The 125537-nt window shown below is 38.3% G+C and overlaps 18 protein-coding genes and 1 non-coding gene across 30 annotated transcripts; 7 read left to right on the top strand and 12 right to left on the bottom strand.

Annotated features, from left to right (window-relative positions):
• Positions 1-23292: 23292 nt before the first annotated feature.
• Positions 23293-24763, top strand: LOC126802639 (chalcone isomerase-like protein 2). The gene is made up of 5 exons (XM_050530291.1): positions 23293-23367; positions 23469-23561; positions 23646-23801; positions 23887-24113; positions 24461-24763. Coding segments are annotated over exons 1-5 (639 nt in total). The 5' UTR covers positions 23293-23366; the 3' UTR covers positions 24623-24763.
• Positions 24764-26499: 1736 nt separating this feature from the next.
• Positions 26500-27651, bottom strand: LOC126802537 (RING-H2 finger protein ATL74-like). Of its 2 annotated transcripts, none has more exons than XM_050530182.1 (2): positions 27530-27651; positions 26500-27392 (listed from the first exon to the last, which is right to left on the bottom strand). In XM_050530182.1, exon 2 carries the CDS (start codon positions 27157-27159, stop codon positions 26593-26595), a length of 567 nt encoding a protein of 188 aa, XP_050386139.1. In that variant the 5' UTR covers positions 27160-27392; positions 27530-27651; the 3' UTR covers positions 26500-26592. The 2 variants fall into 2 exon arrangements, with proteins under 2 accessions (XP_050386139.1, XP_050386138.1); XM_050530181.1 differs by having other exon boundaries at positions 27471-27627.
• A 1112-nt stretch (positions 27652-28763) lies between these two features.
• LOC126803901 (transcription factor RF2b) lies at positions 28764-31499 on the top strand. Its single transcript, XM_050531625.1, has 4 exons — positions 28764-29361; positions 29901-30033; positions 30300-30384; positions 30738-31499. Exons 1-4 carry the CDS (start codon positions 28853-28855, stop codon positions 31118-31120), a joined length of 1110 nt encoding a protein of 369 aa, XP_050387582.1. The 5' UTR covers positions 28764-28852; the 3' UTR covers positions 31121-31499.
• Positions 31500-35478: 3979 nt separating this feature from the next.
• LOC126803902 (expansin-A10-like) lies at positions 35479-36920 on the top strand. Its single transcript, XM_050531626.1, has 3 exons — positions 35479-35676; positions 35824-36136; positions 36253-36920. The coding sequence occupies exons 1-3, from the start codon at positions 35532-35534 to the stop codon at positions 36554-36556; spliced, it is 762 nt and encodes a 253-aa protein (XP_050387583.1). The 5' UTR covers positions 35479-35531; the 3' UTR covers positions 36557-36920.
• Positions 36921-37288: 368 nt separating this feature from the next.
• On the bottom strand, positions 37289-41301 carry LOC126802357 (mini-chromosome maintenance complex-binding protein). Its single transcript, XM_050529974.1, has 14 exons — positions 41063-41301; positions 40836-40949; positions 40632-40739; positions 40328-40450; positions 39985-40029; positions 39777-39887; positions 39526-39681; positions 39157-39231; positions 38888-39001; positions 38512-38714; positions 38270-38405; positions 37887-38111; positions 37727-37794; positions 37289-37642 (listed from the first exon to the last, which is right to left on the bottom strand). Exons 1-14 carry the CDS (start codon positions 41228-41230, stop codon positions 37528-37530), a joined length of 1761 nt encoding a protein of 586 aa, XP_050385931.1. The 5' UTR covers positions 41231-41301; the 3' UTR covers positions 37289-37527.
• Positions 41302-42196: 895 nt separating this feature from the next.
• LOC126803779 (uncharacterized) lies at positions 42197-43160 on the bottom strand. Its single transcript, XM_050531519.1, has 3 exons — positions 42855-43160; positions 42700-42763; positions 42197-42366 (listed from the first exon to the last, which is right to left on the bottom strand). Exons 1-3 carry the CDS (start codon positions 43158-43160, stop codon positions 42197-42199), a joined length of 540 nt encoding a protein of 179 aa, XP_050387476.1.
• Positions 43161-46618: 3458 nt separating this feature from the next.
• Positions 46619-51091, bottom strand: LOC126803907 (potassium transporter 2). 2 transcript variants are annotated; one of them, XM_050531631.1, is made up of 10 exons: positions 50926-51091; positions 50534-50636; positions 50175-50409; positions 49840-50085; positions 49707-49760; positions 49343-49603; positions 48772-48824; positions 48570-48687; positions 48117-48371; positions 46619-47868 (listed from the first exon to the last, which is right to left on the bottom strand). In XM_050531631.1, exons 2-10 carry the CDS (start codon positions 50570-50572, stop codon positions 46763-46765), a joined length of 2367 nt encoding a protein of 788 aa, XP_050387588.1. In that variant the 5' UTR covers positions 50573-50636; positions 50926-51091; the 3' UTR covers positions 46619-46762. The 2 variants fall into 2 exon arrangements, with proteins under 2 accessions (XP_050387588.1, XP_050387589.1); XM_050531632.1 differs by having other exon boundaries at positions 50799-50928.
• A 4153-nt stretch (positions 51092-55244) lies between these two features.
• LOC126804261 (U2 spliceosomal RNA) lies at positions 55245-55432 on the bottom strand. The gene has a single exon (XR_007673217.1). It is a non-coding gene; the product is annotated as a U2 spliceosomal RNA (small nuclear RNA).
• An 11491-nt stretch (positions 55433-66923) lies between these two features.
• Positions 66924-71421, top strand: LOC126803925 (alpha-galactosidase 3). Its single transcript, XM_050531658.1, has 16 exons — positions 66924-67184; positions 67508-67566; positions 67795-67851; positions 67934-67968; positions 68244-68347; positions 68462-68534; positions 68856-68914; positions 69001-69066; positions 69154-69237; positions 69565-69629; positions 69729-69811; positions 70118-70208; positions 70348-70406; positions 70810-70950; positions 71046-71152; positions 71218-71421. Exons 1-16 carry the CDS (start codon positions 66970-66972, stop codon positions 71225-71227), a joined length of 1308 nt encoding a protein of 435 aa, XP_050387615.1. The 5' UTR covers positions 66924-66969; the 3' UTR covers positions 71228-71421.
• Positions 71422-71667: 246 nt separating this feature from the next.
• LOC126802025 (uncharacterized) lies at positions 71668-80734 on the bottom strand. 4 transcript variants are annotated; one of them, XM_050529545.1, is made up of 9 exons: positions 78547-78665; positions 77140-77435; positions 76511-76690; positions 75113-75205; positions 74217-74399; positions 74018-74120; positions 73724-73906; positions 72617-73098; positions 71669-72484 (listed from the first exon to the last, which is right to left on the bottom strand). In XM_050529545.1, exons 2-9 carry the CDS (start codon positions 77332-77334, stop codon positions 71948-71950), a joined length of 1956 nt encoding a protein of 651 aa, XP_050385502.1. In that variant the 5' UTR covers positions 77335-77435; positions 78547-78665; the 3' UTR covers positions 71669-71947. The 4 variants fall into 4 exon arrangements, with proteins under 4 accessions (XP_050385503.1, XP_050385502.1, XP_050385504.1 ...); XM_050529546.1 differs by lacking the exon at positions 75113-75205 and having other exon boundaries at positions 71668-72484; XM_050529547.1 differs by lacking the exons at positions 77140-77435; positions 78547-78665 and adding an exon at positions 80479-80734 and having other exon boundaries at positions 71670-72484.
• Positions 80735-80816: 82 nt separating this feature from the next.
• Positions 80817-84041, top strand: LOC126803778 (tRNA (guanine(26)-N(2))-dimethyltransferase). The gene is made up of 7 exons (XM_050531518.1): positions 80817-80827; positions 80957-81643; positions 81740-81940; positions 82020-82119; positions 82791-82991; positions 83072-83134; positions 83265-84041. Exons 1-7 carry the CDS (start codon positions 80817-80819, stop codon positions 83364-83366), a joined length of 1365 nt encoding a protein of 454 aa, XP_050387475.1. The 3' UTR covers positions 83367-84041.
• On the bottom strand, positions 83905-85532 carry LOC126801722 (40S ribosomal protein S26-1). The gene is made up of 5 exons (XM_050529165.1): positions 85397-85532; positions 85213-85305; positions 85039-85123; positions 84816-84949; positions 83905-84155 (listed from the first exon to the last, which is right to left on the bottom strand). Exons 1-5 carry the CDS (start codon positions 85397-85399, stop codon positions 84081-84083), a joined length of 390 nt encoding a protein of 129 aa, XP_050385122.1. The 5' UTR covers positions 85400-85532; the 3' UTR covers positions 83905-84080.
• Positions 85533-85961: 429 nt separating this feature from the next.
• Positions 85962-88609, bottom strand: LOC126801827 (superoxide dismutase [Mn], mitochondrial-like). The gene is made up of 6 exons (XM_050529291.1): positions 88240-88609; positions 87606-87652; positions 87389-87514; positions 87246-87302; positions 86844-86921; positions 85962-86287 (listed from the first exon to the last, which is right to left on the bottom strand). The coding sequence occupies exons 1-6, from the start codon at positions 88526-88528 to the stop codon at positions 86195-86197; spliced, it is 690 nt and encodes a 229-aa protein (XP_050385248.1). The 5' UTR covers positions 88529-88609; the 3' UTR covers positions 85962-86194.
• Positions 88610-89188: 579 nt separating this feature from the next.
• Positions 89189-90160, bottom strand: LOC126803777 (uncharacterized). Its single transcript, XM_050531517.1, has 3 exons — positions 90056-90160; positions 89742-89973; positions 89189-89649 (listed from the first exon to the last, which is right to left on the bottom strand). Exons 1-3 carry the CDS (start codon positions 90158-90160, stop codon positions 89189-89191), a joined length of 798 nt encoding a protein of 265 aa, XP_050387474.1.
• Positions 90161-90772: 612 nt separating this feature from the next.
• LOC126803776 (L10-interacting MYB domain-containing protein-like) lies at positions 90773-92345 on the bottom strand. The gene is made up of 5 exons (XM_050531516.1): positions 92331-92345; positions 92158-92214; positions 91980-92057; positions 91469-91660; positions 90773-91382 (listed from the first exon to the last, which is right to left on the bottom strand). Exons 1-5 carry the CDS (start codon positions 92343-92345, stop codon positions 90804-90806), a joined length of 921 nt encoding a protein of 306 aa, XP_050387473.1. The 3' UTR covers positions 90773-90803.
• Positions 92346-98563: 6218 nt separating this feature from the next.
• Positions 98564-101942, bottom strand: LOC126804003 (UDP-xylose transporter 3-like). Of its 2 annotated transcripts, none has more exons than XM_050531751.1 (8): positions 101712-101942; positions 101413-101565; positions 100729-100913; positions 100562-100629; positions 100146-100278; positions 99456-99617; positions 99081-99353; positions 98564-98980 (listed from the first exon to the last, which is right to left on the bottom strand). In XM_050531751.1, exons 2-8 carry the CDS (start codon positions 101531-101533, stop codon positions 98864-98866), a joined length of 1059 nt encoding a protein of 352 aa, XP_050387708.1. In that variant the 5' UTR covers positions 101534-101565; positions 101712-101942; the 3' UTR covers positions 98564-98863. The 2 variants fall into 2 exon arrangements, with proteins under 2 accessions (XP_050387708.1, XP_050387707.1); XM_050531750.1 differs by having other exon boundaries at positions 101661-101941.
• Positions 101943-103640: 1698 nt separating this feature from the next.
• Positions 103641-106375, top strand: LOC126804004 (reticulon-like protein B16). 2 transcript variants are annotated; one of them, XM_050531752.1, is made up of 5 exons: positions 103642-103875; positions 104776-104956; positions 105035-105176; positions 105580-105649; positions 106025-106375. In XM_050531752.1, exons 1-5 carry the CDS (start codon positions 103728-103730, stop codon positions 106189-106191), a joined length of 708 nt encoding a protein of 235 aa, XP_050387709.1. In that variant the 5' UTR covers positions 103642-103727; the 3' UTR covers positions 106192-106375. The 2 variants fall into 2 exon arrangements, with proteins under 2 accessions (XP_050387710.1, XP_050387709.1); XM_050531753.1 differs by lacking the exon at positions 105035-105176 and having other exon boundaries at positions 103641-103875.
• Positions 106376-106535: 160 nt separating this feature from the next.
• LOC126804005 (uncharacterized) lies at positions 106536-108417 on the bottom strand. Its single transcript, XM_050531755.1, has 7 exons — positions 108186-108417; positions 107955-108003; positions 107763-107865; positions 107566-107661; positions 107391-107465; positions 107099-107168; positions 106536-106824 (listed from the first exon to the last, which is right to left on the bottom strand). The coding sequence occupies exons 1-7, from the start codon at positions 108399-108401 to the stop codon at positions 106750-106752; spliced, it is 684 nt and encodes a 227-aa protein (XP_050387712.1). The 5' UTR covers positions 108402-108417; the 3' UTR covers positions 106536-106749.
• A 113-nt stretch (positions 108418-108530) lies between these two features.
• On the top strand, positions 108531-112779 carry LOC126804001 (uncharacterized). 5 transcript variants are annotated; one of them, XM_050531745.1, is made up of 14 exons: positions 108531-108665; positions 108765-108929; positions 109029-109107; positions 109200-109337; positions 109450-109501; positions 109540-109636; positions 109720-109822; positions 109904-109993; positions 110314-110524; positions 110638-110751; positions 111304-111435; positions 111590-111670; positions 111972-112088; positions 112442-112779. In XM_050531745.1, exons 4-14 carry the CDS (start codon positions 109273-109275, stop codon positions 112526-112528), a joined length of 1149 nt encoding a protein of 382 aa, XP_050387702.1. In that variant the 5' UTR covers positions 108531-108665; positions 108765-108929; positions 109029-109107; positions 109200-109272; the 3' UTR covers positions 112529-112779. The 5 variants fall into 5 exon arrangements, with proteins under 5 accessions (XP_050387702.1, XP_050387703.1, XP_050387704.1 ...); XM_050531746.1 differs by having other exon boundaries at positions 109029-109114; XM_050531747.1 differs by lacking the exon at positions 109904-109993.
• The last annotated feature ends 12758 nt before the right edge of the window (positions 112780-125537 follow it).

Here is a 125537-nt window from a genome sequence, read left to right as displayed (position 1 = left end):
GTATTTGAGATTGTTTTAGAGTTTTTATGGCTTTACTTTCGATTTTTATCATTCGAAATTTCAGGACTGTGACATATATAGTCCTTTATTCACAAAGAAAAGAATGAACAATAATGAATTTGTATCTTGAAAATTGCATGTGTGTACACCAAATTGACAATCGACAAAAAAAGATCAAATCACAGCAACAATGACTATTGAACCCAAATACTTGTAAAAACGTTTTTAACCATATCACTAATTCAATGCAGCAAAGTCAATCACAAATTAAGAATTCAATGCAGCAAAGTCTAGCACATATCAAGGGTGATTTCACAGGTGAATGAAGGACTATGAATATTACAAAGTCAGAAATACAAGCAACCCCGTGTACCCTGACATAATGTTTACTATCATTGCCCAACATTTACAAACTAGATTCTATATCCAACTTAGATACACTGAAAAGGGAATCATATTAAACTTCTATGTAACCATACCATTGCAGTTTACACTTTTTTATGTGAAAGAATTTCTAATGAGTAACAATAATGAAACACAGATATCCGTCGTGTGAGCATATGAGCAACAATTAGTATGATGCAACAATAAATCAGTGGCACCCAATTTCTAATGAGTAACAAAAATGAAACAATGTATTGATTCCCACAATTAAGTGAAATCAGATTGAATGTGTGTTTAAAAAAGTGCAACCATAACCCAGTAAGAATGAAACTACCAGATTATGAATATGCTCATCAATTCCCTGCATCATGTTAACATAGCACAATAAATTCAGAAACATCTAGAACAAAATTCAACCCAAACATTCATCAGAAAGATATAAAACCGAAACGACAACCCTGAATCGAATTTGAACTGCAAGAATGTTGCCCAGCCTACTCGCGTAATTCAAAATGCTAACCAAGTAATCATCTCCATCTCTCAATATTGAATTCTTCAAAAGAAAAGAAATATAAAGCTGAAATGGTGCAAAAACTAACCAATTGATTTTCCAAATTTTTGAATCTAACAAGAAGTCGAACCATTCAAGAAACAAGTCAGCGTGGTATACACTTGTGAACCCAACAATCTCCTTAAGAACACTTCTTAACCTCTGTACTCCGAACCCAGTACCTCGCCAAGCGATCCTACGTACTAGTGAGAACGAACCAATGAGTTGAAACTCAAATTTTGTGAGATTTTGGTGAAATCTGAAAATTGAATGGAATAGCAAGAATAAGCTGTTGGTGAATTGATCGGGAAAAAAAGAAGATCTAGACATCATTTATCATTCCAAGATAATTCTAACCATCCTAAATTTTAGGCGGAATAATCAAATTACAACCCAAATTTGGGAGCCTTTTTCGTCAGAGAGATGATGCTGGCATGTGATATCTTGCAGACGTGTTAGCACGGAATTGGTTGGTCGTATTTGCCAGTTGGTGCGTTTGATGCACTGCAGAATTTCTCATCAGCTTATGATGGCGTGGGCAAGAGGACAAGGTGGAGTTGGTTGGAGCGGGGATGGGAATGGCGTGGCGTTACTAAAACGGCAAAGAGGGTGAATGTGTTTCAAGTGTATACACACATGAGAATTTCAAACAAGTTATCGTATCGTTTTCTTAATATCAGAGATATCAGGAATATATCGAAATATTTAGAACATTGTATACAAATATGTACAACAGATGAACCCATTAATTAAGTGCATCATGCCTTTTGAAATAAGTACCATCCTCTACGAATTTTCTTTTGTTATTGTTTATCTACACTAACGTCATTTTTTCAGACCTAAAGTCCATTGATCGGTAGAATATAGTTACCACTGAGACTGACATACCAGATCCATACGTCTCTTCCTATTAATTTCCCATCTAACATTTGGTTAGTCATGCCACACTGTTCACAAACTACAGGTGTTTCCGGACGATGACCCTGCTGAAGTTCTGTCATCAATTACGTGTATGACCTCACTTTAATATTAATTGCTGAAGAATTTGTGAGCAAGAGCACACAGAGTTTTGAGATAATTTTCTCTTGATTGATATCCTTTGACAATTACAATTCATGATGGCAATAAAAAAATATATATATATATATAATTACAAGGAAAAAGATCTAACAGCTATAAACAACTAAGGATGCTATCTGTCTAAGCCAACAGACCAAACAAATGCCCAAATGCAGCTGCAGCCGAAAAAACAATACTGCATGTCTTTTAAAAAAAATTCAACATTCCAACGCCAAACTAAACTAGATAACCACTCATATAGTTTTTTTCAACACTTCCCTGAAGCTGGTTCCATAAAACTAATGGAACCAAGCTTCGATAAAGTGTTCAAGAATGAAACAGTAGGCAATGGTTTGGTGAGCTAACTGATCATGGTTGGAGTGTCAATCACTTTGCTTTGCACTTGATTGTGAATATAATAACAATCAATTTCAATGTGCTTTGTTTTTTTATGAAATATTGAATTAGAGACAATATGCATAACATCTTAATTGTCACAATGAAGAGCAAGAGGTTTAGAAACTGGAAAACCAAGGTAGACCTTTAAGCCAAATCAACTCATAGGCAACTGAAGCCGTAGCACGATACTCAACTTTAGCACTAGACCTAGCAACCAATGATTGTTTCCTACTCTTCCATGTAATCAAGTTACCACCAACAAGAGTGCATAAACCAGTTGTACTCTTCTTATCTAACACATTACGCATCAACAAAACCAGCAATATCAGTACTGCCATTGTTCTTGAGTAACAAACCTCTACCAACAAAACCTTTTAAGTACCTCAAAATTCTTTTTACAATACTTAAATGATCAGTAGTAGGAGCATGAATGAATTGACTCACAATACTAACACTGTAAGCAATATCAGGTCTAGTAATGGTGAGATAAATGTAGGGGTGGGCATAAAAAACGGAAATCCCGATCATGTCCTGATCCCGTCCCGAAATTCATAGGGACGGGACGGGACAGGACGAAGGTCTAAAAATATTCGTCCCGTCCCGTTCCATAATAGTGGGATAGGACGTGGGACGAATAATTTCTATCCCGCTTCATCCCGTCCCGTCCCACCTTTAATGAAAACTTAAAAAATCTTATATATTTGTATCAAAATGAAACTAATTTATGTTCTTAATAACTCCAAAATTATATCAACTCAAATAATAATGGTAAATAATAATATTTTGAACATAATATGTAATTTTTTTTGTTAAAATTTCATTATTGAATGTTACTTTGTTATGAAAAAGTAAAAATATAGGTTTTTATTTAACTTCATAGGAATGTGGGATTTGTCCCGTCCCGTCCCGTCCCACCCGGGATTAATCCCGAGTGGGATACATTCTTAAAAACCCTCGTCCCGTCCCGATTCAAAAGAGTGGGACGGGACGTGGGATGAGCCCCGTCCCGTCTCATCTCGTCCCGTGCCCACCCCTAGATAAATGAATTTCTCAACCAACCTTTGATATTAACTGATATTAGAAAACAAGGTTCCTGAGCTCTCTAGCTGAAACTTAGTAGATAATGGATTGTGAGTAGGTTTGCAATCAAGCATTTTCACTTCCTTCAATAAATCAAGAATGTATTTTCTTGGTTTGAGAAATAATCCTTTATGTGAAGAAGTCATTTCTATGCCAAGAAAATACTTGAGATGACCAAGATCTTTGATGGCAAATTTATTATTGAGGAGAAGCTTTAAATCTGCAATTTCTAAAGGATTGTCTTCAGTTATGATCAAATCATCTTGAAAAGAAAAGATGGCACAAATAGAGCATCAGACTGAATGGATCTAGACAAGACTTTAATTTTCCCTTCCCACAGACAGTTGCACCTTTTCCATTTGCAATTGAGACACTAGAAGAAGAATTTTCAAAATTTTGAAGTTTGTCTAATTGATTAGTCATATGATTAGTAGCCCCAGAGTCAACAATCCAGCAATCATACTTATCACTCATATCCAAAGCAGAAGAAAAGACATGTAGATTACATGATGTATCACTTGCAATACCATGATCAGAATCAGCTAAGAAACCAGCAAAATGACCAAATAATGCAATGTGATGACTGTAAGAAGTTGCAGCATCACTATTCTGGTTCTAGTGTTGTAGATACATGGCAAAATCATTGAGAAGGGCAGTAGGATTGGAGGTGAAATCAATCATTCCAGGTGAAGTAGAAGTAGTGGCCACCTTAACCTTGAAATCATTACTAGAGGACATCTTGGCTTTGTTCTTCATCTCCCATCCCTTTTTGAACTTGACTTTTAGCTTAGGATGGAGAATCCAACAAGTTTCAATGACATGGGTGGTTGATCCACAGTGATCACATACCAGATTTTGCTTTTTTTTCTTTCTCTTGAACACCTTGACTTTAGGAACTTGATAACTAGAAACAGAAGCTCGGGCTTCAGGATTGGTAGCTTTGACTTTTGAGCTCATGACTTTCCTTCTTACATCTTCCTTGTGAATGGTAAAATCTTCATAGTCTGAATTCAAGCTTGCTAGGAGATGAAAAACTTTGTCTTCATCAGCACGCTTGTGAAGGATGTTGGGATAAACTGTGTGAGGCCTGAACTCATTCAGTTCATTCCACAAAACGGTGAGAGCTCCCAAGTGGATTGAAAATGAGTTCTCATCTTGTTGAATATCAACAATCTCCTTCTTGAGTTGAAACACCCTAGCTGCATTATTCACATTTCCATACATCTCTTTCATAGTTTTCAAGAGAATAGCAGAAGATTCAGAATAATTGAAGATCTTGGCAATGTGAGGTTCCATTGAATTACATAGCCAGACCATGACTTGATGATCTATTCCTGGCCATGTATCATAACCTTCAGTGAGAGGTTCAAGCATGTATATTGATCCATTGATATACTCGACCCTAAACTTGCCTCCAAGAGTAAGTTTGATATCTCTCGACCACGAGTGATAGTTGACCTCATTGAGTAAAATGAGTGTCAGACGCTGACTGGTGTTGACGTCAGAGTTAGCAGAGTGGATCTAGATTGGTTATTCACATATGAAACTTCATAGTCAACCATGATGAAACTGAATAAGAGATTTCAAAGGAATAACAAGATGAAAAATTTGCAGAAGCAGACGACTAATTAACCTGTTTTGATACCATGAAGAATTTGTGAGCAAGAACACAGAGAGTTGAAAGAATTGTCTCTTGATTGATATTCTTTGATAATTACAATTGATGAAGGCAACAAGAATATATATATATATATATATAATTACAAGGAAAAAGATCTAACAGCTATAGACAACTAAGGAGGCTATATGTCTGTTGCCTTAATCAGACCAAATATGAGCAAATGCAGCTGCAGCCGAAAAAACTGTCTTTTGGGAAAAAGTCAACGTTCCAACACCAAACTGAACTAGGAGAACCAAACTCATATAGTCTCTTCAACAATTGCAGCCCTGCCATTTGCCGTGGTATAAAATCGAACGGTGATCTACGCGTGTCATAATTTCTTCCTCAAGCTTCTGCAAATCTGCGTTTTCCTCAGCAATCCACTTTATTGGAAACATGCAACTCATTTACATTAGTGTCTTGCCATTGATCTGTTCAAAAGCCGGAACCATCTATGTATAGGCTTCCGATTTTTTCTGCCTTCACTCTCCACCACGTTGTTCTCCCTCTTGAAGCTTTTATAGCAATCTGGATTTGCTTTCAATTCCGCTGCCATATATTTCATGGGAAACCTACAAAGCTTGCGAGGGACCTATCACCATTCCCGATATATAATTCGGCTAAGGCCAAGGTTCTATACCTTTCCCAATCTCCGTTCTAAGAATTTTGATTCAACATGTAAAATGGTGTTTTTTTTCTTCTTCTTCTTCTTCTTTTATATGTGATTCTGCTAAAGCTTGGACATTTTTGCCTGAACCTATTGGCTCATTTTGTCATTTCGAGTCAGTTTGTGTAGTTAAATGTGACTGAGATTCTATCAAATGCCCAAATGTGGAATTTATATTGTGGGTACTTGGGTTTTACTACTGCAATATGAATTGTATTATAAGATGGGAGATGCATCTATCCATTGCCATTAACTTTGATGTGCCTGAAGTATTGGGTGTTTCCAGGAATCTAATGCATATATGTGCCTTTCAAAGATGATGTCACAGATGCACATTTCAATTGCCATTTACCTTTTGTAATCAATTAATCATTATAGATTGAATGCTTTATTCAGACGGTCTCTGCAACTATATAAATGAGATTTTAACTGAATGTTTACTAAAATGATATGTATAAAACTGAATATCACACGGGTTGTGCTCTCTTACATATATAATTGATCACAGTGTCTTTTCCCTTGCATGTGGTAACTTGCTCTATATTAGCTCAGATATCAAACACTTAGTTATTTATCTTGTGCCGGTACATATATATGATTGTGATCGTTGGCTTCTCCTTGCATGTTGTTAAACTTCAGATATATGCACGGAGTAACTAGTCGTCGTTCCTTGGGGATTTAGATGTACACCCAAAAACATATACTTGTTTTAGATTACACCCATCACATTAAATTACACCCAGAAAAACCTATTTATTAGGTTGATTTTTAGTTTTGAAAAATATGTATTAGACATGGGTAATAAAACATAGAATTTGCAAGATTACCAAGTTTTCCATTGAGATAAATAATAACCCATACTACCTCATTTTTCCATAGATTTGGCCTACCTATTTTTTTTCATCCTTGATTGTAGCTTTACTCCCATATTCTTAATTGAAGTTTTTAAATTAATCACTACAACCCCAATATCAATGTTATATAAGGGGTGATATGATTTCATCACTAGGGTTATAAATTCATCAATAGGGTCAAAAATAGTTGTGAAAGTATCTGTGGATTCTAGTTCGTATTTATTTTGTGGATTTCTTCTAGAGAAAATGTATATGTTTTTCGATACCTTTATTCGAGATATGATTCTCTATGATAGGTATGTGTTGGATTTTCCTTCTAGCGTATAGGTACCTATGTGTGTTTCTAGTCTTGATTACAATTACGTAATCTGAATGTTTTGTCTTGTGTGGTGTTTTTAGGTGTTTGGTTTTTTTTTTTGGTTAGCTTAGTTTGTTTTGTTTAGTAGGTATAAAGGGTGGGAGGCCATGAATCTATGGAGTGTGTGTTGAGTGTTGCTTCTATTGTGGCGGTAAATAGTTTTTTAATCGTAAGCAGTAGAATCTCATTTGAGGTGTTTAATCTGTGTAATAGGTATATGTAGAGTAGACATCTGTTTTGTAGGTAATACACAGTAGACACATTATTCGTAAGTAATGCAGAGTAGATATTTGTTTTGTAGGTAATGAGTTTTGTACATGTTTTGAAAGTAGACAACCTTTTATTCTCTCACAAAAAAAAATCAAACATAAAAATTAGATAAGTCCAAGAAAGAAAACTATAATTTTCTATTTTTTGTTTCCATACTATCATGATTTCATAATGAGTTTGGAGGTAGAGAAAAAGAAAAGAGTCTTTGATGCATTCAATCGATCAATGTGATTTGCACAAAAATAAAAACTACATTAATTTAATTTTTCGTTTGACTTTTCATGTAATTTCTCTTACCTAATTTATTTCCTTAATTTATACGTACATTAATGTTTATAATTTTACATATTTATTGCATTTGTAAATTCTAGATTTATGGAGTAAATTTCATTTTTCAATCAGAAGGGTAAAACCGTGAATTGAAAAAAAAATTAAAATATGTTAATTATTCAATAAAACCTTACAAGGAAGGTTGAAAAGGGTTTTGGGTGTAGATTAAAAAGAGAAATGGGTGTAGGTTAATCTTAAATGAGGTCTTGAAAATGGGTTTAACACTAATTTTCTCTCGTTCCTTGGGTGGAGCTTGACAAGAAGTGCCATGGCTGGAAATGGCGGTGAAAATTTCACTCTCATGTACTTCTATCTCTCACTCTCATGCACTCTCCTCGATAATAGATGCTTACTCGCAAAGCATGCCTAGATGATTTTCACTCTACCAATTTCTTCCTTTTCATTCTAATTCTTGCAGCACACAATTGAAGACAACGTTTTTATCTTCAGTTTGTACTTTGTACAAACACGACCGGCTATGTACTACGTACCATGCAACATCAATAATGTAAATTGTCAAATTCAGTTACTTGTCTCAGCACGCATTTGTGGATCATGGACTATTCGACTTGAGAGGCAATTAGTCTAAACAGCTAGCACTAAAGTCCGTTGATTAGTATAATGTAGTTAACTGAGACTGATACACGTACCAGATCATTCTTATGGATGGTTTGTTGCCTTGTTCTGTAGAGTTAGCTAGTGTAGAACGAGAATTTGAAAACAAATGAGAATGCAGACACGTGTACAAATAAAATGTGATTTACTGATAATCAAGCGCGAGGTTACAATCTTTGTGAACTCCTCTGATTCTATCTCCGTATGTAACTTGCCTCAATGGTGACATGCACTTGATCTTGAGAATTTTGAGTTTGAAACAAGCGATTTGTTAGCTTGATGATTCTTCGTGGACTTAGGAGATTTCGGGATTTCTCGAGAGTGATCTTACTCAAGTGATTTTCTCTCTTCTTCTCAAGTCTCATTCTCTTCATGTTGGAAGGGGTATTTATAGTGTCAAGACTTCTATTTTATAGAACATTTTAATGACACTAAAACAATAAATTTCTTTAATTGTATAATTAAATAAATATGTATTTTTCTGATTAATTTAAAATTAATTATTCTCATAACTAAATTAAATAGAAAAATAATTGATTTAATTATAACCGCGAATCTGAAAACAAATGAGAATGCAGACACGTGTACAAAAAAATGTGATTTATTGATAATCAAGCGCGACGTTACAATCTTTGTGAACTCCTCTGATTCTATCTCCGTATGTAACTTGGCTCAAGGGTGACATGCACTTGATCTTGAGAATTTTGAGTTTAGATTTGGATTTGATGAAGAACGAGCGATTTGGTAGGTTGATGATTCTTCGTGGACTTGGGAGACTTTGAGATTTCTCGAGAGTGATCTTGCTCAAGTGATTTTCTCTCTTCTTCTCAAGTCTCATTCTCTTCATGTTGGAAGAGGTATTTATAGTGTCAAGACTTCTATTTTATAGAATATTTTAATGACACTAAAATAATAAATTTCTTTAATTGTATAATTAAATCAATATGTATTTTCTGATTAATTTAAAATTAATTATTCTCATAACTAAATTAAACATAAAAATAATTGATTTAATTATAACCGTTAAAAAATCTATTGATTTAATCAAATGTTTGATTACCATTTCAAATCGTCAATAATATTCAATTTTACAATTAAAGTCGGAATCACGTAGCTTCGATTACGATTATCCGTTTATGTGCTGACACGAGTTTTATTCGGATTCGTACTATTTTTGTTGACTTTTGGGTCACGTATGCAATTTTGTCGGGTTCTTAGTCGATTTAATCATTTAATAAAGATGATTTACTTAATTAAATTTCATGTGTCTACAACTAGCTCCACCATCCAAAAAGTATTGTCATATTGTCCAATGCGTGATTGAAGAGATTGCCTAAATATTCAATGATGAGTTAGTTTAGTTCCCTTTCCCTTTGTATTTGTTTCCTTTCATATATAGATTTAAGTTTTGCCTACCAAGAAGTCAAGAACCTCTGAAACCATTATCATCTATCAACAGTTCAGATATCCACAATATGGTCAATATAGGCAGCTAATCCTCTATTCATATTTCCCTATTCCTTTCTTGTACCCACTAAGATTATGACATGTGGCATTTCTTGCCTACTCAGCTAACAACAACTACACAACCTGCTAACCGATTCTCACCACTATAGGAATAAATTTGTCAACTACCTTTTTGACAATCTTCGTCCACCTACATAGATGAAAGTTACGTGTCCTAGATTAACTATGATATAACCATGATTATCTATATAAATTAATAACACATGTTAAAAATAAACCAGTAATTAATTAAAAAAATTTAAGAGTTAATTATAGTATAACTATAATAAGTAAAAAAGACATGTGACTTTCATCTACTTAGGTGGGTATGAGGTGGTCGGCAAATTTTCTTCCCATCATCATGGTTAACAAATGCTTAATATGAAACTTACATGTATTATAAATATAATTATAGTTACTTATAGTTCGAATCTTACATGGTTATTCGGCTGAATTCACTAGAATCGGACTACACTCCCAGCAAGCGCTCTAAGCTTGGTGATATTATGACCAAAGGTTCTCTAGTCGTTGGACTCAATGGTTGAGAGATATGTCTGATATCTGCATTGCCGCATTGTGGGCACCTATGTAGCACCAACACTTTTAAAGGCTGAAGTGTCGGAGTGTCCGACACTGCCCAACACGCCGACACGGCCCAACACGCCACGTGGTGTGTCGGAAAATGTTGACTTCTTTGACACGGCCCGACACGTTGACCGACACGCCACTACTGTTTCCGACACGCCACATCAGCATTTTGAATTTTTTTTTAAAACCTAAGCCTTAAACCTTAATACTCAGTTCCCACCTCGCAACTTTCCTCCTCTTTTACTTTTAAGCAGAGGACGACGCAAAAAAAACCTTATATGTGATTCTGTTGTGGGAATTAAAGTAGGTCTCTCTGGAATTCAAGAACCCAAAAAAAATTTGGCTGCTGAGAATCTGCTAAATGTGAAGAAGAAAAACGTTAATATATATATATATATTAATATATATCTAAACCGTAGCAGAAGAACATTAATATATATTTTTACACATTAATATATATTAAATTATATATAAATTGCCGTATCGACGCCGTGTCGGGATCTATGTTTTTAAGATTTGCCGTGTCGCGCCGTGTCGGTGTCGGTGCTACATAGGTGGGCACTTTATGGCCGAATGGATGGCAACTTCAGCAGCATTGCTGAGCGATGTGAGTTCTTGATCAATTATCTAGGGTCAGAGAGGCTGGCTTATGCATTCATTTGGGATATAGTTCTCTATATTGTCTTCCAGCCTTGGTTGATAAGGCGATAATCTCCAAAATGTTAAAAGCAACAAGATCGATATTGTAAATTATCTTAGATTTGTGCCCAAAAAAAGTTATGGGTTTTTTTCTTCTCATTTGATGAGTTTTATGGGCTTGTTTGTTTCTTCTGTAAACCTTCAATTATCAAATACAATAGAGCTGAACTTCCTTTGTCTTTTTAAATTGGAATCGGGCTGCAATATCTACCTTTAATATCAGAATTACTCGTTCTTAAATTCAACACAGTCCAGTACAACATCCATCTCAAAAGTTATTCTTACCATTAAAACTATATATATAACTCAAAAAATATAGAAGAAAAGGAAATAGAGGGTTTGAAAACCACAAGCAGATTCGTCACTAAAGGATCAGACCGAATGATCAGATCAGTTCATAAGCTGCCCTTCACCGTTACCAGCGACTGTAGGTTGGCATTGGCTACCCGACACAGTAACCTCTCAACTCATTAATTTGATTTCAACCCATTCTCTCGTGGTTCCTCCTCTAGCTTCTATTTTGGTCCAACAATTTTCAATCGATAAAACTAGCCATCACCATCTAAGTAGCAAGAGAGGAAGTTGGGACGGGATCGTGTCGGAGAGAGAGAGAGAGAGAGGAAGTTGGGACAGTTCTTTTTTGTTTTATTATTAATTATTATAGTACATAGTGGTGAGAAATCCATTAGCAAGATCGGTTAGAGGCCGTTAGGTGAGTAGGCAAGAAATGTCTCACAATTTGAGTAGGGTACATGCCTCATCATTTAGCCCGCGGACCCGAAAAGCCTGTGGAGGCCCGTAAACCCGACGGGTTTTTACCCGGCTCGGCCCGTGAGAAAGCCCGCCAAATCCTGCTTCCGTGGGTAGAGGGCCGGGCTTAAATTAGAGGTGTAAAACCCGGTCCAGCCCATGGACCCGGCCCGCCAAAAACCCACAAGGCCCGGCCCGTAAAAGCCCTCCAAATAATAAAATATTATACATACATATTTTATTAGGTTTAGAATAAAACTATTGCATTATGAAGCAACTATATTAAGGAAACTTCTTGGGATCGATCGACACCAGTAGATATGATCGGTATATATATTTAGTGACCCTGTCAAAATTTCATCCAATTTGGAACTCGTTTTTACGGGTTCCCTAAATATATATACCAATCACATCTACTGGTGTCGATCGATCATATTTCGAACTAGAGTTATTGATCTCCGAAGCGTCTACTAATGTATCATAACCTTTTATATTAGGTTTATATTAAAACTAACGCATTATGAAGCGACTATGTGAAAGAAACTTGCCGAGATCAATCGACACCAGCCGATGTGATTGGTATATATATTTAGTGACCCTGTAAAAATTTCATCCAATTCGGACTTCGTTTGACCGTCGGAATTTTTGGTAAATCGAAAACACCACTATTATGCTCTAAGGGAGGACCTATTACAAATATGCGAATGCTGAAAGCCGTTTGCATATATGAAATCACCTAATTTTTGTTACCTATCGTGCGCGGTCGAACTGAAGAAATCTATTTGGCAAAACCCCGGTCAATGAGGTTTAAATATGTCAAAACGCCTCTTTTTTAGTTGACAGTTGGTACGAACGGTCAAACCATGTCCAAAACGGACGAAATTTTTATGGGTTCCCTAAATATATATAACGATCACATCTACTGGTGTCGATCGACCATATTTTGAATTTGAGTTGTCGATCGCCGAAGTGTCCACTAATGTATTATAACCTTTATATTAGGTTTATAATAAAACTATCACATTATGAAGCGACTATATGAAGGAAACTTCTCGGAATCGATCAACACCATCCGTTGTGATCAATATATATATTTAATGATCATTTTAAAAGTTCATCCAATTCGGACCTCGTTTAACCGTCGGAATTTCCGGTAAACCAAAAACAACACTAATATGCCCTAATGGGGGACCAATTACCAAAATGCGAATGTGGAAATTTGTTTACATATTTGAAATCACCTAATTTTTTTCACCGATCGTGCGTTGTCGCAATGAGAAAATCATTTGGCAAAGCCCCGGTCAATGAGATTTTATTATGTGAAAACGCCTCTTTTTTTTGTTGACCGAAAATTTCGACAGTTAAACGAGGTCCGAATTGGATGACATTTTTACACGGTCGCTAAATATATATATCGATCACATCTATTGGTGTCGATCGACAATATTTCGAAACTAGAATTTATTTGTGACTTTTGTTTTAGAATGTTTTCTAATAATTCTTTTATTGTTTCAAACCCTTAAATTAGAGTATTATATTGTTTTTCTAATACAAGCCCGTAAGGCCCGGCCCGTAAAATCCCAGAAGGCCCGACCCAGCCCGGCCCGCAAAAACCAGCAATGCCCGCCTTAGGTGAGCGGGCTTGGATCTTCATATTTTTGAAAATACCCGGTCCGGTCCCGCCCGCCACTTATTTAAATTTATTAAGACCCGGCCCGTTGACGAGCCCTAGGTACATGGAAAGGGAATAGAGAGATGGGAATAGTGATCAGCTGCCTTCAATATAAACAATCAAAAAGATCTTATGAGTAATGACAAATGCCTAAATTCAATATTACGTACACCAGTGAAGCAGATTGCTCTACCATCAATCTAAATGATAAATCATCCATATAATTAGTACTGCAGCACATAGGCAATGCTTTGATTTATAGAGGCACATCAATTTCATGATGTTCATTTGCCCACTACTTGTTTACATGCTTAATAAATAATACCGATCCCCCAAGTAAGTCGAACACTCTCGGTGATATTGATTTCGATACTGAATCAAAAATTCATAATAGTAAATGCAATCGTTTATGAGACCCGGATATTTACGAGTAGAAACAGAGAAGCACCAAATATAACCGACAACGAACAACACGTACTCGACCCTTCAAATGCTCGATCTTAATCCATTGCTTCTCATTTGTGTTCAACTTGAAAACCCTTGACCGGATGGCTATGAAGGGACGGCGTTTCAACCAAAAGCAGTTTCCCGATGATTCTATAATATTCATCACACGAGGATACTAGAATAAAACTGATTATTTTGCTTGATTTCATACAGATTGTAGTTGTATATATAACCTAATTTACACTAATTATTCCGTGATTCACGGAGGGAATCATGGGCCGTGATTCCTGACTGGATTCACACCGACACTCCCCCTCAAGTTGGTGCATACATATCAACCATGCCCAACTTGCTAAGTGAATCATAAAAGGCTTTTTTATACACTCCTTTTGTGAGTTTATCGGCACGTTGCTCTTCTGTAGAAACAAAAGGAAAACTAATGATCTTCGCGTCTAGTTTTTCCTTTATAAAGTGACGATCAACCTCCACATGTTTTGTACGATCATGTTGCACATGATTATGTGAAATATCAATAGCTGCCTTGTTGTCACAGTACAGTTGCATAGCACATTTAGGCTTAATACCCAAATCTTGTAGCAAATTTCTAAGCCATAACAATTCGCACACTCCCTGAGCCATACCTCTGTATTCTGCTTCAGCACTAGATCGAGTTTCTACATTTTGTTTCTTACTTTTCCATGTAACAAGATTACCCCCAACAAAGGTAAAGTACCCTGATGTGGATCTCTGATCTGTAATATTTCCAGCACAGTCTGCATTTGTGAAGCCACAAATTTCAAGGATATTATTGCGATTAGAGAACATTATTCCTCTCCCCGGAGCTGATTTCAAGTATCTCAAGATCCTTACAACAGCATCCATGTGGTCCTTACTGGGATTATGCATGAACTGACTTACTACACTTACTGCATACGCAACATCTGGTCTGATATGTGATAGATAAATCAGGCGTTAAACTAGCCTCTGATAACGAGGTTTTTCAGTAAGGACTTGATCTTGATATTCTGCTAACCGATGGTTCTGCTCAATAGGAGTATCAATGGGAGTGCAGTCCAACATACATGTCTCTGTTAGTAGATAAAGGATGTACTTCATATGACACAGATAGATATCATCACTTCCCCGGGCTACTTCAATGCCTAAGAAGTACTTGAGTGTACCTAGGTCCTTCATCTCAAACTCTGTGGCAAGCTGTTTCTGTAATCTATCCATCTCAACAATATCATTTCTAGTAACTAGCATATCATCAACATATATAATTAGGGTTGTTACCTTCCTTTGTTGATGTTTGAGAAATAACGTGTGGTCTGAATTACTCTGTCTGTAGCCAATTTTCCTCATGAATTGTGAGAATCTTCCAAACCAAGCACGAAGTGACTGTTTAAGACCATACAAAGACTTTCTCAATCTGCATACGGAGTTACTTGGAGAAGCGGCCACATATCCAGGCGGAAGATCCATATATACTTCATCTGTTAGTTCTCTATAAAAGAATGCATTTTTAACATCAAACTGCCTAAGTGGCCAATTCAAGTTAGCAGCGACAGAGAGCAATACCCGGATAGTGTTTATCTTTGCAACAAGTGCAAATGTCTCATCATAGTTTATGCCATATGTCTGGGTGAACCCCTTCGCTACTAGGCGTGCTTTATACCGGCTTACTGACCCATCTGGATTATGCTTCACTGTAAACACCCAACGACATCTTACAGTCTTTTTGCCATATGGTGGAGGTATAAGCTCCCAAGTATTGTTCTTTTGTAATGCTTCTATCTCTTCTTCCATTGCTTTCCTCCATTTTGGATCTCCCAATGCATCCTGCACTTTTTTAGGTACTGATACAATAGATATTTAATTCACAAATGACTCATATGACTTAGATAATCTTTTGGCCGGATACTTGGCTTTAGTCTAAAGGGTAGGTTCATTTTTTTTGTTGGTTGACCCCGAGTAGACCTATTTGGCAAAACATATTGTCTACTATTAGCAATAATAGAATGACTAACCTCAGATGAGTGATCTTCTATACCAAGAGAGCATTGGTCAGACGTAGAAACAGTTGTACGGGAGACATGAGGGGCAGTTGTGTTGTCAGCTTCTGGTGCCTGAATCTCTCGAGTGACGACCTCCGGTGGTGTCTGTGTGGCTGACACATTGGTAATCTCAACAGAACCTGTTACCATATCGAATGGCCCACTTGTCTCCCCCTCTCCATGATACAGCTCTTCAAAATATGAATTCTCCCCGTGAAGAGCAGTATCAGAAGAGGGAAAATAACTTATGTCCTAAAAAAGGTAACATCCATAGTGACATAGTACTTACGGGTAGGGGGATGATAGCACCGATACCCTTTCTGATGTCCTCCGTACCCAACAAACACACATTTAACTGCCCAGTCTACCCGAGCATCCAACTTAGAACGCTGATGGTGGGGAAGATGAACAAAAGCAACATAACCGAAAACACGGGCATGAAGATTATGAAAAAAGGGTAATGAGACATGAGATGCAAGCACCTTATAGGGAACTTTCCCCTGAAGGACACGAGATGGAAGACGATTAATAAGATGGGCGGAAGTAATGACAGCATCACCCCAAAGGTATTTAGGCATGTGGGCACTAAAAAGAATACACCAAGCCATATCAAGTAAATGAAGATTTTTTCTTTCAGAAACCCCATTTTGCACAGGTGTGTAAGGACACGTTGTTTGATGAACAATTCCGTGTGTGTTAAAGAACTTCTGAAAGACATGATTCACATATTCCCCCCCCCCATTATCAGAACGAAGAACTCGAATGGTGGCATTATATTGTGTTTGGACAGAGGTATGGAAGACACGAAAAGCGGGAAAAACCTCATCTTTAGTTTTAAGAAGAACAATCCATGAAAGACGTGTGCAATGATCAATAAATGACACAAAATATCACATTTCTGACACAGTAGGCTCTTTAGAGGGTCCTCAAACATCAAAATGAATTAATTCAAACGGAAGAAAACTTTTAGGAGAAGTACTAGGGGAATAAGTAGATCGATGACTCTTGCCCAAAACACATGTCTCACAACATAACAAAGACTCGTCCACACTAATAAACAAAGAAGGCATGGATTTTTTCATAACACTAAAATATGGATGCCTTAAGCGATGATGCAATAACCAAACTTCACTTAGCTTGTAAGAAGTGGATAGTAAAGCGGTCCGAGACTGTCCCCCTGGTTTTTCCCCTGCGTATGTCAGACCAGATGAAACAACCGGCCCCTCAGATACCCCCGACCAATTACCCGTCCGGTGAGAAGATCCTGAAATATCACATACATAGGAAAAAGGTCACAGAGCACTGAGCGTCAACGTTCAATTGGGAAACAGATATCAAATGATGTGATAAAGCAAATATATAGAGTACATTGTGAAGCTCTATGGTGGGAGTAATACGAACGGACCATGTCCTTAACACGGGGAATGCCTCACCATTAGCATTAGTTACATAGGGTACGGGTGGAGGAGACAATACGGTAAAATAAGATTTGTCATAAGTCATATGATCAGATGCACCAGAATCAATAATCCATGTATCAAAAGTAACAGAGTGAGAAATATTGAAAGCCATACCAATTTGACCATGGCCAACGATGGAGGTTGTAGGTGCTCCTCCAGCAGTATGATGATCATGCCTAACCACACCATATATATCTGGTTCTGGAACTAATTGAAGAGCTGCTTTTTTCTGGGGACGATAATTAGGCCGTTTAGGCCTAAGGTGTGGATACAATTTCCAACATGTCGCACGAGCATGGTTAGTATCATGGCAATAAGAGCAAGGAGGGCGGGGATGATTCCTGAAGCTTGTGGTGGTTCTTGTCGATGAAGGGGAGCGGAAGTTACTTACGAAAGGGGTGGTGCTGGAGATCGAGCATGGATAGTGAGACTGGAAATGACAGCCGGTGCCTGAAGAATACTTTCATGTTGAGACTCATCCTTTCAGATATAGGTGAAAGCGGTGAGTATGCTAGGTGGTTCGGTCATTCGGAGCAATTCGTCTTTCGCACTAGTATGCTTTGCATCAAGACGTTTCAGGAAATGGTGAACTCGTTCAAGCTCCTTCTCCTTTTGGTACCAAACAATCTCCTCTTGATTTTTAATCATGCAAGGACATTTCACATCAATCTCAGCCCAAATATTCTTTAGTTTGGTGAAATAGTGCGCCACCGGTTGCCCATCCTAGTGTATTGCCAAAGCTGTGTACATTAACTCATGAACCTGTATGAAATCAGAGTCATTAGTATATAAGCCGGCTAGTGTCTACCATATTTCCTGTGCAGTGGCACATGCCTCCACCAGATCAACTATCTCATCATTCATAGCTTTCCACAAGACGGACATGACAACACCATCGTCGTCGTCCCATTTAGTGTAGGCAACAATATCCGCAGGACTAGGAGCCTTAGTGACGCCGGTGACATGTCCCATCTTATGCATGCCTCGAAGATGAGCAGCCATGAGTCGTTTCCATTAACGGAAATTGGTTCCGTTTAGTTTGGCGCCCCCAAATGAACCACTGTCAAACCCTTAACAGATACTTTGAATATCGGAACATCATGGATCTGAGAACCCTCCGCTTCATGTCCAGAACCCATTTTAAAAAGAAACAATGTAAAAAAGCAGAGATTAGGCAGGAACAAAAGCACAAAAAAACGGAGAAGAATCTGCCTCCGGTGCACTTGAACTGTCGGTGAATATGCACTGACAGGGAAAAAACTGCTGAATCTGACCGGGTCGGGTCGCATGAACTGGGTTGGACCGGGTCGGATTTTGGGCCGGGCTGGGGCGAAACCGGGTCGGGTGGTGCAGAGAGACCGATTTGAGAAAAAAAGGGGAGGAGCAGCGAGCGACGTTGGGGAGGGACAGCAGCAGCGGCGGAGACGTTGGTTCGAGTGCGGAGCGGACGGCGTTGGGTCGAGCGGCGTCGGATAGCAGCAGCGCTGGAGGAGCGATCGGTGACGTCATGGAGGTAGGGAGGATGAACGGCGACGTCGGGGAGCGTCGGAGGGCAGCGGTGAGGAAGCCGGATGGGATGAGGCAGCGGTGAGCACTCCGGCGGTAACCAGCCGGAAAGAAAAAGGGAAAAACCCAGAAAAAACAGAACACGAAGGCTCTGATACCAACTAGAATAAAACTGATTATTTTGCTTGATTTCATACACAAATTGTAGTTGTATATATAACCTAATTTACACTAATTACTCCGTGATTCCCTCCGTGAATCACAGGCCGTGATTCCCGGCTGGATTCATACTGACAAGGATAAACACCATCACTTAATGGCTTCGCAATAGTTTCCGGCTTCCGTGGAGAAGACGAAGAATCGACCGCTATAGCTCCCCCATTATCAGAATCTGTAACTGGAACACACGTCAGTTTGGTCCAGCGGTTCATGAACACTTTAGGTTGGTCATCAGAACCTAATAAGCTGCAGTTGTGTAAACCAGCCTCGACATTATTCTCTTTAGGTTGGTCATCAGAACCTAAGCTGCAGAGCCGGCCTGCAGTGGTACAAACCAGCCTCTATATCATTCTTTTTATTTAAAATCATGAGCTCTGGTCGATCAGCATTCATCAAGGATATGGCTACTTTACAATTCGAACCTATGTTTCCGTACGATGAATGTACACGATAACTTCTTGCCCCTTCGAAGACCCGAAATCCAGCAAGTTTGGCTTCTTTAATTCATATTTTTGCATAAGATGGCTTGGATAAAGACTAAAGAGCTCTACTTAACATACCTTCTTTGACAAGCATCAACCAGTTTTTACCAAACTGTGGTTGATTCTAAATGTCAAGCAAAGGAGATACGAACTGATAGACGAAAAGGTCAGCCGAAACGGTGAACATTTTGGCAGTGGCATAACTACCGGCATCATCGACGACGAAGGGAATGGAAGGAAAGAGTTGTTGGTTCTTGATAGGAGGAACACAGACACGCCATGAATGACAAACACCACGAAATCGAGAAACTTCTAGTTTAGTACGTACTGAGCTGCTTCCCGATCTTCTTCAATAAATCATATGGAAGATCACTCCAACCATATTGGTACGTTTTATTATTTGACTCATCAAATAGCGGCTACTTTATTCCGTTCTTCTCCATCGATACTGCTAGAAACACATGCACTAGCTAGACAGTTCTCGATATCAGCTTGTGTAGTTATCTAAAGCTCAATCCCTAATATAGTCGAACTACATAACATAATATACATTGGGAGAACAAATAATCTATTTCTTATACAATAGGAAGACTAACTAATTCAGCCGAAAAAAAAATACCCAGAAAAGATTTAAACAGCCGACGGGTCTTGATTTCAGTTTTGCTGTGATATGATCAATTCAAGTTAATTTGATACTAACACATACATACACATAATTTTGCTCAAAAGAAAATAACTTCTTAACCCATTAACATAAACAGTTCGATGTGACGATACAAATTATATTTTTTATGTATGGGCCAAAGTACCTATGTAGCACGGACACGGACACGATTCGATACGTAGACAAGACATATATAAATTTTTTTGGACACGGACAGGTGGTGGACACGTCAATTAAAATTATTTTAATATATATATATATATTTATTTATTAAAAACATAATTTAAAAATTTGAAAGTATTTAGATGTATATATATTAAAGTGTGTATAATTATAACAAAAATTGAATTTGTTGGAATGGTTGAGGATTTGTTGGGTCCTTTGGATGACCAAAGTTTGAATCTCACCACAAGCATTCTTATTTTTATCATGAGTTTATCTCTTTATATATATTAAAGTGTGCATAAATATAACAAAAATTGAATCTGTTGGAATGGTTGAGGAGTTGTTGGGTGCCTTGGATGACAAGGTTCGAATCTCACCACAAGCATTCTTATTTTTATCATGAGTTTATCTCCTTATATATATTAAAGTGTGCATAAATATAACAAAAATTGAATCTGTTGGAATGGTTGAGGAGTTGTTGGGTGCCTTGGATGACAAAGGTTCGATTCTCACCATAAACACTTCTACTTTTATTATGAGTTGATGCGTGTCCGCGTGTCTGGGCCGTGTCCAAATTGAGTTCGCGTGTCCGACACGCAATACGGACCCTAGAAGCCGTATTCGTGCTTCATAGGGCCAAACTAATTAATCAAAGTATAAGGGAAATGCGTATCGAAGAAAGTATAAGGGAAATGGCGGACTTCCCTTGAAAGTTGAAAGTTTCAACCAAATACGTAGAAAAGAGCCTGGGTAGGTAGAAAGAGTGGTGGTTACAAGCTTTGTTCGATGACCACGTGGGTAGTTGAAGGCCTTCGAATATATTTACGGCCAATACCTAAACGAAGCATAAATTGATTAAATTCTCATAAATAGCCTAACGTGCACAGCAGAACATGGCAACTCTCCTTCATATGTCCGGTTTTTTTTTTCATTTAAATACGTAGTATATAACCTAGGTTGCACGGAATCGGATACGGGTACGTGGAAGCGAAACGTTTGGAAACGCGGAAGCGTGTTTTTCAAAAAATTTAGGAAGCGGGTACGTTTTGGAAACGTCAAAATAAAAAAAAATTATAAATATATATAAATTATACAAAAAAATAAATATAATAACAAAATTTTAATTTAAGTAATTCAAAATCTCAAATAAAAAAAACATTAAAAAACCTTTATTTTTTGGAAACTCGCGTTTCCAATTCGGAAACTCGCGTTTCCAATTCGGAAACTCGCGTTTCCAATTCAGAAACTCGCGTTTCCACCGCGTTTCCAAAACTCATTTTTCTGGAAACACGTTTCCGAACGTTTCCGGGCGTTTCCGGCGCGTTTCCGGACGTTTCCGGAGTGGTTCCGGAGTGGTTCCGCTTCGGAAGCGGGAAACGTGGGTGTATGCACGTTTCCGTGTTTCCTAGTATATAACTATATATAATCTGTCAAGAACAGCGATAACAAATGTAGTAGATTGGAAATCTCCATACAAAACCTACAAGACACTTCTCCATGGATTGATGTTTCTCCTAGTAAGCCTTCTAGTACAATAACCAACCCAATAAACCAAAAAAGGTTCTTACCTGTGGAGTAAATTTAATTATAAATTTTATAATACATAAATATGTCGATTACTTATGATATATGGACTCATGCTATTGATATTAGAAACGAATTTAGCCACCACCGTTAAAACCGACATTTTGGATACTACATTGAGAAAAAAAATAGAAAGTGACTATAACAAATAAAGTTCGTTAAAGTTCATATAAACATTTAAATTAACAACTCATCTCATGTTCGGTTTATACAAAATTAAAAAGGGAACTTCTATTTATGACACTTGGACTTCCATATTTTTCCTAGATAGTTTTGACTTAATCAATACATATGAAATTACCAAAAAATATATAACAATAAAAATACAAGAAGGAAAATAATTATTTACTTATCTATTATAAAATACAAATGTAGATAATTATCTCTTATATTTATTGCTAGACAATCCAAAATGGGATATCAAATTGTATTAAATGATTTAATTGATTACATTCTTTATTGATAAACATCATTAGTCAAAAATTTAATCTAGTTGATAAACATCAAATTGAATGTGGACGATTTAATGTATAAACTATATAACTATAGAGAATTTATGATAAACTTCGATTTGAGCAAAAAAAAAACTCGTTCATTAGCGGTTATAATATTTCATATACGTTGATGAACAAAACTCATTAATTAGAGATTAAAATATTTCATATATGTTGATGTTACTATAATGAATGAAAAATATAGTTTACCAATTTATTATGAATTTAGAAAATGAGTGGAAGAGTGATCGAATTAATTTGAGAATGTAGTTTGTGTAATTATTATGCATTTTTCGAGTTGTATATAATAAATGAATTTGAAATAGAGTATGAAAGAAATTAATAAATAGTAGTATGATTTGATATATCAAATTTGATAATGGGCATTTTAGGAAAACTTTTGAGGTCTAAATAGTATTTTATGTATTTATAAAAACAAAATAGAGGTCTACTAAGTAAAGAGATATAAATACCGTTTTTGGAGTTATGAATAGAAGTTCCTAATTAAAAATCATAATGTTTAAATACACAACTCAAAATATGTTTACACGAGAATATCACAGTCATTCGTTGGCATTTACATGCAATAAACATTTGGGGATGTTATTGGAATTTGGAGTAAGACTTGAGTTTGGGAAGGTGAGACTTGAGAGTGAGATGATCACAAGCTTGGCAACCTCCTCAACCTACCATCTAGGCCAGGACTGGAAGACCTAAGAGTGTCAGCTGAGTAACACCCACAAGATATATAGACGCTTCAAACATCACCACCACCCTCATTACTCTTCTAGACATCTACTTACATCATCACCATTTCTAATTTGGTAATAGAATCCTCAAGAACACATCTAGTAAGGGTTCTTTTCCTATCAGACATAATGTTCGTTTTGTTCAGTTTTTGTTTTGATTTGTACCAAAACTATTTCTGTTTCTTTATGTTGATGCATTACAGTGGGTGCAGTGGGTGCAGAAGTAGTGTTGGTGGATGAAATCCCTTTCCCTTCAGTGATCACAACCACCAAGCCATTAGCTCTTCTTGGTCATGGTAAGCCCTTTTGTTCCCGTGTCTAATTTCATCAAAGAGATAATGAAAAGTTACTGATGGGTAATTTGGCCTTTTAATTTACAGGGATCACAGACATTGAGATACACTTTCTGCAAATCAAGTTCACAGCAATTGGGGTTTATTTGGACACTGAGATTGTGGGACATCTGCAGAAATGGAAGACAAAGAAAGGAACAGAGCTTGCAGAAGATGATGACTTCTTTGATGCGCTTATTGCTGGTATAATTACACTATCATCTATCAATGATCAATCTGAATTATATCAGAGTACCCTTTTGATCAAATTATGTACCTATACATGCAGCTCCTGTAGAGAAATTCCTAAGGGTTGTGGTGATCAAGGAGATCAAAGGGTCTCAATATGGGGTGCAGCTTGAAAGTTCAGTGAGGGATAGATTGGCAGCTGATGATAAATATGAGGAAGAGGAGGAGGAAGCCTTGGAGAAGATTGTTGAGTTCTTCCAATCAAAATATTTTAAGAAGGATTCCCTCATCACATTTCATTTTCCAGCTACTTCCCCAACAGCTGAGGTAAGAATAAATCAAATGGTAGGAAGTATGTATATGCAAAATCATAACTTTGTTAGTAAATGCTATTATTTATAAAGAGGGCATTATTTATAAATAAATAAAAGACACAGGATTTCTAGAACTATTGATCATGTTAATTTGTTAAACAATATCCAGATTCACGGTCTATGACCATGTAACATGACACTGAATTTGAATGTTATTCGTCAAACGATCGTTTTAAACTAGATTCATATTGGTTTATGAAAATATATATCGACTATATCACGATGTATATTAAAGACCTGTGATATGTCACGGACTTGACAAGGCAGATGATTAACATTTGAGACCATATGTGTCTGCAGATTGTGTTTACTACTGAAGGGAAGGAGGAGTCGAAGATCAAAGTGGAGAATGCAAATGTGGTCGAGATGATCCAGAAATGGTATTTGGGTGGAACAAGAGGGGTGTCTCCTTCAACCATATCCTGCTTGGCTAACACACTTTCTGCTGAATTGGCCAAGTGAACCTCCAGTTAGCCACTGTCGTGTGTGGTTGTAATAGTCCTAATCTAGCTGGTTGCTACGTACTGGTTTTGCGATATGTAATAAATTGATCTTGATATATATAAATGTAGAGCCGTTGGAGTGCCATTTCTTTTGACTGTACGTTGATTGTTAATGCCTTAATGGTAAGAAGAGTTACACAATTACACTTGCATGAAGTTCATCCAAAAGCATTCTCAATGCTTCAATTCCTTATTCAGATATCATCAGGGGGCCGGGGAAGGTAGCCATCATGATGTGTTCTCCCTGGCTATGAGAATGGTAGGTCGGATTAACATAAGCACGTGTCTTAGAACTGTTACACCATTTGAAACATGGTTGCAGACTTGCAGCTTGTGTTGGCATTCTGTTACTACTAATCAAGCTCAACTGCTTAACCATCAAGCCTTATACCGGAAACATGACGTCTAACTTCCCTGGAAAATCTCATTTTTCTTATCAACCTTGGTGTATTTAGCGAGAAATTTTCTAATATTATGGTTAAATCACACAACAACATATAATTTCTCTACTTAACAACTTCATTATCAGTATATCACCACTTAGTTGGATGATTAGTAATTCAGTATCTTGTTTAGTGTAGCACTCATTTGTGTACCCTATTCGTACAATCAAGTACTATTACAACATAGCTAGTGGCACATAACTTGGTGCTGTAATGCCTATTTTTAGTGGACAAATTGTGAGATGATTCTACCGAAAGAAATTGTAGGAATATGACTACCTATACCTCCCCCACAAGAGAAATGATTCCACATTTCCACAAGTTTCACTATAAAATGTCTCTGCTGCAATCTTTGGAATCCAGGACAAATCTGAAAGATAGATACAGATCAATCAGGTTCAAAAGAAAAGAGGGGGATTCGTGGACCAATTGATAATATGATGCTCAATATAATGCCTCCTCTTTACTTAGGGAACATGGCTTGAAGGTAGTGATGCAGGAATCAAATTTCTTATTTTGTGGACCAAAGAAAGGTGGTGGAGATGAAGAACGGAAGGGTTAAAGAGTTTGAGATTCCATTCTTTTGAGCACACAGTGAGAATTCTAGGCCAGGTGCTCCTTTCAATATGCTTCTGCCAGTATTTATCATTTCCCATCGAATCAAATAGAGGAAAAGGAAGGTGCTTGGTGATAAACTTGTAGCTGAACAGTCGGAACAGATCGAAGTACAGAACTTCTTTGTTTATACAGTTATACTTGGCATTGCTGCAAGCAAAAGAGGACGGGAATCTCAGTTGTCGTGTGGAAATTGTACGTAACTTGGTCTTGAATTGGGATTGAAACTATTTCATGGAACTTCCCCCAAAACATAGACTTGACTAATTTAGAGTGATCTAGAGTATCATGCTATCGAGGAGATAATGGGATAATATGTTTGACAAATAAGACCTAGACACGGGCACGAACTAGGATTCAACTCGAGGGAGAGAGAATCATGCATAACATGTATACAGAGATAATTTGGAAGGGAAAGAAATTAGGATACGATAAATTCCTAAATCCGTCACGTAACTTTTATAACATGTACATAAGTTTTGATTTCCTCTAAATTCAAAGACTGCAAGAGACTCATTACATTTCTATATATGTAGATGAGTGGATTGAAGTTTATACTTCAAACTTTTTCCAATTGACATTTTATTGGTAGGATAAGGGATCTTCATCTTCAAGATGAAAAAACTACCTCTATAGCAACATAGAGCAGATAACATTATCCATCATATATGCTGCAATTTTGGCAGCCAATAATAAACATTTAACAACCTCAAAACCTCATTAGGCATATACTATGTATAGCCCATCAGATACATCCCTTATCATAACTACATCAATAATCAAGTAAAAACCACTAACTACCTTTGATTAAAACGTACAAAAGATAGTCAACAACTCTATCCTGCCTAATGTTTAAACACCATGATCAAGATCAACCAGCCTCATCACCAGAAACAGGAACCACCACATCATTCTGTGCTTCTGAAGAATCTGAACTTTGTGGCTGTGGTTCCAGCAATGACTGCCTGCAAGTTGGGCAAGAAGAATGTGACAAGAGCCATGTGTCTATGCACCTCACATGAAAACCATGGTTACACTTTGGCAAAACCCTAACTTTCTGCCCGTCTGAAAATTCCCCAAGGCAAATTGGGCAGTCAGTGGCACTAAAAATTTTAAGCACCCCAGACCCATATGCCACAATGGGAATCTGCCTTAATGTGCTCTTCTTAAGCCCTGTGCCTGCTAACCTTGCTGCAGTCTCATCTGGGGTCTCAAGAGAAAACCTCCTGCTGCATCTGAGGGCACACCTCACTATTGAGTTTAAACCTAATGCACATATCAGGGCACAGATAAGAGCTGCTAGGATGATCACCATGTTGGTGTCGAAATTCGCTTCGTTGGAGTATGCTCCATTATGTGTTCTGCTTTCATTGGCAGGCTGCCCTGGATCGAGAAGGAGGCGATGGGGACGGTGGTAAAGAAGAACAGTGCTTACCATTGATGAATGGTATGATCACTATGATGAAGATGAAAATTTCCAAAAGTTCGTACAGTTTCTTGTTTAGTTGAGCTTATGCAGACAAGCTTGGATTTGGGCTTCTCCAAGGCTTTTTGTCACCAAAAATCGAACCACAAAGGAGATTGAGAGAAGGGAATTCATCTTCCCCATGTACAAAGCTACACAGCTTTCTACTTTTTGCTCCACTTCTAGCTCTTTTTTTATGATCAAGGCTGGAATAGCAGAAAATTAAGAGTGAGGACCTGATATCTGAACATAAACTTGTTGGTAAGGTAAAGGGTGATGAATACCATTATTAATCAAAGACCATGAAGGTTGAAACTTGAAAGGTATTCAACTAATAGATCACCTTAGTTTAAACTGCAAATCTTCAAGACTCCACCTTTCTAACACAAAATTGTGAAAAAGAAGATGGAAGAAGATAAAGTGATGCAGAGAGAGAGAGAGAGAGAGAGAGAGAGAGAGAGAGAGAGAGAGAGAGAGAGAGAGAGGCTATGGAGGTGATTGATAAATATCGTAGTTTATGCAGGTTGTGAGAGATTTATATATGGACAGATATTACAGTGGGAGTCTAGCTTGTGGTATTTGGATTGTGGCTAAGATGGGTGTCTTTTCATTCTAGTGTGCATTATTGTTGAAACGTTACGTGCATACAAAATTAGGGAATAGAATCATGTACAGAAAAAGAAAGGTAATAATTTGAAAAACCAAAACACGAAGTGGGTGAAAAGTCCCTAAGAATTTTAGATTAAGGTACCTGATCCCAATCTAGTAAGAAAAGTTATTCCCAGAACATGTCCTTGTTGGCTTGTTCACTCCTACACTCTTTTATTTAAAAGGGCAAAATAATTGTTTCTCATGTTTAAGCCAATGTTTATCATGATACAAATTCCAATATCATTGAGGTAATGCTACTCTTGTAATAGTTAAGGTACTTTGGTCCCTTTGTAGCTGATCAAAAGGACCCATTTGGTAGTTCAGACCAGTATGTTTGCCAGCACCTAGAAACAGGCAAACATGTTACATTCCTTCCTAAAAATCTTAATCTATTGACATTTCTACTTGATGGTTTAAGACTATTTGTACATTTCAGGCCTAGACGCCTAGTTATTTATTTTTTACACTGTATAACATTCTTGTTTGTTCTTTGGTCTAATCCTTGCAATGTCTACCAAAGGATAAGCCAGGAAATTGCATTAGTGAACATGTCGCTCATGGCCTTAAAACTGACCGGAAAGAACTAACCGGTATTTGTGAGCCAAATGTTGTGAGAGTGGAACCTCATTCCGCTAGTGATATCACATGTGTTTATGGTTCATGTTGCTATATAATTACTTGGATTGTGCCTTCATATGATCATTTTATTGAAATTGTGTGCCTTCATCATCAATGTGACCGATGAAAATTAAATTATGTAGTTAAAATTCAATAACAAATTTATGATTGGGCCTATATTCCTTAACCCGGAAGCCCAAAATCCTTTATCCCAAAACCGCCCCGAGTTGCGGTCAACCCATCCTCAAACGACGTCGTGCCGTCTCCCGCACCTCTCATTTTTCGCTCCCACAAAAGATCACGACTCAACGTAAAACACTCGCACTGTTTAGAAAGAGAGAACACACGAAGCGCGGAGAGAGAGAGAGAGAGACTGTGGGACCCGACCGCGAAAAAAATGCAAGATCCGGCAAACCCGAAACCGGATCCGAACCCGGCGGCCTCACAGGAGTCGCCCACCACCATGACGACGACGACGACGTCGTTTCCAGACCCCACAGCTGCAGCCCCAGCCGGCCTCACCTTCCGCGGCTCCTACCACCGCCGCGCGCAGTCGGAGGTCCAGTTCCGGATCCCCGACGATCTGGATCTGCTCCAGGACCCGTTCGACGGCCCATCCAACAGCTTCGAGGACCTCGCCGGCTCCGAAGACGACCTCTTCTGCACCTACATGGACATCGAGAAGCTCGGATCCAAGCTCGACGACGGATCCAATGCCTCCGCCGGAGGAGGCTCGTCGTCGCAGGCGGATCCCGGCGCCGGAGAGGGAGGAGGTAATAATGCGAGGCCGAGGCACAGGCATAGTAGCTCCATGGACGGCTCCTTGGAGTCGATTGAGGCTAAGAAGGCCATGGCTCCTGAGAAGCTCGCTGAGCTTTGGGCCGTCGATCCCAAACGAGCCAAGAGGTACGTTCTTCTTCTTCCTCTCTCGATCTTTCTATGTCGAAATTCGACTACATTGCCAGCTTGAATTTAGCTCATTAGGTTTGAACATTTTCATGCAAATCAAGCTTAGAGTAAATATCAGATTTTGGAAAGGTTAAGTTAGTTATGATTACTATCTAGCATTACTACCAGTCTAATTACTATCTTTGTTAATGAAGCAATAATTTCTGTTGTTTGGAGACTATTATTCGTACTAGAATTGAGATATTAGTCTGCTGGATTAGAAGTAGATCTGATAATGATAGCCACAACAGCTAATATACTATTCGAAGATTAATTTCTACTCGAGTATATATGACTGAAGATCTATATTCAGTCATGTATTCAATTACACACTTACTGTACTTTAGGTTGACAATGGCTCAAAGCATCCAACTTTCGTTTATTTACTAGTGGTGAAAACTTGCGCTGATGCATGGGAATGTGTTAATGTTTTGTATAAAGTTAGTTGAATGATGTTATTACCACCGTATTTCTTAGCGAGTTGCCAATTGATACAGGATTTTGGCAAATCGACAGTCTGCAGCTAGGTCGAAAGAGAGGAAGGCCCGGTACATATCAGAACTTGAAAGGAAAGTTCAGACCCTTCAAACAGAAGCTACTACTCTTTCTGCACAACTCACTCTATTCCAGGTACTTACTGAAGCGTTCAGCTAGTTTGGCTCATCATCTTATAGTATTGTAGCTCATATATCGCATCGGGCATGGCAATGCTACACGAGAGAGATGGATTACTTTGACAAAACTCGTAGAATTAAGAGTCATCTGTTCTTGACTCACCTTGGTGTGGATATATAGGATTACCCATCTTTCCTACATTTGCCAATGGAAAGTTAAAGATGTAATATTAGTACATAGCTCTCTGTGAGATTTATGTTTATATTGCTGTATCTTTTCAGAGAGATACAACGGGATTATCCTCTGAGAACACGGAGCTTAAGATTCGATTGCAATCTATGGAACAACAAGCTCAGTTACGCGATGGTACGTCTCATGCATACCCACCTTTTATAGTATTCTGATGGCTGCAACTATTCTTATATTTTCCTGTTTTTACAACCGAATGTACCATTATGTAGATACTTGTCGAAGTTGCTTTGTTTATTATCAGTGGTTATTACCAATCGAAGTTATTTACTAGTACAGGATACTAGTGTAATAATACTGTTGAGTCTGAGGTAATAAAGTAGCTGCTAATACACACTTAATGATGTGGTGTCTGTGTCTCTGAGCACATTAGTCTGGTCACTACTGGTTTTAGAACTAGGAAAGATAACCTGTACATTTCCCTACTACCTTCCTTTGAACTTACTTGATCTACTGTTTCCACAAAACAGCTCTGAATGATGCACTGAAGAAAGAACTTGAGAGGCTCAAGATTGCAACTGGAGAAGCACTAACACACACTGACTCATACAACCTTGGCATGCACCATTTTCCATATTCGCAGTCCTCCTTCTTTCCCAGTCAGTCACAGTCTGGGCCACGTGATTCTCAGAACATTCAGCTACCACAGTTTCATCAGTTCCAGTCTAGCCTGCAAGCTCCTCATCAGCCTATGCTTAATGCATCAGCTCAGTCACATGCGTGCTCAGATATGTTGCAGCAAGATTCAATTGGCAGGTTCCAGGGGCTTGACATCAATAACAGAGGAAGTTCTCATCTAGTGAAGCCCGAAGGCTCCTCTATATCTGCTGGAGAAACCAATAGAAGATTCTAATTGCAGGCCTACCCATGGTCACCTTATTTATTGAATTGTTCATAGACTGACCTCAGCCAAAGGTATGGCTTAACCTTTCATTGGACTTTGATTCTTTGAATTGATTGCTCTTGCAATTTTTGGTAGCTGATTTAGGACTGGAGTGTTCGTAGATTCTTCATAGTCCATTTCTTTGGGTTGCTCATGTGGGAATAGAGCATTGTTTCTAATTTCTTGTGATTGAAAGAGATACATTCCACTTTTCATGCCAGGGATCCCTTGTCCCTAACTCTAATGTATTTTTTTTTTCATTTGTTGACCAACGAAAATGTCATGCTGTGGATAATGTGTTGTTCCGTGAAGTGTTGTCTGTGGATAATGTTGTTGTTCTATGAAGTGTTCGCTTTAGTTTGAACCCTACGTTTCTTTTTTAATATATCGTAACTCGCTTTAGCTTTCAGCAATTTTCCAATGAATAGAAATATTGCATTTTGTAAATTCCGGTGGATTAATTAAACAGGACATGATGCCGTGGCTTCCATGAACGAATGAATACTCCTGCAATTTGGCTAATTGCCTGGATACAAGTCGATACTAATTGTCTAATTCGCCCATTTTATCTGTGTAAAGTCTGAGCTCCAATTTTGGCTCTAATTTGTGAGTTGAATGAGGTGTACACCGAAATGAAGGAGATGGGAAACTTACCTGCGGTAGTTCGTCTTCAATAATAATCTCACTTATCTGGTCACTTGCGTTGAATATCATACATCCCGTTACGTTTTCAGTTAATTACGTTTTTCTCCAAAAAGATTTTAGTCGGTAACGTTTTGTCCCGACGATTTCAGTCGATCACATTGGAGGTCATACATCTCCAAAAGCTTTAACGGTGTCAAGTCCTATCTTTGCTGATTATTTTCCTTCCGAATTTAGATGTACGAACCACAAAGGCTCTGCATATAGTGAGAGGAAGAATGCTTACAAATTTGTTCTCTGTTCAATGTTCTTCACTTCCATATGAGTCATCATCTCATCGATGATCAAATCTGCAGCATATCAATCTAGAGATGCCTTAGTCAACTAAACAATGAATAGTTATTCCAAATGTAGGCATTTTCACTCCATGTCACATCTAATATCATTCTATTCGGTGCATACAAAACATGAAAAGCCAGACATAGAAATCATGTCACTGTTACGAAGGGCATAGGGTGCCCTACACTCCCCAAGTTTATCCATTTAGGAGCACATGCCGTGGTTTCGACTCTCAAACCTGTTGGTATGAAACTGTATTAGAAGCTAGAAATACATGTAGGTTCAATGTGTGGCTGCTTCAAGTGACCATGTTATTAACTACCCTATAGAAAATGACCCTTCAAAATGCTCTAACCAATAGCCATATGGTCCATTCTTTGTTTTTCAGAACTATGAACTGCATGCAAAGACTAGCAGGCAACCCTTAGTGAAGGGTACTCTCATGGGTCCTCTGGTAGACAAGATTTCGGATTTATATCCACATGCCCTTTGTGGTTCTCAATTCGAGCTACAGAAACAATGTCCACAAAGGTGGTCTCTGCAACTCTAGGTTCACATATATTGATCAAAAGAGTTATATCTGCCTTTTTTTCATTACAATGAAAGAGATGACACATTCCTGCAGGTAGGGTTCATTTGGCACAAACCATGTAATGCCATCGCAAAACATACAATAAATGATACGAATGTTATGTTCTGATAGTTTTAGTGCTACCCTCCCCAAAGGGAAGAGGACCGACAAACTCTACACATAGGAATCATCAGCTTGTTAGACAAATTAACCAACGTACGTAACAAAGACTTCAGTTGTATCAATGCATATAACTTTCCGGTCTCGATTCTCCATCGAACAGTAGACTCGAGTCTATAGTATCATAGAGAAGAAGTTCAAAGTCTTGTACACATGTTCTAGTTCTAGATATGAAATGTTCATGTTTAATCATTTTTCCTTCAGAACAATTTCCATGAATACAACACAGCAGCCACAAACTTTGACCGAGCACCGATATCAGTTTGGTATGTACGTTTGGACCATCGTCATCCATTTTCTTCTTCATTAATACAGAAATAAGAAGCTATCATGGAAGTGATCGAAATATATGAATATGATACATTGAAGAACCATAAGGATTTAGATTTTAGATATTATCTCCCAAAATATTCCTGTGCAGAAGAGACAGATATGACGATTTTGGTTTTGGGAAATTCCTACTGCGTTTGGCATGGAGCCAAGGAGGTTATATCACCCTCTCTTAAAATAGGAGAGAGCTATAAATATTCCTCTGTTTCTATCTTCCATTTGGCTAAGCAGAAGTCATGGTCTGCAATTTCTCGTTTCCCAGTTTCATCTCTCTGTTTTTAATATCATATCTTAGAAACAGAAGGCATAGATCACCAAATTTATCTGAAAGTGATGCATGGATTTAAGGGACCGCCATGGGCGGGAAATGCATGTGCCCGAACATGGTAGGTCCATCATCGTCGAAATAAAATCCAAGCTTTCTGAGTCTCCCTTCGATCTCCAACTCCCTCTCTATCTCCAAGTAGGTGATACTTGATAGATAAAGAAATCCCCCTATGGCTAATTGAAAAGAATATAATCTTGATTGAGATAATGACATATAACTCATTACCTGCCTCTAACTAACGAGGAGGAGAAGTAACTTTCACTCCTCACCGTTGACATAATTAACTGCAGAGAAGAGAGCTGGTAAAACTAGTTGGTCATCTGAGATCGATGCAGTATAAGAAAGAACAGTAGTTAGAACTCTATGTACGGTTTCGGTGAATTGTTAATCAAATACCAAATTACAAAAAAAGAGGAATTTTTGGTTATAGTAATCATCTCACTTATATTCAACAGAGATAGAGAAGTATACTAATTGCATACATTTGACTAGTATCCTACAGTGCTTAAAAGCAACGAGTTTCTTGAAATACAAGCAAGAGATCTAACAAAGTTGCGAGTGTACGAATATGTTAGCAATGTGTTCGAAGAGTTGGCTTAAGAACTTCATTTGTGAATGCTTGTCTAGAAAGATCGCACCTGTAAAGAGGCGAGCTTTCATTATAAAGAAGCTTTATAGTAACCTCGATGATACATTGCACAGTCAACAAGTAACATGCCAATGATATTTTAATTCTTTACAAATCGTCGTATTGAAGGTAACAAACGTGTAAGAGTGATGCTATAGAAACCCTAATTTTTTTTTTCAGTTGACAATCACTCTACCCATTCAACTAGGAATTTGTTTAATCCTCCAATTTGTCTCGAACGTTTTCGTTTTTTAATTTCAACCGACAAACTATTCTCGAAATATTTCTACCTCTTTGGCCTTTTGCTAAAGTTTGATGACTCGTTAATCATTTAAATTATGTTCATAACTTATAACAAGAAATTAAATTCACTTGTTTAATTAATTTGACTCATGTCTAGCGAACAAGCATATTTACAGATTCTCAATCTTTGTAGATGCTAACAATGATCCAAACTCACACGTGGAACTGATATAGTTCATGATTCTCAATCTTCTCCTTAGAGATGTTAATGATTCTCATGTCGGATTTACTAGAAGATCCTCTGCAGAACAATCTTCAGTAATTCATTGCATCACATTCTTTCTTCTCGGGTTTCTATGGTGAATAAGTTTGCTTCATTGCTTGAGGGAGAGGGTAACTAAAAGTGGAACTACATCTAGGTCAACAGGGTTTCCGCTAACAAATGGTAACACTTCATTTTTTAACCAAAGGGTAACTAATACATCGCGAGTAGGCATTAGATGTTCTTGATATATATAGACAATAATCATAATACGATCTTATTTTCTTGAGCGTGCAATATGATCAGTCCAAGGTAGTATCTAAGATGAAGATCGGACTTGCCCACCAAATTGGACTTATGTGAAGCTAAACAACCCCAACCGAAGGGTATAATAAAGTTGGTGGCTTATCTTATCTGCGTAATTTCAGGCAAAACTAAATGGAAGAAGGAAAACACCCAATTTCACACGTACTAACCATTGAAATCATATGAACAAAAATAATGGCATAAACTACTTGTTTGTTGAAGATAAAATATATGAAAAGTTGCATGTGCACGTAGGGTCCTTGAATTTTGCAGTTGGTAGTCTAACTGGAACATTTCCATGTGCACCATTGATTCTTACGAAAACTGACCTGAAAATGTGAATCTGTTTCTGTGGCTTTGGCTCTTTTCCTCTTGAGCTCAACTTCGCTCACTCTGCCTTGTCTCTTTCTGGTTCTTAAAACCCACCACCTCCTTTGCCCTGTGGCCTTTTCATTTCCTATATAAGCAAACACCAGTTCCCCTTATTCTATATCACCTCTAGTGTCAATACTCAATACTACTCTCCACCTTTCTTCTCCTTCTTCTCACACAATGGCTTTTACCTCATGCTTGGCTATCACTCTTCTGGTCTCTGCCCTCAACCTCTGCATCAGAGGCACCTTTGCTGACTACGGAGGCGGTTGGGTTGGTGGCCATGCCACTTTTTATGGAGGTGGTGATGCATCCGGCACAATGGGTGAGTCTAATTTTTTACTTTGATGGTTAAAAGTTAAAAACTTTAGTGTGTGCGTGTAAAACCCAAAATGCACAAAAGGGTAAACTTTTGCGAGTAGCTAATGAGTTCAGTGTGAGTAATTGGTATTGTTTTTATTGGGTCTTGCAGGAGGTGCTTGTGGATATGGAAACTTGTACAGCCAAGGTTATGGAACCAACACTGCAGCACTGAGCACAGCTCTGTTCAACAACGGCTTGAGCTGCGGGTCTTGTTACGAAATGCGATGTGACAATGACCCTAAGTGGTGCCTTCCCGGAAGCATCATCGTCACCGCCACCAACTTCTGCCCTCCCAACCTTGCTCAGTCCAATGACAATGGTGGCTGGTGCAACCCTCCCCTCCAGCACTTCGATTTGGCTGAGCCTGCCTTCTTGCAAATTGCTCAGTACCGCGCCGGCATCGTCCCTGTCTCATTCAGAAGGTAAAAAAAAAAAACCGATAAGCACACTTTTGAAAATGAGTTTACTTGGTAGACAGTGTGACGTGTTATTTAACATGAGAATATGGTCTAACGTGTTTATGGCGATTGTTTTGCAGGGTTGCTTGTGTGAAAAAGGGAGGAATAAGATTCACAATCAATGGACACTCCTACTTCAACTTGGTTTTGATCACCAACGTTGGAGGAGCAGGAGATGTGCACTCGGTTTCGATCAAGGGCTCAAAGACTGGTTGGCAATCCATGTCAAGGAACTGGGGGCAGAACTGGCAGAGCAACAACTACCTCAACGGACAGGCCCTATCTTTTCAGGTCACAACCAGCGACGGTAGGACTGTGACAGCCAACAACGTTGCCCCTGGTAACTGGCAGTTTGGTCAAACATTTTCCGGCGGTCAATTCTAGAGTTTTACCAAGTTACCATTTGGGTCTCTAAAGCAAAAATGATGGATTGTATGTGATAATGTGATTGGGAAAGGGGAGGATGAGGTTTCTCAGGGTAGATTAGGGAGAGGCAACGCCACAGTGGGCGTCTATTGCTGAGGTGGCTCATTGGCACCCGCTAGTTAGGCCTATATAATGGTATAAAATATATATAGTGGAAATTGTGAGTTTATGGTTTTCTAGAGACAGCAATTTTCCATTTGATGATGCATTTTGCTTGAAGCAAGGAAATGCGATTAGTATATTTGAAGGATTGTTAACCCAGTTTTGGGGCAGCTCTTTTGTTCTGTCACCTTAATCAAATACTTGGTTGATTTCTCAGTAATTTTTCCATTTTAGTCTTTACTCTTTCTAAGTAATTTTTTATGTACTATGTGACCTCATACTTATCCAGGCAATAAGATGAAAGACCAACTGAAGTAACCAAGAAGGAATGAAATATAAATTCCTAACTTTGGTGTAAAATTAGCAGGCAGCATATTAGATCATATGGCACATCATTCGACATTTCGACTACAAAAGCCTAACTTGGAAGATTGAAGACCTGAAGTGTACAGCCAGTCATTGGCTAGAGCTTACACCACTACAACAGTAACATATAGCAGAAACTTAACTATGCTTACACTCAAGCTTCCCTTAACCTCCAATTCTCTCTTTAGACCGTAATTTAGTCAGTAATTTTCACTTTCTATGTGACCTCACACTTATCCCAGAAATGAAATGAAATGAAAGACTAAGAAAATCTGAAAGGAAAACAATCAGTATTTACAGAGTGAACACAATTAAGGTTCTGAACTTTGGTGTAAAATTGGCAGGGAGCATATTAGATTAGAGGGCACATCATTTGATTACCAAAGCATCTGAACTTGACGTGCAGCCAGTTATGGCTATAATTTACACCAGTAACATAAAGCAGTAACTAAACTTTACTTTTACTTAAGCCTCTCTTTTCTTAACCTCTCCAGTTCCTTAACCATCTGCCAATGTTCCATTGATAGGCTGGTTTCACCGAAACTCATAGACAATAGTCGGGCCATTGTCAGCATTCTGCAAGCAAGGAAACTTTAGATGATTAACAGCGCTTGTTTTTGAATAAGAAAGAACAATTGGGAAAGTTTTCTGGTCTCTAACCTGCTGAAGTCTTGGGTGCCCATACTCCTATCTGCTTGCTTGGCTTCAACCAAGTCATTTTCTATCACCTGTAAGGTATGAATTCAGAACTCACAGCATCAATGACAGCAGCGTCAAGCGAGATAATTTTGATGTTTCATAAGACCATGCATGTTCGTACCTTCTGCATTTCTGGCTCAATAGAATGTGGCAGAGATCTGATAGTTGCCAAGTACGATCTCCAAGCCCCCAGAGCTTCTGCAGTGGCTTCAAAGGAATCCACTGAAGAAGGTTGGATAGGTAACACCATGTCAGCTGGCAAGATGTTTGATTTGCCTTCAGAAAGAACAAGCAATTGGACATCAGCTTCCATGTCCAACTTATAGTACTGAAATTCATATTCCACCTGAAAGTTGAAGCAAAGAAGTCCTTAGTACGATCTCATGAAGCAGAACACTGGTAGAAATTCCACAGGCATTTTTCAACAGAAGGGATGAAGCCATGCTGAGTTTGATTTAAAATATATAGCACAATAGCTACAGCATATACATAAGAAAGAATCACCTTTTGCATTTCCATTAGAATTTTAAGCAATCTTGCATTTTCAACTCCAACAGAGTTGAGAGTCCCAGCTTCCAACCGGGTCTCATCAAAGATCAAGTGTGAACCCTCAGCCAGCTGCAGAGCTCCAGTGATCAGTCTGGAACAACATGAAAAGTTAGAAACTATAATTTCAATATACAACTTAAATTTTAAAAGGAAAAACAGCATCAAAGAAATATTAAACTTGTTCAGAAGTCTGATACCTGTTTGTCTCATAATCTTTTTTTGGCGCAAGAGAAGCATTGTTAAGATAATCCACCGTCAGGGGTATACACTGTGTGAAAGGTAAAAGATTTTTGATAGCAAGGAGAAGCCGAGGGCCAAACACAGGTACACTTTCTTTGTTGAAACCATTGAGATTTAGAGAAAGCTTTCCCACAGCAACAGTGCCAACTCTCGAATACACCTGAAGAATAAGCATAAGTATTATATTTAAAGGAGATGAATAAAGCTACAGAAACAGCTAGAGTTTAAGAGATGAATAATATAAATGAATGAATGACAAGTGATCTTGATTGTGCAAGAAAAAAAAAGTTTCACCATGTTGATCCAACACTGACAATTCTGACTTGAGCTTACCGTGGACAAAAGATGCAAGAGCAGGAATTGAGCAGCTACACCATCATCACCAAGAACAGCTGTAAGATGCCTCAACAGAGCATTTCTAATCTCTTTCACCACATTGGGCTTTACCTTCAAGGTGATAAAGTAACACCATATTAAACACTACCAAAACAGAAAGGATAAAATGACATGTGATAATATTTACAAATCCCAGAACACCAGAAAGGTAAGGCATATCAATCATTCCTGTGTGAATTGATATGTGACTAGAGCTTGGAATTTACCTCCAGTGTGGGAGAGCTGGGGAGGAAGTCTACAACTGTAAGCTTTCTGTGGGTGAGACAATGGACACGTGGTACCTGCAACAAGGAAAGAATATGAACAAAACATATTATAGGGGAAAATGTACTTATAATCTAACAAAACTAACACCAGATTGTAACTAGCAGGGTGTGAAAATCAAGTTGGTGGTTTAAAACACCAGCCTATGGAAATACATATTTGGCTACCAATTTTATGATTCATAAATGCTGCTTGTATATATATTGTAAAATTACTCAATTTGTCACCGCGCACAAGTTTCATGCAACAATTCACTTAGGTTCCCACATTTACAGAGTGATACAAGTAAATGTGCTTATACAAAGATGTACCATATTAGGGGGCAACTGAACCGAGACATCTTCACTAAAACCATTAGCAACCTCGTCATCATCATTTTCCACTTTAAACTCTGGATCAAAAGTGAACACTCCAACAAACTCAAAAACCTCATTTAGCTTCATGTCAGACTCTGGACAATCATATATCTGATCAAAATTATAATACAATATCATCAGTTTTCTAAAAATAAATGAGAAACAATCCCAGTTTATTATATTTTTGAAGTAATTGTAGAAGGTACCTTAACAAGACAGGGAAGTGAATCCTTGTTAACATCAGGCAGCAAACTCATACTAGAGCTGGTGCCCACAATGTTCAACTCCTGAGACTGGGAATGGTGTACATCCTCTTTCTGGAAAGGGAAGAAAATTGAAGAAATATTATTTCAAAATCAAAGATATTATTAATTATAAAAGACAAATATTTAATCAAAAGTGACTCCTACTTACCAGTCTTTTGGTACATGGAGATCCTTGAATTGCCTCATCTGAGACCTGCCAGTTATATGCAATATGTCAAGGCCAAAACAATGTACGAACAATTTGTGCTAAACCTAACTAAATTATGACATTTAAATCTACATTGACATCAAACAAGGTTCCCACTTTTCTGTATTTTAAATGAACAGTTTCCTACTCATTTTGGCAAGTGAAGCAATCCTAAATGTAGAGAAAATCTGCTTTCACCTGCTCTAAAGCCTAGAAAAGAAACATAAAGAGGTTTTGAACTGTATTTGGGGTATCACTAAACTGTAAGTTAACTAAACACAGATTATTAGGGGATAAAAATTACATCAAAATCCATGTTATCAGTCGACCCATCCAATCTCAGGCGCTTCTCTCCATGTTGAGATGTCGAAGCCATACTTCTATAAAGCACCGCCGGAGATTCAGCCCATGAATTCAGCCCCGGAACCTAACCAAGCAAACAAAACACCAATCCAATACGAATCAGAACTTCACATAACAAGTCACAGCCTTAAAACCTCATATCCTCACATCCAAACTAAAAATGCCAATCATCGCAATTCCACTTAATAGAAAAAAAAAACGAAACTTTACACAAAAACTGAGCAATAAGTTCATAGAGAACTCACCGGAACACAGTAGAGCATACGCCGTTCCCAAATCCGAGTATCAGAACAAGAATCAATAGGGTATTGAGCCACATCCACAAACTTGTTAGTCCTCCAAACCGACCCATCCTTCAAACCACCACAACACTTTTGGATTCAGTACTGCACAAATCACCTCTCTAATGCCTATTTCAACACAAATTAAATGAAAGGGCATGAAATTACCTTATAAGCACCAACATAGAGCTCATTTCCCAACATATCTTGCACCATTCCGCGAAACCGGACCAGAGTATTGGGCTGAATCCATTTGATAGTCGAAGAATTCAAAGTCGGAACCTAAAACAACCAATAATGAAATCAAAATCACACATTTGACCTATAGAAACATGAGTTAGGGTTTTCGATTGAAGACGATGGATATTAGGTCAAAATTGTTTAGGGGATTCGACCTGAGAGAGGGCGCCGTCGTCGAAGAGAAAGGCGCGGAAGAGATCGACGGCGCCCCAGTCGCGGCCGGCGAAGGAGGCCGGGTCGGATCCGGAAGAGACGGCCTTTTCGAAAGTGGATCGGACGGCGCCGAGAGGGTTGGCTAGACAGTCGTACGCTACACCCACCATAGCTGATTCTTCTCTCTCTCTCTCTCTCTCTCTCTCTCTCTCTCTCTGAAAATCGATGATTTAAGTGGAGTGGTTGGGTTTTCCCGCTAAAATCCGTTCGCTCCCGCCAGTTTTGTGCCTAGGGTTTTACGAGAGAGAGAGAACGGGGTCCTGGGGCTCCGTTTAATAATTTGGGCCTCCATGATCTTTTACATGGCCCATCAAGACATTTGGCGACTCAGTCGTCGCAAATATCATGACATTGCGTTGCTTAAGCTTATTACGAAAAATTGTGTACCATAAAACTTCAAGCAGCGGATTCCGACTTTTTTTTTTTTTTTGAAATAGTTTCACGTTACATTAACTAGACGGGGCTAGGCGGGCATTAAAAGGGTGCAAGGGCAGCAAGGCGGCTTAGACCGGAATTAGAAGTATGCTAGGCGGGTGCTAAATGGGCGTAAGGCGGGCTGGAGTTTCATTTGCTTCACTTCTATCAAAACCAAAGGGAATCTAATCAAACTCAAATTTGACATTGGCAAGGGTGTAACCAAGAACCGCATCATAACTTAACTCAAATATAATTGAATGATTGTTATTCATACAAATTCATATCATAAATTTATAGGAGACTTATCTAATATGAACACTGAACACAAAAGTTAATTACTACAACTACATAAATACAATATGTCTATAAGTCAAGAAGTTGTTGAGTTAACACTAAATTGTTGAGCTAACAACTTAAGCATACAATTGTGACTTTGACTTTTCCACTCAAATTTATGGGTTACATAGCAATTCCAAATTTCTAATGCGAGGCCCGGAAATTTCATCAGAACTCACAAATTTCATTCGAAAACTCTAATAATGCTATTTTCTTTCATTATATGTAAAAATGCTGATATCTGATAGACTGATACAATGCTAACTGTGCTGTCTGTGCACCAATGAACGTTTGGTCCAAACATTTGATATACTCTTCATCGATCAACTTGAGAAAAGTCTGGTAAAGAAGTTGCCAGATTTCGGTTTCCCCAAACAGGCCACATGAACGTATCTTCCAAGCTTGTCAACTTGCCTTGGCTCGCCGCCGGTGTCCTTCCTGCACACCTTGCACGTTTTGTCGACCCACCCTTCTTCCACATATTGTCCATCCACTAATCACAGGTGAAAGGAAATGATCACCAAATTAGTCAGGGAAATCACTAAAACATTGAAAACCATGATATTTGAAAAGGTCGACCTGTTGTCTAAGCTAATATGCTAGTCAACATCTTCCTCAATTTCATCTTCGAACAGAAATAAACTTGAATGTAACTTGGTGCTTTTAGTGCTTATTTTTTTGGTACTTTGCATTTGAAGTTTGGAACCATGACATGCATATATACGCTCTGCATATAGTTCTTCTATAGGCCACGTAAGCGAGAAACCGATCAAGAACATTCAGTGTTCGTTAATTAGCAACATAATTTTCAGTGTCATGAACATACCTTCAACATAGGATTTAAAGAAATCCTTGTAAGTGCCTCCAATTTTTCTTCTGAGAGCGGCATACTACACCAAATATGACAATACTCCACTTAGCAATTCCACACACAAAAACAACGGATTTGAGATTCATCGAAATCAGTTTAACATCACGTACCTGTTCTCTTGACATCTTTTCTCCAGACTTGGTGGCCTGTCTTGCATCTTCGAGAAGTAGGGCGTCTTCTTCAGACCTGGTCTGAGAAAAATCAAGCGCTTCTGTCACACTGCTAAACAGTGACTGCTTCGTTTTCTTTGGCTCTTCGTCATCTCCCTTCCCACCCTTCTCGGTTTTGGCCAAAACTCTGAACTGGGACTTCTTGCTGAGCTTGAAGTTGGATTTAGATAAACTCTCCGCAGCTCCGAAATTTGATAGTAAGTTTCCATGTGGAGGTGTCACAGGAAGTGTTCTTAGGACTCCCATGTCTGCTTTACTTTGAGATTCTGATTCTGCAACTTCGGAAGCTTATTGCTCCTTATATTTTGGATGTGAGGGTGTCTGCGTTTGGCCTATTTGGACCACTGAGAAACGGCCACGTGTATAGATATATTGAAATTGAAACCTGGTGGTCAGTGTAATAGTACGTGGCCAATTATCATAGCAGTCATTTGGTTTCTCTAAAGTCTGAAGAACAAGTATGTGATGGTAATGGAATTTGAAAACGATGGCCGGTGAGCCTGAGCCTCCAATTATCAATGGTCATGATTCATGAGCTTTTAGATACTGGAAGTGTACGTGCGCTACCTCAATCTGCTCTTGTGTTTAGCAACGCTGAGGTGCTAATCGTGTGTCGTGACACTCATTTTCATCACTACTAGGTCTTATCCGAATAAGTACAAATGGAATGTGTTTGGGATCTTTAACAACTTCGAACCATACTGAACTGTGAGCGATTTTATAACCACACACACAACTAGCGAGCTAGTTTATTTGCCAGTAATGAGCGAATGATATCAATTGAATTCTATTTACTGAAAATTTGGAAAGTGCCTGGTGGAATTGTATCAATGATCAGTAGTCTCCTTAAATTCTGAACACATAGCTAGATAGCCGCTAATTTCAATTACTCAAAGCAGCGCAAAATGCAGGTCAAGATATGGCCGCAACCAAATTTTTACGTACATTCCTCATTAGAACAGGAAAGATCACTTGCATTATTCTCCTATTGTGATTGGAAACACATGATTTTCTAGGCTCATTACAAATTTGGAATGAGGCTAGTGGCTAACATGTTTGTTATTCCTCTAATAATAGGGACATCTTTATCCATACTATTAGGAACAAAAAGAATATCAAAACCGATTAATCATGGTCAGGCGCATGGGGTGTTGAGCTTATGATTAGTGAGATCAAACCTCTAATACCGTGATTGTGTTATGAAACTGAAGACTTTCAACTGCAAGAGACAAGGTTGTGTGTTGAAAATCCTATTCCAGTTTTACGTTATGACTTTTGAAGTTAGTTTTAAAAGAGTTAGGAGACGAAATGTATAATGCCCTTGCAGATCGTGTATCGTACAATTAATTTTCGGGGTTGGCTTTAGTGGACAGTGCTCTCAGATTGGAAGAATCGAACAAGAGCCGCTGGTTCTTATAAGCACAATCAAAATGATAATGGACCCTCGTCCCTATCCACCTATATGAAAGACACATAACATTCTACTCAAACCATGTTTTTTTTTTAGAAAATAGTTCAATTAACCAAGCCAAGAAAAGCACATATATCATAAGTTGTCTTGAACCAAGGCTTATTAAGGGTGGTACAAAAGTCACCCATTACAAATTCAAACATATGAATAGTGCCCTCATTATAGAATAAGCACAAAAAGAGACATGCCAATTACAAACCGAGCATTCCATTAAACCTCTATATATGATATCACCGTCGCCTAAAGACTACAATTGGTGTGCAAAAAATAACATCCAAAGTAGAATAGAAGGATCCACACTCAGTAGTTTAGGTAAGAGGCGAACTCCTCATATCTACGTCTCGCCCGACTCCTACACAGTAGAAGTGCTTGCAGCAGCATCAAACATAGCAGCTAGCTTTAACCCAAAAGCAGACCAAGGCCCACCATGGCCATGCTCACCAAACCAGAAAGGGGCCTAGGCCAAAAGGCCCGCGCCCCAACTCAGCCTAATGAGACTGAAACTGCAACTGCCTCCGGTGGAACGACCTCCGACTTCTAGTCATTTGCTCATCCATGGCTGAGCCTGAAACCAGACCAGAAGACCTAGATCCATACCCAGCCCAGAGAGAGCCGCTGCCTCTTCCCCACCGTTGGCAACTTGGCATCATCCCCTGATGAAGGACTAGATTTGCCGTAGCTAGGTCTCCAATGATACCAAACGTTGATGCTTTCCTACGCATGAACAACGCCAAACAAATCAACGTTGTCGCCGAAACCTGAAAAACGACACGAACAGAGAAACCACCATACCAGAGTCTCTCACCACCAACACAATCAACATCAAGAAACTTCTCGTTGTTGTTGTCATACACAAACCAGCCACGATCACCGCCTTGCCAAAGAGTAAGGCGCCACCGTCCAATCTCTCTCAGGGTTTGAAAAACAAGAGAACTACGAGAAGCCCAGAGCTACTCTCATGTTTTCGACTATTAGTAATAAAGTAACTACTCAAACCATGGTTAACTCAATAATAATTGATTATATATCATCTTTTTCTCCTTATTTTCGTTAACAACAAAATAATAAATCATAGTATACCTCTCCCACAAATGGGTAAATCGTTGAAGGATAGGAACATGGTTTGTTAACAGATTTCTTGAACAAGATCCCGACCAAAAATTAAGGGATGAAAGGGTTTGATTTTATACAAGCCTCCATTAAATTTTATTGAATAATCATTTGAGAAAAAACTTATCGTATAGTAGATCTCAGTTCAACTAGCACATATTCAAGTCAAGCTCCCAAAATAAAAATAAATCTCCTACTATAACTGGAAGCCCACTTATTTTAATGTCAACAGCTTCACCAATTTTTTGGTTCCTATATCACCCATGGCATCTTTAGAATATACAACAACAAAATGGAATCAACAAGGGTCAATGCTATAAATTAACAAAAAAAGAATAACCGTCTAAACCCACCATCACACCCCAAATTCAAGACCGTGCAGTTGCACGGGCTGATTGCTAGTAAATTATAACAAGAACGTATCTCTTTTCATTGAAATTCAATACAAATAATTACACATTGAAAATAAATAATTTGAATTCAGTTATTTAGTACTCAAGTTTCAAATGCGTTTGAGACTTCGCGTTCATATAATATTTCGTTATAGACCGTCCATCTACATCTACATAACCTAGCTAGTGTTGTATTATAATGACGTTCGGTGAATCGTATATAACAATTTAAGAAGTATGTTGTTCACTTGTTTATTCCTGCTAAGAAAACGATGTTAACAATGGTTTTGCATGATTCTGTTCTTTATTTAGTTTTGAAATGAATCTCTTTAAACTCTGCCTTTTGTATTCTCCTGAAAGAATGGTGAATGATGCAGGGTTGTGGAATGCAAGTCTGCAATCTATTGAAGTGGGTGCACGCGCACCTTGAGGATCCGAGAGGAGCATGATGCAAGACGCCATCCATTTTCCCAGTTCTGTCGAGTTTGAAGGTCTTACATGTATAGGACCGCCAATCTTTGTTCTTGATTTAATAAGAACTGTTGCCCCGAGTCAACTGGCTTGTTAGTAATGTATATCATGCTGTTTATTTGCTTTTAAAACGCAGGGGCTTATTTAAATATGAATTAGAGATGCAAGACTAATGCAAGTACCATAGCTGCAGAGATGGTCATGATGGTGATCACTGATCAAGCCTGAGTGTGTGATAAGAATTAGAGTTAAAAGTCATAATTTTTACAGGTCCTGATGGTAATTTCATCTTGCAGCATCTGTGATTATAGCAGCTAAACACTCCTCTACAAACCATTTTAACTACACAATGACCTTTTCATCGGAAACAAAGACAAAACTATCTGGGTACTTACATCTGTGGCCTAAACAACATAAACCATACCAACCTCAAGAAGCGACACTGGTGGCACCTTGAGCGCCACGTCCGCCCCCCTGCAGTTCCTCCTCATGAAATTGTATCCAAAGTTGATGGCCAACCTCTTTATCACAGACGAGCCCTGCTTTGCTTTAACATGTGTATGCCCGAGTATAAATGCAGTCCCAGCTTGCTGAGCTTCATGCAGGTCGTGGAGCTCTTCTCGTAGCATTTCATTGTCAGTTGGCGTATCCGCCTGAGAATCATGATCATCAATTGCGAACCTCACTCTTCTTTCCACGGATGCCATCTCTATGACATCTGTGATACTTTCATCAGTAGCAAAACCAGCAGATACACTAGTCTGCTGAGTCTCCTCCATCTCATAAGCTGGTACCCCAGAGTATGCTACTGTTCCAATCACAGCCAATCTACACTCACTCAAATCTGTAGAGCGGGATGCATCATCTTCAGTGCATGAGCTAGTTCTACGAGGGCGATACCAATCATATCGAATGAAATCAGACAGCTTATCAACTAGCTGGGATTCAAATGAGTCAACATCCTGGTGAACATCACGGTATCCATACCGAACAATGCACCTATAGGACCGATGAGCTGCAGGACCAACACGACCCACCAGGTAGCGCTCAGCAGGAGGCACATAAGGAACGGGGACTGATTTTACACACACAAATACTAGGATGCGGTGGAAAGCAGGGAGGTTTGTCACAAAGCGGGAGAAGTTAGCAGGAATGCCAGATGTGAGATCAGTGAACACAAGGCCAATTCCAGGGACCCGAGCTATTCCCAAGCTTGGACCCAAGGCTAAAAGCCAATCTAATGAAACCTTGTTGTGGAGATCATATTCGTACTTCTTGATAGTTGCATAGTGCCAAACAAACATGATGGTCATCAGGAACAGGGCGAGAAGAATGGGGAGCCAGGCACCCTCACGGAACTTGGTAAGCGAAGCTGAGAAGTACAGCAATTCAATTGACCCAAAAAAGAGTAGGAAGCAAAGGGCTAGAATAGGTGGTTTGTGCCAACAAAGGATGATCACCAATGAAGTTAGGCATGTGGTCACTAGCATAACTGCCATCACAGCTAACCCTGAAATCAAAAGAAAACAAAACTACATTTTCATCCTTCAGAGCACACAACTCAATTTACTGCTTCTTTCAGCATAAATAATCTATAAAATTTAGGATCTGATGCCATGATAAGAATCGCTATTATAAGTTGGGGGCAAGCTGGTAGAAGAATTCCCTAAAAGTGCTTAGATTCTGGAAAGGAAATTTCATATGAGATAAGCTTTCATGGATTAAAAAGTGACATCACGATATGAAAATGGGAAGTACCTGATGCATTTCCTATGTGTTTTGTGTCTCTGAATCCAATGGTAACCGCAATGCATAGGATCATGAGCATCCAATTGATTTCAGGGATATAAATCTGGCCGTGTATCTTGTCAGAAGTGTGAGCAACCTTAACCCTAGGGAAGCAACCAAGTGACTGGCTCTGGTTTATGATAGAAAATGTTCCACTGATGATTGCTTGGCTTCCCACAACAGAAGCAAGAATGGCTAGTACAAGGACCGGCCATCGCACAATATCTGTACCAAAAACATTAAACCAATACATATTCAATAACAAGTATTTAAAGTTCTAAACTAATTGACTGTAGTATGACCAGTTAGCCTAAAAGATTTAGGACATGTTCATTTAAGTAATGCTTTGATCATCAACCCTCTGCCTGATTCTGCAGATGTTTTAATCAATCCTGCCCATAAAAATGACACAAACATACATACGTGGAACTGAGATATAAAAGCCGATCTGGTGGTTGCTGTGATGATGTTGCGATAAGTAAGCAGCTTGACCCATGTATGCCAATATAAGTGCCGGATACACCAAAAAGGTAAAAGCAACCTGTTGCAACATTCGTATTAGAATGCAGAAAAGTATTCTTGATACATAAAAAGACACTAATAGAATCTTCAAATGTAACATTACCTGAATGGCAGAATAAGAGAAGTGGCCAAGATCAGCAAACATTGCCTCTGAACCTGCAATTATACTCACACACATCAGTACCAATTATTCAGTGTTTCTCTCATTATTCGTTGGCAGTTAAATTACTGGAAAACTTCAAAACCATCTCTTCAGATTTCTGTTTTAGATTAACCAATGTATCCAGAACTCAAACTGAAGTTAAGCTCTAAACTTTCAAACATCAAGTTAAAACCAATGAAAAGGTACATGGAGTTCTACGGGGTTTCATAAGAGAGTTTGTGCAACAACAAAAGAAGGGGAATTCACTCTGTGTAGACTATATTGTTTCAATCTATCAATAACTATACACCTTTCTCTTTTCACATAAGCTAAATGAAAATCTCAATCTTGAAATTGATGGCTTACATTATAACCTGATTTTCTATGGACACACAAATTATTACCCTACTGCACAGACATTTGAATAGTAGACTAGTTCAGGTTCTCAGAATCTCAACTTTTGGCTATACTTATGCTTTATATATAGGAAAAATATTACGTAGTGAGGTAGCTGTTATGCAAGAAATGTTACCTGTTATGCACAGCAATATACCACCTAGAGACATCCATCCACTTATTCTTGTCTTCCTCAAGAACTTGAACATGTAATATGGTGAAAGAGCTTGATAGACATGCCGATTCCAATGGAATATGTTATATAAGCCAAGAGCACTAATGCACAGAAGCCACGCCACCACGACTGGTGCAAAAAAGAATCCAACGCGATGTGTTCCATAGTGTTGAAGTGCAAATAGACATAGCAATATGAAACAAGTAATTGGAACCACAGCATCTGCAAATCGGCACAAGTAAAGATTTGGTCAGCAAGTGCAATGTGACCTGTTTAATATAAATGGAATCCTGATATCTTACAAACATGAAAATGAGAAGCTTACACAAGTGATGCTCCTTGGACATGGATAATTCCAGGCCAGACACTGCAGAAAAGACTGCGAGAAAACCAAGCCATGAGTTCTCAGAAAACCACAAGGAATTGCATCTTTATGTTTTAATTGGAAAGAAGTGTACCTGACATGGCAGGAGTGAGCACTCCATCACCAATTACCATACAAGTGCCAAGAAGAACAAGAACCAGCAAAGCAGTATGCAAGGTCTTCGACTTCTCAAGTATCACTTTCAACCAGGAACGTTTTTCCTTCTCCGGTGGGTGCTCTAATTTATAAGTAGAGACTGCCTCATCAGCTAGCTGACGATTCGGTAGAAGGCTTACTTTGGCATGCCTACATATCAGTGAATAGAGTGCAAAAGTACCACCTGCAGAAACATACATGAACCAAAGGTCTTAAAACTTAAGACCTTAGCCTAAACTATATACGCTTTTTCAATTGTTCAAAAGTACCTACCCTCTCCATTATCATCGGCTCTAAGGACTATGAAGACATACTTGACAAGAGGGACTAGAGTAAGAGTCCAGAACACAAAGGAAAGTACACCATATATCTCTTCATTGGTTTCTGAATGTTGAATGTCTTCTGCGAATGCACTCTTGTAGACATAGAGAGGGGAAATGCTCAGGTCCCCATATACCACGCCAAGGCTCTGGTATGCTAAGAGCAGTGTATTCTTCCAAGAGTTCTTCTGAAAACATGGTTCAACATGCAATTCAACTTTCTGAGAATTGGGCTCATTTCCAGAAACATACTGAAATAAGTTGGCAATATTAAAAACTCATTTCCAGAACTAATGAACATAAAGCACTAACCTTTGAAGTGTCCCAACACTTGGCCTTCTCAAGATCCATGGTGCTGCTCAGCTATCTGCTAAGACACTAGATTTCATCTACTGAACACAGTTACCCTTCAGATCTGCATTGACACAATACAACTTTATTGATTAAACCAAGTAGAATCTAAATCCTTCAAAAGCCATTTAATGATTACACTTCCAAGTACAACTATCCAGTTCCCTATTCAGAAGAGATGAAAGGACATAACCCAGTTTCCAATATACCCACATGAGCTCCATACCTCTCTACCACATTCCCACCAAATTTTTGAAAGCTGAGCTATTTTTTGCAAATTTCCAGAAAAAAAATAATGAATACTCAAAAGGATAAAGCCGCAAGCCACAGCCTATGGAAGGAAGAGAACTGACCAGAAACCGAAAGAGTTGCACAACATCACCTCCTCTAGAACTATTCAGACAATGACTCATCAAGATAGAAGGGCCCTCAATCCTTCTCTGACAGTTCTTTGGTCACTATTTGCTTCACCATACTCAGCTTTTTATGGCCAGTTGCGTAGAGAAAAAATTAACACACATCTCTCTGACAGTCTCAAGTCTCAACCTTTCTATCAGACAATGATTGAGAGAATTTCAACCTCCATATTTAACAGTGTATATCAATAATGGAAACCATTAATCCTACAAGTTTCACGAGAAAAACATAACCAATTATGAGGAATGAATCTTGCGGAAACATGAAGGGTACAATCACGTGAATCAAAGACAGTTACTTACTTACACTTAGACCGAAGAAAACAATGAGAAAAAACGAGTGTATATTCTTCTATAACATACAAATAGTGCCCACGCAGATAAAGCTTAATTCAAGGTCCATTTATCACAGACTCAGAGCCACACTTTCTTATCCTCAATACTTGATTATTTATAGCTTATAATGAAGTTCTGGTTTTTCAGATTCCCCACCTATCTGTTAATCTACTTCATTTATTAGCTTAAAAATTGGAGAAGATCAAAAGGGTAAACAGTCACTGTCACTGTTCTAGAGTATACCAAACTTTAATCTGTAGCAACTATACGTTTATAGTGAAAGGATTGAACAGCACCTATTTGCTAACAAGGACTATCACTTTATCTAGTCCAATCAATGTAGGCAACAGCCATGTGAAGCATACGTGTCGGTTTCATTAGACGAGTACTGATGAACATGCAAGCTATTTACCACCAGCGTACTAAATTGCTTAGCTTTAGCCCAACTTGTTGTATCAAGAAAGGAAGAAAGGCAGAAAGGTTGGGTCTTTTCCCCTATTCCCTAAATCCCTCTCACCCATTTCAAACCCACTTGGGTCATTTGTCCTTTTTCCATTTCAGCCTAAAACCCTTTAGCTAGATTTCCTTACCTATCACACTGTGCTGAGCTTGAAGATTGTGACCTCCATTTTTGTCCCAAAGACAGCTCCTTTCTTCAAGATTTTGCCTTTTGAAATCAACCATCAGTAGATCAGTTTGTGCTTCAACATCTGAAGTGAAAGCCATCAACCTTATGTTGTTACAACACAATTAGAAGCCAAACAAGAAAAGTTAGTACCTCACCCTGTGCTTGAAAATGGGGTGGATTTGGTGCTGATTTGGGTGTTCATGAAGAAAGCCTTATATGACAGTGAGAGTGAATATGAAGAATAAATGAATGGACAAGAGTCTGTGAAATGTGTGTATCAACCGACCATGGCCAATGTCACCTGATAAAAGCCTCACACTATTCACTATACTATTAAGTAAAGACTAAATAGAGATTTGTATGAAGCATTTTAATAGTGGAAGAACGTGGTTTAAGTGCAGGATGCTGATTCTGTCCGAGAACTAAAAGGATTCGTATTGATCTTGAGCCATGAGCGAGAATCAGTCCACCTTTAAAAAGTGTCGATGAATCATAACGAGAATGTTTAGTGGGATGAATCAGTCCACCTTCTAGTTAATGAGAATGTTCAATTTCATAATAATACTTTGTTATTGGAGCAAAGGATTAGATCAAACTCCCTAGTGAACATTGCTATCATGGAGTCAAACCCCATAAGAGCCCCAATAGATCTAATGAAATAGACTCGATAGTACGTAAAAAAACGTATATATATGTGTATGTGTGGATGAACATGGGAGCATTCGGTTATGCACCCGAGCTCGGAGAGCCCAAGGTTTTTAATGACCGTACTACCCTTCCACTGTAATTAACGTCCCAAATCGACGGCGTCATGAGTTGGAACGATGTTTTGTGTTATGGACTGGTAGTTCTTCTCACTCTACAAGTAGCATTCATGTTTTCTCCTGATAAGTATTTCATGAACATGAAAATTAGTTTGCCAAGAGGTCTTCTGATGCCTCATAGATAAGGTCTCACTGATATTAGTTCAGTCTCTATGCGCATGCATGTCCTTAGTTATGGAGTTTTTGAGTACAAGAGACCCAGGAACATACTCTTTATGATATTTTGGTGCTTTACCCATCATCTAGTTTTTCTGGTGAAATTGACCCTCCTATAGAGATGTTGGGTTGGAGAGATCGGAGAATGGCGCGGTGGGTTTTGAAATTGGAATTTGGATAAGAAAGATGAGTTTGAGTTTGGGATGTTCCATACTTCACTGGGTAAGAAAGGAGTGGCATAAAGATTATTAGGCTATCAGATCTCCAAATCGACACCAGAAAAGTGAGATCGATGTTGGCGGTGCGATGGAGGCGAAGAGCAGAGAAAGAGAAAAAAAATTACAACTTGATTCTTGACAAATCGAAAGGTAATTGAGTTGGAAATGAGAAAGTGATAATGGATTACTGAAATCGAAGGTTGGGTAGTTCACTGGTATTCGACGGCGGCGTTGAGTCTATGATGGTCCTTCACCGCTTCAATTTCAATTTGTTGGAGGATGAGGATGCATGTATGGTTTTCTAGCATGGAAAGGTTTAGGAGGAGACAGGAAAGATGATGGTGGGAGAGACGTGCTCCGATCGTGCTTGACGGCTGCAGTAGGTGGGCAGTGATGGCAAGAAACAAAATGGATTCTGGAAAATTGATCAAATTGTTGGGGGACGATAGAAAGCTTCTGTCATAGGTAGTAACGTCAACGATTTGCAATACTAAGGCGTAAGGGCAAAACAAACCCATATGATTCCATGTTATTCAACTATAGTAAAAAGATTAATTAAATGACCAATCTCAGAATGACACGTAATAGGACAAAAACAAGGCTCTCCGGGGTTGGGTTCATTTCAGAATTGGCGATGAACATGCATATGCACACAAAATCGAAGGATAATATGCACACAAAATCGAAGGATAACGAATATTTAATATCTTTCACTTTACAATAGAGAATTATACATACATGTACGAATATTTTCAATACGCATGTAATTAGAGGATACAAATATGTTGTGTATAACCTACATTTACACACACTGATTAAATATGTACAAGGTACTTTTAAGTTTTAATGCAATTTGTACAATCTAGTATCAACCAATACTTCGGAAGAATAAATATGTTTTGGAATATGAATTTACTCATGGATTGTGAAACTATAAATACAAATGTAAAACTTTATTGTATTCAAATAGACCTTCTACTCTTCAACGTATCAAAAACATTTTTAAGAACTACGAAGTTTTAAGACTACACAAACATTAGTCCCTGGATTATTCATCACCTGCATCAATCTATCGGAGAAGATGAGTAAAGCGACACTTGTTCGTTCGCATGATAGGGCATGGTTAAACAAAAATGGGATCCATCCCGGTTTACGTGTAACTAGACAGAAATCGAATTCTGAATAATGGTTCCCTTCATCATGACAATAAAAAGATGAGATGCTATTTATAATTCTACTAAGGGACGTAATGATTCATCCCATCAAAATCAAAGCATTTGAAATAAGTTCGTAGGTTTCGCCAACACCATGCTATAGTGCAACACTGCAACGCATTGTTGGAAACATTCCCATTTAGGTCCGAATAGGATCCCTCCGTTGTTTCTAGGATCTCTGGTCTTTAAGATCGTCTTATTAGATTAGAGGAATCGGGCCAACGATTCTCTTCTCAAAATAATAGAGAGATTCTTTTTTTTTCCACTTAGTGAGCAAGGAGCGCATCATAGGGGTAGATCGAAAACGAATTGATTGGCTTAGATTTGAGCAATTTGGAATTTCACATTAGAAAAGTGAAGATTCATCCTTGGGTTATATGGATTAATACTACACACTAATATGTATGCCTTTTGTGGAAAAACCTCATACCCGAACTCTACCGGGTGGCTAAAGTGGGGGGAGTATCGACATTATTAGACCCGTGTGTGTGAGATTGTTGGTCATTTCCACACAACAATTGGTATCAGAGCCCAAGTTATGTTTGAGATTTGGTGTCTCGTACGAATGAATTTGGTGGAGCTCTCATTTGGATTGGGGGGTCACAAGATGTTTGTGGTCGAGGTGGAGCTATTCGGATCGTGAGATAATTAGTGATGACTCGAATCACGCCAAGATGGAGATTGTTGGAAATTGATTGGCTTAGATTTGAGCCATTTGAAATCCCACATTGGAAAAAAGTGAAGAGTTATCTTTTGGGTTATATGGATTGATACCACATACATTAATGTCGAGATCTTTTGTGGAAAACCTCATACCCGAACTCCACCGGGTGGCTAAAATGGGGGGAGTATCAGCATTATTAGACCCGTGTGTGTGATATTGTTAGCCGCTTCCGCACAACACGCATAGCCAACGGTTGAAGACCTCAATAGAAAGCTATTGTTTCAGACTACTTTCAGGTCATCCCCTTCAAAACATTGATTTAATACGATGTGAATTATTAACCCAAATATCAGATATTAAATTAATAAGAACATATACTACAGTTGATCTTAACAAGAGGCGAAAGGTATGTTTCAATTACCATTAGTCCAACTAGTATATCTCTCCACTAATTCTTAACATATTGTTTCGATGTGGGATTCAGTGTTTGCTTAATTGCTTGAAAATGATTGATAATTATATTTGAGGCAAAGCAAACAAAATATCATTCACCAAAGTTCAAATTTGTATGGGAAAAGGAATTCCATTGATCGATTGGTTAAGAATGAATACATACGCTTGATCCTTCCTGCCATACAACACCTTTCACTGTACAAGATATATAAGCAAATAACCCACATCTAATTTCTTGCAAATATGACCCAATTGTGACTTGTACAAGTAATTTGGGACTACAGTTAGCTGAAAATTTGTGTAAACATGTTCAGGAAAGCCAGAAGAAGAGAAAATTATTCGATTACAATAATACAATCCATGTATATATGTATAAGTAATGGGGGCGTATATATAATATAACTATGTTTGTATTAACAAGGTCGTGGTACTCACATCGATCTAGAGATGCAAACAGAGGAAAATATAACAACAAAACAAGCTAGGCACAGCTAGCTTGATCATATTATTTTCTGTGACCAACTCCAGGGCTTGGAACATCACCATACTGTCGATAATGAACGTAATCTCCAGCATAATTAGCAGCAGCTTCTTCATGATCAGTATCCTCTATACCCTTTTGTGATGACATCGTTGTTCCTGTAAAGCCATCTTCAGTAGATGTTGCTGCCCTCCGAAACGCCGTAGACGAAGAGAGAAGAACAAGAAGCAGAAGCAAGACAATAGTCACAATACTCATGGAGCAGTAGTCCATCCTCCTAGCCATCATCATTTCATATATAGTCTCTCTGCAGAAAAGATTATGCTGAAGATATGAGTGGAGAAGAGGAAGTTTAGAAAGAAGGCCGGGGTAGGACATATATATATATATGCATGCAGCATGCCCCCATTAATTCTGGTTCTTGTTTAGTGCATGCCATGATCACGTATGGTGGTGGTGTCAATGTGTCAAGAATTAAAGCTAATAGAGAGAGATGCATATATGCATTAAAGCTAAGCTTCATAATTGAAAGATGGCCCAGAAATAGGACCAACAAACATACAGTTGATGTAGAAACACAATGACTGTAGCTTGTTTATTTGCTTTGGTAATGAGCTAGCAATATCATAACGTCTGAGTTTTTGAAATACGTTGTTTGTCAATCTTTGACGCCAATTAATATATATATCTTATAACTGCATCATTACAATCTGGGGCCGTATATAAACCGTGCATGTTAACTTGTCGACACAGTTCATACGAAATTAATCGTATGTGGAAAGCTTTTTCCAAATACCAATTGATTGAAGTTCTCTATACGCCAAATATTACTTAATTTTACCAGAAGATGGATTAATATATCTGGGTACAGCCACTGATAGCGGACTCCTATTATGCATATTTGTATATTGACATACTATTATAGTACTGTCTGGGTGATCATTGTCTTCAGTGTGAAAGTAAAATAACCATGCCTGCTGACTTCGATGAGGCAGTCAATGCTGTAGTACTTCAGCTGGAAAATGGTGGATGAAAGTCATGAAACAAGGTTGCTACGTGCTGCATAGGGACTTCCGATCGATTACAGTTTACTGCGTGAATGGAATCTCGCGAATTTACGATGAAAACTATGCACGATGATACCTGCAGGAACTGATTACTATGCCTGCCCTGTCTGATCTGCAGAACTTCATAGCCTTCATGTCATTCTTGTCGATCATAGGAGTTTCAGTCTTGTTAATGTACGTACGTGTCTGAAAGGATCTAGGAGTTTTTGCCACACAAAGAAAAAAAGGAATGTGTCCATGCATCTCCGGATTACATGTTTGCTAGCAAAAAAAATTAAAAGAATTACAAGTCTAATTATTAAGCGTACGTATCAACTGTATGGGAGGATTAATTACAGAATGGTGATCATCATCTTTGTATATGAATAGTAATCTCCGATAGTGGTAACATGTTATATATGCATTCTACTTGATTTCCAGGATTGGGAGCGAGAAGGCAAAAGTATGTTTCGAAAAAATGTAGGTGACTATATATCTTTTAATTTTTAAGATAACTATGGAGGTGACTATCTTTTTCCGATGACAGTGGTAGTGTCTATTGAAGAATGCACCTAGTACATATGTGAAAGTTTGATAGGAGTCGTCGAATATCATACCTTAACTCAAAGTCCCTAACATTAGGGTGATAATTCTTCTCCTTCTTTTATGATCGACGAAGGATAAGGTTTATAAGGGAGGGGTGACTAAAAGGTAGAGTGGTGGGGACTGGTGATATCGATCGATCATGTTAGTTTGTTTTGGTACAAAAATGTCAAAGTAGTCATGGGGCTTTTTATAGTTCCATTCTCTGATTCTTCTTCTTGCTTTAAAAGAGTCTTTCATTTGGTCGTGGTCTTAGCCAAAGGCAAGAGAACTCTGGAATTGAAAAGGCTACAATTCCATTAATATGACTACTGCGTGCTTTCGGATACTAGTCCAAACCAATCAATGGCATTGATCGATCCAGCAATTCATGCCTATTACAGAAAAGTATTGTGCTGACTCTCGATCGTCTATATTAATCATCACCGGTCCATCTTACCCAACGACGATGTAGACCAGCTCCTATTCTGATTACTGTGGAATCATCCAGCTCCCGAATATATCCAACTTCCGACATAAACTTTCAATCCCATCGATCACTTACTACATCAAAGGAATGACGTACCAACTACGAGAGAATGACCCAATGACATCTATAGTACTCAAGTCTAGGATGAGTAGGATCTCTGTTTATTTCCATTATTGTTCTCGATCATGATTGCGTAATCAATACAAGAAATTGAGTCCTTAGTTTCTCTGGCTGCTGTAGATTCGTTAATTTGTTTCAAGAGTCGGTGACTACTATTCAGAGGTGGGTCGACGTCGATCAACCTCAGTTACTGGCCGGGTGATATCTCGATTCGATTCAAAATTTCAGAATTTGAATCCGGTGACAATCTTGTACGTAGTTATGTTTTAGTTTCTTACATTGAATCGAATTAAAGTATAAATGAAGTGTGACATCAACGCGGAAATTTTATCCATTGGCTGTCGCCCCAAACGTATTGATTAATAAGAGTAGGTGAGCCTCGTCCTTTTTTACATCACCTTTTCCTATGGAGAAAAGACATGCATATTTTTTTTAAGGACTTGGAATCTAGTCTATCCACGAGACTCAGCCTCACATCCTGTTTCATTTATTAAAAATAAAAACAAAAATACATAGTAATGGGGCTAGACTAAAACATTGTCAAGAGAAAAAGAAGACCAAATATATATAGATCAACTTTTAGGGTATAATCTATATCTCATATTTCAACTTTTAGGGTTTAATCTTTATATCATCTATGTAAAATTTCAGCAAAATTAAAGGCATTTAAGACATTCAAAATTGAGATTTAAACTTAAAAACATGAACGGTTCAAGTTTGACATATTTGACGCGTCCATTGCTTTCACCAAATTTAATACCTTAACGATCACCATTTTGGTTGAAATTTTACATAGATGATCTACACATTAGACCCTAAAAATGAACGGTGGAGATGTAGAAATGTATATATATATATAGTCCATATCCATAGTGAACATTTACTCTGAAATTACAGAGTGAAGTTCCAATTTTGACATACTTTTCGGTTAAATTTTTTCATCACAAATGATTCAGTATTTAGGCATGCTATTAAAGAATATTTAATCAAGATTTACACGAACGGTTCACGTTGTAGAGATGATCTTTAATAACATACCTAAATATTGAATCATTTGTAATGAAAAAATTTGACCGAAAATGTGGTAAAATTGGAACTGCACTCTGTAATTTTCAGAATAAATGTTTACTATGAATAGAGACTATATATGTATAACACTCCGATATCGATTACAGTCGGTTCTTTGAATCCCATCAAGTGTGACATAAATTCAATTCAACACCTAATCAAGCCGGCATACATATCTATGTTTTGGACATCTTATGTGGAAGCTATCAATATATGGTCACGCAATTCATACTTGAGAGAAGAAGCTTCCTCTCGAGCTCGGCCCTCTCAAACTTTTATTTAGATCATTTTAGAACAAAAACCATTGCCATTCAACTAAACTTTTGTATGATTACTATTTTTAAGTTTACAAACGCTCACCTTATATATCGTAAGATTGAATACCTAAAAGGAGGATACTATACACATTTGATTCAGTACAAGTAAAAACTCACTTCTAAAATGCTACTGTAACTCATAACTTTATACTATGAGCCAGGCCAAGTTTTGACGGTGGGTTATAAATAAGGAGAAGAAGATCGGAGAAGTGTGAAGGAGAATCTAACGTGCGTAACAAGAATCCCGTAGTACTTTACGCGGGACTCGATCGTCTTACAAAGAGTCCACGTTGGACTAAAAGCTGGCAACTTTTGAATTTTGTCAAACCCTTGTGACGTGTGGATCAAATCCAATCACGGGCCCCTTGCCCACTCTCAGTCCTTCCCACGCGCTTTCTTCTTGTAGATCAAGATAATAATCAAGCAAATCATGGTGGGTAACACTAAAATAACTCAAAAACCCTTGGACAGTTGGAAAATATTTGTCCTAAGTTTAGGGGCAAGAATAGGAGCTAGCAAGGTCTTCTTCAATTTATAGAACAATTATTAAGCCGGACAATTCACAGTTTTTATATTAGAAACGTACAAAGTAATTGAGTCGGGAGATATTTCGTTCATCATTGAAAAATAATATATATATTTTATGTCTTCAGATTGTGTTTAGTTTCATTTGAATTACTTTAAAGATAAAATAAACGATCACATACATATAAAACAACTAGCTAGCTATGAAAGCAGAAACCACAAGATAAAAAATAATATGCATATAATTTCGGACACTCGAAATGTATGTAAACTCCTCAATTAGAGATATGGGAGTCGAGCAAAGTGAGGGGTTTGTCTGCTGTGGAGCAGGGTATCCTATATAGTATATACACACTTGTATGTGGTGAAAGATGAGTTTGATAAAATGCACAATAAATGTGAGATGCTTGTGTGTGGATGAAAGTGATGCATGGATGCAGCAGCATTCTCCCAAAGTGAGTGAGTAGCTGGTTAAGTATCAAGCAAGTGGTAGCTACGTGTCCCCATAAGTGCGTTAGTTTCTTCCTTTGGCAGATGGATGTCTACGACTTTTATGCGCTTATGACTATGTCAACGGAAAATGACGACGATTTGAGTTATAGAGCAGGTTCCCCTCCGATCCTCCCTACTTGACTTCCCCTATAAACCCCATTTCTTCTTCAACACCCCATCACCTCTCTCATTCCAAAATCCCTAGAAACCTCTCTGAATATTCAATACCGCAAACTCGATCGAACCCGAAAAAATGGCAGCACAGCTACAAATATTTCTCTTCTTGTTCCTCGTGTTGTCTTCATCGGCGTCTGCTAGGCTCTTGAACGTCGACAACGATGTCTTGCAGAACCCTTCTGTGTTGGTGCCGTGCCACACACTCGACGGCGGAGGCAACTCCAACCAGGAGACTAAAGTAACTGGATTTCGAGCTTCTCCGACTCCCAGATTTGGTGCGGCGGGGAAGAACAGAAAGTACGGGGCGCTGGTTTTGAATATGCTTCCGAAAGGGTCGACGAGGCCTTCTGGACCCAGCAAAGGAACCAACACCGTCAAAAACTAAGTTGTATACAAAATTACGTTAGAGTCAGATCCTAGCTTCGATCTGGTTGCTGGTAGTTGCTACCCAGACTAATTAGTTATTTAATTTCTTTTAGTTTCTTACTAGCTAGCTAGTTGATCAAGTTTTAATTTCTTCTCGATCTGGGACGTGTAAATACTCATATCACCCAATGGGTATCGATTATCTTCATTCTTTTGCTGGTTTTATATTGGTTCTGTAATGGTTCATACTTCGTAATTCATCTATATGTAGAGCTTCGAATTCTTGTTAATTGATTGGAGTTTGTTAGTGAGTTTTGTCATGGGTTGAAGGTAGTTGGCTTTTGTATCCAAAAAAGAAAATAAAAGGTAGCTGGCTTAGCTCTAAGCCTCTAACGTACGTTCAAATCGGCTTTTAAATTATTTCTTACTGTCTAATCATCAAATTCTGGGTTTCAAACAAGCAGGCAATTACTAATCTTTTGGACGTAGTGCACTAAGAGATTAAAGAAAATGAAGATGGAAGTCATTTTTAACAGAGATCTTGGTGACTCGAGCATGAGTCAATGAGAAAATGAAAATGGAAGTCATATTCTTTAAGTGTAACATGTTTGCCATACATTTTTGACTTGGATGGCTGCGGAAATAAGAGTTCTAATCCATTATATATTCAGAACTACCAAGCTACGTACGTACCTCGACTGATAAGAGATATTGGAGCTGGGTCTGCAACGTTAACCCAAGTTAATTACCTATAACCAAATCAGCCATAGTAACCAGTCCTGTTCATTGATCATACAATGTCGCACCTCATTTATATATGGATTCAATCAACTTTCTATTGTTTGTTACATACTTTCGTTTAGATTTGAGCGCGCTCTAGACCATCACTATCTCTATGCTGGCAATCTTGTATATATCAAGCCATCTTCTAGATCATGCATGCACTGGTTTGCTCGACCTAATTAGCTTTTATGGGTACAACCCTACACGCATGAAGTTGAGGTCGAGGGCATCAGACTTCGCTTGTTGTTTTTGCAATGGATTGTACGTGAGGAAGAAATTTTGACAACAATTTATGGTGTCAAGAGGTTTGCATAGCTTATAAGTTACCAATAACTTGAGCATACCATCATAGTCAAATAGGTAGACAATTCACTTTAGACGTAAAACAAGTTTAGATTTACTTTAACTAACTTTTCACTCTTCATTTGTCGAACTCACAATTCACTTCATCAGTTTTGCCGATCAACTCTTTAGTCACATCATTTTCATCCAAGAGAACACCCTAAAATCCTCACCCAGCAGCAAAAAAACAAGAGAAGATTTTATTATATCACAAAAAAAAAACTCAAGATAGAACCCCAAAATCATGATTTTAGAAACCCTAACTTGAGCTACACCACACATATCCTTTGTTTCCCTAACCCAATTAAATACCCTTGGATAGAGTTTAAAATATACAATTCAGTAACCGCTGTCTGAACCCCTTATCTCACAGATTGCCTACCGCCGGCGCATCAACACCATCATTAACAAATCGATCCAGCTTCTGCGTAAGGGACCCGTAAGCTTTCAGATCTGCTCTTTGAGTTTTTATTTTGTTCAATTTGGTGTTGATTTTTTTGTTTCGTGAAACCAGGCATTAATATTGATTTGCTTTAGTTTAACCTAGCATGTCGGCTGGTTCGAAAAGTCTTCGTCCTCATCATTACTTGCCTGTCGGAGTCGATGCGCTTGCGAGTATTCTCGTCCAGTTGCCGGTGAAATCGCTGAAGCGGTTTCAATGCGTTAACAAGTCATGGGATACTTTGATCACCCACCCTGATTTTGTTCAGAATCACCTGAGCCTAATCAAGAAGAAAACCATGAGCTTCCAGATCCTTCTTCAAACTTTGATCACTAAATCTCATTTGGCTGTTAGCGAAGCGAGCCCCGTCCCGACCTACATCCCCTTCCAGAAACCAGGCCTGTCCGGTCCATAGACTACACAGCAACGAGCGTCGTTGAAGTGTTTGAAGGAAGATGATGATATATGCCGCTCTTATTGCACCCAGGGAGCTTGATTATCCGGAAATAGACGGCCCAGCTGTATCTAGTACTGTGGTAGTCTTTGGTTCTGCCAATGGCTTAATTTGTCTTGAATATAGCAACGAGCGTCGTTGAAGTGTTTGAAGGAAGATGATGATATATGCCGCTCTTATTGCACCCAGGGAGCTTGATTATCCGGAAATAGACGGCCCAGCTGTATCTAGTACTGTGGTAGTCTTTGGTTCTGCCAATGGCTTAATTTCTCTTGAATATAGTAAAACTGGCATAGTTCTATAAAACCCTAGCTACTACCAAAGAGGCCAAGTTGTTGCCACGAGCAACACTTATTGATGAAGATCACGGTATTGCTTCAGTCTTCTATAGTTTTGGCTATGATCGACTATAAGGGCAAAGATTACAAGGTGGTGCGAGGTTGGTTCATAGGTCAATATGCACGCCAATGGGAGGCGCCGAGTCCGAAAAAAATCATGGTCGAGGTCTTTTCACTGTAACAGGATTCTTGGACCTCCCAGATTTGTAGCATGGATTTGGGGATTAATGGCCAGAGGTGCATAGTGAAGGAAACGCTAGCTGCATTGGGCTAGTCATAGTGATCATGTCTTACGGTCTTTTAATTTAGCGGAGAGGACATTTTATTTCCGAGTGTGCAAGATCTCAGTCCTATTATGAAAAATACTTGCCTCGGGGGAGCTTTGAACATTGACAATTGTCTGGCAGTGTTCTGTTACACTTTTGATCGTGACTTCGAAACAAATACCAAAGAATATAAGATATGGGTGATAAGGGATATTGCGCAACATGATTCTTAGACTGAAGTCGCAAATGTAGTTTCAGACCAATTCTTGAAACCAATTTGCATTTCTGAGTGTGGTGAAGTTCTTGTAGTTATTGGTAACGCTAGCTACTGTAGCATGGTATAGTCCAAAGCAAAAGCTATTTAAGAACGTCATTGAATTCGATCGTGCGATTATAGCTTCCAAATATATAGAGACTTTGGTTTCGCCCCTAACCGGCAGTACTGTACGTAGCAGGCACAGTGACACTAATGTTTTTGCTTGCTTTTGTTAAAATTTGAAGGTATTTTATACCTTTTCTAATTTTGTTTTAATCTTGCAGGTGAAAGTGGGATGCGAAGCGCACTGGAGAAGGAAGATCTAAAATAGGGCGATGCTGCTACCTTGCCTGGAAACTGCCAGAAAGCTAGCTTCTCCAAGTTGGATCATATGTTTGCCGGCCATCTCTTTTTGCTTAGTTAATTAAAATGGTCATTTAACTTGGTCCCGAAAGATTATATAGCTGAATGTTTTGTCCATTACAAATTATCTTTGTTTTCAGTCAGATTAAGCACCCAGGCTCAAAATTATACTTTTAACGTTCTATGAATTTAATTTAATTGATAGCATTGAACAGTTTTTCCAAATTGCATATATACATACATGCATTTGAACGTACTATATTCCAGTACGGAGTTCACAACCAAAGGAAAGTAAAGCTCTCATGGGATACTTTGCATATCATACCCAAGCTCAAGTTCTCAATTGTCGATCGTCTTGGTGTCAGATTCCTGAAATTCCTCTATTGCGTCCATTTTAGGGATGGCTCAGGTAGCTCTGCTCGGCATGCCATGCCAATGCAATTTAATTTGCAGCATCTGCACAATCTCTTCTTCAATGCCTTACTGTCTAATTAAGCAACTCAAAATCGAAAACTTAAGCGGATCATTCCTCGCAAACAACCGTCTTCGATCAAGTCTTCACCCACCGTTTGAGATATGTTGGAGATGAGAGATCACACATCCAAAAAATGATAAAGAAAATAAAGCTTATAAGTGGGTGGATAATAACCAATTGTACCGAGCCCTTTTGTGATTAAAACCCAACACCTGTGAGGTGGCTAAGTTGGGACAATATCGGTACAGTTGGTCCACGGGCCACGCTTGTCGCTATTTAACATGGTATCAGAGCGGTCTCTCTCCAGTCGCGCCTCCAATCTGTCGTTGGCTCGTGTTGGGTGTCACTTTGTCATGAGCCCAAGATGGGTGTCATTATCATGCCATCGGAGAGTTTCCGATTGGATGGTCACCAAGTGTCGTTGGTTACTGGACCTTGGTTTATTTCGTCCTAGTATGTGGGATGTTAATCTGTCACGTGCAGACCTAAAAATTAGGTTGCACGTGAGGGGGCGTGTTGGAGAGGAGAGATCCCACATCTAAGAAGTGATAAAGAAAATAAAGCTTATAAGTGGGTGGATAATAACCAATTGTACCGAAGCCTTTTGTGACTAAAACCCAACACCTGTGAGGTGACTAAGTTGGGACAATATCGGTACAGTTAGTCTACGGGCCACGTTTTTCGCTGTTTAACAAGATCAACCACAACATTATCATATTGCCCTGCATACTGAAGTTTGATTTGCCATGCATGTCAACATTTCGAGTAAGAGCACAACTAAGTTGTAAACATCTGCTTTGTTGGACATTTAGCGCATTCGCCTCTGGTGCTCGTTAACCAGTAGCTCTTTATGACAAGGATGCATGCAATCAAGTCGACCCAACATCGATCTGGGATCCAAGGTCTTCAATTAGGAGGATGTTGTATGGATGCATTTAACATCACCCTCAGAATGAATTTGAGCAATTGCTCTCGCAATACAAATATATATTTATAGTATTTAATCCCAATTAAGTAGAGGATCTTCTATTCTTCTAGCATCCTTGTTTCCTATAACTTCACAAAAATCAAACATAACAAATTAACAATACTAAAGGAAAAAAAAGTTCTTGTCATTACTAGTAAGAATTGTCAAATGTATTGATACAGGTGTATCTTCCTTCACAGGAACTTAATTAGGTAGGTTTTTGTATCATGTATATTGCCTAATTGACACATTATTTGACGAACAAATATCTACTCCCCGATCAGCCTGGAGAAGATGTACACGTACGTACCCGTCCTTATCAAGTGCTTAATTTCTCTTTGGTGTTGTAGACTTGTAGATAATGCTAATTGGTCACACTAGTCAACAACTCTTGCACAAGCAAAACTCCTCTGCTTCAAACAAATTTCCCTTCTATTAGAAGTAGAGAAAAACAGTTGTAACTAAGAAAAATTTTGCAATTTTTTTCTTAAATTACAGCCGTTAAAGAGTTTGTGTCAAGCGACAGTAAATGTGATATCACACAGAACAACGAGAGAACAACTCAGGATCATGATTCATGAGCTTCAAACTTCCATGACATGACAACAATGAGCAAGGCCAGGCTTGAAGACAAGCAAATACATGCTTGATTCTAGAATCGAAACATTATTATCATTATTATTATTATTATTTATATCAAAAAAATTTGATATATCGGGTCGTACCCCTTTACAAGCTATCACATCCGAGTGTTTGACAGTCTCCGTAGAACGGTTGACTCTCCCAGCGCATGGTGCTGCATCTATAAGATTTCAAACTCGAAATCTTACTCTGGAACAACCCATTACCACTACTGCATCTGCATGCATCCGTTGGTATTATTATTATTATTATTATTCATCGTAATTACATTTTGGGAAGCTAATCCATAGTTAATTAGAGATAATTATGGAGGGAAATGTTGACGTGTCATGTGCACAAAGATGCGGATAAATGGGAATTGATTTTGATATTCTAAAACACTGGCGTGTTAATCTTGTCTTTAAAGACACACATGTTACTTTCTTGTCAAAAATTCCCAACACCCTTCTACTCACTTCCAAGACTTTGGAGAAGAACAGAAACAGAGCATTCAGTGATGGCGATGATCAAGATAGAGAAAGTGATGGTGTTTACTCTGATTCTCTATCTGTCAGCTCTGGCTGTTGCAATTGCAGGCAGAGTAGTTGGGCCTCTATTGCAATTCCATGACAGACCCGGTTTCCTGAGACCAACATTTAGTCGCATTTACGATACTTCAATGTATGGTACTCTGCAGCTCGACAACGGATTGGCTCGAATGCCTCAAATGGGGTGAGTCACAGTTTGTAGATTGTTTTGATTTTGTGTTGTATTTACATAAAGTTTTGCTCTTTATTGGGTTTACAACTACCCATGTTTTGGGATTTGCTTAGTTCTTGGTAAAGTGCAATTTTTGGGGGGTTTTGAAGATTTAGGGAGGGGGTTTGGTTTGGAATTGCAGTCGTTGATACCCATGTGGTGGTTTTGCATATATGAATGGGAATTTGTACTTGATTGTGTGAAGCTGTTGTTGAATGATTGCTGTATTAGGTAGGTTTAGTTCTTGAAAATATTTCGTATTGAGTTTTGTGTTGTCTCGTTGGATATGTGGGCAGGTGGAATAGCTGGAATTTCTTTGCTTGTGATATTAATGAAACCGTGATCAAGGAAACTGGTATTGTGTTTTTCCCTTACCATTTAGTCTTTTATAGGAAGTGTTCGTTTCGTTATTGATCAGCGATTTTGTGATGAATGTGCAACACATTAAAGTCTTATATGTTTCGTGAATATATGTTTCTATGACTGAAAAAGTTACTAGCATTTTTCTATCAGTTCAAAGAAGGAAAACATTTCTTCACCTCCAGTAATCCGGAAGCACTGACTTTTTATTGATGATTGACAGCTGATGCGCTCATCTCAACCGGATTAGCTGATTTAGGTTATGTATATGTCAATATAGGTATTATTCTGCCATACCTTTTGTATCCCGTTGATTGAAGTCTTTGTATATTTATTAAGTAGCGCGCTGTCGTTTACTGCAGATGATTGCTGGTCTACTTCAACAAGAAATTCTGAGGTTGGTTGAATTCTAATTCTTGGATCAAAATATAGTTCTCACCATATGTATAATTTATAGCTGCAATTGTTGATTTTGCGGTCTTAGGAACACTGTATTTTAAGCTGCTTTCAAATGTGATTTGCATCTCTGATTGCAATACCTCTAAATTCGTTTGGGACAAATTTTTGCAAACTTTTCTTTTATAAAAAAGTTTCACTTCATTGGAAAGCACATACTTGCGAGTGGATTTATATGTAAAATTTGGAATTCATAGTTCTAATTTGATTGACCAGGGTCAAGTGGTCCCTGATCCTAAAACATTTCCATCCGGAATTAAAGCTCTTGCCGATTATATACATGGGAACGGTCTGAAGCTTGGAATATATTCTGATGCCGGGTAAAATGAACCTGTTATGTGTCACTACTTCTTTGTTGCATATATTTTTGTTATGCAGATTAGGATTTTCTAGCCAGTAGCCACTCATCTCAAGTTACAAATTGCATTTTGTAGGATTTTTACGTGTCAAGTTCGACCAGGCTCACTTTATCATGAAAGTGATGATGCAAAGCTATTTGCTTCTTGGGTTAGTTCCTGATTCCTCAACTGAACTTTGATCCAGAACTTTCAGCATCTTTATATTTTCTGCATTTCAAGTTGTGACCTTGTGGAGGACTCAGGTCATATAAATCAGATTGACTGTGATGTGAGTTGTGCTCATTTCTACTGAAGATAGAGCCTTCTTATAGATTGGTCACCCAAAATGTCAGTACTCAATAGACTACTTCTGTGCGTTGATGCTTACAATCTAATGAGAGTTGCTTGAAGTGTTATCTGGAGTTACTTTGTTACTTTACTCCTTGTCTTGTATATTACTAATAACTAATGCATAATGTTAATATTCTAGGATGTAGATTATTTGAAGTATGACAACTGTTATAATCTGGGCATCCCACCAAAAGAACGGTATCACCTCCTCTTAGTCTCATTTTAGTTGCTGTGGAATCACAGAACTGCTCTATATTGACATCATGTCGTTTCATAACTTCCAGTTACCCACCCATGCGCGAGGCCCTAAATACATCTGGACGCACAATTTTCTATTCACTTTGTGAATGGTAATGCAGCTCATCAATCATGTCTAATGTTGTTAGGCTTTATTCTCTGTTAACTTAAATAGAACATTAATCCGTAAACTACGACAGGGGTGTTGATGATCCTGCTTTATGGGCCGGGAAGGTTGGAAATAGTTGGCGGACAACAGATGATATCAATGATACGTGGGCAAGGTTACAACTCTTTATAACTCTAGTTTTTGTTACTGATCTACGTACATGCACACACATTAAAACAAATAATCTCATGAAATCCTTCACTATGGTCTGAGGTAAATACTATCACCCCTGACAAAATCCTTAGGTTTTACGAATGCCTAGCATCTGTTCTTAATTCAGTAAATGGGAATAATGTTTCACACTTGCTGTCTTCTTTCTGTTCATTTGGCTCCAAGATCTTCTATACGTGATCCTTAGTTTTAACTTTCCAGAAAATTTTGTCAATTTTATTTAAATTTAATTTTTCTTACCGAGTCACTTTGATTTTCCTCTGTTATCCAGCATGACTACAATTGCTGATTTGAATGACAAGTGGGCGTCGTATGCAGGACCTGGTGGATGGAATGGTACAGACTCAATCTTTTTGAAATAGATTTTGTGAAGGCATGGGAATTAGTACTCCAACTTTAATTTTTCTCACTTCTCCATTGAATTCTTTTGGACAGATCCGGATATGTTGGAAGTTGGAAATGGAGGCATGAGTTACCAGGAATACCGTGCTCATTTTAGCATCTGGGCTTTGATGAAGGTTCTTGAATTTTTTTTCTCTTTTCCTGGTTTGATTATATGATATGCTTAAGTTTGTTGGATATCAACAATTCAGTTTGAAGCTTTGAACCCACCTTCCAATTTTCTAGTTTTTTGAAAAAGACCTTTACGCTAGTTCAGTGAAGTTTGTTTGTCTTTAATATTAGTTTCCCACCATGCTTTCCAGTCGGATTGTTTGCCAGTTGGTATTAGTGAATCTAATCCAATTGTGGATGAGGCATTTACATATATACTTTTGTGTCATTAACTCATAACAGCTTACTTTCTTTAACCTTGGATTTTCCAGGCCCCTCTTTTGATTGGTTGTGATGTTAGAAACATGACTGCGGAGACATATGAAATTCTAAGCAATGAGGAGGTTATTGCCATAAACCAAGGTAATGGAATTGGTGCTGTGTGTATGTCTAATTTCTCTGAAGTAAGATTTTCCTATATCGTGCTATTTTTGCTTACACATATGATATCATGTCGCATCTATGAAAACTAAATTAGAGATTACTTATTTTGTTTTTGCAGATTCTCTTGGGGTTCAGGGAAGGAAAGTGAGTGTTTCTGGAACAGATGGGGTCTATCAGGTCTGTCCTCCTCAATAGATATAAGTCATGCTACAACCTTTACATATCTAGATTTCTATAGGTCATATACTCATATGTGACTATTACAAGCTACCAACCAACCGATCTAGCCACATGGGTCTTTGTTGGGATCTGGGAAGTGTCTTCCTTTCCTCTTCTACCCTCTTCCTTTCCTCAACAGTGATATAACTTTTCTGGAAATATGGTTGAGAATATATGCAGTTTCACTCTCTCCTGCCTGTGCTGTCCAAAAAATGGTCATCAGTTGCTTTGTTAGCATAGAAAAACTTGGTAGTTATGCAGTGAGGCAGTGATTTATGTTATTCTGGCACGAAATAACTCCTTGGTACATATAACATGAATAGAAATGAAACTCGGTGTTTAAATCTGTTTGTTAATCCAGGTTTGGGCAGGTCCTCTATCTGGACATCGTTTGGCTGTTGCTCTTTGGAATCGGGATTCAACAGCAAAGACTATAACAGCTAAATGGGAAGCGCTCGGACTCCAGTCCAGCATTAGTGTCTCAGTGAGAGATTTGTGGCAGGTGAGGAAGCTGGAAATTTAAGACAGTTTTGGTTAGCTTCAATATTTACCGTTTATCTATATATTGTACTTATTTCATATATTAACTGGTTGCAGCATAAAATTGTTACGAATAATGCTGTATCCTCATTCGGTTCTCTGGTTGATGCTCATGACTGTCACCTGTACCTCTTCACTCCCCAGACGGAGTCATTAAGAAGTGTACTTTAGCAGCCTATGCTCAAAGCACCCTTCTAGGATGCCCATTTATTAGCGCATCGCAACTACTGAAAGAGTGAGAGTGGTTTTAATTAGTGCTTTTCTTGAAGCTATCCATATCTGTAAAACATTGCTCAGTATTACTTTGAACTGTTGTCAGCTCAGACTTCAGTGTTCCAGTGTATATATATTATGCGTACTCATATAGAACAATGAAATGATCCCATGTTCATATAATAAAATGGATCAGGAACAGCACATTTGCGCTGCATTATTTTTACTGTTGGATGCGATGATCAGTATTCAGGGTAAGAAGTAACCAGCGGTAGGAGCATATTAAGAATTTCTTATCCCACGACTCTAGAGTTCCTTTTTCCATTTTTTCCTGAAAGGATGAGGTGAATATCGACATGATAATTTAAACCTTTGTAACACATGGTATACAGTTATTTCTTTAGTGACAGTTTTGTGCAATGTGTCCATGCACCAGTTGCACTTGATAAGCATATATTTTCTCAAAACTGAGGATTTACCAAAAAGAAAGAAATATTTATAGAAGTTGGGAAATTTTTTCTGCATAATCATCCAACAATTATCTCATAATTATCTTACCTAACTTCACTGTCACAATCAATTATAGACGTTTTTTCTTTTGTAAAATTTGCTTCTTATAGAAACCTCATCCCCACCGGAGGGTAGGTAATAATTCCTGAATGCCCTCCATCCATGCACTGGTCTCTTCACGGTCCAAAGGTGTCGATCAAAAACTCCACTTAAAGTCCCAGAACGTAACTGAAGTATCAGAGATTTGTTTTGGTACCCAAAGGTGGAAAATCTTTATTGTCCAACTGGAACTGCTCTTCATTGATCTCATCGATGATATTTGTTTTCTTAGGCAAAGGTGGAAAATCTTTACTGTGCAACTGGAACTGCTCTCTATCGATCTCATCAATGTTAGAACGTACTTGTTGATTTGGCATTCCCGTTTCAGGGACCCTCGGTCTGAAGTCATGAGTAAGTGAACTGTGAGAATCTGCCCTTGTTTCAAGTGAATGCATTCCCAATGGCACTGGCGCAGGCCCCAGAACCCCAAGGTTATGATCCTCACTGGTGTGAGCGGGCACCTGGGATTGAAGAGATGCTGAGGGTGGGGGCACTTGCATGCCTGGAAGATGGGGAAATTCCTCAACTGAAGGACCAAAGCTGCTTACATGTACACCAGTGTTTATTCCTGTGACAACCCGCTTATCCTTTTGAGCTGGTTCTATCGTCACCAGATGAGTTCTAGACTCGGGCCTTTCCCTCACCATTAAATGCTCTCCTCTGTAATGAGGTCTCTGCAATTACATGAGCATTATACTTTAAAAATGAAAAACCAGCTAATCTCTCAGTTACCAATCATATCACAGAAACCTGTCAATATCAATCAGTCAATACACCAAAGAGAAAAAAGGGTGAATATGACATACCGCATCAGGTATGTATGTGCCAGTTCCTGCAAATGTCCTCATATCAGCAGTCGGTTGTGAAGCACAATGATAGAAAGAATATCCATATGCATTCACTGGCATTCGATTAAAAACATTCCAGCTATGTTGCTCCATGGACCAAGGCCTGGCATTCCATGTGGTGTTATTCTCTACCTGAGAAGGCCTGGGACATGGTTGGGACGAAAGATGCAAGCTTTGTTCATGAAGCACCTGCGCATACAATATCCCCCCATAATGATGATCATAGTCCCCATTGAGATTCGATGGTACAGATCTACCACTACCAAATGCAGGGACAGGAGTTTGCAAATCTGGTCTTTCTCCCCTCCCGTTCCTATCTACAGTGGCGTTAAAAAATTCTCTTTGGAGTTCATGGCCAATGCTTTCACCCGGTAGTGCTAGAATTGTTCTAAGCTGATTTTCCCCATATGCAAAAGCAGATTGAATGCGCTTGCAGTTTCCTGGAGAGATGTGCACCATACTTAGTTGATTAATACACTAGTAAGAGAATGATTTAAGTACATGAGCGGAATGTATGCAACTTGAATTAGAGTATTTTAATAAACTACAGTCCAAAATGGATAACTGATTGATTAAAAGATACCATATCAACTCTCCACAAGAATCCTCAAGAGTGAGCTGTTATTTTTATTATTAGTAGAGTAGAAGACAATAAAATCATACTGTTGGTCACTATAATTTATTGTGCAACTTAATTCACCATACGGGTCATGTTTTCATGAGATATTAAAGTAAATGATGACAATCACAAGGGCTAGGTCCTCTCTTGAAGAAGAACTTCATGCAGAGATGCTAATAGTATGCTTATTTAAATCTCTCCTCCTTCAGCCTGTTTTGGTAATACAAACAAATAATTCCTGGCTTCTTTATCAATGTATTTCCTGCTCCATGTTAACACCATAAATTTGCAATTAACAATGGAATTAACTTTGCAATTAAAAATAGATTCTCCCACTTTGCGTTTTAGGAATTGGATGTGTTTTGGATATTGCAAATTCAATGCAGCTCAACTTCATGTTAGGGAGGGACCAAACAGTGATCCAGCATGAGAAAGTGGACACGTACCTGAATTAACACTGCGGCCTAAATTGTTGTTGTCTTTGAGAGGATCCACTACATTGCGGTACTTAATTGGGAATTCTTGCAGTCTAGCTTCACTCTTTTTTCTTCTTTCAGAAAATGCTACTCTACAGTTCTTCACAAATTCCTTAGTGAGCAGTAAGTTCTTCCCCTCACTTTCAGTTGTCTCTATATAAACCAATATAATTAGAAGGTCCCCATTAAAGAAGTAACAGATTAATTACCCAATTTATAAGAAATAAAGATTAATTACAAAATATGTTATCAAACATAACTTACCTCTGAGTTTAAGCACGGATGATAAGGAAACTGGACCATTTATACTTATACAATAATTTTGCCAATCAAATTGGCTGTAGTATTCCAAAAATTTATGAAGAACCTGTTGACAAAATATATTGTTTCATTTAAGCTTCACAAATGCAATTACCATTGTTAAACTGGAAATTAGACATGCTAAAAAAATGCAATGAAAAACCTGTAGAGGTCCATGGAGTGATAAATGAAAGAGATTAATGATACACAGAACTAGCGTTTCTAGTGCATATGTTGAAATCAAGCCAGCGGGTGCACCAAGGGTTCGGCTCTCATAATAACACCAAGCTTTGATCAAGATTATACTCTTTTTAAACAGGTGGTCTCTTCCAATAAACTGGTCCACCTGAATAGATGGTAACACAAGGCATGTCAATTATTGCGCACTGGAATTTTGAAATGATCAAGTGAGAGAACGTATTGAAATAAATACACAATAAGTCTACTGGCAAGTGTTTTCACCATAAAGAAAAACGTTTATTACCATCTGTAGATATTAGGTTTTGTTGGGTTCCAACTTGCTGAGATAGAGCTAAATATGAATTAAAAGGTGCAGATTTTAGAAAATCAAAGAGGGTTATCCGACTTTGACACTATATTTCTTTGGTTCACCACTGTTCCCAAAAAGTTTAGATGCTTGATATGGAACAAAAATTAAATATAAGAAAACAGTATAGCTATCTGATAACCAAGTAAAAGCAATGAAGAGAAAAAAAAAAGAAAAAAAGAGGAAAGCAGAAGGAGCCTGCTGCACTTCTTTTACGACATCAAAATATAAACCACACATGTGGAAAAAGGCGATTAGGGGGTCCAAACCTACCAATAGATCGTGTATAAAGTTGAAATGGAGGAAATAGCAAATACAAAAAACCCGCATGTAATTGAATGTGGCTGCGAATAGTGGATCTAAGTTCTTTTGCAGTCAATTTACTCAATTTTACAAAAGTACCAGCTCTTATAAGGGAAGTTTAAGCCACTTGCATTTTCATATGTAACTTCAGTTATATTTAGTGTGGATAAAACTGAGCCTCATATATATGCATAGGATTATGATTGAACCTGCTCCAGGAAGCAGAGTGTGCTCAGCCCGGACACCTGATTAAATGATATGTCAATCACAATGTTATTAACTACGCACTTTACAAGCTTCACCTGCCACAATAACCAACAACAAAAAGAGACACAGGTGAGCCTCTTTCCCTTTCATCCCAATATTAAGAAATTGTGAAGCCTTCCTTAATGCAGCACGATTGGAAAAAAAAAGGCAGTGAAAATGCTTTCTTATTTTTAGAAAAGAGCATTGCAAATCATTTCTGTACACATAAAGTTTTAAATACAAACTGAGAACATCAAAGGCAAAATACAGTAAGAAAAGTGTGGCCTAGCCTGGATCCAGACATCCACAATCAAACCCCAATTAGCCATTGCATACCAAAAGGGAAACACAAAATTATCCCAATTGCAAAAGAAGAAAGCATGACACTCAGCCTCAATTTGAGCAGAAGTGGGAAAGGGCTCATCAGTAAGACAAATAAGGACGGAGTTCCACTGGTCTCTAGGTTACACATTTCAGGTTTTTCTTATGCTCATTCATCATGTTTCCTTTCTTTTCTCAACTATAGTCTTGAGGTTTTTTGAAAATCATTGAAGAAATTATGTAACAGTTAACCTCCATACCATGCATTTCCAAACCCTGTCGCTATTTCCATATCAGCCTGAGACATTTATGGTTCAGGATCTTGGGGTCATCAATACATAATTCAATATTTTAATCAAGGTCTCACAAAAAAACGAGAATAAGAACACTGGAAATCTGAGATTTGCAGACACCGAGATCAGGTCATCCTCTGGAATAATAGGCGATCTCAGATACTGTTATAGAATGGGCATGGACCAAACTACTCATTGGTGTACATGAAACTGTTATAGTGAACATTGTAAAGTATGTTAAGGTTTAAGCATTAAGAACAATTGAATAAGAAGGCAGTAGAACAAAACCAGTTTTGGAGGGGCACCGCTTTGTTATTTCTGGACGTGATTTAAACAGATCATCATTTAAAGTGCCAGGTGCAGAAGGTTTGGTTGGGATGATGGAGTAGAATTTCTTACTTTGTCAAATGCCTTTTGAAAATCACAATGAAGAAAAGTCACACATAATCCAGGTCATCACGGACGATCGCTCAGAGTGCCCAGAATGATCTAAATTATTAGGATAATCTAATATGATACAAGGGGGTTCATATTTGCCTCATTAACACTGTAAGATGTGAGAGAAAGAGAAAGAATACCCCAATGTTTAGTATTTGGACTTTTCCATTCAAAAAGTAAAGAACTAAAGATCACTCAATGCAATGGCTAAACTGTAGAGTGTAGACACAAATTAAATAAAAAATATATTTCACCCAGGGTTTATGAAAATGCAGAACAATCGTAGGACCAAAGATAAGAAATCTAAACCTTTGCAGGAATATAACGAACTTCTCTAAAAAGGAACCCAAGTTCCTTTGGTTGATCTTGGAGGAGACTGCACACAGCTCTAGCCAAGTCCTCCTCCCTGTTTCGGGGGCAGAGGATAGTCAGATCGATATCTCCATCTGGGATGTACGTCTTGAGAGGGACTGAACCAAAGGACAAGACCTGTAAGGCATGCATGTGCTGATGTTAATAACCTCGGTTAACTTTTGTAAAAAAGGAATTATCATCAGTTTCATCAAGGAACATAAAATAAAAGCATAAAATTACTGATATAAATAGATCATTGACTTCCCTCAGCAGAGGAAACATTATAGATAGGCTATTAAATTTCGGCTCTACCATCCAAGGATGAAACGCATGGATGTTAAGCACGTGGATTTCAGGTCTACATTCACACCATAAAACACATGGATTCAATGCAAGTGGCAATCAAATTCTATACAATCACCACTTACGTAAACATTTAATAACAAACACATGCATTTTAGGGCCGCATCCAAAGAATGAAACAATAAATAGCCACTTCAGTACCACAGTATGAAAATATAAGCAGATACAAAAAAAAAAGAAAAAGAAAAAGAAAGAACAACAGGAGCTGGGGCCAGTCGCACCTCGGTTCCAAAAGAACCTTTGACAACCCTCTGAATGTAATCAATAAGATCCCTCCGTTTCCATTCAGAAGCTACACTTGGTTGAACAGCCCATAAAATTTCTTGGACCCTTTGCTCAGCTATCAACCATTTATCCATTGACAATTCATAAAAATGGGAGTCTGAAGAGGGCAAACCCTTTTGAAAATCTTCCATAATAAAAAATAAAACTTTGAGCTGTTGATTATATCAAAGAAATCCACAGGCAGCTCTGAGGGATGATTTTAACAAGTGACTGTATGCACAGTTCTATAACCCTGGGAAAATAAGAAGTTTATAATTATAACATAAAACAACAAAACAACAAAACAACAAATAGTTTTGACTGGGGAAGATGATGCAATGGGTAAGTCAAAAACCATTCTGTGAACAGAGTGAAAAGGATACCCAAACTTTGTGATCCAAGGGATTTTTCAGCCGATTAATAGCAATTGAAATCTCTGATCAGTACAGTTGAATCCAAGATATGGATATATAGCAGAATTTTGAAACCAACCAGCAAATTGGATATTAAAGAATTCATCCAGAGTAAGTTCATATCTTATACAACCTGGACTCTGTTTATATAGCATTGGACATGCTGATAAAAATCATGTTCAGAAATATATTGGGGCTATGGTGACAGGTGTGACATGAGGATAGGTAAGAGGAACTCATATGAAGAGGGAAATGGAGACGAAGAGACTGAAGTCCTCAAGGAAATATATAAAGAAAATGCTCTGCATATAAGGAAAAAAAGTAAACAAAAAGGATGGAAGTTATAATAAAGCAAGAAAAACAAGTGTCTTCTTTTCTCCCTTCATGGGAAGCTCCTAGTTCGGATAAAAACAGAAAGGAAGCAGAGTAGATAAAGGGAAGGAGATGCAATAGGACTAACACGAACACATCTTTCTGCTAAGATGACTCATACAACAGGGAAAGGTCTCAATGAAGAGTCTCTGTAAAACAAAATTCAGCTCATACAACTCAAAATTTGCAGGTTTGCGATGGACTCTTCACCATAAATGAATTAACAAAAATAGATAAATGCAATGGGCTTAAAAATGTAAATTCTGCTGGCCTCCAAACATGGTAGTAATGATATCATTAGTCCACCCTTGGGTGTTTCTGATTGCTGCTTCTCCAGCTTTATCCTAACAATTACGTTAATGACCCTCATTAATAATGAATCCTATCCATTCTCCCCAAATTAAATATTAGTTGCAGACTTGCAGTGGTGAACAGAAATGAAATTCAAACTGCACTGGGGTAGCAAAGAGATTCAAAATCTGTTGTACCAATACTAGGGTCACTTATACCACTCAAGCATCAGTTACAACTTACAGGGATGCTCAATAAATGCCATGAGGACTCCAGGAAATTATATACCATTTTTGAGAGGGATATTGACTGCTGCATTGACCTCACCAACTTGCCCGCAGTTGTGTATAGCAACATGTCTACAGCCATTTTGAACTCATGACCGGCAATGTTCTATGTGCCAGCAGACTAGGTCTCTTTCTAATAAATATAAAGTGGCAGAATCAACCACACTGTCATTAGAGGGCAAGGTGTGTGTATTTTGTGGCTGGGGAAAATGGTGAATTTAGTGACACATGAAGAATGCAATTTTTGTACTTACCAATATTCACTGTAAAAAACAAAATTAACCATATCTGGACTGGATAGAACTTCAAAACCCATTGATCTAGACCATAAAAGACTAAACAGAAATTTAATTATGAATTCTAAATGGCTCAAAAACCATCTTATTTCTTTCATTCAAATGAGAAAATTAGAGAGGAAAATAAAACAGAAAAAAAAATCCACAACTTTGTATATTTTGCTGTAAATACATTTGTCCAGGGTGACTTTTGAACAAATAAACATTAAACTGAAGAACATGCACGATAAATATCAAATTTGGAATTCAACTTATTACAAACAATTATCAGGGACGACATTATAATCTTATGTCCTAATCTACTGTAAATGTTCATACCACAATTTTGGCTCCAGAGCACTCACATTTTTTCCTATAAGAGTTTAGGAACAATGTACCTAACATGCATTAAACTGCAGTATCTTGAACCAAGCTATTTCCAAAATCACTTGAGGTAAAACATTCTAGAGGTTGAACTTATTTCATGATATAAATAACTCTGTCATCCTGTAGACCACTCCGACTCTCATACTTCTGTCAATCACATCATCAAAAAGTATCAAGGAGAAGAGATTAGTTAAACTCGTGACTTGTGGTTGGTCTATGTAAACTTCTAGCACCATCAATCAAAAGTCTGTCTTTGCTTGCCATCACAGAATTTATGGACTTAAAAAAGGGTTAAGTCAATTTTTCATGGACCTTGTACCAATAACAAAAGGCACTAAGTGGAAGTAGTATTCATCATTCATCCAATGACTACCACATTGGTGATAGAAGAGCATAGCTAATGTGGTCTCCCATTGGGTTTCCTTTTATAACCGACTACTATTTAGGTGAAAATGATCTGATGAGGTTGTAAGTCAAGATTGAGAAATGAAATGTACTTTCCCATCAGAAAGAAAAAGAATGTTGGAAGAAATGTTTTTAAGAAAATTAAAGTATTCTTTTGGTTTTGGTATTATTAAGCTGAATTTAGGACTAAGTTAATTAGGGGCTGTACTATGTTCTGACTATTGAGTCGACTAAAAGATTGGAGTTTCATAACTGTCCTTGTATACATATAGGTACTTGAATAATGAAAAATAAAAAAATGTTAATCACACACTTCTAGAGTTCTTCCTTCCCCTCTATTCCTAATGGTTCCACTTTGATAAATTCCATTCTTGAAATCCCATTAATTCTGTTCATGCCCTCAAGAGTCATCTTTATTGAATATGAATTCATTTATACACCTTACAACAAAACTTAAATCCATAGGCCATAGGCCATCACCTGCATGGATGTAAACCAATAACCTAAAAACCCCATCTATACAATCAATCCCAATTTTAGTAGCGCTCAAAAGACTGGGCAAAAGATCACTGTTTTTTATTTTCTTCAACATTTTGCTGCCAAGGCACTTCAAATGCCAACCGTCCAAGAACAAGTTTTCTATAATGTTTCCACCTCGCTATATTCTTTCTTAAAGATCCAATATCCTCATGAGGAACACATTTCGAAGTTAAAACTTAATCAAAGATGCCCGGCATAGTTAGAAACAATACTATACTATAACCAAAACCAGGGAACATTCATTTACTACAGTAATTAAGCAACTGTGAACAATCATTTACTACAGTAATTAATATAGAAACTCAAGGAGGCTTTAGAGTTTTTACCTTTCTCCATACCTTTTTCTTCCTTCTTTTGCGCTTCATCTTCTACCTTCGGCTAAACCTTCCTTCTTCGTTCGGCTCGCAAATCGAAACCCTAGCCTTCGTTCCAATCAGCCTCCACATTTTTGCGGAGATTTGAACATACGGACCAAGCCGGAGGAGGCCTCCGACGTGGGCAGGAGAATCCGGCGGCTCTTTCCGGTAGCTCCTACGCCACGGCGGCGCCGACGAGCTCTCCGCCGTCGGATTGGGACCGACCTCCGTGATCAGAAATAGAAACGTCCCGAGCTTCCCAACAGTTCAACAAACTGTAAGAGGCGGACGGGAGCAGCGGGACCCACATGATTACGCGGCGAGATCATACCGACTCTGTCAGATCAAAGATACCTTGATCAGACGGTGCTGGCCTATTAAGAAAGAAAACCATCACACGTGTGAGATGAGTATGTTCACACGTGTGATATAGTCCGCGGGTATATAGCTGGGTCGACCCGCCAAAAAATGCCCAACGAATTCCCGCCATGTCGTTGGCTCTCGCTTCTCCTAAAACCCTATCCCCTTTCTCATTTCTCTGCAACCCTAACAAACCAAACCCCCAAATCCATAACCTAATCCCCAAATTCGCAACCCTAAACCACAACCCACTCCCCGATTCGTCCCCAATTGACCGAAAATCGGAGCAGCAAACCGAACGGGGTCTCAAATTCGACACCGGCGAGACCTTTTTCCGGCAAGAAAGCGCCACCGGCCGGGACCTGGGGGTCCTGGCGGCGACGCTGTACAAGAAATCCAGAGGGAGATTGCGAATACTGGATGCGCTCTGCGGCTGCGGGATTAGGTCCCTGAGGTACCTGGTGGAGGCTGAAGCAGATTTTGTTTTGGTGAATGACGGAAATGTCGAGAGCCGGGATGTCATCACGGCGAACCTGTCGCAGGTGGAGAGAGGCTCCGGCGAGGAGGAGGAGAGGTGGAGGGTGACGCTTATGGATGCGAATAGGATAATGACCGAGTGTTATTTGAACAGGGATTTCTATGATCTGATTGACATTGATTCGTTTGGGAGCGACTCGTCGTTTCTCCGGTCGGCGATTAATGCGTTGAGGATGGATGGGTTGCTGTATGTCACCTCCACCGATGGTTTCTCCTCCGGTGGGCGCAGGCCGCAACAGTGAGTGTTTGTTAGTTCTGTTTGATGCTATTGACTGTTTTGTAAGAACTCTAGATTGCGTTTTAGGACTTGATGAGTTGGTGACTTTTTGTGTAGAACTTTAGCTGCGTATGGAGCGTATGTTCGGCCTATGCCATATTCGAATGAGCTGGGTTTGAGAATGCTTATTGGAGGGGTGGTCCGGGTGGCTTCTGTGATGGGGTATCGTGTTACTCCGCTGTTTTCATACTATTCGTATCATGGACCTGTTTTCAGAGTCATGCTACGAGTCATTCGTGGAAAGCTGCCTGATAGCAGGTGATTGTGTGAGTTTGATATATGGGATAGCTGTATGATGATATATGGATGCTTATTACTTGCTTTACATTCAAAACAGGCATTATGGTTTTATCAGCTACTGCCGCGACTGTGGAAATTCTCAAGAGTTCTCTTGGGAGGAACTTGGGAGGATCTGTTGCCCCTGCAGTGATTCAAAGGTATAAACATGTGGTGGAACTTGAAGTTTTTCTTACCCATTCATTGTATGATCTTATTTTGTTCCATAGTATTGTTCTTTGTTTCATTGAAAGCTTTCATATTCAGCATGCACTGCTCTTGTGAACTCGGAGAACCTTGTTCTGACATAATTGCATATGATTTCCACCCCCCCAAAACATATTTCATTGTTGCCGCTGTTCCTTCCATTTACTTTCTTTCCTTCCGCCCTCCGCTGAGATTTAATTTGGATAAGAACAATAATTACAAAGATCCGTGCACTGAGGTTCTTTGGAGTTTGATTATTTAAGCTGTCTACATCCCAAGAAATTTCTTTTTCTCCGTGACTATCCATCCTTGATGGCTTCAATTACCTACTTGGCTATGCCATTGGGAGGCAGATCTATAGCCTCTCGTCTAAAAGAGTTGAAGAGATCATCATTTTGTTGTATTTCAGTCTATGAGATCACTAACATGAAATCTCATATTTCTCATGGTATAAACTGTGCCACTTTTATGAAATGAAAGCTTAAGAGAGGTCGAACTTCGAACATTACCTACTGATATAAGTGCAGGGCTGCTCTAGGCATGTGATAAATGTTCGAAAAGTATCTTTTACTCTTTGGCAATAAGAGTATTATAATTATGTACTAAAGCTATTAGTTCTTTCCAGGTTTCTATGTCACTTGTTGTTTCTGGTCCTCTGTGGACGGGGCCTCTTCATGATACTTCTTACATTACGGACATGTTAACTTTAGCAAAAGAATGGGGATGGGCGGGCAGTGACACAGGAACGGATCTTGACAAACTTTTGAATACCATGGCGGCTGAGAGCGACCCCATATTACCGTTTGGCTTCATCAACTTGGACGAAGTGACACACATCACCATTGCTTTGTCTATTTCTGAAAGTTATTTATCTTGTGTTATATCAATACTTTTTGTCTGTCCCAGGTTGCAAGCCGTGCCAAAGTAAATTCACCAGCGCTCAAAGCCGTGGTGTCTGCCCTTCAAAAGGTAATCTGATGTACTCTACCATTTCTTTGGGGATCTAAACAAGGCTCATTCCATGCTGGAGTTTGGGGTTTTCAGGAGTTTTGTAGGATTATTCTACCCTAATATTGTGGTCGGTTACATTCTTTTGCAGGAGGGATATGCTGTGAGTAGGTCACATATTGAGTCCAACGCACTCAAGACCAACTGTCCCATGTCAGAATGCATTAGAATTGCGCAAGAACTACAACAATGATACCGTGCCGAATGATTCTGCTCCCAGTGCTCAGGCCAGTTCAAGTCGCACCTAATTCTGTTTCCTGGTCGAAGTATGCAGGAGTCGGGTGTTCGAGGATGGAAGAAATGTCCCCACTCCGTACGAAAATGTGCTTGTGTACTAACTACATCGGACTCTTTCTATGTTAGATTGATAGAAATGGTAGACCCAACAAATTTTTCCAACACTACAACAGAGTTATAGTGGTTCCGCCCATTTGATTCATGGAAGGTTCAAAGAAAAACTTCTAGTCCCAACTCTCAAGCAGTAAGGATTATACTTATGATTGTAAGGTCAGATATGAATCAGATGGCCGGATGAGACGGGGCAACCGCAAACCATTAGCAATCGCAACTACAATTTGGAGAGCTTTTTACAGTCGCACGAGGGATGAAATTCAAGCTTTCATGCACGCATAAAATTCATGTTTTTGCTCAAAAGGGTAAAGATGAAGCATGAGCATCCAAATAATAGTTTGAATGTTGAATTGGGATGAAACAAACCATGAAACAAAATCTCAATTAACTATTTTAAGTTGCATTATCAGCACAGCAAAACTTCCACAAACAACAGTTTAAATCCTGGAGTTGAAATAAAAGCCATAACAAAAGACTAACTACACAAAACTGAGGTCCAGCGAGTTGTGTAGCTAAACAGATACCATCAAACATATAGGAGGCTTCATATGCTCATTTAAGTACGAGCAGGAGCACCAGCTCCAGCAGGTCGGGGTCCCTGTCCAGGTGCTCCAGGTCTTGGGGCATCATCCTGAAATCCCAAAAGTTGGAATATTAGATAAATTAACAAAAACCAGCAAACATCAAACTTCCATGGCCATGTTTGCAAAACATACACCTAGAAGCAACAAGTAGGATTAACTAAAAAGATATCACATGTCACAGGACAAGTAAAAGCAACATCCGACACAGATGATCAACATATGAAACTACCACTGAGTCCTCTAACAACCCGCACACAAATTTGAAGTGGAGTGTCATCTAGTCAAAAGAAGATAATGCCAAGTTGAAATACAGGCATAAGAACTAACCGGAGTAAAACCAACAGAATAGAAGTGACCTAACACTAGGGAACGGACAGTTTTTTAAACTTGAAACACTAAAACACTGAGCTCATAGAGATGAATCTCAATCAATACAATTCTCTGTATTACAAACAGATGACTAGCACAGGCTAGAATACTGACACATAACGAATTACAAATGCCATAAGCAAAGAATCTGTGTGGCCCTACACTTAACCTAAGGGACCAGTAAACAGCTAATCTGTAATGAGATTGGAAAGAAAAAAGAAACAAGACAACTCCATCGACAAGCATACAATACAGCATTACCATCTATAAACCCGAAACTAATAAATCTATCAACACGCTAACCTAGTTTATATATAAACACGAAGAAATAATCTCACCCTGCGTCGGATGAATCTCACTGGTGGCTCACGGTTCCTCCTGTTGGTGCGAGACCTCACCCTCACAACGTGAGAGTGAATAGCACACGACACACAGTACTGCATCTTAGCATACAGCTTCGGCAGAGTGTACTCTACACATCACAAAACCAAATCATTTACTTATGCAAATCCAAAACCACAACTCCCAAATTCCAAATCAACTAGTAAAAATGAAACTCACGCTCATAGACACAAGCCTCCTGCACATCTCTGACCGCAGCTTGCTCCACAATGTTCCTCACCAAGAACCTCTTGATAGCCTTGTCCTATTCCCAATCCAACACACGCCAAATCAAATTCCAAATCATACCTATACAAATTGTAGACACATAGAATCACAAACCATAAAGGTTACCTTAGGGCAGCACTTGCCGCAGTTGGAGCAGCGGATGAACTTGGTGTGGCCGCGGCCGTGCTTGTTGCGGCCGCCATTCCTGCGCTTGAAAGTCTGCGAGAAACAGAGGTGATTAGAGAAGGCGGAATTGAGAGAGAGAGAGAGAGAGAGAGAGAGAGAAAAAAAAAAGGAGGCGGGGAATTACCATGGTAGTCGGAGAGTGAGAGAGAAGCGAGATCTGCAGCTCTGGGGGCGGCTAAGGGTTTTGATGCTGCTGCAGAAGCTTAGACAGTGAGTGGTTTTGGGGCGGCTTGGGTTTTATATGGGGGGAGAGGACTGACGCCCTAGCTTACAAATTGGGCCTTCATTTGTTCTCAATTTGTAATTCCACCCCAATCTTTTACTAATTTGTTTTTGGGCAACAAGGATTTCGTTATTTTCACTACAATTTCTTTCCAATTACCATAAATAATTTAATTTCTTCCCAATTACCCTTCTGAATTTGGGGTTCTCCACAATTAGACGCATCTAACGAGATCGCATGAGATGAAACAACAATGTTTATGATGTGATTTTGGTTTGTTAGATTCCCACTAGAATGACGAGATAAAAAAAAAACGATGTTTATGTTCTCTCCCACACTTGGTGTGTCTTTCAAAGGATGGCAGCCGGGTGTTCTTAGCCTCAGTGGGAATAAATTTTCGGTGATCAAATCATCTCATAAATGATTCTAAAACTCAAGAGAGATGGCCCAAGTAGACAACAAATAAAACATCAAACAGATTTTATTCAAGTAAAACAGACGCTGTGTGCCATGACTACCTCCTTCAAACAGTTTTTGTAGTATCAGGAACACATTGATCAAAGCCGCATCAAACAGAAGAAAGAAGAGCACGCTCTGGTACTATCACATTTTCATACATCAGTGAAGAAGGCTTCATTTGATACATGATCGTTTATTTCATCAGCAGCTCAACTAGTTGCAGTGCCACCCTTTTTAAGCTCAGGCACTTTCTTTCTCGTACACTTTACTGGCATACTTCCAGTTGATGACCTTCCATATGTTCTTTAGATAATCTGGTCTCACGTTCTTGTACTGCAGTATAATCAGGTATATGTATTAATTCATATCACATCATAGACGATGAGGAAATCCGGAAAGCAAGATAGTGACTCAAAGCTAAAAGACCAAAAGCAACTGATAAGTAAGCTTAAAGCATTCATTATTGGGGACTTGGTTGATAAGTGATAATGGTGTTGTGTTTGTATATGAATAAGTTATGAGCTCGTCTGCTGTCCGCACAGTACCTCCCCAGGTGCTAGTTCAAGTTTTTACAGAAAACTCCAAACTGCATGCACTGCATGCTTCATATCAAGGAAATTTCAAATTTCCACACATAATGAACTCAATACTTATACACCAGACAACAAAACTATATATCTTGACTATTGAGGGTCTGCAGCTCAATAGTATAACTCTCCAAAAATTAGAGTATTAATGTGACAAACAACTAGTTGAAGCCCAAAGTAAGAATCGCCAAAAGTTTCGATTGAGAGGATAATCATAAATGCATAAAGATCTATCCCTTAATAACCCTACCAAGTAACTACAAATATCTAGGTCATCCGAGTTGAAGATAGTTAAATGTTACCTGTAAGTAGTACGCATGCTCCCAAACATCAATGCCAAGCAAGGGCACTAAACTTGCTCCTTTGGTGACCAATGGATCCTGTAACAAAGTAATAAGAATTACAACACAGACGAACAAGATGTTGTATTTTTACATGAGTTCTGCATATCCAGACAACCATAAACTATCACAAGTCTTAGGATTCTCCTAACACAGTATTTAAGAAGACCAACATCTTCAGCACAGGCTCTATGATTCTAGCATCATAAAAGTATATGGGAAAAAAAATTGAAGACTGGGTGAATAATTACTCGAGCAGGACAGGAAGCTATTCATTTTGAACGTGGAACTCTTTAGACAGAAGGGGATTATTCTTGTTCACTAGAAGAAATACATTTATATGGTATATCTCTTGAGCTTTACCTGATTTGCAGTGGTTTCAACCACAAGCTTCTTCAACTCTTTGTCTAGAGCCAGCCACTATCATAAAAGGCATGTCCAACAGATTAGCAGCCATCAATCAAAATGACTAAGCATCCAGTTAAATCACGAGGTGCAAAACTTACCACCCATCCAGAACCCTGCAAGCCAGCACCTTCTGCATTGACCTTTGCGATTAATTTTTCCAAAGAACCAAAATTTTGGTCAATAGCCCAGCCCAGGGAACCATGAGGGGGCTCACCACCTCCTTGCTGCCACAATAAAGAATATCGTCTTAGATCACCCGAATAATTATAGAAAAGATTGTGGAATACAGCAAAGTCAGCAAACTTATGATCTTACATTAACAGGAGCCAGGTTGTTCCAGAAAATTGAGTGGTTGACATGACCTGCAAGAAAATGTTCCACAACACATGAGCAAATGTAAGGGAAACTAAAAACTGGCAAGATCATGTAATATAAACTTGCTTCTTGTTAACATTACCCTTTCTATAGTATTAACAGGCTGAAAGCACAGAGAGAGAAAGCAATTACATAAACAAGACACTAAATCAAATAAAACAGCATCTAGCAGTAATTATCGAAGCCCTCTTAATACAACCCTAGCTAAGATATGCTTATTAAGGCTTCACGGCATATCCATTCATTTCATTTTCCACCAGCTCATTTCGAATCACCTTTCCTTTCTAAGATAATAGCTTCCCCTATATGTAAACATAGAATGGCAGTGAAATGCCGGAATTTTTGTTACCCAAATTCACAATTTAAACACTTTAACGCACTTCAACAATCAATTACGCCACATTCATAACTAAAATCGATAAATTCCAGTAGCACAATGAACATCAACAAGTAGTCAAAAGCTAAGCTCTCTTTTTACAGCTAAACAAAGCATACACAGATATTCCTACTCCAATATGTAACAAAACGCAGTAAAATAATCAAAAAAACCAAGACAGAGAGAAATGAAACGGACCTCCGCCGTTGAATTTGACGGCGCTCTGCAAATTAACGACGGCGGAGGCGTCTCCCTTGGTGATAGCGGCGTCGAGCTGCTCCAGAGCCTTGTTGTAGTTGGTGATGTAAGCCAGGTGGTGCTTCTGGTGGTGGATTTGCATGATCTCGGCGCTAATCGCCGGCTCGAGTGCGCCGTAGTCGTACGGAAGGTCGGGGAGAGAGAACGTCTGCAGTCCACGCGCGCCGAGGATCCTCTGGAAACCTAATCCGGCTAGGGATTTTCTGGCCGCGAGTGCTCGGAGAGCCATGACGAGGTCGCCGGCGTTCAGATGAAGATTAGAGAAAGTGAGAGAGGATATTGAAGTAGTGTCAAGTAGTGTTCAGTTTTGTGTTAGGACTAAGTCCAGACCCTAAGCCCATAATCTGCTATTAGCCTCTTAAGTAGATGACTCAGTATGCTGGGGCAATTAGGATAATTACAACTATCTCTATTGTCTTCTTCTGGTGGTCCTTTGACACCTGTCTTCTGCTAGTGTAGTGGCCAAAACCTTATGGGTATGTTTGGTGCAGCTGGGCTTTACAGAAAAGCTGGCTTCTGCTTTTTTTTTAAAAAATAAGCTGCTGAAAAGCAAAGTGGCTGAGTGTTTGGTAAACTGACTTTTTTAAGTGCTGTTGGTGGAAAATGGATTGGCAAAGTGTTTGGTAAATTGAATGTCAGCTTGTGTTTTTTGTTTGTAAATGACCAATTTAGACATGAATGAAAATTTTAACTTTAATTGAATGGTAATACTTATTAATTTTAATTTTATGGCTAATTGAATCTTTATCATGCTTGAAATTATTCCTAGATATAATTAATTATTAAGTATTATGGTGAAATTATAATTTTAAATTATGTTTTACAAATAACCCATTAAGTTTCATTGACATCAAATGACTACAAAATGATAAATTAACACCATTAGACATTAACCAGCATTACGGGCACTCATTAAGCTTTGGGTGATGCTATTTTTTATCCTTTCAATTTCTTGTACACCACCATGAGCATGATGTTCTTCTTCGGCATCATCGTTCATCTCTATGTCATGTGCCATGTCATCGGATCTTTCTCCAATACGGATAAAATGTCTATCACGATTTCCATATCTCCGAATATAATTATGAAGTGTCATAGTTGCAATCACGATCTTCACTTGCTTTGGAAATGAATAACCTTGCATATTTCTTAAAACCTTCCATTTCTTTTTCCAAACTCCAAATGTGCGTTCTATGACGCCTCTAAGAGAAGAGTGTGCTTGATTAAATACCTCTTTCGCATTTCTTGGCTCTTGCCTGCGGTATTGTTGAAAATGTTGTTTTGGTCCTCTATAAGGTCCTAGAAATCCATTCATTTGTGGGTACCCCGAATCTACCACATAGTATTTTCCTGTTAAAATAACAAAATATTATATGTAACAAAATGTAATTAGAAAATAATATATATTTTTGACCAAAGTAAAATAATTTAATTAATTATACCTGGTGGAGGCATTGGAAAATTTATATCAGGATTTCGAATAACTGATTGGAACACCCTTGTATCGTGAGCAGATCCTTCCCAACCGGCACATACAAATATAAATTGCATATCAAAATTACAGGCCGCCATAACATTTTGGGTTGGTACTCCTTTTCTATTATAAAATGGTACTGCCTCTTCAGCAGATATAAAAGCTGGAATGTGCACTCCATCAATAGCACCAATGCAATCCTTAAATTGATGAAATTATTTGTTAATAGATAAAATAATTAAAGTAACTTATGATATTCTAATTAAGTAACAAACTAAGTACCTTAAAATGCGGCATATATCTTCTGTCCCTTTCTATCTCAGGTGCAACCCCATTAAATTCAGGATCTAACGGCTTGATGATTTCATCACCAAAGGCAACCAACATATCTAACGCTTCTCCAAAATATCTAGAAATGGTTTCCCCAGAATGTTGGAATCGTTCTTGTGCGGACCTATTACCGCACCCTTGTCCTAGCATATATACTAGCAATCCCACTACTTCCACGTGACTTGTTCTATTTGAACCCAACATCCTATATTTGACCTCCAAATCACTACATAAACGATAAAATACATCCTTCTCCATTCTAAAAGCATTGTAACACCTTGCATCATGACCTCCTAATACTTCCAATATCCACTTATTACCTGTTTGAGATGATGTCATGCAAGGAGTTTTATGCACATAATTCTCATAATAGTGTTGAATGAGCAAGGCATTAAGTTGCGCGAATCGGAAGTATATCTCCTCCTCCACGTCATCTACTCCAGAATTGTTCATATATATATATATTCAGTCCAAACCTGCCAATATAATTTAAATTTGTAAATCATTACAATAGTAGAGTAATTAAAAGAGTAAAATATCCATAATGTAATTCAAGCAATGCATACACAATATCCAACCTTTATTAAAAAACTACAATGTAGAACCTTATCCAACATAATATAAATTAACCAACAATGCATGAAAATAACCAAATAATATCCACACACACATGAATAAAATCTCAATCTGAGCCTATGTCTTATGTTTCACTCATCTCAAACTTTAACCACTCCAACTTAATCGTAGGATCTTCCATAGTGCAAAACATCTCTCTCTTCTCTTGATTAAGAAATAACCGAGTGGCAAAGAACCACAACTTAGATCCTGGCTCAGCTCCGGGCAAAGAAGTGACTACCTTCATCACTTCTTTAATGCTACTGTTCGGACATTCTGTACTCTTACTGATCATAGAAGATGCTGTACTCCTACTCTCAATGGCCTCACACATTCGATCAATCTTCTTTGCTAAAAGAGCAGCACCTCCGACCCTACCAGTTTTTTGGGCCGATCCTTTACCTTTCTCAACAGTTTTTGATTTCCTTTTTCCTTTTCTATTAGAAGGACCATCAGCTTTCGGCTGAACCTCATCAGAATCACCACTTGACTCAAGGAAATCTTCATTGATTCCTTGTTTTGGACTTCTAGGTAGAGGTAGTCCAGAAGATGGTACATATACATGTTGTCCAGTTGCTGAAATATCCAAGTACATCTTATCCAACTTAGCTTCGAATTCAGGTGAAACTCCCTTTTTCCTAAACTTTGCACAATCATTCTTATCCTGTGAAGGAAAAAATACATAATGTAAATTTGCACACTCTATATTGAATGGCTTGTAAATAAAAATGTAGAAGTAAATATACAAACCTCAATTATTTTTGCCCACCAATCGTCTTCTGCAATAATGGTTCCTAACCGGTTATCCCAACCAAGACCGGTATAATTATTGAGCAAATCTCTCCATAACTTCCAGTCAGTTTTAAGAGAATCCCATTTGTTTTTCAGTTGTTTTTTAGTATATTTTTTTCCAGTCTCATTTATGACCCACACCCTTGAGATCTATTGCACAGAACACATGAGTGCAAAAGTAACCTCTTTTTCCAAGGTATGCACTCTTTATCTTATCCTGAGAAATATGGTTTTTTTTAACACATGTAGTCCAATATCCTTTCCAAGAAAAAGAAGCTGAATATGCAACAAATACTGAGAAAACAGTCACAAACAAGTATCTTATAAAATTAGTACGTACAAAAGTAAAGGGGACTGATATGTGTTGAAGTATTGTCAGCTGAAATAGAAAGGATTACAGAATTGTATAACATTCTAGTCTGTAAATAATAACATGAATGATTCAAACCCAATGAAAAGAAACTCATACATTCAAATTTAATTGTGCTAGATTCACACACCTTCCATGTGATGACTTGTTCTTGGCTGCTTTATTCTTTTCTATATCCTGCTCAATACAGAATTCAATATAAATAAAGCTGACATACTGCTGAAAAGGAAGCATGATTTGAGAAGAGCTTGAATTTCAATGAGTAGAAGCATCACACCTTAGTCACTCTGTCACTATTGAATCCATTTTCATTCACCAGAAAGGAGATCAGCCCCTATACAAACAGCAAGCTGATTAAAGACTGACTTCCAGGAATCAAAACTAGATAATGGATTATATAACAATTTTCAACTGGAATTACATACTTCTTCATCTGGAGCAGTTCACAACCCAGTTGCTCGTCATCTATTAAAGCAAGTGGTTCTTTAAAAAGCCGTCTAGCTTCTTGATATGGCCAATCATCTGGTATTTGGTACCTGAATATCAAGGTATCTATAATTATAAGCAAAGGGAACAAGCTTGAATCTGAATAAAGCAAATAGTTGGGTCATTAAAATGAGAGGTACCCGAAGAGTCTGGAGAGGGGCAAAGACCGCAAGGAAATAGAAATTTGCAGCTATCAATCTGTGTCCCAGATTTGGTTTAGATTCGATCAATCTTCTTCGCCATGGAATCTGTATCAACCTCTTCCTCTTCCTCAAATGTCGTATCTGTTCAAATGTGGAGATGGAGATAGCGGCTTAGGAAACAACTAGGGTTTTCAATGGCACATCTGTGTTATTCGTATCAGAGAGTGAGGGTAATGACTGGTATTTCAAAATTTTCATTTAACTATAGTACACGCGCTACAGTGCAGAAGCCCGTTTCCGACTTCCAAAAGGAGCCCTCCCCTTACTTTTGCGTTTAAGGGAAAAAAGTCGGGGCTTCTCTAATAAGCTGCCTCCACCCAAATTTACCAAACACTTTTCCCTTCCTTGCTTATAAGCAGGAGAGCTCAAAAGCCCCCCCAAACGCAACCTATATCCTTGTATGTGTGCCTCTTTTGAGGGCTATGAATGAAATGAATATCATGTTTATCTAATTTATTGCTTGCATTTTCTTTAATTTCCTTCATTACCTAGTTTCATGGATTATGATCCTATTATCTGGTATCAGAGACCTTCGATCCATACGGGCGAAGTGTTTCCAGCCCCTGATTATCACTGCCACCCACCGCAACTTCCACCGCCGTGGCGAGAGTTGTTTGATGGTGTTACTGGCCGCTATTACTACTGGAACACTGAGACGAATCACACTCAGTTTGAAAAACCTGGGGTTGCATTACAGCCTCTCCACCCATCATCCTCTCCCGATCTGTTTTCTCAACCACCTCTCTATCCTGCTTTTCCAGATCTGTTCCAGCCACCTGCTACCGAGTGTGTTCCTCCGCTAGATGAGTGTGCATCACTCTGCCTTGTGTCTCTTCAGCAAATGCAGAAGGACTTTCATGAATTTTTCAGGGAGGAAGAACGTCGGTCTCAAGAGAGCCGCGCGAAAATCTTGGAAAAGCGTCGCCAGCTTCGGGAAATCATTTCTGGTTGGGCGGCCCCCCACCACAGTACCCAACCCACTACCCAGGTGTCTTCAACTTCACCAGAACCTCAACACCCATCACACCCTCACGCTGCCGACGACCAACAAGGTCTCAGTTACACCCACTCTAATCCCACTTACCCCCACTCTGAACCCACCACCCAACCCATTCTCTCAAACTCTTCGTACTGCCCACAACATCACCCACACAATCCATCATACCCCCACCCTACCGAACCAAATTCTCTCTATGGAAAACAGCCTAAGGCTTTCAGCAGTCGAGCCGCCATGGCAGCAAAAGCCAGAGCTTTCAAAAAAGGCCGAAAATCAGAATTGTTATGTGGTGCGAGTATGTCCTCGAGATTCTATATTCGCAACAAGCACCAAATTGGGGCCGTAAAGGCAAAGAGCGGTGCTTTCCTCCCTGAATCTATGAAGGAGCTCTGTCCGCTTGGTGTGAGTCCACAGATTCCGACTGATACGTCGAACTTGTCCGCAACAAACCCATCTCTATCGGCATTAATTTCTGCTACTTCCGCGCACCGGGAGAGAAGCCGCACCTCAAAACCCAAAAGCGACGTCATTATCGTTTTGAAGGGTACTACTACCAGCGATGTCGTCCCCAGCGCTACTGAGCTCGACTTCCACCTTGCAAGCCTCAGTCAAGCCAACTTTGCGGTTGCAATTGACGTTGCTCCGTTTGTTGAGGACACTACATGGGTTGACGACGATTCCTCTTCACTCCTCATGAATGCACTCGCCAACAGCAATACCAACAGATTCACCCATGACCGATCTCCATTTCAAATTGGGGGTGCTTACCTGGTTGGCTTCGGTCCAATGGAGACTCTTGAATCTGGTAAGTATGGTCCGTCATTAATTGTTCAAGTTGATATACATTTGTCACATGTGATAGTTCAAAAGAATGAATTTGGGAAGAATCCTCTCGGGCTACTTGATGATAAAGTTGAGGACTTGTTTATTATGTCCTGGTCCATTCTTCCGAACGCGGGTGAATGTGATTCTATTGTGGTGGTAGAAACAAACAATATTCATGATCCAGCATGTCTATTTGGTGATAAAGATGGCGATAGCAATGAACTAGTGACACTTCGCTACACTAATGCAGCGTGTATCGATTCTTTGGCAATTGTTGTGATAAGAGTCTCTAGTCATGCCATGTTTGATCCATATTCTACAGTTGTGCAGCATGTATCTGTAATTGATGAAACTTACAACCAACAGGTTGGTTTGGTGTATCAATTTTGCAAGTTGGGTAACTTTGATCCGACCAGCTGGGCATTGGCTTGTGTTATCCCTCGTCTTGATTCTATGATTATTGGTAATACTTTTCACTATGCTCTTCCTGGTGCAGCGAATTCGTTTGATGGTGATTTGGGAAAAGAAATGTTTCAGTGCATCAACGGGCAGATTGGGATTGCAGACCAACTATTCAATGAAATACATGTGGTGTTTTTGCCTGCTATGATTCACAAATGGACACATGCCCCCGTCGATAAGGAAGGTTTCTGTTCCAATCAAGCAACACAATTTGAGAGTTATATGAACCAGCAGGAGCATCGTTTGGAATTGTTAATAACACATAGTCAAGAAGGCTCCAAGTTCTTTCAGACCAGCTCACTTATAGGTACGTTGATTGACCTGATGTTTGAGGTTGTACAGGCCGATGTTGATGACAATGTCTGCTATGCTATCATGTCATTTCTTATGTATGTTCTTCAACGCCTGTGTATTGATCGCTGGAGTAGTGATGGTTTCAAAATGGATAAGGACGGCTTCCTTCCCATGGTTAACGAATTGACTCTGAATGGGTTTTCAACTGTTAGTGTTGGAACTGCAGTGACTATTTCCTTTGGGAGTTTATGCACTCCTGATTTGTCACTTGGAGACAGTGAATTGATTCATGACGCAATCCAAATGCTTGCAGCCTGTGAACACAAAGCGGTGGTGACTCAGAGCGGTTTTCGTTCATTGTTGTTGAATGCAGCTATTTTCTTTCAGCAAAAGATGCCTACTGGTGCGAATTTAAAAGAACACCTTTTAAAGCCAACATTCAGTTTGGGTGTTTCTGAACCCAATTTAAAGTTTCCCATATTTCAGTTGAGTCGTGAGTTACTTGGTCGAGTCCGGCATCATTTTGATATGTTTATCAAGGACCTTTATTCCAGGAACTTTGAGATGGCCCAGCCTTGTCTCAACCAATGTTACAGAACAATCACAACCACTGCTGATGTCCCTCTTTTACTACATGAGAGTTTAACCGGAGTACTTGGATTTTATCCTATTGTGTTTGCACTGCAAAGGGGGTTCTCCCTAGTACTGCATTTCTCCTCTATTTTTCTTCTCCCTATCCTTGTGATTGGTGATTTTGATGTGATGTTACAAGTAGTTTCAAACGATGTTCAAGTTGTAGTGCTGGAAATTGTCATAGCAAATCCTATATTGCACTTTGAAGATGAAAAGTATTATATTAAGCAGGCCAAGGCACTCACGGTGGTGGAACCTATAAAAGGTTCACAAGCTATCAACAAGTTAGAAACTCTCAGTGCCATGATTAGTACAATTGTAAGTACTGCACTCTTATATCATTTATGGTCCAACATGAATAGATTGGATTACTTTTGTGAACCGACTTCCTCAGTGGCCGATATATTAATTAAGCTTCTAGATGCATTGGGGTTGAAGACACATGCACATGAGCTGGATTGTTTCTTCATGCCTTCTATGGTCTGCCCTATCTCATTTTGTGGCTACAAAGCTGCTCATATATGTCACCGTCAACAAGGGTTCTAGTTTCAGCCTTGGTATTGCAATTTTCAATGTTGGTGTTGAAACTATAGTGCATTCCTCCAAGAGGCTCTTCATTTTCCAGGTAGACGTGGATGGTTACTGCATGTGGTCTGCTGGCTTATTGATCTCGGGAGGTGCAATTATTGCCTATGTCCTTTTTGTCTACTCTCTGGACTACAGTCTTGTGCACTGGACTTGTGTTTCTCCGGCTGCAACGGTGGGAGCAGAAAGGCATTTCCATGGTTTGGCCATTATATTAAAGGAATGTGCTCCTTGTACTGTTGGAATTATGGTGTTTACTTCTATCATTCGGCCTGTGTCTTTGATGTATATGCTACCACAGTTTGAAATGCAGTATGAGGATGCTTATAGTGGCAGCTTCTCTGGAACAGCGGTACAGTTCCCAGCTGAAATTACAAATGTTTGCCAAAATGTGTATGAGAGTGTCGTTGAAGGTGTGTTTCAGTTTGTGGAGGAATTCTTTAGGATGTGTCTCTTTGGTTATGCCAATCAGAAGGTTGTTGTACTTCAGTTGCCGACTTGTGGAGCTTTGTTTTCATCATTACATGCCTCTGAAGAGTGTCACGAAAGCGTTATGCAGTATTTCAGGGCATTGCTTCTGTACTCATTTCCATCTTCTACTAAGCTCTACACATGTGCTCCTATCTTTGAAGTTGTTCTCGAGAATCTCATGTATGTTAGCTGGGCTATGGTGGCAACAGGCTGTGACATGGAGGTAATTTCTGTTGACGACGGCATTGGCGCCACATTCGGTCTAACTAAGGAATCAATGTCATACATTACCTATGATCCACTGGTTGTGCTCGGGCATGCAGTTAAGTTGTTTAACCATGCTTCAATGCTAGACACTGATGGCCCTGATCAGTTAATTTCCAATTTCTCAAGCTTGAGGACAAGCTTGCTTTCAAGGGGGGAGGACTTGTTAGGACTAAGTCCAGACCCTAAGCCCATAATCTGCTATTAGCCTCTTAAGTAGATGACTCAGTATGCTGGGGCAATTAGGATAATTACAACTATCTCTATTGTCTTCTTCTGGTGGTCCTTTGACACCTATCTTCTGCTAGTGTAGTGGCCAAGACCTTATATCCTTGTATGTGTGCCTCTTTTGAGGGCTATGAATGAAATGAATATCATGTTTATCTAATTTATTGCTTGCATTTTCTTTAATTTCCTTCATTACCTAGTTTCATGGATTATGATCCTATTATTTTGGCACACTGACTAAGGTCGTCCACCGACTAATATTGAAGCACATCCCGCGCCCATAGCCCACAGGTTTGTTCTGGGCCCGACCCGTACCCGAATGTCACCAGTTTTTTTTTGTTATAAAAATGGTGGTAGGTGAGCAACCACTCCGATCCCCGGATCAATTTTAAGGTAGGACCCTTCTCCGACTAATATTTTTTCATAATGTGTGGTTTGAACTTTTAACTAAATACTTCTGACAAGAGCAGCGTCCGCCTCATTTACAGCTTAGTATATTTGATGTTTCTCCTTACATCAACCTTATTAGATAATATTACCATGATTCGAATGCATTTTAATGGAAAGCCGAAAGAGAGATATTTCAGATCAGGTCAGACGCTAATGCAACAGAGCTACCTCTTTTGTTGTGGTTCTTGAGAAGAGAAATTCATGGTTCTTGTATCTTCATGTTTTTTTTTTCTAAAGAGGGAGTGGTAAGTTGAATGTAGGAACGAGGAAAAGAAGTTGATTATACAATCTATTTCCCTGTCAATTGTCTATGTGTAGTGGTAACTTCGCTACAATCTATTTACATTATGTTGATGTCAAGTACAAGTGCTTGGCATGTGGACACCTGCAAAGCCTTCCTAGCATTGTAAGGTATCCCATTAATCAGAGGAAAAGAAGTTGATAGTACATATACTTGGAATGTGGACACCCGCCAAAGCATTGTAAGGCATCCCATCAATCAGAGGTATAGAGGCTCGATCTAACATGCTATTTTTGGAGCTCTATTAGCCTTTAAAATGTTGTCGAAGAGGCTCGGTTCTCATTTCTTAAAAACTTGACAAGATGTTAGTCAGGCTTGGGTTCGCAACTAGGCACGAGGTGGGGTTTAAGAGGGTGAACATCAACAGGCGCACTTGTAATTTCTTGCCGGGAAAAATGTATGACATGAACCATGTATATGTCCTCCCATGCATATTATAACAAAAATCGAACCCCAGATTGGCAGAATCCCAGAATGGAGATGTGACTTCTCTTTTATGTAAAAGACTAATTAAATTTCATTACAAAGGCGTACAAAACTGAACAATCTTCTGCCCGGACTCTAAGAACAGTAAGAATCTCCATTATAGGTATTCCTGACTTGAACTATTTGTTGACATATCAACTTACTATAATTCTTTAACAAAAACCGATGAAGAAGAGAATGACCAGCACCTGTTCAACTGAAGACAGATGGGAAGATATTCATACACCAAATATACTGTCATTGCTCAGCTCAATATGCTGCTGCTATTAGGTGTGTAATCAACTAGATTGAAACACAATCATGCATGTAGGTCTTTGTTTGACTTCCAAGCAGGGGGTGACATCTGAGTAACGGCGAGCTTTAACCCGCTTCCATTTTCCACGCTCATTAGAGGATCTGATTCACCTTCCCCTGACTGAAACCGTACACAGGAACATGAAAGGAGTTTCCGGCGTCATTTCATCATTCAATTTTAGAGACAAACAAATTTAAAAACTGACTTAAGTGACTAGAACCTTTAGTAGCTGTGTTGCTTCTTCAGCAGCCTTTTTCTGACCCTCCCGAGTGCAAAAATAAGAATATAAAACCATCCCCATAAGTGCAACCAAGATTCCTAGGATGTTCCTCCAGTCAAATGGATCATGAAGCAAAGTATAACCAAATGCAAGCACAAGGCATGTCTTTAGATGTCCAAGAACTTGATAGGTGACAGGAGATGTTTTTCCAATCACAAGAAATGTGCTAAAATTTACAGACACAGAGATCAGACAGGACATAATAATGAAAACCTGCAATTCAGAGGGTGAATATATAATCAGTAATGCTCTCAATTAACAATAGCAAAGAGATAAACTGATTAAAGAATATTAACAATATCCACTGATTCTCACCAGCACTTGAGTTGTGTACTTGAAAGCAAATACATTTTGATTAGTCAAAAACCAATCGAGAAATGGGCCAGTGATCAATAATGTCCCCGATTGATAAGGACATGATTGATATAGAAGTTGCGTTGAAGAAACCTTATACTTCTTTTGGATGGTATTGGTCATCTGAACGGAAGTAATTAAGGATATCAAATGAAATTGGAGACGCCTACCTGCATATAATCACTGTTTCCCATCCATTCATATAGAATAATGAAAAAGACTAACAAGAATGTCTTGTGACAGTCAGTATCTAAATATAAATATTTAGCACTATCAACTGCCAGATATCCTTCAGTAAAAAAAAGAAAGAACCCAAATCTTGACAGCCTATGTAACCAACAACTACAGCAACATAGTATTTCAATTATTCATACCAAACGGAAGAATCCAATGCCACATAGAGAAACCACATTTATGGAACTTCCTAATCTGATACCTTTAGTTAGATCTCCACAAAAGACTTTTGAAGCAAGGTTCAGAGACTATGCACCTAAACTTAAACACTAACAGTCAAGGTTTTTCCTAGTATTTCTTAATTTAGACTTTAGTGATGCATGTGTGAATAGTTCATTGTGCAAGTGAAGAGTCTTGAGAGTAAAGCGAAAAAAAACCTCCCACACACACATACACATACAACTTTATTGAGGATACAATCTGAGCAACACATGTTGTAAGAACTGCAAGTAGAGACAAGATACTTCCGAGAGCATTGAGTTGGACATCAGTAACCGTTGCAATCCCAACACCAAAAAGGAGGATAAGAAGGGTAAACTGAATGCTCCTACTGCAATATCAATACATGTAAAACATGGTATCAGTACAGCTAATACCAGCATGGAATTGAATTAATCAACTAATCAAACTTCACTCAAAATGCTTCACTACAGAAAAAAGGTTGGTGACAGACAGATGGCTCACAGGTAAATTCAACGTTATACGACTAAAACCAACTAAATGTAAGCATGCGGTATATTGTTTACTTTGCAGTGGTTCTATGTATTGGATGTCTTTGAGCATAACAGTAAATCAGATCTACGTGATAGAGGCAAATGTTTGTCAAGACAAACCTGAATTTCTTCCCAAGAAAAAGGGTCTCCAATAGTACAGTACAAGGGATGATTGCCAGTTTAGTCATCTATAATGCCAAAAAATAGACTAACTCAGAATTCAAAATATAAGAAAGATATAACACACCAAATTTCACCTTAAATTAAGTCAGAGGCAACAAAAGTACCTGATAAAAGCCAACAGAATTGAACCCGAGGCTCAGATTTAAAAGTCCTATGGAGATCCCATTCAGAATGCCAAACCCTGTAACTGTCTTTTGATCCAGAGGCTTGTGTTCAAAGAATCTCATACTCAGAGCCACATGAAGGGAACAAAAGGTGACCAAGAGATGCCAGCTTGTCAAAGTTGTAGCTGCACAAATATGCATTGAGAATCTTATATCAGCAACTTCAGTAGAAGAAATATGAAATTGAATAGGAAGCATATATTTCAAATGAAAGATCTCACATTCCCATAATTCCAATACATGCAAACATTGCAAAAGACAATTCTTCCATCTCTTTACACATAAAACTCGACCGATCTAGTTAAATGCGAACCAAAGTTGAACTCCACACCATGAACAAGTCAGAACAACCACCAAACCTTTATCTCTCCTCTTTTAAACAAAAACTACCGACCAATGAATCAAAACTGTTCTCAAATCTCCAATTTCAAAAGCCACAACTCACTCAGTTTCGAATGTCACAATTCAAAAAAGATATATTACATTTCCAAAATCAAATCTCCAATACAAAAGACATCCCAGATACATTCACAAGTGAATGAACAAATCCATGAACATAAAAACACTCATACCAACACACGTGAATTACACCACAACTGAGTAAAAACATATATTTGAACTTACCAAAAGTAAAACCCAGAGAGCTAATGAGGGCCTTGTTACAAATAACAATGGAGACAGAAGAAACCACAGAGAGAGTCAACGCTCCAACTGTCCCAAGCTGAAACCTTGAACCCTCACCCATCTTCTTCCCTCCAACCCAAGTTCAAGCTGAGCCTACAAAACAACCCAGAAACACAAAACCCATCAGAAAGTCAATCCCTTTTCCGCAGAAACAAGCACCGAAACACACAAAAACGACAGAGACTCACTCAGAGAGAGGATCAAAGGTCACAGATCTGAAAGGGGTCAATCTTATTTACTGTGGTGGGTTTTGACAATGAGTCAAAAGTAGGAGTTGGGCAGTCCTTGGTATGATTTGGCGAGTACTACAATTGCGTCAAGCAATGAATTTATCTAAATCTGTAACAGCTCAGTGATAGAGGTCAGTGGGTTTCCGGTCTCTTTCTTATTCCTAAAGAGAGAGAGTTCGGTTAAGAAAAGGTTTGGTCTCCGGGGCTTTATATGAGAGAGGTTCTCTGCTGAATCACCTGGTTAATATTCTCCAGGCGCCGACGTCGTTTTACTCGAATCTAGGTCCAGGGCGTCCCTAGGTCCATGATCAGGGACAATGAATATAGACAAAAATTAGTCATTACATTCACATTACCAAAATCAGAAAGAAATCACATTGTCTGTGGATCTGTGATTAAACAAAAAATTATGTGTTTATTTTTCGGGCTACAAGGTTACAAGAATTGATAGATAGATTTACGAATATAACGATTTGAGTTGAGAGATTTTTCGAATATAAATTGATAGAGAAATTTACAAATTAAATGTTTTGAGTCAAGAGGTTCTTTAAAGATGTTCCGCAATATAATAAATGAAAAAATATAAGTTAAACATTCATTGGATCCATCATCACGAAATCGGTAACTATTTATATTCGAAGAATTGATAGATAAATTTACGAATACAATATAATAAATGAAAAAAATATAAATTAAAAATTAATTGGAACCATCATCACGAAATCGGTAAGTATCTATATTAGAAGAATAACTTAACGAGGAAATAAATACGAAATAATAAAAGATACAAAGGTCTGCATATTATTCATATAATGCAAAAGATTACTGAGCATAATTTGAAGTATTTTTTGTATCTCCTACGTGCAGACAAGTATTTAAATTTTGGAGCCACGTACAGCTCTTGTAGATCCAAATCTTCCTACCTCCAATTTTTGGTAACACTATTCAGCTAAACAAAGAAAAATATCAACAACAAAAATTAACACCTTAATTTAATCACATTCAATGTGAAGTTGAAAACTTTTGGATATAAAAACTTATGACACGTTTACTAACTTTGAATTGAACTCATCAGGAACATAATTCATTAAGAATAAGAGACGAAATAAATTTGATGTAGAGATTTCAATTATATTGAACTGTTTACTTATAACATGAAATTAGAACATAAAAAATACTAATTACGATTGATTTTGTTTACTTACTATCGAAATTAGAATGAAAATTAATTTGATTACTAAAATACCCCTATATCTATGAAGTCACTTATTTCCGTTACTGTGTTACACCAATTTTTACTATCAAAACGACATATAAATGTCACTATACCAAATTTTTTTTCCCTTTAATACTTAATAAGACAAATCTAATTCTAATTAAATTTCATTTATCGATCATATATTATGTGAATAAAAAAATTAAAAAATATTATTAGAGAAAAAGAATAACTAACCTTAAGTACGCCCATATAATATACTTATATACGTGGTTGTTTATTTATGGATTTTAACAATACTATATATATACTATATACATTATCAATTTGGGTTGGATAATTTGGAAATATTCTCAATTAAATTAGGGTAGTTTAGGTAACAAAAAGTTGATACCCGTATTGATGAAGGAATTGATTTTGAAAACCACTTCATCCATTGAGTATCAAGTTACGGGTTTTGACATGAATCGATTTCTGATAAAGAGGTGAGACCCATATTTATTTCAATTCTCATATGTATTAGTAAATCACAGAATTCCGTAATTAATTACTCTATTCTCAAATTTATTTCACGTTAGTAATCGTGTCATTACTAATTTTCTTGTTTCCTTTCATAACTCATAAGTGCCGAGAAACTTTGTCGTTGGTCATTGCACAGGTGTCGTCTGAGTCCAAACTCTTCCAGATCCCCTCAAACTAAGAATTCGTGGTGTCGTTTTTTCTTCAATAATTTGACACCCAATCCAGAGCTGTTCAACTCTTTAAAGGCAAATTTTGAGGTTCAAAGTTGAAGTCTTGGTGTGGAAATCATGGAGGTTTCACACGATTTGTGTTCCATAGAGGAAGATGGGGATGGTGAGAAGGCCATGACTTCCACTTCTTATCCCGTCGGCGCTTCTGAATTCCGGTTGTTTGGCCGGCAAGGCTCAGTTCACGATTGCTTTGGTGGTGGCTCAGGTCAGCAAAGATTGAACCTTTATGCTCTTTTATCAAACTGTGCGTGATTTTTACATTTGGGTCTGTGTTTGATTTGCTTATTTCCCTCTTTTAAGGTTTAGGGTTTGTTATCTGGAAATGTTAGGGGTTAGCTTGTTGATTAGTGTCTGATGGTGTTAATCATGGCTGGATATGATTGAATGGAGCAATGTTGAGGTTATGGAAATGTGGAGGGGATTGAAAATGATGTTCATAGTTGAAAACAATGTGTCAATAGTGAAAACTCCTGAAGGAAATAAGGTGCCTGAGACTTATGAGGAGAAAGCTTTCGGCTTTTGTTTTCATGTTCATGTGAGTAATTAGACGATATGATATAGAATCGGGTTTTTAGTAAACCATGACTTTGTTTGAGTGGCGTTACTTGCTGTTTATTGTAGAAGCTGGCAAGAGCATCATTGTTGTGATGGTCAATAGCCAATGCTAGTGTGCAAGGTTTAAAGCTGCTTACTTAATCATGAGTTGATGCATGCTGATGAGCTTCAATAAGAATATGATCCAATTGTCTAGTGGTTCAGGAACTCTTGCTTACCAAGAGGCATACAGTGTTGGAGTTTACTATTAATCCTCCATCTCTATCATTGCCAGTATTAAATTTCTGCTTGCCTGGAGTGTTTTCGATTATTCTCATTGAGTGTCTTTTAATTTTTTTACCTGTTCCCAAATAATTCATTCATGCATATCAGCATATGTGAACAACTTGAATGTAGGAATTGATTCTATTTTTGAATAATGATACTTCCAGGCTGAGCTAACAGTTTTGAATCTTGTCTTCCACAGTTTACTTGCATTTCTGCCTCTTTTCTATTCTGAAAATTATTCTTCCCAATCTTTTATCATATTCTTTATTTCTTCTTATTATAGCTGCTGATGTTCTGTTGTGGAGAAGGCGGCGTGTTTCTATCGGTGCTATTGTTGCTGCCACATTATCTTGGCTACTATTCGAGCGGTCTGGATTATCATGCTTATCAGTTTGCTCAGATATCTTGCTGATTTTGGTTGTATGGCAATTTCTTCGAGCCAACTATGCTGTTTTTCGGAATAAGTATGACATTCAACCCTTTTTACCTATATTAAGCACTCAAAGTGTTTTCACTGAATAATTATCCTATTTTTTGAGTAGACAATTGCGAACATTACCAGAGCTAGTGGTATCAGAGGAAATGGTTAACAATGTCGCGGCATCATTTCGTGTTAAAATCAACAACGTGCTGCTTATGGCTCATGACATCACTATTGGGAAAGATTTTAAATTGTTTTTCAAGGTTAGTATTACATAGTCTACATTTTATCATATAATAAAGGAGTTAATGAGGCTACACTGCTGTCTTGCAAGCCTGGTGTGGCTTTGTCTTTTTAAGATGTTTTAAGTGTTAAAACATTTGTGCTTACAAAACTGTGGCTTATATTCTTTCTGATAACAATAATTCCCAGATGAGGTATGAAATTTGTTATAGTTGGTTTGCAGGGAGTTCGTTGGAACAAATCTATTTGGTGCCCTGATGCTTGCTTGCATTATAGAGCTCTCTGCTATTAGAATATATTTCTTGTGATTAATATATGTGGAACTTAAAAGTTAGAAGACAAACTGTGCTGTTTTGACTTGCACATGCCCAATTACCGAGTTAAATAGGAAAGTATATAACAAATCTACTTTACATTTGACAGGTGGCGGTTTGTCTGTGGCTCGTGTCTGTCATTGGCAGCTTCTTCTCTTTCTTCACACTCGCTTATATTGGTATGTGCATGCTCTCCTGGTGTGTCAAACGTATGACCTGCACGATGTCTCATAGTTGTAAATCTTCTTTGTTCGTTCCAGTTTTCACATATTTTCTTTCTTTTCTGTATATTGGCTGTCACTATACACCCTTGTGGCTTATTGCATTACCATACTGTTCAGATTTCCAAGGATTATCTGCTTTTGATTTTTGATAAATATAATGTGTTGATAAATGCACCTTTTACTATGTTGCGGTACAGTCATGAGTTATTTCTTCAAAAATTGCATTAATGGTAGAGGCTTGGAGACCCCTTGAACATAGTATCTTCACAGAATGATGCGGGGTACACATAAGTTTTTTGTATACTTACACTTCTCCTTTGATGGTGGCAGGTTCAGTCCTGTCCATTACAATTCCTGCCTTGTACAGCAGATATGAAGGGACTGTGGATAAGTATTGTGGAAAGATCCATCAGCAATTTTCAAGGCATTATAAAGTCGTGGATGAGAGTGTTTTTAACAGACTCCCCAGAAATACATCCAAAGACAAAGACCCTTGATCCAGATCCTTTAAATTCAGACTCCAAAACTAGTAGATGTGTTTGTTGCTGCACAGCAGCAGACTCCCCATTGACGGCTTAAACATGCAATTGCTCTTGGCCAGTCATTTGATTTGTTGATATCTAATTGTTTGACAAGGATGTAAAACTTTACTGGGTCATTAGATGAGTGTATAATTCAGCATATTCTTGGTTTTCTATCTCTAAATCCTGCAATTTTCAGCATGACCTGTTCAAACTTTTAAGCTCTGTATGTAGCACTTCAAACTTTTAAGCTCCGTACGCAGCACGCCATTAATTTCAATCAAACCAAAAAGAACAGACGGTGATCAAAGGATAAAATGTGATAGTGTGATACTGTAAAATAATTAGATGCCCAATCAGATGCCATAAATCATTGAAGTAGGTTCTGAAGTTCCACTCTAACATATGCTTAATAACATCTCCATTAACTTTTAAGTCACCACACTTCTGCCCCAGTTCATGAAAGGTTTACATTGCAAAATGACATTCGGCTTATACACCTGCAAGCTCATTGCTCTTTGCTCCTCATGCATATTAGGCTTTAAGCAACTTATTTGCCTTGTCCAACCAGACATTGTAAATATCTTCCATGAAAAGAACGAAGTGCACCTGGATCAAAGTAAAATGTAGCTGCCGGTGAGAAGTTTTTTCATAAGATTAACTTGCGGGGTCTGCATTGTTAATAACTTTCGAACGATAATGCTTCAGATAGTTTCCAATAATGGAGAAAACAAGGTTTTGCTTGCTATAAGAACAAAGCATTGATCCATCTACATAGAGACAATGAACATGTGGAATGGCATGCAGAAAGGATGAAAGTTTAAAAAGGAAAAGAAACACCATAGTACTGCCATGCCAAGAAACAAATATAAGCAAATCACACCTCCTTTATGTCATTCACGGATTCTTTAATTGTGGATAGAGCCACTTCTGCAGCTTCATCATAAGGATATCTGGAAGAATATGAAAATTATTATGTGTCACTACTCACTAGTTCAGTTGTTCACAACTTCAATATGAAATTAGCACATGACTAGTTAGCACAAGTAATGAAACGAATGAATTATACTCAATACACTGATCCAAAATGATGAGGAAGTACTGTGATTCAAATCCTTCATGTAAAGTTTCCTCACTAGGTACAAATCACCACGGAAATTCATCTGGGAACTTACCCATACACACCACAAGATATAGCAGGAAATGCAACATACTGAATGTTGTGTGCTTTGGCTATGCTCAAGCTATTCCTGTTAAAAAAACTCCGCAGTAAAAAAAAACTGAATGAGCAATCAAGAAAACATTTCTATCAAGGTAGCAGCATTGATGAACAAATTTACGCCTAACCACCTGTATGCAGAGCTCAGATAGACTTCAGGGTTAGTACCAGGACGGTAGATAGGTCCAACAGTGTGAATCACATGCGACGCAGGCAACTTAAAACCCCTGCATCATATACAATGTAGTTGGTTAGTAATCTTCATTGCAAATCAAAAGCAATATTCAGTAACAGAAATGTAGACAGTATTCTAATCACGAGATCTTACGGGGTGATTCTAGCTTCTCCGGTGGGACAGCGGACTCCTGGCCTAGCTTCCGGAACACCATAGCATGCCTGTAACAGATCCGGGCCGGCAGCCCTATGTATAGCTGCAAGTAGTCATTAAAAAAAAATCATCAGCATACTAATAACAGTCATTTTATTTAGAAAGTTCTTCATTAAACAAACCATTGTTTACCTCCATCAGCACCACCACCTCCAAGCATTCTCTCATTAGCTGGATTAACCTACACAATCAAGCTCCAATCACTCTACGACTCAAATTGAAATGAGATTAATAACAGTAATTACTGAAGTAAATCACTACAATCTAAAACCCTAAATTTCACCATCTTGAACACAAAAGGCTCAAAATTTCACCATCTAAGTGTAAATAAGAATGAACAAGGGGTTGGGGAAGAAGCCTAACGATGGCGTCAGTGGAGCCGTCGACGAACCACTTGGTGATGTCACCCATCTGTATCACCAGCGTGCTTTTCTCAGACAAAGCAAACCTCACAGCTCCTTCTCCACTCGCCATAGTCGAAACCCTAACCCTAGCTCTGTCCAAGCTCCCAATTCCACTTTTTCCACACCTCAAACTGATCGCCGGAGCTGCCCTCACAAATCTCACCAAGCTCTCCATTCCCTATTTCGCCACAGTCAAAATCTAATTTACAAGTCAACGCCACCTGGCGCATGTTGATTGGTTATAAATTTGTCCAAGACCCGACCCGTATATGTAACCCGTCACGCTCTTTCTTCTTCGTCTTCCCGTAAATCAAATCAAATCAAAATCCAGAAGAAGAGATGAGCAGGTCTCGCGTGGATGCGATGCTGTCCCGTGTTGGTTACGGTGCACCCGCACGAGACCTCGGCTCTGCTCCACTCCTCCGCCACCTTCTTCTTCGTAAAGCTCCACCGCTTCGCTTCATCCATTTTCCACCTTTCATTTACACTAATGTTCGTGTTAATTATTGAGGCTGAAAATTCTGATTCTTGAATGCAGATTCTGTGCGCGTACTTCGTCTTGCTTCCTCTTCGCGACGAAGGAGCAATCTCTCTCGGCCTATCGAATCTCCCGAGCTTATTCATAGGCTCTCTGCTTCTGACCTCCATCGCTGCTCCGCTCGCGACTCTCTTCTTCTCTTTGCCGAGTGTCCCCAAAAGCAAGGTGCGTAGTAGTCTATGAACCTCTCAAAATGTTGCGGCGTTAGTTACTTTGAATTTGAAGTATGGAATTTGATTATTTGGCTTTGGTTTTAATGCACAGGTTTTTTAGTGTGTCACTTGTTGTGTTCTTCATTCTTTGGCATACTTCGTCGGCCGGATATTCGCAGTCACAGTTGGAGGTGTGAGGTGGATTTGCATTGGTGATGGTGATGTTTTGAGTTGTTTTTTGTACTCATAAGCTCTATTGACTAGCCCAATTGTCGGTATTTAGGGTGTGGCGGCCGCTGTGGCCGCTGCGGCAGTTGATGAACAAAAGGGTGATGGTAATCGAGCTAGTAGTGTAGATGTCACTAAATGGGAGCACCTTGATTGGTTCTATGTTTCTGTTCGAATTGGAATGTTTCTTTGGGTATGGAAAATTTATGATTTTGACTTTCGTTTTCAGAGATAGTAGAGGCTAGTTTGGAATGTGATAAATATATCAAAAGTTGATGGTGATGAAATTATTCGTCTTTCTGAAGGTTTACAATTTCGTCAACTTGGGCTAGAGTAATCGATGTTATGGACAGTGAGGTACGTAACCCCGCCGCGTTTAACTGTTGCATATTCAGTCAGGTTCCAGATTATTTGGATTTATTGGTGCTGGAGCCACACTTGGACAGCTTTGTGGGTCATTGTTTGCCACTGGAATGGCCTTCTTGGGGCCATGTATGTTTGTTTAATCAATCTTTATGAATTTTTTTTACCCTTTATCTGTGATTGATTTCAAACCATGGATTGGTGTTTTGCAGTTTTACTGCTGTTTTCTGCTTTGTTGATGGAGTTTGCTGCACAGTCATCAAAAGGGATAACTCAAGATCTGCCCCATCTCCCTGAGGAACTAGCACCCATCAGGTTAGCTACATTATCATAAAATTATTTTTAATCAAGAATTTGGTATACTGGATATGAATTTGGATCTTTTTGTCTTTCTAGGACCAGTAAACTGGGTTCTGGGACCATGTTTCATGCTAAAACTAAGCATACTCTGCAGACAAGACCAAGAATTCTCTCTGCTACAATTTTGTAATGTTTCAGTTTTCCATATTAAGTGGTTTTGAGCTATGAGAATGAGAATCCGTACATGCTCATTCACATGGTGCAATTTAAATTTGAATATTTGGTAGTACAGAAGATTATTGGGATTATAACACTAGAATCAGTAGTATTGTTGAACCTTTATAAACCCATAAGTTAGCTTTACAGGAAAATCTGCTGTACATTTCAAGATGGTTTTCTCTTAAGATCAATTTAGTTTTGCTTTCAAACCCATTATCACTCCAAAAAGTTGGTTTTCTTATAAGCTTTCATATTTTTAAAGTAATATGTTTTTTTTTTGCTGTTAGAAATGCTAAACCTGATCAGCAGAATGAGTCTGACGGGCAAACCATTAAAAATATTAAAGGAAATTCTCCCGAGTCGGCTACTCCGGTGGTGAAGCCTCAGCTTTGGGTCATCTTAGATGGATTTCGCCTTATATTGTCATCATCTTACTTATTGTATGTGTCCTTTTTCCTTTGGCTGAGTGCGGTTGTGTCTTCATTCTTTTATTTTCAGGTAGGAGTCACCATCATTTATAATCACCATTGTTTATTATTCATTATTGTATGTGTGCTTTTTCCTGTGGCTGAGTGCGGTTTGTCTGACTTTATGTGTTTCTGTAACTGCAGAAAGTGAGTGTCATTGCCTTGACTGTCACTAGTTCTGTTGGAAGAAGAAAATTGCTTGCCCAGATAAACAGCTTTATTGCTATTTTTATCCTTGCAGGGCAACTTACCATAACGGTATGATATTAATCGGATGAGCTTTTACAATAGATTTGGTTTTTGGCTTGATTTTATTAGTGTAATCATTCGAATGCTATGCATAGTGTTTTGCTTCTTGAAAGCACACGTATCAATTAGTTAGTTCTTGTTTACAGCTGTTTTTGAGATCACCACTTTTAAGCCCTCAGAATTTGAGTATCAGTTTCCTACTTTGTGATGTCACTAGATAAAATGAAGAAATCTAGTATCGGGCCTAACACCGGATATAAGGTTCTGTTTCTAAATATTGTCGGACTGTGATTAAGTAGTTCTGTTTCAAGGAGTCCTAAATTGAATGATCCTTGAAACATTTAAGGGCTTTTAGAATCCTCAATTCTTGAATTTTGGTAGTAACATCATGCAGTTATTGTATTTTGCTCTAAAATTGCAATGTAAATTATCTTACTTGTGGTTCAAATGTGCATTTACTTTCATGAAAGGCCAGTAAATGTTTCCTGTGATGCATCTATCTGATATCATGTATTGGTAGGTGTATATTCACTTTCTTCTGTTCTTGTGGCAATTCCGCAGGGGCATTCTCTCACTGTTGTGGGAGTCACTACAGCTATTTGTTCTGCTCCAGTTGTTGCCTTCTCGAATTTGGTTGCAACTGCCATTTGGCCAACTTGGGTAGCCATTGCTATTTCTGAGACCCTTCGGAAGGTTTGTTTTTTCAAACTTCTGGGACCCTTTTAGATTATATCTTAAAACCTAGTTGGCCAAAGATGTTTGTGTTCAATGTTATAGGTGCCTAAACTCTTATATGAGAAAACATTGTGAAGTTGAATCTCACACTTTTTTCTTCTGTATCTTGCAGTTCGTGACTTATGTTGTAGCCAGGCCCGGTAGAGAACTCCTATTTACTGTTGTCTCACAGGATGAAAAGTACAAAGCAAAGGCATGACGTTCTGTATCCTTTATCTGTAAAATCTTTTCCTACTTGGTGCATGACGTTGGTTTTTTACTTTTCTACTAAAGGCTTTAATGTTTCCATTGCATGCATGAGTCCATGAGTGATTTGGTTTATAAGTTTATATGAAATTGAGGCCACAAACAAAAGACGCTTTGCATAGCCATTCCAGCCTCTCTATACATGGTGTCTCTTTATCAGTCTTCTATTGCATATATCCTGGCACATGCTATTATGAGCGAGCATGAATTCCATTGAACTATGATCTCACAGAGTACAGCTAGTGCAGGTTTGCATTGATGTGTTTGTTCAAAGACTGGGAGATGCTACAGCAGCAGGAATGTACAAGCTACTTTTCAGCACTCTTAATGGGAGAGCATCAACTGTGTCTCTCTACGGCCTGCCTGTATGTTGTCAATCTTCTTCTTTATATTTATTTTTTAAGTTGGGTGTGTGTGTGTGTGTGTGTGTGTCAAACTCTAAATTGTGACTCTTTGAGCCTGTTTTAACTCCTTCCCCTCCAAGCACAATGTGGTTGGAGAATCCTTGGGTCAATACCTGGGTGGGTTTGAGTATATATATCCTGAGGGCCAAAACAAAGCATCCTGTCCTGTGTAACTCTGGTTTCGGATTTACATATAGGATTCACGACTTTTATTTGGCTCTTTGAGTCTGCAGGGCATTCATAATTATTCTCTTGATTATGTATTTCCAATAAAGAAGAATGAGCGTATACTATTTCTTTTTGGTCTTCTCCAGGTCTGTTTGTTGTGGATAGTGATTGCATTTCATTTGGGGCGCCGTCAAGCTGAACTTGCCAGGCTTCAGACTCACTCCGCTTCATAATGCTGCCTTAGTTTCTTACTGGCCGTGCTTACAGTATGCGACCTTTAGGGATTTACAAGCAGTTTTGTTAGCTCCTGTAGAGGTGACAGAAAGGGCAGCACGGAATGCTGTTGTAGCACATACTATATAGTAAATATTCAAATAACATATAATGTATGATACGCTGTTAATATTCAGAACCCAATTGCATGAGTACACCAGCAACAAGAAGTGCTTCCAGAATCATATAAAATGTCTACCTTACGAATTTCTATTAATAATTGCCAAGTGCCAACTTCATCACTGGTAGTTTTCATGATAAAGACAGCTTATTATCATCATCACCATCATTTGGGACAGCTAGCATGACATGTTAGCATATTCCATAGATTGTTCAGTGGCACCAGCCACCAAGGATGGAGGGTGAAAGAAGATGCATTTTCTTTAAATAGACAATCAATGTCAAGATCAAGCATTATTTGTATACACTTCTACTTCGCCAGACCTAAACCACTCACTTCTCTTCCATGTTTTTAATATCAGAATCTATAAACTTACAGGAATCTGGACTTGAACAAGGGATTAGATAGAAAGATTGGTCATCACATGCTTGGCCACATGACATGACCCTTTTATATCTGCAGGTATTCTGCTGGCTTTGCCAATTTAACTCAAAATTCAATTCCCATCTGCGATTGTTTAACCAAATTAGTATCTAGAGGTACAAGAATTATGAGAACGAAGAAGAAAAAAGCAATGATTGAAACACATATAATTTCCTCATACAGAAAATGCCCACTTAGAACAATCACAGAGAAATAAAAAAACTAATATGGGTTCTCCACTGTCCCATTGAAGATTGACAGGGAAGACAGAAAGAGACGATAATTCTGGTATTTGTAGTTCTATTATTAACTTGCAAGATAATTTATCCGAGTCTCTTCTATATATCAAGATTGGTCGGTTGATTGTCGCTTATGTAGACTGAGAATATGAGTTTGAGATTTTTTTTTTAAACCAAATATGAGTTTGAAATGTTGGATAGATATCAGTTACGTCCTACCCAAGATATGTTCTTTTTCTCAACCTTCTAGCTCAATATTGGGTGACATGCAGTCATGCAGCGTAATCATCATCGTCTTTGTTATTTTGTTCTTGATATTAAAATTTAGGAAAAAAAAATTAAGAGACCATGAAAGTTCACCTGCCTAATGTGACATGCTTTATTAGATTTGGTGGTCTACCACTTTATTGTGATATTTTTGAGTGCATGATTCAATTAGAGGCCTAACTTCATTAGCTTCAAGATAGAGTTCGTTTACTTTGTAGGGTTTCTCCATTCCTTTTCCAGCTAAAAAAAAATCAAATGAGTTGCATGATGTGCGTTATCTTGATTGGCATGTCACTCGTTTTCCTCCTATTTTAAGTTTTAACAACTAGCCATTTTTATTAAAAATGGTTATTTCAAGATGAAAATGTATATCTTCATTTATAAAATGAAGAAAATGAGCTGTTTTCTTTTTTCGCTTTGACTTTTATACTATTTTCTTATTTTTTAACCTGATTTCACCCCTAATTAATATGGTTTTCTCCTTCTTTCTCTCTTCCTCTCTCCTTTCTGATCAAAACTCTTTGTCTCTCTCTAGATCGAAATTCTCTATATATATATATATATATATGTTGAAGACGATGAAGAAGACGAATACGAATAGGAGAATTTGGCCATATCTATGCATTGAATCCAAAGAAACGACCTCGTCATTTCTTCTTCTCCATCTGCAATTCCTCTATTAAAGCTCATCTTCTGTTTTCTCAGGTAATCACTACCTCACATCAATCAATTTCCCCTCACCTTATTCATTGTTTGCTCGTATGATTTCATAATTTCGTTGTTTGATTTCAAATTGGCTTCAAATTATCATTCAAATCATCATAGTTTATTGGGCTTTGGTTGCTTGATGTTTAGATAGGTTTCTGGTGTTGTTAGATTATAATATACCCTATGATTTCATACATGGCTTGAAACCCTATAACTTTTGGTTCTTTGATTCGTAGTTTCATTGATTTCCAGATCGTACAGTTACTTGTATAGTTATTAACGCTGTGATAGTTTACTTGCATAGTTACTGATGTTGTACAAAGGACAGCTTCTTTCTTGGACATTGATTTCCATATCGTACAGTTACTTGTATAGTTATTAATGTTGTGATAGTTACTTGCATAGTTATTGATGTTGTACAAATGACAGCTTCTTTCTTGGATATTGATTTCCAATTCTCTTTAATATATGCTACATTTATCACCAATAAGTACAAATGCAGCTTCTTTCTACATCGGCAAAGGACGCAAATCAAGGTATATGCCCTTTAATTTTCTCTTTTCTGATTTCCTTCATTTTGGACTATGAAACAATTACTTACATAGTTACACATATAGTTACTCATGCCTTATTTTATTGTTGTGTAGGTTTGTATCCAGTACGTAGCGTATGCTATTGTGAACTCTGAAATTGAGAGTAAATGGACATTCTTTTTTGGGATATTATCTAAATATATGTTTGCATACTCTACAAGGCCGATCACATTCATCTCTGGTAAGAATTATGGGCTTCGTAAATCAGTCCAAACAGTGTTTCCTAAAGGTTTTGATAGAATGCGTGAGAGAAAATTAGTTTTGTGTGAATGATCGTTTGATCTTTTTGGGTTGATGAGAAGACATGCATAGATAGTTACTAAGACAGTTAACAAACAATTATTAACACAGTTACCTAACCAATTACTCATATAGTTACCACGACAATTACTTGATGTTAATACATTTATCCAAACATGCTAAAGTTATATCACTCAATCAAGCGCTATAGTTATCGTTTTGCTCGTTGTGATTGGTATGGTTAGTTATATATCTAGTTACTTGGTTATTTACAAGCTTACTGGCATGGTTCAGACACACTATTGTTGTGGAGCTTGAGTTATTACAAGATTGATAATGTCTGACAAATAATTAGTTGCATGATGAATAATTTTGTAGTTACAATACCAGTTACACACTTAGTGACCTAGATACTGTTGTTGCAGTGCTTAAGTAATTAGAAGACTGGTTATATTTACCTTGCAAATAATCAGTTAGATGAATAATAAGTTTGCAGTTACAAAATCAGTTACATAAGTAGTACTCAATTACTTGAATAGTTACGTAAGAAGTAACTTAAGTAATCTAGTTATATTTCTAGTTATTTGACTAGTTAGGTAGTTACAGAGTCAGTTACATGACTAGTTACGATGTAACTTTCATGTAACTCACAAACTAGTCACTTGAAGTTACATAATGAGAACTTAACAACATATACATGTAATGTTGGGTAACAATTAAAATCTCAATACTCCAAGTATAGACTTTTTAAAGGAAATTACTGCATAATTGTTGCATTTCCTCTACTTTGTTGTATTTTCTGACATTGCACCTATGAAAAAAACAATATCCATAGTTATCAAACAAATATTTAATGGAAACACAGTTACCAACACAAAAAAATGGCAAATCATTCTTTTAGCGTATTTTGACAATTAATTGATTGATATATCCACACATGTTAGTTACTCAATTGTTACTTACTCAGTTATATGCATTCACATAAATAACATGTAACAAAAGCGTAAGTAAAACCAATTACATCCATCAACTCTCATAAAAAAAAGCCTACATAACTGACCATGTAACTAGATAATTTCATGATCAGCCATATGATCATATGTTCAATACACACACACAAACATATTGATTATATATTCACCTCATCACCTCAATTATCTTGTCTCTGCTTTATCCTGACATTACCAGACAGTTACTAACATAGTTACTAAGACATATACTCATTTTCAATAGAGTTACTAATATAGTTATCAAAACATTTACTCAATTCCAACAGAGTTACTAATATAGTTACTCAATTCAATAGAGTTATTAATATAGTTACCCATAAAATTACTAACATAGTTACCAAGACAGTTACTAATTTCCAATAAAATTACTAATATAGTTACCAAGACAGTTATGCAATTCCAACAGAGTTACTAATAAAGTTACTCAAACAGTTACCAACATAGTTGTTACTCAATTCAATAGAGTTATTAATATAGTTACCCAGAAAATTACTAACATAGTTACCAAGACAGTTACTAATTTCCAATAACATTACTAATATAGTTACCAAGACAATTATGCAATTCCAACAGAGTTACTAATATAGTTACTCAAACAGTTACCAACATAGTAACCAAGACAGTTACTCATTTCCAACAGAATTACTAATATAGTTACCAAGACAGTTATGCAATTTCAATAGAGTTACTAATAAAATTACTCAAACAGTTACCAACATAGTTACCAAGACAGATACCCATTTCCAACATAGTTACTAATATAGTTACAAACACAATTACTTAATTCCAACAAAGTCACTAATAGTTACTGCAATTTCAATAGAGTTACTAATATATTTACTCATACAGTTATCAATACAATTACTAAGACAATTACTCATTTCCAATAGGGTTACTAATATAGTTACCAATACAATTACTAAGACAATTACTCATTTCCAATAGGGTTACTAATATAGTTACCAAGACAGTTACGCAATTCCAACAGAGTTATTAATATAGTTACCAAGATAGTTACCCAATTCCAATAGAGTCACTAATAGTTACTCAATTTCAATAGAGTTACTAATATAGTTACTCAAACAGTTACCAAGACAATTACACAATGTCAATACAATTACTCAATATTATCAGCATCTGCTCATATAACTATTTTAAGTACCTGATCATGTAACTAATTACTTGGATAGACAATCAAACAACATTAAGACATTGTTTTACATACATTCACTTGCAATGTCAATATAGTTGATATGACATTTACTCAACACCAACAAAGTTACCAACACGGTTATCAAATAGTTACTAACACAATCACATATAAAGTTACAATACAATTATGTAGTTAGTCACATGATTAGTTACTTAAATAGTGACCTAACAATTACTTAATAAAAACACAGTGACCAATATGGTTACGTACATAGTTACCAATATAGTTACTAAGACAAATACTCAATACCAACAAAGTTATTAACACATCTACAAATAGTTAGATACATGACTAGTTACCTGCATAGTTACATGATTGTTATAGACTGGACGACTAGTTAGATGAACAGTTACTTGATTGCACGATTAGTTACATGTATGGTTACTTGACTAGATGTAGACAATTACATGCCTGGTCACATAAACAAAATACAAACCAAGCTCATAAAAACACAAAATAAACTAACTAGGTAAACATAAGGATCAACTAGGTAATAAGAGAAAAGCCTCTCATGGTCATATATATTGCAACACCACTTACACTAATAACATACCAAAAAATAGAGATTTTATATGGCCACAACCTCATTGAGGACTTTTATCAAACACCTTATATGCATTACTTCTTTACATTACAATTGAGCAAGAACAATTGAATAAGGCCGGTAGTAAATGAGCTATGGTTGAATCGCAACAATCATAGCATCATATATATCTATTCAAATTCATAACTAAACAATCAAATTTAAGATAAAGAAACTCTGCATCAAGCAGAAGAAGCTTCACTTCTTGTAAAACCCGATCCAAAACAAAGATGACTACAAGTTTAATTAAGCAATGAGAGCGAGGAAGAGAGAAAAGTCAAAAAACCTTATGGAGATGATTGAATATGAAGGAGAGGAGCTTAGAGACCCGATTGGTCGAGCACATCGATGAACCACGACTCAACCTTGTGGGCATCATTGTATATGACATGGTTTGCTAAAGAAGAGGAATTGACGAAACCTTGACTATGGCTTCAACGGCGACGTGATTGAGGCGTGGTCAAACTCCTCCACCATGTCGTCAAGATCTTTGTAGGTGATGATAGAGATGTGGCGGATTTGAGAGAGAGAGAGAGAGAGAGAGAGAGAGAGAGAGAGAGAGAGAGAGAGAGAGAGAGATGCACAGTGTTGAAGGATAAGTTCAGTAGAGAGAAAGTAATCAATTATGGTAAATTTATATAGGGGAAATAACAAGACTATTATTGTGGTAATCAGTGACACGCTATAATTTGAACTTTTAAAGATAGAGGTTTTGCATTTGCCTTTATTTATCAGAAACCAAAATTAAAGACCCTAATTAACATTTTGAGTTTTTAAATGCCCTTAATTAGGGGTGGGCATAAAAAACGGAAATCCCGATCCCGTCCCGAAATTCATAAGGACGGGACGGGACAGAGGTCTAAAAACGTCTGTCCCGTCCCGATCCCGTCCTGTTTCATAATAGTGGGATGAGACGTGGGACGAATAATTTTTATCCCACTTCGTCCCGCCCCGTCCCACCTTTAATGAAAACTTGAATTTTTTTATATATTTGTATCAAAATGAAACTAATTTATGTTCTTAATAACTCCAAAATTATATCAACTCAAATAATAATGGTAAATTATAATATTTTAAACATAATATGTATTTTTTTGTTAAAATTTCATTATTGAATGTTACTTTGTTAATGAAAAAGTAAAAATATAAGTTTTTATTTAACTTCATAGAAAAGTGGGATTTGTCTCGTCCCGTCGAGTGAGATGCATTCTTAAAAACTCTCGTCCCGTCCTGATTCAAAAGAGTGAGATGAGACGTGAGATGAGCCCCGTTCCGTTTCATCCCGTCTCGTGCCCACCCCTACCGTTAATTATCAAAAGCCCAACAACTATTCAGTTCTAATCTCTGAACCTTGAGTGCCAAGCAAACTCGTGCCTTTACTCATTGAAGGAAAATATTATACGCCTCAGTAGTCCTGTCCTAGTCTCTCACCATCACACCTAACCAGCCACTTTTTCATTGCCATTTGCCAATTCCTCACTCTCTCACCTAGCTTCGGTTATATAGATCATCGATCGATCTGCTCGAGTCGGAACCCGCATTATTCGATAATCTTTGGCAGGCTCTCTGATCTATACGCATTTTTGTCGACGTTTCTGCGTATTTAACAGAGTACAGATGTTTGGATCTTTTGGACAGTTATATATATATATATATATCAGCTGGAAGCATCAACTGGCCGGGAAGATCGATTGAGACTTGAGAGAGGTTTGGGATATTTGAACCAATTTGTACTTGCACATCAAATCAGCTTTCACTAATCATAGCGGAAAGGAAATTAAGCCGAAAGAGGCTTTGTCCGGCACTACATACTTTCAAAACATCCATATGTGCTTGTTTATTGAATTATATATGCAGAACTGTGGAGTGGAATGGAATGTAGTAGAGTGGAGTGGAGTACTGGAGTGACAAAACAAGACCGTACCTGACCCTCTAATTCTTCCTGGTCGTTTAAAGTTGAATGTTCCACAAGATCGACCACAACCATGGATCAATGAATGAATCAGATAAAAAGTGCCACATTATACCCATGGAATAATTTTTAAATGTGGGCTCCAAAAAATAATGGACCAAAAATAATACCAATATTTGTTTTCTCTTATTGTCTCACCACACCATCCATCATTTGAAGTTCATTCTTTTTCTTTATGTCTAAAGTTTGTTGGGAATTCAGTGAGGTTAATCCTATCAAGGACCAAGAAATTAAGGTGTTTCTTTACATGCAATATCTCACTTAATCACGTCTCAACATTGCTTATAGGACTTCATTACTTGATCGATGCAAGAATGTTGTCGATTGTTGATCAGTGTATATATATACCTGATAACCTGATCGATCCACCCACAAGCACAATTGTCATTTAGGGGAGTGAAGTCTACACTCTCCAGTTTACACACTTCTTAATTTGTAATTCACACTCTCTAACTCTTTATTTCACAAACTTTAAGTTAGTAACTTAGTATAAACAAAAACTTTAATTATCAGAAAAGGAAATTGGATCGTACGTGTGGATCGATATGCATTACAATTACTCTACCATTGGCTAATTTCTTAATTTCTTCTTAATCTGAAATGGAGTGTGGTATTCTTTCTGACTAACTGAACTCTGGTGGGTTCAATAAAATCACTATATATGTACTTGTTCATGTAATCGATCCTTGATGCAGTTTTCGATGATGAATGAATTCTATTTTGATGGAGAAAAACTTCCGAAGGAGTATATATAGGACCAAATCAATCAAAACGCAAGTAAGGATCTCTCTAAACGTGGTAGTAGATATGCCATGATGCATTATACAAGTGGAGTAGTGGACAAACAAACCTAGGGATCCAAGCAGGTCCGGCAAACCTAGCTAATGATAAATTGATATATATATATATATATATATATATATATATATATATATACCATCAATCCTATCCAAATAAAAGCCATATTTAGATAATTAGCCTTCGTTTTTTAATTGCGCACCATCATTTTTCCATTAATTAACATACAATTAGAAGAATTTAGCAGCCAACTTTGTCTTAAATGGCATTTGTATTATCACATAGTAGGGCACTGGTGGCCGACCTATTTCAACAATCCAACATTGAAAATTTTCTAATGACTGCATATTCCGAATCCCTCTGGATTTATATTCTTATGATTGTCATAATCATGTAAAGGAAAATTTTTATATTACCATTCAAAATACCACGATAAAGAAGCTAAGTATAATGGTTTCCAGCTAAACTATCCATCTTAATTTGTTAATCAATCGCTCCAATCTTTTCGCAAATGGAATTAGGTAAATATCAATTGCTCGAGTAAAGTTAATCACACGGATAAAATATTTTAGGTCACTTTTGCATGCAAAAGTCATGCTGTGTTTTCAACATCAGAACTGTAGTGCAGATGGAAGATCTTGTAGCAGAAATAATTATACACAAAAGAAGGAACCAACTCGAGCCAAATTTGAGGCCATTTCATTTACGACTCGATCTGTTCGGGGCATATCTAATACAGCAGGTATGTGCCCCATATGCAACTCTCAGAGAGATATAGATAGTAATTAGGGTTTGGCCATATTGTGTTCCTTCCCATAAGGAGAGTTGAGTAGATGGAGCATTCAATACTGAAAACTACCATGCCCTTGTTAGTGCGATTAGCTTTAGCATGATTAACTCTACTTTAGCATGATTAACTCCGTAAATCACGGGAGTGATTCACAGAGGAAATCAAGGAAGCATTTGTCGCCGAATGTACTTTAGTTAGCTTATATAGGCCATTTTGATCTTGTATACATTCATTAAGTGATTAAGGAAAACACTTACCTTGTTCTAGTTGGTATCAGAGCCTTGCTCTGTTTCTTTCTGGGTTTTTTGTTTTTCCATTTCTTGCGTGTTTTGTGCAAGCTTGATATCTACATATCTACTCTGATTGTCATCTTCTGGCGTTATTGTCATCTTCTCCATGGCAACGTGGCCAGCAGAACCAAGCACGCGGGCCAGCCGGCTGTGACGCTCCTTCGACATACCGCTGCACTAAGTCGGAATACCCGACTCTCACTCGCCCTACCAAGCTCACACGCGGACGACGCACTCCTCTCCGGCGACGCTCCTGCATCGCCGCCTTTGTCCCACCGTACGCCCTCGCCTCGACGTACTTCGGCGACGCTCCTACACTCAGTCGAAATACCCGACTCAGCTCACTCGGTATCACCGAGCTCACTCTCCGACGAACGCTCTTGCATCGCCGAAGCTCACTCACCGACGACGCGCTCCTCTCCGGCGACGCTCCTGCATCGCCGCCTTTGCGCTCCTCGACGAACGAAGGCCAACCGCTGGTATCACTCACCGTTGCAAAGCTCCACCGCCGCATCAAGCGAGCTCTCCTCCTCTCCACCAGCGCCGCTGCCAACAAATTTCAACGAAAAAAAAATCACCGTGCTCCAGATCCGACTAGCCCATATTCGACCCGGCTCGGTTCGGCCCATATTCGGCCCATATTCGACCCGGTCCGACCCATATTCGACCCAGACTCAACCCGACCCGGACTCGACCCGACCCGGTCCAAGATCCGACCTAAGCCCGATCAGGTTCAAGTTGGTGGTCTTTGTTGTCAGTGTAGGTTCACCGACAGTGCACGTACACCCAAGACAGTTTTTTATCCGTTTTCTACTTTTCAATGGATTTTGGAGACGAAGCTGATGTTCTGAAATTTGAAGTATCTATCAAGAGTTCCGACAATGGGTCCTTTGGGGTAACTAAACTCAATGAGACCAATTTTCGAAAATGGAAGCGAATTATGGCGGCTCATCTTCGAGGCATGCACAAAATGGGGTATGTAACCGGAGTACCTAAGGCGCCTAGTGCAAATGATATTGTTGCATACACTAAGTGGGATGACGATGATGGCCTTGTGATGTCCATCTTGTGTAAAGCTATGAATGAAGAAATAGTTGATCTGGTGGAGGCATGTGACACTGCGTAGGCTATATGGCAAACACTCGAAGGTTTATACACTAATGACTCTGATTTCATACAGGTTCATGAGTTAATGTGCACCGCTTTGACAATGCAACAAGATGGGCAACCGGTTGCGCAATATTTCACTAAACTAAAAAATATTTGGGCTAAGATTGATATGAAACGTCCTTGCATGATCAAGAATTAGGAGGATATTGTTTGGTACCAACGTGAGAAGGAGCTTGAGTGAGTTCACCATTTCCTGAAAGGACTTGATGCCAAACATAACAGTGCGAAATGAGAATTACTCCGACATACCGAACCCCCTAGCCTCATTACAGCTTTCACGTATATCCGGAAGGATGAATCTCATCAGGAAAGTCTTCATCAGACACAAGTTGAAGTTTCCAGCCTTACTGTTCGTGCTAGATTTCCTGCATCACCCCTTCAGCGGGCTCCTTCAGCAAGGACCACCACAAGGCTTTGGGAATCAGCCCCGCCCTTCTTGCTCTTATTGTCATAGTACTACCCATGCTCGTGTGACCTGTTGGAAGCTGTATCCACACCTTCGGCCTAAGAAACCGAATTATCGTCCCCCCAGCAAAAGCAGCTATTCAAATCGTCCAGGATCCCGATCTCTATGGTGTGGTTGGACCTGATCATCATACAGCAGGAGGGGCAGTACCTACCGCATCCATAGCTGGTCATGGCAAAATTGGTATGGCTTTAAATATTTCTACCTTTGTGGGTTTTGATACATGGATTATTGATTCGGGTGCATCTGATCATATGACTTATGACAAATCTTATTTTACCGTATTGTCTCCTCCACCAATACCCTATGTTACTAATGATAATGGTGAGGCATTCCCCGTATTAGGGAAAGGGTCAGTTCATATTACTCCCACAATAGAGCTTCACAATGTGCTATATGTACTTGCTTTATCTCATCATTTGATATTTGTCCCACAATTGAACGCTAACGCTAAGTGTTCTGTGACATTTTTTCCTATGTATGTGATATTTCAGGATCTTCTCACCGAGGAGTTCATTGGTCGGGGGTATCTGAGGGGCAGGTTGTTTCATCTGGATCAGACATATGCGGGGGAGAAACCAGGGGCACAGTCTCGGACCGCTTTAATCTCCACTTCTGACAAGCTAAGTGAAGTTTGGTTATGACATCGTCGCTTAGGGCATCAATCTTTTAGTATTATGAAAAAATCCATGCCTACTTTGTTTTTTAGTGTGGATGAGTCTTCTTTACGTTGTGAGACATGTGTTTTGGGCAAGAGTCATCGGTCTACTTATTCCCCTAGTACTTCTAATAAAAGTACTTTTTCTTTTGAATTAATTCATTCTGATGTTTGGGGACCTTCTAAAGAGTCTACTGTGTCAAAAATGCGGTATTATGTCTCATTCATTGATGATTGCACCCATTTTTCATGGATTGTTCTCCTTAAAACTAAAAATGAGGTTTTTCCAGCTTTTAAGCCTTCTATAACAATGTCCAAACACAATATAATGCCACAGTTAAAATTCTTCGTTCTGATAATGGGGGAGGGAATATGTGAATCATGTCTTTCAAGAGTTCTTTACCACACACAGAATTGTTCATTAAACCACCTGTCCTTACACACCTGAGCAAAATGGAGTTTCTGAAAGGAAAAACCGTCATTTACTTGATATGGCTCGGTGTCTTCTTTTTAGTGCCCATATGCCTTCGTCCCTTTGGGGTGATGCTGTCATAACTTCTGCCCACCTCATTAATCGGCTTCCTTCTCATGTCCTTCAGGGAAAGGTTCCGTATGAGGTGCTTGCATCTCATGTCTCCTTACCCTCTTTTCATAATCTTCCTGCCCGTGTTTTCAGTTGTGTTGCTTTTTTCAATCTTCCAAAACACCAGAGGTCTAAGTTGGATGTCCGGGCCGTTAAATGTGTATTTGTCAGGTATGAGGGACATCAGAAAGGATACCGGTGCTACCATCTACCTACTAGGAAGTACTATGTCTCTATGGATGTTATTTTCTTTGAGGACATGAGCTATTTTTCCTCTTCCGATACTGCTCTTCACGGGGAGAATTCGTATTTTGAAGAGCTGTATCATGGAAAGGGGGAGACAAATACGCTAGTAGATATGGTGACAGGTTCAATTGAGATTACCAAAATGTCAGCTACACAAGCACCATCAGATGATTCTGGTGTCATTGCTCCAGAGATTCAGGAACCAGAAGATGATAACACAACTGCCCCTCATGTCTCCTATACTACTATTACACCTGACCAATGCTCTCCTGGTATGGAAGATCACTCATCTGGGGTTAGTCATTCTATTAGGACTAATAATAGTGAGGCTAATAGTAGATAATATGTCTTGCCAAATAGGTCTACTCGGGGTCAGCCAATAAAAAAATATGAACCTACCCTTCAGGCTAAAGCTAAGTATCATGTGGCAAATTTTATGTCTACCAAAAGATTGTCTAAGTCATATGAATCATTTGTGAATCAAATATCTACTGTATTAGTGCCTAACAAAGTACATGATGCATTGTGAGATCCAAAATGGAGGAAAGAAATGGAAGCATTACAAAAGAACAATACTTGGGAGCTTGTATCTCCACCAC

Source organism: Argentina anserina, chromosome 7, assembly GCF_933775445.1.
Source record: "Argentina anserina chromosome 7, drPotAnse1.1, whole genome shotgun sequence".
Classification (NCBI taxonomy): Eukaryota; Viridiplantae; Streptophyta; class Magnoliopsida; order Rosales; family Rosaceae; genus Argentina; species Argentina anserina.
This window is presented reverse-complemented; position numbering and strand designations above follow the sequence as displayed.

Bases quoted from the DNA above. Each gene is read 5' to 3' on its own strand.
- LOC126801827 (XM_050529291.1), bottom strand. From the start codon at position 88,528: ATGGCTCTCCGAGCACTCGCGGCCAGAAAATCCCTAGCCGGATTAGGT. The intron at 87,653-88,239 runs GTCCGTTTCATT...ATTTTCTTGCAG, and splicing joins CGTCAAATTCAACGGCGGAG to GTCATGTCAACCACTCAATT. The intron at 86,288-86,843 runs GTAACATTTAAC...ATTATACTGCAG, and splicing joins AGCATGCGTACTACTTACAG to TACAAGAACGTGAGACCAGA.
- LOC126803777 (XM_050531517.1), bottom strand. From the start codon at position 90,160: ATGTTGGTTGCCTTTGGTGATGAAATCATCAAGCCGTTAGATCCTGAA. The intron at 89,974-90,055 runs GTACTTAGTTTG...CATCAATTTAAG, and splicing joins GATATATGCCGCATTTTAAG to GATTGCATTGGTGCTATTGA. The intron at 89,650-89,741 runs GTATAATTAATT...TTATTTTAACAG, and splicing joins TTTTCCAATGCCTCCACCAG to GAAAATACTATGTGGTAGAT.
- LOC126804005 (XM_050531755.1), bottom strand. From the start codon at position 108,401: ATGGAGAGCTTGGTGAGATTTGTGAGGGCAGCTCCGGCGATCAGTTTG. The intron at 107,466-107,565 runs GTGGTTAGGCGT...TTTTTTTAACAG, and splicing joins TATCTGAGCTCTGCATACAG to GAATAGCTTGAGCATAGCCA. The intron at 106,825-107,098 runs GTGTGATTTGCT...ACTTTGATCCAG, and splicing joins CCGTGAATGACATAAAGGAG to GTGCACTTCGTTCTTTTCAT.
- LOC126803907 (XM_050531631.1), bottom strand. From the start codon at position 50,572: ATGGATCTTGAGAAGGCCAAGTGTTGGGACACTTCAAAG. The intron at 50,086-50,174 runs GTAGGTACTTTT...ATGTTTCTGCAG, and splicing joins AGCCGATGATAATGGAGAGG to GTGGTACTTTTGCACTCTAT. The intron at 49,761-49,839 runs GTACACTTCTTT...GTTTTCTCGCAG, and splicing joins GCTCACTCCTGCCATGTCAG to TCTTTTCTGCAGTGTCTGGC.
- LOC126803925 (XM_050531658.1), top strand. From the start codon at position 66,970: ATGGCGATGATCAAGATAGAGAAAGTGATGGTGTTTACTCTGATTCTC. The intron at 70,407-70,809 runs GTCTGTCCTCCT...TTGTTAATCCAG, and splicing joins GAACAGATGGGGTCTATCAG to GTTTGGGCAGGTCCTCTATC. The intron at 70,951-71,045 runs GTGAGGAAGCTG...AACTGGTTGCAG, and splicing joins CAGTGAGAGATTTGTGGCAG to CATAAAATTGTTACGAATAA.
- LOC126803776 (XM_050531516.1), bottom strand. The intron at 92,058-92,157 runs GTGTGATGCTTC...TGTATTGAGCAG, and splicing joins ATAGTGACAGAGTGACTAAG to GATATAGAAAAGAATAAAGC. The intron at 91,661-91,979 runs GTATGAGTTTCT...TCTGTGCAATAG, and splicing joins TAGCACAATTAAATTTGAAT to ATCTCAAGGGTGTGGGTCAT.
- LOC126804004 (XM_050531752.1), top strand. From the start codon at position 103,728: ATGGAGGTTTCACACGATTTGTGTTCCATAGAGGAAGATGGGGATGGT. The intron at 104,957-105,034 runs GTATGACATTCA...TTTTTTGAGTAG, and splicing joins TATGCTGTTTTTCGGAATAA to ACAATTGCGAACATTACCAG. The intron at 105,650-106,024 runs GTATGTGCATGC...TGATGGTGGCAG, and splicing joins CTTCACACTCGCTTATATTG to GTTCAGTCCTGTCCATTACA.
- LOC126803901 (XM_050531625.1), top strand. From the start codon at position 28,853: ATGCAAGATCCGGCAAACCCGAAACCGGATCCGAACCCGGCGGCCTCA. The intron at 29,362-29,900 runs GTACGTTCTTCT...CAATTGATACAG, and splicing joins GATCCCAAACGAGCCAAGAG to GATTTTGGCAAATCGACAGT. The intron at 30,034-30,299 runs GTACTTACTGAA...GTATCTTTTCAG, and splicing joins CACAACTCACTCTATTCCAG to AGAGATACAACGGGATTATC.
- LOC126802537 (XM_050530182.1), bottom strand. From the start codon at position 27,159: ATGGTAAGCACTGTTCTTCTTTACCACCGTCCCCATCGCCTCCTTCTC.
- LOC126803902 (XM_050531626.1), top strand. From the start codon at position 35,532: ATGGCTTTTACCTCATGCTTGGCTATCACTCTTCTGGTCTCTGCCCTC. The intron at 35,677-35,823 runs GTGAGTCTAATT...TGGGTCTTGCAG, and splicing joins TGATGCATCCGGCACAATGG to GAGGTGCTTGTGGATATGGA. The intron at 36,137-36,252 runs GTAAAAAAAAAA...ATTGTTTTGCAG, and splicing joins GTCCCTGTCTCATTCAGAAG to GGTTGCTTGTGTGAAAAAGG.
- LOC126804003 (XM_050531751.1), bottom strand. From the start codon at position 101,533: ATGGGTGAGGGTTCAAGGTTTCAGCTTGGGACAGTTGGAGCGTTGACT. The intron at 100,914-101,412 runs GTAAGTTCAAAT...ATATTTGTGCAG, and splicing joins CTCTCTGGGTTTTACTTTTG to CTACAACTTTGACAAGCTGG. The intron at 99,618-100,145 runs GTATCCTCAATA...ACTTCCGTTCAG, and splicing joins CAACATGTGTTGCTCAGATT to ATGACCAATACCATCCAAAA.
- LOC126802357 (XM_050529974.1), bottom strand. From the start codon at position 41,230: ATGGTGGGTGTAGCGTACGACTGTCTAGCCAACCCTCTCGGCGCCGTC. The intron at 39,682-39,776 runs GTACCTTCTACA...AATTTTGATCAG, and splicing joins CACTTCCCTGTCTTGTTAAG to ATATATGATTGTCCAGAGTC. The intron at 39,002-39,156 runs GTAAATTCCAAG...ATCACCTTGAAG, and splicing joins CCAGCTCTCCCACACTGGAG to GTAAAGCCCAATGTGGTGAA.
- LOC126802025 (XM_050529545.1), bottom strand. From the start codon at position 77,334: ATGGAAGATTTTCAAAAGGGTTTGCCCTCTTCAGACTCCCATTTTTAT. The intron at 75,206-76,510 runs GTTTAGATTTCT...TTATTGTGGCAG, and splicing joins TTCGTTATATTCCTGCAAAG to GTGAAGCTTGTAAAGTGCGT. The intron at 72,485-72,616 runs GTATGTCATATT...ATGTAATTGCAG, and splicing joins GCACATACATACCTGATGCG to AGACCTCATTACAGAGGAGA.
- LOC126803778 (XM_050531518.1), top strand. The intron at 81,941-82,019 runs GTGATTGTGTGA...CATTCAAAACAG, and splicing joins GGAAAGCTGCCTGATAGCAG to GCATTATGGTTTTATCAGCT. The intron at 82,120-82,790 runs GTATAAACATGT...AGTTCTTTCCAG, and splicing joins GCCCCTGCAGTGATTCAAAG to GTTTCTATGTCACTTGTTGT.
- LOC126801722 (XM_050529165.1), bottom strand. The intron at 85,124-85,212 runs GTAACCTTTATG...GATTGGGAATAG, and splicing joins GCGGCAAGTGCTGCCCTAAG to GACAAGGCTATCAAGAGGTT. The intron at 84,950-85,038 runs GTGAGTTTCATT...TGTGATGTGTAG, and splicing joins GGAGGCTTGTGTCTATGAGC to AGTACACTCTGCCGAAGCTG.
- LOC126803779 (XM_050531519.1), bottom strand. From the start codon at position 43,160: ATGGGAGTCCTAAGAACACTTCCTGTGACACCTCCACATGGAAACTTA. The intron at 42,764-42,854 runs GTACGTGATGTT...TATTTGGTGTAG, and splicing joins AAAAGATGTCAAGAGAACAG to TATGCCGCTCTCAGAAGAAA. The intron at 42,367-42,699 runs GTATGTTCATGA...ACCTGTGATTAG, and splicing joins CTTTAAATCCTATGTTGAAG to TGGATGGACAATATGTGGAA.
- LOC126804001 (XM_050531745.1), top strand. From the start codon at position 109,273: ATGTCACTAAATGGGAGCACCTTGATTGGTTCTATGTTTCTGTTCGAA. The intron at 111,671-111,971 runs GCATGACGTTCT...CAGCTAGTGCAG, and splicing joins ATGAAAAGTACAAAGCAAAG to GTTTGCATTGATGTGTTTGT. The intron at 112,089-112,441 runs GTATGTTGTCAA...GGTCTTCTCCAG, and splicing joins TGTCTCTCTACGGCCTGCCT to GTCTGTTTGTTGTGGATAGT.
- LOC126802639 (XM_050530291.1), top strand. The intron at 23,562-23,645 runs GTAAGCCCTTTT...TTTAATTTACAG, and splicing joins ATTAGCTCTTCTTGGTCATG to GGATCACAGACATTGAGATA. The intron at 24,114-24,460 runs GTAAGAATAAAT...ATGTGTCTGCAG, and splicing joins CTACTTCCCCAACAGCTGAG to ATTGTGTTTACTACTGAAGG.